This window comes from Pelophylax lessonae, assembly GCF_965119305.1.
Source record: "Pelophylax lessonae genome assembly, chromosome: 1".
NCBI lineage: Eukaryota > Metazoa > Chordata > Amphibia > Anura > Ranidae > Pelophylax > Pelophylax lessonae.
Genome location: NC_138768.1, coordinates 616,379,679 through 616,494,012, shown reverse-complemented (window position 1 = coordinate 616,494,012; position 114,334 = coordinate 616,379,679). Strand labels below are relative to the sequence as shown.

At 42.3% G+C, this 114,334-nt stretch overlaps 2 protein-coding genes across 2 annotated transcripts in view; one reads left to right on the top strand and one right to left on the bottom strand.

Annotated features, from left to right (window-relative positions):
• Window positions 1–28,789: 28,789 nt before the first annotated feature.
• LARP7 (La ribonucleoprotein 7, transcriptional regulator) lies at window positions 28,790–78,388 on the bottom strand. The gene is made up of 12 exons (XM_082275438.1): window positions 78,135–78,388; window positions 76,486–76,586; window positions 75,494–75,577; window positions 64,356–64,520; window positions 62,083–62,191; window positions 56,190–56,543; window positions 54,697–54,835; window positions 35,685–35,830; window positions 34,997–35,097; window positions 33,997–34,156; window positions 32,294–32,385; window positions 28,790–28,955 (listed from the first exon to the last, which is right to left on the bottom strand). Exons 1-12 carry the CDS (start codon window positions 78,340–78,342, stop codon window positions 28,875–28,877), a joined length of 1,740 nt encoding a protein of 579 aa, XP_082131564.1. The 5' UTR covers window positions 78,343–78,388; the 3' UTR covers window positions 28,790–28,874.
• A 25,555-nt stretch (window positions 78,389–103,943) lies between these two features.
• The window catches only part of ZGRF1 (zinc finger GRF-type containing 1), a 212,633-nt gene continuing 202,242 nt past the window's right edge, over window positions 103,944–114,334 (top strand). Inside the window, exons 1-5 of the mRNA XM_082254282.1 lie at window positions 103,944–103,986; window positions 104,719–104,799; window positions 106,724–106,783; window positions 108,459–108,635; window positions 109,396–111,130. Of these exons, the coding sequence (XP_082110408.1) occupies window positions 103,966–103,986; window positions 104,719–104,799; window positions 106,724–106,783; window positions 108,459–108,635; window positions 109,396–111,130 (2,074 nt within the window). The 5' untranslated portion in view covers window positions 103,944–103,965. The remainder of the gene's footprint in view (window positions 103,987–104,718; window positions 104,800–106,723; window positions 106,784–108,458; window positions 108,636–109,395; window positions 111,131–114,334) is intronic.

Genomic DNA, 114,334 nt, shown 5'->3' with positions numbered 1-114,334 from the left:
GGTCACTGCACACCTTTTTCACACCTGCCTCTTGGGACAGGCCTTTTGGCTTGCACCAGAGGAATTTTTATTCCGGCTGGAAGGCCTGCCTTGGTTCCTCACATGGCACCATAGCACTTTCCCCACTTCCCCTTCCCCCACTTCTTTGTTTGTTTGTCTCTTTTTCTTTGTAGTTTGTCACCTGCACTATCACCTTTGTTTTCTTTTTTTGCACGACTTGTAGGGTGTGGGTCCTCGGGCCCAGCCTTGAGTCTTGGGAGGGGGTGGATATGGCCTTTTGGCTTAGTTCGCCCTCTCTCATGGGGTCTCCCTTCGGGGGAGCCCCACTTAGTACTCGGGGTGGGCTGTTTCGGCAGTCCCCCTGGAGAACGGGGTCAGTCTGGTTTCGGCCAGACAGACCATGAGTACCTTAAATCCCTGTCAGGAGTCTTGCGCCCCGGGGGATCGAGGTTCGGGTCCTACCTCTTCAGAGGGAAGACCATTTGTTTCGCACACCCTGTGCACTTTTTGTGTTCCTCACGTTTGTGTGTGTGCACTTTTTTATGCACCGGGTGGAGTCTTTTGAGTGTGTTTCACACGCTACTGGCTTTAAAAAAAAAAAACTGACTGAGGAACAATCGGCCGTTCTGGTGTTGGCCAACAAAAAATTTTAAAGCCTGCACACCAGATTCTGTTCGGCCGAAAAGTCGCAGTCAGTTGTCAGAAGCATCATACTAACAAGCCGACAATCGGCCAAACGGTCGGTGGCCGAATATTTACGGCCGACAAACGCTACGTGTGCCTTTAGGAACACACCAGACAGGTCAGAGATAAAGCTGTGGAGAAGTTTAAAGCAGGGTTAGGTTATAAAAAAATATCCCAAGCTTTGAACATCTCACAGACAACTGTTCAATCCATCATCCGAAAATGGAAAGAGTATGGCACAACTGCAAGTATAGCCGTCCACCTAAACTGACAGGCCAGGCAAAGGGAGCATTAATCAGAGAAGCAGCCAAGAGGCCCATGGTAACTCTGGAGGAGCTGCAGAGATCCACAGCTCAGGTGGGAGAATCTGTCCACAGGACGATTAGTCATGCACTCCACAAATAAATTTGGTCTTTATGGAAGAGTGGCAAGAAGAAAGCCATTGTTGAAAGAAAGCCATAAGAAGTACCGTTTGCAGTTTGCGAGAAGCCATGTGGGGGACACAGAAAACAAGTTGAAGAAGGTGCTCTGGTTAGATGAGACTAAAATGGAACTTTTGGCCTAAAAGTAAATGCTATTTGTGGGGGAAACTTAACACTGCACATCACCCTGAACACATCATCCCCAGCGTGAAACATGATAGTGGCAGCATCATGTTGTAGGGATACTTTTCTTCAGCAGGGACAGGGAAGCTGGTGAGAGTTGATGGGAAGATGAATGGAGTCTAATACAGGGCAATCTTAAAGGAAAACCTGTTAGAGTCTGCAAAAGACTTAAGACTGGGGCAGATGTTCACCTTCCAGGACAACGACCCTAAACATACAGCCAGAGCTTCAGTGGAATGGTTTATTTTAATGCATATTCATATGTTAGAATGGCCCAGTCAAAGTCCAGACCTAAATCCAGCTGAGAATCTGTGGAAAGACTTGAAAATTGCTATTCACAGACAGTCTCCATCCAATGTGACAGAGCTTGAGCTATTTTGCATAGAAGAATGGGCAAAAATGTCACTCTCTAGATGTGCAGAGTTGATAGAGACATCCCCAAAAAGACTTGCAGCTGTAATTGGAATAGATGGTTCTACAAAGTATTGACTCAAGGGGGCTGAATACAAATGCACGCCACACTTTTCACATATTAATTTGCAAAAAAATGTTGAAAACCATTTATTATATTCCTTCCACTTCACAATTATGTGTCGCTTTGTGTTGGTCTATCACATAAAATCCCAATAAAATACATTTAAGTTTTTGGCTGTAACATGACAAAATGTGGAAATTTTCGTACGAATACTTTTTCAAGGCACTGTACTTCCTGGAATCCATCTGTTCTTTGCTCAGTCATGCAGGCGGGGGGGGGGGGGGGGGTGCTAGTGGGGGTGTGCTTAGCTGAGAAAACCCCTCCTCCCCTCCTGAAGACTCCTGGGATGTATGAAATCATTTGCCTAGGCATGGAAACAAGGAAGTAACTGAGAAAATGTAAAATAAAGTTTAAAACAAGTGAATATGATATATTTTCCTATCTATTTACAAATGCTGGCAGCAAAAGGATTAAAAAGCAGGCAATGTTTGTTGAAAGGGTGAAGTTCCGCTTGAAGAAATTCTGCTGTTTGTTTTCCGGTTTACTTTTGTCTATTTGAAAGCTGGAGTCAATTTCCTAATACATAACAGGTAATAAAGAGGCTTATTTCTTAGTGAGGTAGCACCATTGTCATAGAGGGTGGAAAATACCCAGCTGTATATAAAACAAACATAAAAAGACACTGGGAGCACTTCTAATTTAGGGCAAACTAATGTCGGCCATAGATAGTTTGAATCTTGGCTGGTTTAGCAGGACCAGTCGAGATACCAACTGTGTATGGACAGGCTGAATGTACCAAGGTATTTAATCAACTTGGGTACAACCAGCCTGCCAGATTCTATTTGCGATTATGGCTAGAGGCTGGTATAGCGCCTAACAATAATTATTGTCTTCTCCCGACAGGGAAGGCTTCCTCCACCGGGAGAAGACAATGACTCGGCAGGAGGAATTCCCCATGGTTCACACCGTGTATGACCTGCCTTACTGTGGTAAAGTTTACATGGTTGGCATGGAAAACTGCATCCAAATTACACTTGAGCGGGGACACTCCATATGTTTCTCTACTTTAGGATAAATATAACTATAGTGCATATTCTTGGCTAATATTCATGTCATCCTTTTGTATAAATAACAGATTAATAAAACAGAATGATTAATTATCTTACAATGCCACACTCGTTATGTTTCTCTTTAGTTTTTGGACAGTGAAATCATTAGTCATTAATGATGAAGGTATCTTTCAGAGCTGTGGCCATGGTATGGAATTGCTCATCTACTGGTAGAATGTGACTAAGATTTAATGTTTCACAGCTTCTTCTAAATTAGTACCAACATGGCAGCCTAAAACAGATGTGAGCACGCTGTGGCCTATATTCCTGAATTGCTTATCAATTTGCTTTTGGCGTTTCTTAGCTAACAAATGTGCAATTAATTTTAATTAGAATTGGCTGTTTAAGAAATGAATAGGTGCCCCCATGGGCAAACTGAACTGAACTTTGTGTCCCAAGATAAAATAAAGGCACATTGAAAATACTTCTTCCTCTTATTTTTTTCTATTAGTTTGTTTACAGCTAAGACAATTTTATGTAACATACCCCACCTGGCTGCATATCTCTCACAGCCCACATATGGCTAATTCACCCACCTTTCAGTTTTACATCCTAGTTTTGGAATGCCCAGTTTTGCTGTGGCTAAGCATGCACCCGTGCCACCTTCTCATAATTTTGCCATGTTTCAGTTCCTGGCAATATATATACTGTATATACTGCAGCTCCAGTCAATAACAAATCAAGGGGTCCTGACAAATGTTGTTCCACATGCAGGGGTACCTAATAAGCAATAACTTTAATATGGGTACCCACTTTGACAGAGTAGAGCAGGGGTCTTCCAACTATGGCCCTCCAGCTGTTCAGGAACTACAATTCCCATCATGCCTAGCCATGTCTGTGAATGTCAGAGTTTTACAATGCCTCATGGGACGTGTAGTTCTACAACAGCTGGGGGGCCATAGTTTGAAGATCCCTGGAGTAGAGAAATGCATCTAAGTCATACATGCCTGCTTGGTAAAAAAAAAAAAAAAAAAGGGGCTCTTGGGATGGAAAAATATTAGATTCAATTTATCTAGTTAGGATGTAAAAAAAATAGATTTTATATTTTTTATTGTCTTGAGGTACCTTCATATTGTCTTTAGCCCACTGTTTCTATCATTCTTCCTCAACAAGAACAGTTAATCCTTGCCTGTAACAGCACTAAATGAACTTCTGTGCAGGGGGGAAATGACATAGTAGTAAGTAGCAGTAAAAGAGAATGACAGTTGGGTCAGACACCTGACATGGAGATTAGGCAGTAAGAGAAGCCTTCACTTGACTATATTCCAAATAGAGGTAAAATATCAGTTGTCGCTGATGCTACAACCCTGAGACCGTGCCCTTGCACGAAACATGTCGGGGCAGAGTTGCATGCTGACGTCACACTGCCGTTTTCGCAATCGACAGCCATCTTTGTAATTCCTTTCCTTGTGGTTTTTGCTATGTATGTTTGAGTGGATCGTATCCATCAGCATTTTAATTATCTAGCTGAATTGTTCTTATGTCTAAAATTTTAACTTTATTTGGAATATAGTGAATGGTCGATAAAAATACTACACTATGAGTTTTTTTTGTGGCTCCATTGCGAGAGCGATTCTTTTCTATTAACAGTCACTGGAGACTCCCTATGTGATGAAGGTTGGTGGCTTGTTACTTTTGGATGACAACTACAAATGTGTGGTTACTGTGTAATGCAGTTTGACATCTGGTGAGGGCAGAGTGGTGTTGGTTAAGAGGACAATACAGGTGCAACACTTTCTCTTTTATGGTGGAAATTTAAAGAACATAACAACAAGACTAATGCCCCATACACACGTGCAGATTATCTGCAGACTTTTGTCTGCAGACTTACCAAAACCATATAATATGAGGTCAAACCTAAACACTTTCAATTTGTATGCAATCCGGCAGGCCCTTGCACTACATAGAAAAGGTAAGTCTGCAGATAATCTGCACGTGTGTATGGGGCATTAGCTTTAACAGAGCTTTATTTTCTTCACAATATAAGGGCTGTTTGGAAGAACAATTTACTCACTTAGGTGGCGGACTAAAGTTTACCTTTGGCAATGTTTATTATATACAAAGCTTCATTTGTTCACATATGTTATAATATGCACTTTTGTTATACAGAGATTAGATTGGAGATTTGCATATTGACATTTTTATGCCAGCTGCCAGTAGGTTGTTTTTCCTCTAGCGCTGACTTTTTTGTTTTCTGTTTTAACACTTTATACATTTTATTTTGTCAGGGGGTTAAACAGGGTGGCTATTTTAATTTTTACTTTAAAAAAAAAAAGTAGTACGTTTTTAACCACTTTAAGACCGGAAGATTTTCCTGCTTAATGACCAAGCCCTATTTTGCGATTCGTGTGACGCTGTACCCAAATAAAACTGAAGTCCTTTTTTTATAAAATAGAGCTTTCTTTTGGTGGTATTTGATCACCTGTGCGATTTTTATTTTTTGGGCTATGAACAAAAAAAAAGCGTCAATTTTGAAAAAAAAAACAATATTTTTCACATTCTGCTATATAACATTCCCAAAAAAAAAATAAAAATGTAAAAATCAAAATTTTTTAACATTTTAGGTCAATTTGTTTTCTGCTACATATTTTTGGTAAAAAAAAAATCGCAGTAAGTGTATTTTGATTGGTTTGCGCAAAAGTTATTGCATCTACTAACTATGGGAAAGATTTATGTCATTTTTTTTTTTTTTTTTTTTTTACTAGTAATGGCGGCGAACTGCGATTTTTTATGGGACTGCGACATTGCGGCGGACAGATCGGACCCCTAACTGACATTTTTGACACTTTTGGGGGTACCAGTGACATTACTACAGTAATCAGTGCTAAAAGTATGCACTGTTACTGTAATAATGCTATTGGCAGGGAAGGGGTTAACAGTGTTGGTGATGAAGGGGTTAAATGTGACCCTAGGGGAGTGATTCTAACTGTGGGGGGGCGTGGCTTGTGAGATGACCATAGAGACATGTGATCCTATATAGCAGGATCACATAGTCTCTGTGATCATCTCAGGGAGAAGGACGGATTGCTGTGTTTACATCAGCTGTCCATCCTTCTCTGTCAGTGGGGGGAGATCGCCGGTGTCAGGCGGCAATCAGAGCCGACTGACACCCGCACTGGCTTCCCCACTGATGATCGGGGGTGAAAGCACGCCACCGGCGATGCGCGCTCACTCGCCCCCTAGCCTGCTGAGAGCGAGCAACGTAGAGCTACGTCGTTTTGCTAAGGAGCGGCTGCCTGCCGCAGTAAATCTGTGGCAGGCAGTCGTCAAGTGATTAATATGTGAAAATTCCGTCCAGACTGACCCCAGAACTTATTTTATTTTACCCTGTAATAAAATAATTACCTGCAAATACGTTCCAAGCACAGTTAAAGAATTAAACTCTGGAACCTTTGTCAAAAAAAATTATATACATAGGGCAAAGGACTGGTCACCAGTATGCCTGTGGTCTCCCTGCAGCTGATTTTTACCCTATTACTGACTTACCAGTATCTCTGTATGGAGGGGGCAATCTTGGTAGAGGGAGTGTTTTCCTTCCTTATGTTGGAGCCACCAGTAAGGAGAATAGTGAGCAGCACAGTTGTGAGTTCACCAAATCTCACTCCAAATTTCCTGATAGTAGCGGTAAGAGGCAGCAATGCTATAAACATTCTTGGTTACAGCTGTGAGGACCTAAGTACAGTAGTGTCTAGGCACACTCACATACAGGGCCGGTGCTAGACTATTTTGCTCCCTAGACAAGACCAGCTACTTGCCCCCCTCCAAAAAAAATAAAATAACTGTAGACATTGCCCCCCTTCCTGCACATAATGCCCCCCCCTTTTAACCCTACATCCTCCTTCCTGTATACACTGCCCCCTTCAATCTTACACCCTCTTCCTGTACACACTGCCCCCTTTAACCCTACACCCCCTTCCTGTACACACTGCCCCCCTTTAATGCTTCACCCCATTCCTGCACACACTGCCCCCCTTTAATGCTACACCACCTTTAACCCTACATCCCTCTTCCTGCACACACTGCCCCCCTTTAATGCTACACCCCCTTTAATCCTACATTCCCCTTCCTATACACACTTCCCCCCTTATCCCTGTACCCCCTTCCTATACACACTGCCCCCCTTTAACCCTACACCCCCCTTATTGTACACACTGCCCCTCTCTCTAGGAGTGGCATCCACCGGGGATGAGGAGGTGACAGGAGAGGAATATGGCATTGGCCATGGCTGCGCCCTAGGTGAAAGTGCGTCGTAGGCGGCTGCCTAGTTCACCTAGTGGTAGCACGGCCCTGCTCACATAACAGGAAGTGAACTGATATTTTCAAGAGAAATACTAGAAAAATTTACATTTTTAGGGTCCTGCTTCAGCACATTAGCATTTCCAAATGTTACCTAAAATACAGCACATCTTCACTTTGATGTCTACCTTTAATTATATGAAGTACCATCACACACAAGGTCAATTTACATTATACTTTCCATATCCTGTTGTCATTTTATTCTGCTTCCTAAACAGGTCACTCTGTTTTGATTTGGTTAATCATTAGAATTATACGATTTACAGTGTAATTTTATATAATTTGCAATATATTTTTATAGCTCACTATAATGTACAATAGTTGACTGTTACTTTTCTTATAAATAAAAACCTTTAAAAAAATGAACTTACTAACATTACTGAAATAACTAATTAGGAAAAGTTTAGCTTTGCCAGACAAAAGGCAGTCCAGACTCAAAGGTCTTATTCTATGCAAACTGAAACACACAATAGTTAGTATGCATACTACTGATCGAAACGGCCCAAACAACCAATCCTGTGCCACGAGAGCTGCTTAACAAAAATGTGGACAGTTTACAGTTGCTTGCTCAAAAGAACAATTCATTCCAAACCCTTTTAATTACACTCATCTATTTAATTTATACAAGCCTTCTACATAGCCCAAAGGATGTGATTGCATCTCAGCTCAGACAGATATACAGTATATATTCATGAACAAAAAGCACTAAATTGGCAGGACTGGTTTCCAATAATTAGTGAAGCCTAGTTAAACACATTGGTAGTCTAGCCAGAAAAAAATCTAAAGTATTTGCAAAGAATACTTCTTTGCAATTCAGGGGCAATTCAGCGTGAAACATTTGTCTCCAGTGCTTCTTTCAGTAGATTTGTGTGAGAAATCTAAGCCGATCAAAGGGGTCTTTTCTATTTGAATTTTTTAAATGTTATTTTGTGTTTGAATTATCATAAAAAGGCAAATAAACTTCCTGACTAACGACATAAGAAAACAACGTATTCACTCTTTGGTTGTTTCCCGCCTTGACTACTGCAATTCTATCCTCACTAGCCTACTGTACCTTTACACAGGCTATCCCCCTTCAGTCTATTATAAATGCTGTACTAGACTAAAACACCTTACTAAACCATCCATGACTGCCACTTTTCTCTGCCAATCCCTTCACTGGCTTTCCATACCCCACTGTATAAAATTCAAAATACTAACCACAACATACAAGGCCAACCACAACATCGCCCATAGCCATGAACAACTTAACCACTTTAAGACTACTGCAGCAACGCGGCAGCCTTGGGTCTGGCGACATAGACCTACGTCACCAGATTCCCCCCTCTCTCGGCGGCACGCGTTTAGACACAGCGGGAGTCGGGCCAGGGGAGGAGAGGTGGCGATCACCGTCTCTCTCCCCTGATCGCTGGGGAAAGACTTAGGAAATCCGCTCACTTGTGTAAACAAAGCGGGCGGATCTCCTCTGTGACAGGCAGGGCAGATCACAGGATTCAGCATAGCTGAACCTGCGATCTGTGTCTGTGTCACACAACCCCCTCCCCCCACATACGTCAGTAAGCATTAGGCACACATTTAACCCCTTGATCACCAACAGTGTTAACCCCCTTCCCTGCCAGTGTCATTATTACAGTAACAGTGCATATTATTAGCACTGATTACTGTAGTAATGTCACTGGTCCGATCTGTCCGCCGCAATGTTGCAGTCCCGCAAAAAATCGCAGACAAAACAATAAAAATGACATAAATCTTTCCCATAGTTAGTAAACGCGATAACTTTTGTGCAAACCAATCAAAATACGCCTGTTGTGATTTTTTTTTTACCAAAAATATGCAGCAGAAAACAAATTGACCTAAAATGTTAAAAAATTTTGATTTGTAAATTTTTTTGGGGAATGTTATATATCAGAATGTGAAAAATATTGTTTTTTTTAAGTTGTCGCCCTTTTTTTCAAAAATTAAAAATCGTACAGGTGATCAAATACCACCAAAAGAAAGCTCTATTTGTAGGGAAAAAAAGACATAAATTTAATTTGGGTACAGCGTCGCACGACCGCGCAATTGTCCGTTAAAGTAACGCAGTGCCAAATCGCAATTCCTGGTCAGGAATGGGGTAAAATCTTCCGGTCTTAAAGTGGTTAAAAATACGCTCATTGAGAATTTTTTTGACAAAGACATGTAGCTAAATACATTTTGGCCTAAATATATGACAAAAATTGAATATATTGGATATTTTTTACCTGTCAAAGTAGAAAATGTCAATTTTTACGCAAAATTTTCTCTCTTTTTTTATTAATATCGCAAAAAATGAAAAGCGCAGAGGTGATCAAATACCACCAAAAGAAAGATCTGTTTTTGGGAAAAAAAAGAATGTAAATTTTGTTTGGGTACATCGTTGCATGACTGCGCAATTGTCAGTTAAAGTCTTGCAGTGCCAGGTTGAAAAAAGTGGCCTGGACGTTAAGCAGGAAAATCCTCCGGTCTTAAAGTGGTTAATCTGCAGTTATCACCCAAATTGACCTCTCCATTCCTCCCAAGACCTTCTGCTCTCTACCTCCTTTGTTACCTCCTCCCACGCTCGCCTCCAGGACTTCTCCAAAGGCTTTCCTATTCTCTGGAACTCTCTGCCCCAGTGTGTCTGATCGGCTCCTACCCTGTCCGCCTTTTGGCGACCCCAAAATACTTACTTATTCATGGAAGCCTACCCCACCTTCACCTAAGAACTGTACCCGCATCACCTTCATCAAATCATCCCCCGCAGCTATTACCTTTTGTACCATCTCCCCCTCCATTTAGACGAAGTTCAATGAGCAGGGCCCTCCTATTCCTGCTGTATTGAACTGTATTGTAATTGTACTGTCCCCCCTCTACATTGTAAAGCGGTGCGCAAACTATTGGCGCTACAGAAATCCTGTATAATAATAATAATATCTTACTGGTCTTAAGGAAGGTTATAGGTGTCTAGTAAAAACTTGCAGCACCGCTGCTGACCATGAAATGGCATAGTCACTATTTAAAGGAAAAGTATACTGTATCTGTAGTGAACACATACAGTATCCTTTTTGCCTATTATTGTAATTTACTTAACCACTTGCCGACCACCCGCCACATATATACTGCAGGAGGCTGGCTCGGCTGCGCGAATCGACGTAGGGGTACGTCGGTTTGCGGGAGTGGCACTGGGGGGCGAGCGTGCGCCTTCGGCGGCACGCTCCCACCCCCACTAGGCAGTGGAAATGCTGATCCACGGGACTGGCGGCCGCAATTGACGCCAGGAACCCGCAATCGCTCCCCGTTGAGAGAGAAGAACGGTCAGCTGTTGTAAACACAGCTGACTGTTGTTCTCTCTGACGTGATCCCAGAGCGCCTGTGATCCTTCTATATAGGATCACAGTCTCTGAGGTCATTTCACAAGTCTCTTCCCCATACAGTTAGAAAACACTTCCCTAGGCTCACAATTAACCCTTTGATCACTACTAGGTTAAACCCTTCCCTGCCAGTGTCATTATTACAGTAACAGTGCATATTTTTAGCACTGATTACTGTAGAAATGTCACTGCCCCCCCCCCCCCAAAAGTGTAAAAAATGTCAGTTAGGGGTCCAATCTGTCTGCCGCAATGTCGCAGTCCCGCTAAAAATCGCATGTCGCTGCCATTACTAGTAAAAATAAATAAATAAAAATGACATAAATCTTTCCCCTAGATTGTAGGCGCGATAACTTTTGTGCAAACCAATCAAAATATGCTTATTGCGATTTTTTTTACCAAAAATATTTAGCAGAATACAAATTGGCCTAGAGGGATGAAAAATTTTGATTTTTAAATTTTTTGGGGGAATGTTATTTAGCAGAAAGTGAATTCTCGCAATTTTTTTGTTTATAGCGCAAAAAATAAAAATCACACAGGTAATCAAATACCACCAAAAGAAAGCTCTATTTGTGGGAAAAGAAAGGACATTTTATTTTGGTACAGTGTCGCACTGCCGCACAATTTTCCGTTAAATTAACGCAGTGCCAAATCGCAAAAAATGGCCTGGCCATTAAAGCGGAGTTCTGGCCTCGGGAGTGAAATTTAGCTAAAAATACCCCCGGGACAGTCAGGGCTAGTACATTCCACAATGGATAGCCTCTGTACTGTCCCGGGTCGCACTTACCTTTTAGAAGAAATACTTACCTTGAAAATTTCATCTCCAGCGCTGCCATCTCGGATGTGGGCAGCTGAAGCCAGCGCGTCCTCTTCTGTGTCCTCTTCTCCCAGAATGCGCCTGCACCGGCCCCGCTTGTCACTTCCGGTGCGGGCGCATCATCCCTCCACAGCTTCTGGGCATGCCCAGAAGCTGTTTAGCAGGGAATGAGGCGCCGCACCGGAAGTTACGAGCGGGGCCGGTGCAGGCGCATTGATTCCTGGGAGCGATGACGTTCAGCTCCCAGGAATCAATGCAAAGAGGAAGTGACGGCGTGGGCCGCGGCCGCAGAGGGAGGAAGTGGAAAAAAGGTGAGTATATTTTCTTCAATAACAAGGTAAGTAAACTAAAAAAAAAAAATCGTAACTATCCATTTGTTTTTCAGGTGACCTAAAGCAAGCGGATGGCCCAAAATGTCGATTTTGAGGCCGGAACTCCGCTTTAAGGGGGCAAATACTTCTGGTCTAGAAGTGGTTAAAAGCGTATGCACAGCCACAACTTTTTTGTTAGGCTCCTTTCACACGGGCTTTCGGCTTGGCAGACTCCAATTTGCTCAGCTGGGATCAATACACTGATCCCCGCTGAGCAGGCGGATGACAGCTCCGTCTCTGCATACTTTGCAGAGACAAAGCTGTCAAATCCCTGCTCTCCTCTGTGGGAGATCGGATGAAAACAAACGGCTTGTCCGTTTTCATCCGATCCGATCCTCCAGACGGATGGAAAATAGGGTTTCCATCTGTCTGGATTTCACAGACCACATCGGATCAGAGAGCAGCAGGTGTTAGCGGAGATGTCACTGCTGACATCCATTGCTCCATAGAGGTGCATGGAGCATCTGATCAGGTCCACCTGAAAAACTGACAGGCAGACCTGATCGGAAAGCCCGTATGAAAGGGGCCCTACTTTTGGATAGAATAGGGAAGAATCAGAACACCTGTTTAATTACTGCCTGTTTCCTCACTAGGTGGATTTACAGCTTTGTCTTGACGATCAGGGACAACGAAAAAAAAAAAAATGGATAGCAAATAATAATAAAATAATATTTAGCAATAATACTAGAATAAAGCTGGGTATACACTATAAGAATTTTGAAAAACAATTTGTACAAAAATTCTTAGGAAAATTTGTATGAAAATAATTAGAACATTTTCAGTACATTTGAATGTTTTTTGAAAGTAGTTCATGATTTAATTTGCTTTCAACATATAATTTTGGAATGAATGAACTTTACCACACAGAAACCTCATACACTGTTAGAAATGTGTACTTTTGAGAAAAATTACAGTGTCAGTGGAAGTTCTCAGCCCCTCCAGCTGTAGTTGTCAGCCCAGGAGAGGAGAGCGGCAAGGAGTCACGTGAGCGCCGGTAGGCACTGTAAAATAAGGTAGAAATTAGCTTTTTTTTTTTTTATAAAACACATGCAGTGGGGCACATGTCCTTATTTTACAGAGGGTATGGCATGATCATATCATAGTATCTTTACAACCACTTTAAAGCTTGCCATAGATGAGTAGAAAAAAAACAAAACCTTCATTTGCTCTAACATTTAATGGCCCTATCATTGTATGGGAAAATTCCCAGCGAATTTCAACATTTCCCTGATCATTTTCAGCATTAAAAATTTTTTTGCAATCAATCTACTACAATTTCTACTGCTTATGAGCCTTTAACTTAAAACTTTTTTTGTTCAAATGATTGACCAATAAACAATTAGAAAATTGTTCATTTAAGAAAAATTTTCCAACATGTTTGTTCATAATTTTTTAATCTTGATACGGAAATCAACTGTCACAGTAAGCACATTAACCATACGAAAATCGAACAATATGGCCAGCTTAAGGCCCCTTTCACACAGGCGGACCGTTCAGATCCGCCTGTCAGTTTTTTTGGCGGATCTGAATGGTCCCCAATGCATCTCTATGGGGCATCGGATGTCAGCGGAGACATGTCCGCTGACATCCGATCCGATCCGTCAAATTTGGACGGATGAAAACCCTATTTTCCATCCGTCCAGCGGATCAGATCGGATGAGAACGGATCTACGGTCCGTTCCCATCTGATTCCCCATAGAGATGTATGGGGCTCTGACAGCTGTGTCTACGCACACAGCACGGAGAACAGATGTCATTCTCCTGCTCGGCGATCCCCCGCTGAGATAAACGGAGTCCGCCGAAGGAGCGGAGTGTGTGAAAGAGCCCTAAGAGGTGCAGGTAGATCTTCTAATAGAGACACCTGTTTTAATGACAATTGTTGGATTGACACCTGCTCTGATGAAAACCGTTTACAGGCATCCCCTGCAATAAGTTCTTGCATGTCTACAGTGATGCCGGGGCTGCTTCTTTGCTTATTACAACGAGAATGCTTAGGTGATAAAAGTGAAGACAGACCCTCTAAGGCCGGCCATAGACGGTTCAAATCTCGGCCAGTTCCTGCTGAACCATGTATAGGCAGGCTGAATGTACCCAAGTTGATTGATCAATCAACTTGAGTCAAAGCAGTCTGCCAGATTTGATTTTCGCTAGCGGCTGGTATAGCATTTAGCAATAATAATGGCTGTCTTCTCCAGGCAGGCACGTCTTCCCCCACTGGGAGAATACAAAGGCTCGGTGGGAGAGATTCCCTTGTCAACACAGTCTATGTTGATGGGTGAATCAACCCGTGGTTACAGGAATGAAATTCGCTTTGGGTTATGCCTGCCTAAGTTAGCAGTCTTTTTGAGAAAGAATACAGAATAGGGTTACATACATTTCTTTAGAACAGGAGCAGAAAAAAATAGCACAAATTTAACACCTTGCCACCCAGCCTATAGCAGATTGACAGCTAGGGGGCGCCTTTCATCCTTCTGAGTGAACGTCATATACAGTTGTACTCATTGGCCATTTTTCAGAGAATATGAATAACACAAAAACTTTTCTTTCACTCATGGTTAGTGTTTGGCTGAAGCCATTTATTATCAATCAACTGTGTTTACTCAGAATTTACCCAAATTACTCTTTTACATACCCCAGTTCTTAATACCGTGTTTTGCCCCCTTTAACATCAGTGACAGCTTGAAGTCTTTTGTGGTATTTATGGATGAGGCTCTTTATCTTCTCAGATGGTAAAGCTGCCCATTCTTCCTGGCAAAAAAGCCTCCAGTTCCTGTAAATTCTTGGGCTGTCTTGCATGAATTGCACGTTTGAGATCTCCCCAGAGTGTCAGGAGGCTGAGATGGCCACTCCAGAACCTTCACTTTATTCTGCTGTAGCCAATGACAGGTCGACTTGGCCTTGTGTTTAGGATCATTGTCATGTTGGAATGTCCAAGTACGTCCCATGTGCAGCTTCCGGGCTGATGAATGTAAAGTTTCCTCCAGTATTTTTTGATAACATACTGCATTCACCTTGCCATCAATTCTGACCAAATTTCCTGTGCCTTTGTAGCTCGCACATCCCCAAAACATCAGCGATCCACCACCGTGTTTCACAGTAGAAATGGTGTACTTTTTATCATAGGCTTTGCAGACTCCTCTCTAAATGTAGCATTTATGGTTGTGGCCAAAAAGCTCAATTTTGGTCTCATCACTCCAAATGACTTTGTGCCAGAAGGTTTGGAGGTTGTCTCTGTGCTGTTTGGCATATTGTAAGTGGGATACTTTGTGGCATTTGCGTAGTAATGGCTTTCTTCTGGCGACTCGACCATGCAGCCCATCTTTCTTCAAGGGCCTCCTTATTGTGCATCTTGAAACAGCCACACCACGTTTTATAGAGAGTCCTGTATTTCACCTGAGGTTATTTGTGGGTTTTTCATTGCATCCTGAACAAATTTCCTGACAGTTGTGGCTGAAATTTTAGTTGCTTTACCTGACCATTGTTTGGTTTCAACAGAACCCCTCATTTCCCACTTCTTGATTAGAGTTTGAACACTGCTGATTGGCATTCTCAATTCCTTGGATATCTTTTTATATCCCTTTCCTGTTTTATACAGTTCAAATATCTTTTTCCACAGATCCTTTGACAATTCTTTTGCTTTCCCCATGACTCAGAATCCAGAAACGTCAGTGCAGCACTGGATTTAAGATGCAAGGGTGGGTCAGGAGTCCAGAAACTCATTGACCTTTTTTAGACACACTAATTACAAGCAAACAGATCACAGGTGAGGACGGTTACCTGTAATAGCCATTGAAACCCCTTTGTGACAACTTGTGTGCATGTTATCAGGCCAAAATCACCAGGGTATGTAAACTTTTGATCAGGGTCACTTGGGTAGTTTCTGTTGTCATTATGATTTAAAAAGGGTAAACACAGTTGATTGATAATAAATGGCTTCAGCCGAACACTAACCATGAGTGAAAGAAAAGTTTTTGTGTTATTCATATTCTCTAAAAAATGGCCAAGAAATCATAAATTCTGCCAGGGTATGTAAACTTATGATCACAACTGTATCATCAGAACGGGCCGTGCAGTGGCACGATCTGTCAACTGCTGTTTCCACCGGACACAGCAGATGACTGATCACTATACCGGACCGCTGCCAGTATCATGTGATCCCTGTGACCAACCACAGTAGATCACGACAATTGTAAACAATTGTAAACAATTGATGGCTTTCTTTCATGCCATCCAGTGTATACAATTAAGTTGTTAGCTGTGATTGGTCACAGTGATTGCATGGTACAGACAGGGCCAATCACAGCCCATCTGTACCATCTGATTAGCTTTGGTAAATTACAGCTAATCACAACAAAAGACAGTGAATAAATCAGTTTCATTCAGTAAAAATGGTTGCTTACACCAGTGAAATTCATTGGTAAAAGCAATCAATGTGTAAATAAAAAAAAGAAAAAATCCTGATCACTTACCCACAGTAGTACAGTGTTACTATGGTCACCACCACGCTAGTTATATGATAACACTGTACTGCACCGGTGACAGTCCTGGAGTTTTTGGGCCTCAAGAAATGAGATAGGCCGCCAATCAGTAATCAGGATTTATCGATATATACAGATATTTACACGGTATATACCATAGTTTGTGGACTCCATAACTTTCATACAGACTAAATCAAACACCAATTTGGGTTATTTTCACTAAAGAAATGTAGCAGCATAACCTATTATATTGAGTACCAAAGAATGACCAACCACAGCACCACGTTACGTTTTCAGGCAGGACTTTATTATTCTACAAAAATTATCACAATTTTAAAAAAATGACATGAAAGTGAAGAAATAAAGGTTTATGGAATTATGGCTACTGATTTATTAAAGTGGTTTGAAAGGCAGGAGGTTTTTTACCTTGCATTCTCTGTATAAGAAAGGTAAAAAACCTTTCATGTTAAAGTGGAACCACACTGCACCTGAGCGCCAAAAATGTTATTTAATTTGTTTCTTATAGTCAAAGCAAACCCCCCCAGCCATTCATGTCTCCATGTTTCATTTTGCTGAGAAATCACTTTGAAAAACACTCTTTAGTATTTCTGGCCGTGGTCATTTTGAATATAGGGCAGATGATACATGTAGCATTTACTTCCTTGAATCCATCTGCCCTTAGTTCATGCATACAGGCAGGATGGTGTGCTTAGCTGAGAAAACCTCTACCCCCCTCCTGAAGACTCCTGAAATGTATGACATCATTTGCCTAGGCATGGAAAACAGGTAGTAACTGAAAGAATGTAAAATCAGGTTTAAAACAAGTAAATATGATACAATTTCTTATCTATTTACTAATGCTAGCAACATAAAGATTAAAAATAGTCAATGTTGATTGTGAGAGTGAAGTTCCACTGTAACGACTTCAATACAGAGGACTTTTACCCCATTCCTGCCCAGACCAATTTTCAGCTTTCAGTGCTTTCACACTTTGAATGACAACATCAACATGCAACACTGTACAGGATAGTTATCACTTTTTTCACACAAGTAGAACTTTCTCTTGGTAGTGTTTAACCACTTATCCCTGGGCGGACGTCATATGACGGCGGTAACTTTGCGTTAGTGTACCGGGATGATGCCTCTAGCTGGAGGCATCATCCCGGTACCGTTGTTTAGAGCCGACAGTTGGCTTTCCGTCGGTACCGACCGATGCGGCTCGGGAGCCGCTCGATCGTTACCCGGGGGGGCGGGAGGGGACGTCCCCCCCCTCCCGCCACCTTCCGTGGCTTTTACCGGGGCTCCCGTCCCACCGGGAGCCCCGAGCACCCAGCCGGCACGTCCGCCGGCTGGATGGAGTCCCGATCAATGCCGGAAACGGCTTCGATCGGGTCTCCGATGACGTAACCCGGAGACGGCGTCCATGACGTCACTGTGCTGCAAATTTAAAAAAACGGCTGTATGCAAAAACGCCGTTTTCGGCGTTTTGCATACAGGGAAGTGTAGTGGAGGGGTCTAGGGTCTTTTAGACCCTCGATCCCTCCATAAAGTGTACCTGTCACTGCATATTGCTGTCACAAGGGATGTTTACATTGCTTGTGACAGCAATAAAAGTGATCAGATTTTTTTTTTTTTAAAAAACTGTAATAAAGTTAAAAAAATAAATGGGAAAAAAAAAATAATTTAGCCGCCCCCGTCACCGTTAGCTCGCGCACAAAAAAAAACGTATACGGAAGTCGAGCCGCAAATGAAATCGCTGTTCAAACCACACATGTGAGGTATTGCCGCGATCGCTAGATCGTGAGCAATAATTTAAAAAAAAGAGCTACACTCTAACTCTAAACTGGTAACCGTTAAATAAATTTAAAGCGTCGCCTATTGAGATCTCTATTGACCGTAGTTTGTCGCCATCCCACGGGGGGGCGCAAATTTAAACCGTAACATGTTGGGTATCTATTTACTCGGCGTGACATCATCTTTCACAATATAGAAAAAAATGGGCTAACTTTACTGTTTAGTATTTTTTAAATGCAGTGAAATGTGATTTTTCAAAATGTTTCCAAAAAAAATGGCGTTTTAAAGACCGCTGCGCAAATACCGCGTGACAAAAAATATTGCAATGACCGACATTTTATTCTCCAGAGTCTTTGCTAAAAAAATATATATAATGTTTGGGGGTTCTAAGTAGTTTTCTAGGGAAAAATACTGGTTTTAACCGGTTGCCGACCCCCGCACGACTATATACTGCGGCGGTCAGCCCCGGCCAGGCAGAGTGACGTATCGGTACGTCACTCGCCTGTCACTGACTTGCGAGCCTATTGCGGGCGGGCGCGCGCCCGCCGAGGCGCGCGCCCGCCGCGGCTCGTTCACAGACAAGTCAGTGCGTGTGACCGGCGGACTCGATGTCCGCCAGTCACACTGCGATCGTTCCTGTGAAGGGAGAAAGACAGAGCGGCTTGTGTAAACAAGCTGCCTGTCAGTTCTCCCTGTGTAAAAGTGAAGATCTGTCCGTTCTACTATGTAGAACGGTTGATCTTTGCTTTTACACCAATAGGAATGTCCCTGCACAGTTAGAATCACGCCCCTAGGACACACTTAACCCCTTCCCTGCCAGTGTCATTTTTGCAGTAACAGTGCATATGTATAGCACTGAATACTGCAGTAATGTCACTGGTACCCCCAAAAGTGTCAAAAATGTCAGTCAAGGGTCCGATCTGTCCGCCGCAATGTCGCAGTACCGAAAAAAAAAAATCGCAGATCGCCGCCATTACTCGTTAAAAAAAAAAACACCAAAAATGACAAAAATCTTTCCCTTTGTTAGTAAACGCGATAACTTTTGCGCAAACCAATCAAAATACGCTTTTTGCGATTTTTTTTACCAAACATAGGTAGCATAAAACAAATTGGCCGAAAAATGTTAAAAAAATTTTGATTTTTACATTTTTTTTGGGGAATTTCATATAAAAAATGTGAAAAACATTATTTTTGCAAAATTTACGCTCTTTTTTTGTTTATAGCGCGTGATCAAAAAATCGCACAGGTGATCAAATACCACCAAAAGAAAGCTCTGTTTGTGGGAAAAAAAGGACGTCAAATTCGTTTAGGTACAGCGTCGCACAACCGCGCAATTGTCCATTAAACTCACGCAGTAAAAAATCGCAAAAAAAACCCTGGTCCTTTAGCAGCCAAATCCTCCGGGGCTTAAGTGGTTAACTTGTGAACAAAAAGTGTCCGAAATAGGGCTGGGGCTTAAGTGGTTAATCATCACTGGGTTTTTTATTTTTTGCGATATAAATGAAAAAAGAGCAACATTTTTGAAAAAAAGAAACCACTTTTTTTTTAGGTTCTTTCATAAAATTTAGCAAATAAGTAATTTTTGTTCAGAAATTTGGGCCAAAATGTATACTGCTACATATCTTTGGTAAAAATAACCCAAATTAGTGATTATTATTTAGTCTGTGTGACCCCCTTTCACACGGGTGTTCCACCTGGTGGACTCCGCTTTGCATGGCAGTGGATTGATCCACTGACCCCCACTGAGCAGGCGGATGACAGGTCCATCTCTGCTCACTGTGCAGAGACGGACCTGTCAGAGTCCCGCTCTTCTCTATGGGGAGATCAGATAAAAACAAACCGCCTGTCCATTTTCATCCGATCCCTTCCGATCTGATCCACCAGACAGATGGAAAATAGGGTCACAATCTGTGTGGATTTCACTGACAGGATCAGATAGCAGCGAGCGTCAGCGGACATGTCACCGCTGACATCTGCTGCCCCATAGGGGTGAAAAGAAGGTCCAATCGGGTCCACCTGAAAAAGCCAGTGTGAAAGGGGCGTTATAAAGTCTACATGCTTTGGTGCCAATCATTAAAATTGATCACACCTGATGTACTTACGGTCTATCTAATTTCTCGTGGCCCTGAAATGACAGGACAGTACAAATACACCCCAAATTACCCCTTTTTGGAAAGTAGAAAGTCCAAACTATTTAGCAAGAGGCACAGTGAGTTTTTGAAGTTGTAATTTTTTTCCCACAATTCTTGGGAAAATTAAGAAATTAATTTTTAAAAAAAAAACAAAATTGTCATAACAACAAGTTATTTCTCACCCACAGCATATGCATACTTGCAACTACACCCCAAAATTAATTCTGCTACTCCTCCTGAGTATGGCGATACCACATGTGTGACACTTTTTCACAGCCTGGCCACATAGAGAGGTCCAACATGCAAGGAGCATTGTCAAGCGTTCTAAGGGCATAAATTACACATATAATTTCCTGACTACCTATCACATTTTTTAAGGCCCTGGAGCACCAGGACAATGGAATTACCCACAAAATGACCCCATTTTGGAAAGAGAACACCCCAACATATATTTTTTGAGGCATAGTGAGTCTTTTGAACATGTCATTTTTTTCCACAAGATCTTGGAAAATGTAGAAAGAAAATGAAAACATTTTTTTTTTTTTTTCACAAAGTTGTCAATTTATAAGATTTTTCTAACACATAGCATGTACATAGCAAAAATTACACACCAAAATACATTCTGTTGCTCCGGAGTATTGCGATACCACACGTGTGAGGCTTTTACACAGCCTGGCAACATAGAGAGGTCCAACATTTAGGGAGCACCTTCAGGCGATCCTGACTACTTATCACATCTGCGATGGGCCTGGAGCACCAGGACAATGGAAAGGCCCACAAAATCCCCATTTTGGAAAGCAAACTCCACAACGTATGTTATATAAGGCATGGGCTGCAGATAGGTACTCAGGTACTCTGATGGGCTGCAGATAGGTACTCTGATGGGCTGCAGATAAGTGCTCTGGTACTCGAGGGTTTAACAGTTTTATTGTAGCAAAATTGGTGAACACGGATATTCAATTATCTATGGAAAATAAGTGTTTATTCTTAATGAACTTTGGATGTATAATGTTTTTCTTTTCTCAAATTTCATAAGAATGTAGAGACACATTAAAGTTACCTGAAGAAGAGAAAGTGTTCTGCAAAACGCATTGAACCCTAATGTACTTATGAAAGAACTGCAAAAGTGTAACAGTTGAAGCCGTTGTGCTATGGTTTTGTACACATTTTTATGTCTAAATTGTTTATAAAAATAATGTTTATACAATAAAATGTGTTTTTTTTTATGATATACACGTGTATGTGCTCATCTCAGCGACAACACAATTTCCTAGAAAGTCCTGTTACTTTTGGTAGGGTCACTTCCTGTCCCCTTCTCTTTTCTACAATTTATACTCGGGTACTCTGATGGGCTGGAGACAGGTACTCTGATGGGCTGCAGATAGGTATTTGGGTACTCAAATGGGCTGCAGATAGGCACTCTGGGCTGGAGACAGGTACTCAGGTATTCTGATGGTCTTCAGATAGGTACTCTGGGCTGGAGACAGGTACTCAGATGGGCTGCAGACAAGTACTCGGGTACTCTGATGGCCTGCAAATAGGTACTCAGGTATTCTGATAGGCTGGAGATAGGTACTCAGGTATTCTGGGCTGGAAACAGGTACTCGAGTACTCCGATGGGCTGCAGATCTGCAGATAGGTACTCGGGTACTCTGATGAGCCGGAGACAAGTACTCTGATGGGCTGGAGACAGATACTCGGGTACTCTGATGGCCTGCAAATTGGTACTCAGGCTGCAGATAGGTACTCAGGTACTCTGATGGGCTGGAGACAGGTACTGGTGTACTCCGATGGGCTGGAAATAGGTACTCGGGTTACTCTGATGAGCTGCAAATAGGTACTCGGGTACTCCGATGGGCTGGTAACAGGTACTCTTTATTACTGGGAAATCTGTGTGTTTTATTGTTACCTGTAAGTGGTAACTAGCTTGTCCCGCAATCTCCTCCTCACACATGGGTCAGTGTGTGAGGAGAAGAATTTGGTTACCTCAGTTTGTTGACATTTGGGACCGGCTGTAATTGGACACAGCCGGTCATGTGGTAAAGAGCCAATTTCATGGCTCTTTACTCTGATTAAGGATGGGCTGTGTCAGAGTAACACACCTCATACCAGATTGCCGAGCACAAAGACAGTTGTACAGAGCCATTTTCATTGCTATAGGGTACACTCGTAAGGGAGGAGGAGCCGAAAGCACCACAGCGGGACCCCAGGAGAGGAAAGACTGTGCAAAGTAATATACTATGTTTTATAATTTAATACAAAAAAATAAAGCTTTAAAATCACTTTAATTTAATCACTTTAATTTGGTATTAAACCCAAACTAAAAATGAAATATGTTGCAGCTTACCAGTCGTTGCGGTGGCTGCATTGACTTTCTTTTTTTAGACTTTTTTTACCTGGTCACCTGGCCAGTAATACAGCTCCTGTGTGCCCCACTCTAGCTGAAGGAGCAACAGAAACACCTTTGGCCCAGCAGCATTTTCAGTCTGGAAGCAGGGTGGTGTTATATGCACTAGAAAATTGAAGCCACGGCCCAGCTAACAATTTAATTAGTTACAGCCACAGGTTTTTTTTTTTTTTCCCTCTTTTGGGATAAACGTTTTACATAAATAAAAACCAGTCATTGTAAGAACCCCTAACAGTGTTAAATGGTTTGTCTCATCCCTCCAACTGCCACAGTATAACTGCAGAAGACCAGCTTGTCCTGTTGTAAAACAACAGACTTACTGGCTGGATCACTAGGAGAAAACAAAAGACGAATGCAGTCGTCACATTTAAGAATCAGTAAGCTGCAATATAATAAATATTTGCTCTTGGGTTTAATACAGCTTTACCTCTCTTAGGCAGGGGAGGACTAAGCCAAGGGGGAAAATTGCCCCCTGGGCCGCTCTGATGCCCCATAAAAAGGCTGCACCCCTTCTGCTACAGACATGCCTAAAGGAATACTGGTGAAGAGAATTAAACAACTCCTGCTGCTGACCTACTTAGTGCGGGTTGAAGACAAGAAAAGAGCGCAGGCCTCCCCCAAAGCATGGATGGTGTAAACTGTGTTTGAGCAGAGGCCGGTTTAATGCCCCACTGGAGAATCTCCTCCCCCAGCCAGCCCCAACCAAGCTGTCCCAGCTCCCCCCAACTGCCCCCTGCTGGCCAGGTCAGGAACCGGGATTGAGCCTGTGAATAGAGAGTACCGGGAGCAGAGCTTCAGCCTGGAATGAGGGTCAGGAGGAGGAAAGGAAGAGGGGCAGAGCCGCTGCACCATGGGCCTCCGATTTGTACTTGCCCCCTGGGCTGAAAGTTGGCAGTCTGCCCCTGCTCTTAGGCCAGTCATACACAGTTCGAATCTCAGCTGGTTCAACAGGAACCAGCCGAGATTCAAACGGTGTATGGGCTGGCTCAATGTACCAAGTTGATCGATTAACTTGGGTAAAACCAGCCTGTTGGATTTTCTTGCTGCTATTGTCATTAGCAATAATAACAGTCTTCCCCCAGCAGGGATTGCTTCCCCTGGCTGCCCCTGCTGGGATTAGACAATGGCCCAGCAGGAGGGAATTCCGTATCAACATGGTCTGTGCTGATGAGGGAATGAAGGAAATTTCTCTCATGCAATCCATGCTTGCAGGAAAGCAATTCGCTCGGTGTATGGCCAACCTTATACACAATAGATAACTTTCTTTCAGAGAGCAGAAATGACCTATAAACCAATGCAAATAGTCCCTTTAAAATGTCTACTACTATCTGGAAAGCATACTCTTCAGAGAATTCAAATTGTATTGACAGGGTAGTCCTAATCTAAGTGAGTGAATCTATAGTAAATGTAAGTGTTCCTTTTAAGATGTGGTAAAATGCAGCAGAAGAAACAAAATCATTTGTTTTGATGACCCTGAATTCTCCATCAAATGCATTTCCTCGTTGTCAGGATGTAATTAGATCTCTTTAAAAAGCATTAAAACATGTTATCCAGTGCAATTTGTATTTGAGTTCCACTTGTTCATTACAGAGCCTAATGGTGAAACGTTCTTTGCTGTTGCTTGCTTGAGGAGCGGATGTGATTAATAATGCACTCTGTTTATATTTTGGTATTGGACAAAGCAGTGATGGAGAAGAGGAGATGTTCTGTGCTAACAGCAGAGCTAGAAAACTGTGTTAAAGAGCACCTGCCACACAGCAATGTTTATGCTGAAGAAAAGGTGACAGAATACAGGCACCACTTAGGGAACATTAGCTGCTAAATTATGATACTATTAGAATCATCTGCCTGCTCCAGAGCATAAAGATTGCCATTTTGAGCAGTGTTTCTCAACCTTTTGCAGAGTGTGCTCCATTAGCTTCCTATCTGACTGCAAAATGTTAGGCTCTGGTCCAGTTACATGGTTCCACAGCTCTCACTCCCCCGTGTCTGAGTGGCACCTGCAGAGGAAGAGGAGGGAGCGCTGACAATGGCTGGGACATGGGAGTCTATGAGTGACATCACCGTTCTAAAATTCTCAGGTAAAATAATAAAAATGAAAAGCAGAAGAGGATGACTTATCACTCTAATCTTCTCAGCCAGGTCAAACTGGTGCTTTTTACCTGTTAACAGCGCTCATTTTTGTGGCTCTCAGCTCATTTAAAAAGACCTCATCAGGTCAGTAAATATTAAGAAATGGCAGCTTTGTGCCGAGTCCTGTCATTATGTAAAAGGTCAGATGAAGGGACCACAGCGTAAGGGGGGAGCAGGGGTTTGGAGCGCACAAGCATCTGAAGACAATGAAGGAGGCTGTTATGAAAACATGCACTGTAGGTGAAATACGAGGAAGTGGACAGCAAGAGGCTTACCTATCTAGTATTTGTATAGTGTATGTAAGAAATATACAAATATGTAAAATACTGCCTGCCTTGCCTACTTTTTTTTTTTTATATAAATGAGCCCTTTATGCACGGGCCTCTTGTTACAAAATGTTACCTATCAATTCCATAGATTTTTTTGTTTTTTTTCAAAACCGGTGAATTGTATTTTCAGAAGCTTTACACATACTAAACTTTGTTGTTATACTTTACTCCATAAAGAGGTCCTAGCACTGTTTTACCACCAGGATGGAACATTATTGTTCAGGTCTGTCGAGTGGTAAGGCATGGTATTACAGTTAATTTTGGACAATGTGAACAGAGTGAAGCTAAATCCTGGGTAGATAAAACACCAGTTAAATGTAGTTGTTATGTATTCATAAAAAAAAATGAAATTAGTTGAAAGCCTGGCACACACTAATACTTTTTTTGCTGTTCAACCCAGCGGTTTGAAAAAAAAAAATAAAAATGGTAAGCTCCGCTCAGAACCGCTGAACTGATGTGTTAAAAACTGAGTCCGCTTCTAACATCTGGAACACAGTACTGTATACTGTATGTAGCTGAAGCTAAATACAGTTTATACAGTGGGCGCACATGTTAGTGAAGGAGAGCGTTTGTTTGGGCCAGCTTGGCCCATATTAACTATTTAAAGTGAAAGTAAACCTGGACATCATCTTTCACTGCAAATTTAGTGGCTTGTCTGGCATCTATAAACTTCTTATATAAGCCAGATATAAAAGCTCTGTAGTCATAAATACATTATTACATATATATTTTTTAAATGCAAGCAGCGCAAGTACTGACTTGGTATCATCCTCTTGCAGTCCCTGTACAACAGAGCTCAGTGAGGGTAAGATAGAAGGGGCTCATAATGGGGTGTGGAAGGATGATAAGAGAAGGCAAGGGGACAGATGAGGTCATAAGTGAGCTGTGTTAGACTTCAAATTGATCCTAGTGTCACTTCGGAGGCTTAAATCTTGGCTGTACACAGGGGCCTTGAGGCCTCTCCAAAAGAGATTAAGCTCCCCTCCATTTAAAACTGCATAACCTTTAATGCCTATTAGGGCTCTGGCATTTGATTGACAGGAGACAAAGCTTAGTAGGGAGCAAGTCTAAACCGGAAACCCAGGGAGAAGCTGAGAGCCTGTGTACAGTAAGAGTGACACAGTGATTCATTTGAAGTCCAACAAAGAACTTGCAGGCACCATAAGCTGCTTGCACTTCAGCAGTATTGTTATGCGAAGAACATTTCAGGGCAGGTACAGTAGGGCTGGGAAGTTCTAAAACTATAAAGCTCCAGTGCACATGTGCTGACATGAAAAATTCTGACTGGAAGAGATGGAGCAGGAACAATGATGGCTCATCTGCTCTTTAATAGTTCTTATCCACTGCCAGAGTTAACATCTGGAGCAAACAACTTCACACTTTTAAGCATTTAGCAAGTCCAGGAATGCAAATGGAACAGCATTCCACAGACAGTCATCTACTAAAAATCTAGCTATATTAAATATACATTAAAAAATTATAGCATGTTTCAGACAGAAACCCGTAAGAGACTTCTGTCTGAAATGCATAAGAGCGTTTTAATGTATATTTGATAAAACAAAAGCTATATAGTATAGAGCAAGGTTTCTCAACTCCAGTCCTCAGGGCACACCAACAGGTCAGATTTTAAGTATTACCTTGGGGAGATGCAGACTAGAATACTGCAATCACTGAGCAGCAAATTATATCACCTGTGATGTATTTCAGTTTTCTTGCAAACCTGGCCTGTTAGTTTGCCATGAGGACCGTAGTCCGAAGGAGAAAGTGGATTTATGTTGCTCCTACATTGTTCAGTCACTAGACTGGGGGCGTGTTCGTTGCACCAAGCTGTGGTGTCAATGAGGTCTAGGAGCTTTTTGTGTGGTCTGGCAGGGGTGCTTGGACAAGAAGACTAGTCAAACACAATTTCAAATGGTTTTGCACATCAAAAACAGTTCATATAAATGGATATATTCAATTGCAATTTTACTTTTTCGGAATAGAGCTCACCTTTAAACCTTTTTTCAGCACAAAAAGTGGCATTACTTACAATCATTATGATATGTCCCCTGTGCTGGTGGTTGTGCTTTTGTTGAAACCTTCTGTGTTCCGATGCCTCCCCCACCCCCACTCCCATAATTTTCCTGTGCACTGGAGGTTAATAGAGCCGAGGGACCTACCATATGCACTCATCAAGAGTGCCAACTATGCCTGCCTTTTCCATCCCTTCCCCCATTCATGGATGCTGTACTATAGCTTCCATGAACGAAATGCAAATTTATGAATGGAGGATGGACGGATAGATTAAAGATCTGCTTCCTCCATTCATAAATAGTTTTCATTAATGGACGCTATAGTACAGAATGGGGGAGGAGAGCGGAAAAGGGCCAGCATGGTCGGTACTCTCAATGAGTGCATATGACAGGGCCCTTGGCTTTACTAACCTCTGCCGTGCCAGAGGAGTATTGCGTTCTTTATTATATACACACACACACATACACACACAGAGTAATTATACATCCATATCAAGATGTATCAGCACTGTGAACGCAAAGTCTGGGTTTTTCTAAAAGTACTAAGTGCAAATCTGGCAATTTTTTACTCATCTGACAATTTTTTTTTTTTTTAAGTTCATTGCTGCTTTCAGCATATATACTTTACAGTGGTAACATACAAGAGCAGAAACTGCCAGCGTTTAACAGTAAACCAAGCACTGCTGGCATTCTGATGATTGCATATATTGTGTAGGTTCACTTTCCTAGCAGGCTGTAAAATGTAAAAGGCGGTTCCCCACAAGACTTAAAAATAAGGATTTTTATTTTCTTTAAAACAAAACAAAATATATCCTTTGTCTGTCAGGTTCACATAGAATTCACAATCCTGTCTGTATTAAACATACCTGTAGGATAGTCTGTTAATAACGATTGTATGTTAGATTATGTGACAGCGGCTGTTGTGGGGGAGGGAACCCCCCCACCCGCTGTCACGGTAAGAGGAACACGTGCTGGTAAATAGTACATCCTGAACACAGGTGTAACATCCAACGTGTTCTAAAAAGGTGAACTTATCCTTTAAGCAATTTGATCACACTGAAAAAAAACTACATAGCCAAGTGGATGCTGTTATTGTATGCAGTAACTGCAACATAGTCATTGGTAGTCATCTGGAGTTCTATGATGACTAAATTGATTAGTAACCCTTCTTTATTTTATATGCTGAACACTTACAACGGAATATATAGCATCTGGGGTGTTCCTTAGCATCTAGAAGCTTTAGCATGCTGCCCCCTTTCCTTTTCTACTATCTAATCGTGTGATAGATAACAAAAAGTTATGGGCCTGGATGCACAGTGTGGTTGGGTTCATGGACTTTACACAGAATATTTTGAACAAAAATTAAATGCACCTACAGGTCTGCATTTTACTGCCAATTGTAGCTTGATTTTGGATTATTCAAGACATGTGCCATTTAATTCAAAGTGAGTCAGAGAAATCTATGTTCTGATAATACCCAATTCTGAAAATACCAGCTACCTGGCTGTCATTGATCTCACTACTTCCTGGATCACCAACCCCAAACTTATCCATGAGGTCAATAAATAAAAAAGCAATATGGGATCAGTAAGTCAGGCAACTAGCATTTTCAGAAGGTGAGGTCAGCAGTGGCAGCTTCCACGTATCCATTTCTTATCTATATTTTCAGCAAGCTCATTCGCTCCGGAGGAAACACCCAGAAAGAGATGCTGTATTTACCTCCAATACCATTTCTAAAATACACTTTTTTTTTCAAAAAATCCAACAGGAGAACGTCTATTCACAAACTGTAACTTGAAATGTGTTTGCATGTTGAAAAAATTATAAAATGTAAAAAAAAACAGTCTACATGTCACACTTCTGTGTTTCAGGGTTCATCCCAGAATCTGATGTGTTTGCAAGCCTCTTGGGTTTTAACAAGGCGGATTTTCTCAGCTTTCGCAACCAACTGTAAACAAAAAAACAAATGGGAGAAAGAAATTAGAATGCAACTTTCCTGGATTTCCAATCTTTTCCTCAAAAGGGAACTTATCATAACATGAATACGTGGGCGGTCCCGCCTACTTGTAAATTAAGCTTTTATCTTTGTAAATGAAGCTTTTATCTTTGTCCTTCCTGACTAAGAACAATGATGTGTAGCATCAGGTATCCCAATACCTAATATGCGCATTCTCGCTCCAGGTCACGGAGTTACCAAGTACAGAATGACGCATAAGAACAAAAGCCCCAGAGCAAAGCCTGAAAAATTAAAATGAAACCATTTACCCCAAATTGTTCCCATTTGCTGTGTGTAGGAATATTTGTGCTGTTAAATGTGGACTTGTGAACAAATTGAAATGCCTAAGCAAATTTTGCAACTTTGACATGCGTTAGTAAAACTGAACATATTGTCATAACCTCTTAGTGTATCCAGGTGGATTATATCTTTTTCAGGACGAATTGGGCTTTCTTTTAGTGGTAAATGGTAACGGATATCTCCAGATTTTTTTTTGTTTTAATATCAAAAAGGAATATTGGCCCGAAATTGTAAAAAATAAAACATTTTTTTTTTTTAATTAGCTGTAAATTTCTTGCAATTATCATAATTTACCACCGAAGAACCACCCAAAATCAATTCTCCTGCTCCTGATGATTGCAGAAATACCACATATATGTATTTTAGTTGTTGCTTGTATCTGTAGTACAGCCCAGAAATAATGGTGCATTTTTTTTATCCTGCTCGTTCTTCTGGGGAACCGAAGCCGACCCTGAATACTTGGTTGAGCGGCTCTCCTAAAGAGAGACCCCCCAGGGACAGAGGAGGAAGGAGCCTGAGGCCACACATCCTCCCCCTAGACTATAGGGCAAGCTCAAGGACTCACACCCTCAATCTTATTGAGAAGAAAACACACACAAAAGTGAAAGGTGACAAAACGTGGGAGAAAAATGGTGCACTGGCCGGATGACTGACCAACTGTGATAGCCAATCAGAGGCTATCATAGCGATCAGGTGGCTCGGGAAACAGTCCTGGGTTCCGATTGTTAGTACGAGACTCGGCTCTGTGCTGGAAGTGCGCGGTGTGGCCTGCTCCCAGCATAAAGGGAGATACGCATATATGCGGCCCCAAGGAAAAAAGCCCACCTACGTATGTGTGCGGTTAAATAACAAACATGTTATACTTACCTGCTCTGTGCAATGGTTTTGCATAGAGCAGTTCCGATCCTTCTCTTCCCAGGTACCCCGCCAGCGCTCCGGGCCCCTCCCTCCTGCTGAGTGCCCCTATAGCAAGCGTCTTGCTATGGGGGCACCTGAGCAGGCTCGCTTCCAACCGCCGCTTGGTGTGACTTGACACGTGGAGCGTGGCATGCACCCACCTGCGTCTCTCCTCATTGGCTCACTGGTTTTAATTGTCAGTAGCGGGAGCCAATGGCTCCCACTGCTGTCTCAGCCAGAGAGGAGGAACAGACCTGGGAAGAGCCGCTGCTCTTGTGCAATCCATCACTGGATTGAGATGGGGCTGCTGTACACAGGTTTTTTTTTACCTGCATGCACAGAATAGTAAAAAAGAAAAACTCAATCTACATAAAGTGAGGTGGAGAGAGGAATCCTCTCCACAGATCACTGGCTGCAAATAAATGTTTTCCATGGTGGATGTTCAACAGAAGTCAATCTAATTGATCGAAAGGTAGGGGACACACAAATTGAAATATGGCCAGTCCCTGCGGAGCTGGTTGAATTTTAATCCATCTGTGTATACTGCTTCATTTGACTGGGCTCAGCTGTTTAATCATTTAAGGACCAGGCCTATTTCTCACACTTGTTCCCCTAAAAAAATAAGAAAACCGTAAAGTAAGCCCATTTTTTTTTCTCTATAATGTGAATGATAATGTTACGCTGAGTAAATTGATACCCAACATGTCATGCTTTAAAATTGCACACGCTCGTGGAATGGCGACAATTTTTGGTACTTACAAATCTCCATAGGCGAAGTTTTAAAAAATGTACAGGTTACCCGTTTAGAGTTACAGGAGAGGGTCTAGTGCTAGAATTATTGGTCCTACTCCAACGATCGGGGGGATACCGCACATGTGTGAATTGAACACCGTTTACATATGTGGGCGAGACTTGCGCATGCGTTCGCTTCTGCGCGTGAGCTCGGAGGGGCCGGGCACTTTTAATTTTTTTTTATTATTTATTTTACTTTTTATATTTTTACACTGTCCCTTTCAAAACATTTTTTTGGATCATTTTTATTTCTTTTACAAGGAATGTAAACATTCCTTGTAATAGAAATAAGCAGGACGGGGCCTTTTTAATGTGAAATCTGGGGTCAAAAAAGACCTCAGATCTCACATTTACACTTAAAAAAAGAAGTAGGCCCTTTAGGGCCGGAAGGTGGTAGGGACGTTGCTCTGGCCCTCCAATGGCATAGAGTCGAGTGGGGGCCATCTTGTCCTCACTCGACTTCCTGCCCATCCACACAGAGGATCAGATCATTTTCCCGGCTATCGACGGCTCCAGTAAGCAGGGAAAATGACTAGGAAGCGGGAGAAGGTGGCACCTCTCCCACTGCCCATAAAAGTGATTCCGTAGCAATCTGCTGCCGTAACCCCAGTATTGAACGTCAAAGTAGCGACAAAAAAATGGTGGGCGGTCTGGAATTGGTTAAGTATGGACATCAGAAATTTCAAACACTACTCAGATGTCGTTTTGTGTGTCACTGACTAAACCTGTTAAAGCAAGACAATCAGCATAAGAGCCAGGCAACTAGCATTTTGACAAAGAAATGTCAACAAAGCCAGCCATTGACTGTTTAAATCTCAGCTATTTCCTGCTGAAACAGCTGAGATTCGAACCATGTATAGGCAGGCTGAATGTACCAATGTTGATCAAATCAATCAACCTGGGTACAACCAGCCTACTGGATTTTACATGTGATTATTGCAAATGCCATTATAGCCACTAGCAATAATAACTGTCTTCTCATTGGCGGGGATGGCTTCAAGCAGCTGCAGGAAAAAAACTTGCTCCATCTATGGCCAGCCTAAGAGTACATGATTCTCGCATGACAATAAAAAACGGATTCTTCAGTAACTTTCACTATTTATTTTGAACATGTTGACAAACACTGTATTGAATAAAAAAAATAAAAAAAACTATTATCAGTATTTTAGTTTGGAGGTACTGGGAATGCACAACACCTCATAGAATAGTTGATCATAATTCCTCGGCTTGACAGAACACATTACAAACAAATTACAAGTCCTAAGAAAGATATTATCAAAAAAAAAAAAAATAAAATTCACCTTTTCAGTCCCCCGCTTCTTTTCACGAGGTCTGTTCAGTTTAGCCTGCCGGTCCACTAAGATCTTTTGCCAATATCGCTGCTCACCGTCTCCTAAAGGGAAATAAAAGATTGTGGAATTTACCAGTGCCCATTGATTTGGTTTAGGGTGGAAATCAATGAGAGCTCCAGCTAGGATTGAATCCCCAAGAAAATTAACATAATAATATAAATGTCTGTGCAATTTTAAGTACAAGTAACTTCCCCCAATAAAGAAAGCATTGACTAAAAGTACACTGTGACTTGTGGCTACTATATTGGCTAGAACCCAAGAGAAGCAGACATGCTCTGAGACCAGATTTACTTCATGGCAGAAGCCAAAATTCTTTCTGGAAATCTGTAGTAATTTGCATTAAAAGGATAAGTTCATCATTTTGAGCATGTTACACCAATATTTACGGTGTAACATGCTCCTGCCCCCCTTTCCTGTGACAGCGGGCAAGGATCCTCTCCCCACGCCCGATGTCCCATTTCAAAATTGGTGCGGTTGTGTGGGGCTGTGCCGCATAGCTGCATCCTACGTTCACAGCAATCTGTTAATGAAGAAACTACAAGTCCCCTCTCCCACTGTGGCAGACAAACTTGCAGTTTTCAATGAACTGCAAGAGCACTTATGAGCACCTTTTTAGTTCATTCACACTTCCCCCAGCTTTGTAACTGAAAGCCCGCAGAGGTACGGGTACAAAGCTGTAGGAGGTGTCCACAGGAGCCTGACATTGCACATATGATCGACTAATTGCGGGTGCAATGCAGACTCCTCTGAAAAAAATATTAAATTCTCTTTTTTTCCTGCAAACGTATGTGCATTTATATGTTTTAAAAGTGATTGGAAACCGTCTTTTTTTTTTTTAAATAACAAACATGCCTATTCTTACGTGCCCTGTGCAATGGTTTTACATGGAGCAGCCCTGATCCTCTTCTTCTGGGGTCCCCCGCCGGCGCTCCAGGCCCCTCCTCTTTATCGGGTGCCCCCACGGAAAGCCGCTTTCCAGATGGGCACCTGTGCGGGGTCGCACCAGAGTCCCGCTGCTGTGTCCAAATCACAGCTTTTGATTGACAGCAGCATGAGCCAATGACAGTGCAGCAAAGGGTTTCACACCTCAATGCATAAAATGCATTGAGGTGAAAAACCTCAAGGCTTTACAACCACTTTAAGCTGGCCATACATGGATCGATATTCACCCAGTTCAGCAGGGCCCGGCTGAATTTTGCTCCATGTATGGCTCCTGTGGTTGTGCAGATCGATCAAATTCTGTACAACTGCCCTGTTGGATTTTCTGCACTCTATCAGAGCTGCAGCCTGCAACACTGATCAGTGTATTTTGACGGTGGGGAAGTCTCCCTTCTGTCAGAGTACAATAGCTTAGCAGGGAGGATTCCCCATCCACCTTGAATGTAAAAAAATTAGGTTCGTTTTTTTTTTGTTTAACCAACCAATTGAAAGAAAAAAAAAACACGTTCCATCGATTGCCTGCCTTAGCCTTTGAAGGAAAAAAACAAAAAAAAAACAAAACTTACATAGAACTGTACAAGGTTGTATCTGAAATGTAGATGGGATCTACTGTATAACCCATTTCTCTGCTTTTGTTTCATGCAGTCTATACCCTGCTGTACTATTAACATACTGCTCAGCAGGTGACTGATCGCCTTTAACTATTTCCTTACCAGTGAGGATTTGAACCTTCCAATTGTGCTTGCTCTGCAGCTCAGAGCGTGCTTTCAGAACAGCTTGAGCATCTTCAGGAGTCTTAAATCGAGCATGACACTCCGTATCCCCCTCCAGCATATCTACATATACCACTTCAGACACTGCAGATAATACCTCCTGGAAAAAAAAAAGAAAAAAAAGAAGAATGGTGAAAATGATATTTTTTCACAGTGTTCTATAAAAAAAGCAATGTAAATGACCGCTGGATGTCTTCACCATTACAAAAAGTTAGGCAGGCCATAGACCATTTGATTTTCTTTCCTGCAAATCACTTAATTCCTCCATAAACACAGTCAGTGTTGATGGAAGAATTCCTCCCACTGAGCTATTGTGTTCTGCTGGAGGGGGCTGCCATTGCTGCTAGGAGAAGACAATGATTATTGCTAGAGGCTATAGCCACTGGCAATCACATGCTAGAAATCTGACATGCTGGTTGTACCAAAGTCGATCAATGGATGGATTTGGGTACAATCCACCTTCCCAGAGATGGATTCGAACCATCTGTGGCCAGCTTTACTCTCCAAAACACAGGAGTCTTGCAATTAAAATCAACTCCGAGGTAAAGACTACCGACAGAGTGGTTCCGGTATTTTTGTCTAATTTCCAGAGTTCAGCTTTACTCACACTATTGCTGGTGGTTGCCGGTGTGGGAATCTCACCTGTTCCAGCACCGGCAACCACCCTCAGCCCAAACGCACTGCTGTTTAAAAATGCGTGGAGCTGCCATTCAGTCTTAACGGCACCCACACGCATCTAAAAGCTCTTTCACAAAACGCTGAAGCATGTTTGCAGGTGCGTGAACCACAGGTAATTCGCATGGTGCATGATTTCCTGGCTGCTACATTTTAAAAATGGCGCAAGAACCCTTTTCCTGCATGAGACACAGGCAGAGCAGCCCATTCAAATAAATGGGCTTCCGTGACCGCGCAAACACGGGCCGCAGTTTTATTTGCTTACCTTAACATATTTACGAACCGGCAGAGGATCTGAGCAGGTGATCTTCACAATAACGCCACATACAAACTGAGGTCCCAGATTTTCATTTTTTGCACTATTTTCTGTTGGATAAATGAAAATATAATGTGATGGGACCAAGCACAGAAACAGAAAGTTAACAGTTGTTATTGGAACAACTGTAAAATGAATTCACTGATGAGTGCAATAACTAGTGTGTTTTTTTTAAAGCTAAAGTGTAGGCAAAAATAGGGGACGCCAATTAAAACAAGTATTACAGAATATGTTACAAATCCTTAAATGCATTTTTAAATGGTACTTCAATCTGTTGTCACATTCTCCATCTGTAATATCCCACAAAGCAGCATACATAGTGGGAAAGGAATAAATCACTGCATAGCAGAGGTTTCCATCTAACACTGGGAATATGCTGATGTGAGGAGCAATGGCAGGGTGATTGCAACAGTGAGCTGCTGCTTCTCCACTAATCGGCTACAGGTTGGAACAGCCTTTGACCAAGGTGTTGTGTTTTAGTCGTGCTGAAAAAAAAGGTATATACAGGACCTGGTTTTACTGTTTGGTAGGGGTGCACAGATCACAGGACTTACTATGAAAAATGTTTTAGCAAGTAAGGCAGTTCACATGTATGTGTTGTGTACTGTTGCACCATAAATGCTTCGGGTCAGTCTACCTTTCCTATCAGGGTTTTGCCCAGTCGGCTCAGTTTCCATCTCTCCTGTAGAAGAATGGCTTATTTCATTTAGTGACTTCTTGAGGGACACCATGCTGGCTCTCTGAAGTGACAGGTATTCAGCCTTGAGGTCCAACCATTCCTTCCTAAACAAACAAAAGGCATTGGTTTACTTAGGTCTGTGAAAGCTTACACAGAAATTGAGCTCTTACAAAATGATTGCATTTGAGTGCAACACAAAACTGATGTTACATATCACCAAAGAAAAAGTTACTAACATTTTAGCACAATTCCTAAGCACATGTACAAAGCCTACTTATACTACCATCTTAGGTCTGGATTCACACAAGCAGCTGCGAACAGCCACTGGTGATTGGTGGCAGGACACAGGACGCAGTGTTGAAGCACATATTCTGATGCAGCGCATTCTTTATTTTTTGTTAGAACTATAATGAAGTGTCACATGTGACATTTTATTGCGTTCCACTCATCACAGCTGTGTTGGGATGCAGCACTTTGCGTGCAACCTGCTGCACTGCATAAAAACTGCATGCAGTACTTTTGCTGGCACACACCACAGCAGCACAGTGGTATGAACTGACCCCACAGGAAACAAGGCAATGATCTTGTCTTTGTGTTGGGACTGTGCTGGGCAATACTTCTCAGTGCATCCCAATGCAAATAGTATGACTGGGCCCATGGATTAACAAATTGCACTATGGTACCTTTATCCCTTCTTTACTAAGTTGCATTGTAATATGATATTGTGTAATCCACAAACAAATGTAAAACTATTATAAAATAAACCTGTCTTGAGTGGCAGCTATTGATGTCTGGAAAATGCAAGCTGCCCAGCTGTCACTGGCTTTTATATAATACTGAAAGGCACTGACCTGAAACAAGCATGCAGCCAGTGAAATCAGAATAACTTACTGTTATACAGCTGGCCAGAAAAGGTAATGGCTGTATGCACCCAAAATCAAGCAAATACCAATGTTTTCATGCCGATTTTACATTTATTTCTACAGCAAACTGTAATCCTCAAACTGTGTGTGCATTAGGCCTTCGAGGCATTTTTATGCCTCTGAATGAAGCAGGTGTCCATGCACATTGTGGCTTCGGGATCTAGAATTTAGAGCAGTGTTCGGGGGCAAAAAAAGCCTCAAACCTGCATTTGGAGAGCAGCTTACTGGCATAAAAAAACAAACAAACAAAAAAAAAAAAACAACATTCTAGCTAGGGATGCACCGGTTCCATTTTTTGAGGCCCAGTACCGATACTTTCTCAAGTACTCGCTGATACCAATTATCGATATCTATTTTTAGTGTCAGCTGTGACAGCTTTTTTAAGGGCTCGTTCACACCATACATGCATGAAAACTGATGGGAAAAACGCACAGATGTTACTTTGCAGGGACATCCATTTTTGTGTGTGTTCCAGAGAGCTTTTACAGCCTGTTCACATATGTGCTGGCTGGCCGCAGCGCAATATGAAAAAGAGTCCTGTGTGATTTCAGCCCGGTTCTGGTGCGATTTCCATTCTCACACTACAATTCACATTGGACCTGCAGCTGAACCGGGCTTTGAAAATCGCACTGCAAACCAGCCCACACATAGGTGAACAGGGTTGAAGGTATTGGTTTTAGTACTTGCATAAAGGCTTCATATCAGCACCGATATCTGTGCAACACTAGTGCAAACTCATGATATAATAGGACTACAAAATATGCTTTAGCAAGTCTAGAAAAACAAATGCATGTAGGACGGCACAGTGGTGTAGTGGTTAGCACTTTAACCTAGCAGCAAGAGGGTCGCTGGTTCGAATCCCAACCACGACACTACCTGCCTGGAGTTTGCATGTTCTCCCTGTGCCTGCGTGGGCTTCCTCCGGGCACTCCGGTTTCCTCCCACACTCCAAAGACATGCTGGTAGGTTAATTGGATCCTGTATAAAAATTGGCCTTACTATATGTATGTATGTGTGTTAGGGACCTTAGATTGTAAGCTCCTTGAGGGCAGGGACTGATTTAAATGTGCAATGTATATGTAAAGCGCTGCGTAAATTGACAGCGCTATACAAGTACCTGAAATAATAATAAGACAAAACACCAAGTGCAAGCTCTAATTCTTGACATATTAACCACTTGCCGACCGCCGCAAGTAGATATACTGCGGCGGTCAGCCCCTCACAGGCAAAGTGACGTAAATATACGTCACTAGCCTGTGAGGCTCTGGGGAGCGAGCGAGCGCGCGCCTCCGGCGGCGCGGTCACGGACCCCCCGCGCGTTTGACCGGCGGACCCGATGTCCGCCGCTCACTCTGCGATCGGCGGGGGAGAGGGAGAAAGTCAGGCAGCTTGTGTAAACAAGCTGCCTGTCATTCTCCCCTGTGTAGATACACCGATCATACGGTTCTACTATGTAGGACCGTTGATCAGTGTAACTACAGCTCAACAGTTAGAATCACACCCCTAGGGACACACACAGCCCCTCCCTCTCAAAGTTAACCCCTTCACTGCCAGTGTATTTTTACAGTAACAGTGCATATATATAGCACTGATTACTGTAGAAATGTCACTGGTAACCCCAAAAGTGTAAAAAATGTCAGTCAAGGGTCCGATCTGTCTGCCGCAATGTCGCAGTCCCGCAAAAAAAAATCGCAGATCGCCGCCATTACGCGTTAAAAAGAAAAACAACAAAAATGACAAAAATCTTTCCCTTTGTTAGTAAATGCAATAACTTTTGTGCAAACCAATCAAAATACGCTTTTTGCGATTTTTTTTTACCAAACATAGGCAGCATAAAACAAATTGGCCGAAAATGTTAAAAAATTTTGATTTTTACTTTTTTTTTGGGGGAATTTCATATAAAAAAATGTGAAAAATATTGTTATTTTTGCAAAATTGACGCTCTTTTTTTGTTTATAGCGCGTGATCCAAAAATTCGTTTAGGTACAGCGTCGCACAACCGCGCAATTGTCCGTAAAGTCACGCAGTGCCGAATCGCAAAATACCCCCTGGTCAGGAAGGGGGTAAAATCTTCCGGGGCTTAAGTGGTTAAAATCTGACTGCACAATCTCCCTACTAACAACTACATGGTGTTGGATCTAAATTGGATGTTTTGTACTCCCAAGTTGGCAAATCCAAAAGAAACTGCTGAATCAGTCTGCAACATGTTTGGCTGACTTAAAGTATAACTACAGGCAAAACTATTAATTTTGGATAGAGTAAAGGAGGGTCCTAAACCCTGTTTATTGTTTGCAATCTGTGTCCCATTGGGGAGCTTTCCCTTCACTTCCTTTCCCATAGCCAAACAATAGGTGAGAGGAAATCCCTGCAAATTAAGGGAATCTCTTGGGGACCTCAAGGCCACCAAAACTAGTGTCTCCATTGAAAGATTTCTCCTCCATTACTTTTCTGGAGATAACCCAAAATTTGAGATTTTCTTTGGAAAGGGTGTGTTTGAGAGGGTGAATGTCCCTAATAGGGGCACAGACAGCAATAAAAACTGACAAGTGTTTTAATCCCTCTGCCCTCTCTTGGAAAAAAAAGAAAAAGAAAAAAGGTTTGCCTTAAAGCGGAGTTCCGGGCACAAAAAAGATTTTTTTTTTTTGTGCCCCTCCGCTAGGTATGCCTCACCTGAAAAGGAATTGGATAGTTATTTTTTTTTTTTTGTTTACTCACCTTTTTATTGAAGATCGTAAATACTCACCTATGACAGCTTCCTCCTCCAGCGCCGAGGCTCACCCCGTCACTTCCTGCCTCGCGATGATTCCTGGGAGCTAAACGTCATAGCTCCCAGGAATCAATGCGCCGCACCGGCCCCGCTCGTCATTTCCGGGCGACGCCGCATTCCCCTGCTAAACAGCTTCTGGGCATGCCCAGAAGCTGTTTAGGAATGCGGCGCCGCACCGGAAGTGACGAGAGGGGCCGGTGCAGTGCATTCTGGGACACGAAGACGCGGAAGAAGACAGAGAAGAGGACCGCGCCGGCTTCAGCTGCCCACAACCGAGATGGAAACGCTGTGGAAGAAAATTTCTAAGTAAGTATTTCTTCTTACAGGTAAGTGCGAACCGGGACAGATCAGAGGCTAGCCATTGTGGAATGTGCTAGCCCTGACTGTCCCGGGGGTATGTTCAGAAAAAAATCGTTTCTCTGCCCGGAACTCCGCTTTAAGTTGTACTAAAAGGCATTTTTTTGGCAGAGTGGAGAGGGATTAGAACACCTGCCATTCTTTTGTTGTGGTCTGTGCCTCCATTAGGGACATTCACCCTCTAAATTTGCCCTGTTTACAGTTTCCTTTGAAGGTAAAAGAAAATTCCCTAATGTTTCCCAGATTTCCTCTTACCTCCTTGTTCTGTCCTTGGGACAGGAAGTGAAGAAAATTAAATTTTAAAAAAATCAACTATGTCTGGTGGAAAGCAGAGTGGAGAGGAATTAGAACACTTGTCAGGTATATTGCTGTCTGTCTGTGTCCCTATTACGGAGATTCGCCCTCTTTATTTGTGCGGTTTGCCATAATTACCAAACTAAAAGATATCCCAAATTTTGTGTAGTCCCCAGAACAGGAACAGATGAAAAAAGTCTTTCAATGGGGACACTAGTTCTGGTGACTCTGGTGACAACCAGGGATGCCCTCTCTTTTGAAGGCTTTCCTCTCATTTCCTGGTTTGGATATGGGACAAGAAGCAAAAGGAGATCTTGACAATATGACACAGATAACAAAAAATGACAGGGGTTATAACCATCCTTTACTCTATTTAAAAAAAAAAAAAAAAAAAAGTTTTGCCTTTAGTTCTACTTTCAGACTGCCTATAGTTAGGTTGGTTTCTCCTTTTAGCACATTTTTTTTTTTTTTTTTTAATCATACACATGGTTAATGGAATTTGACCTTTTCTACAGGAAAGGGAGACAATCGCCAATTAGTTGCAGAGATATTACACACAAATTATGAAAACCAGGAAGCGTATGCCTGTAAAGATGATACATCTCTAAGATGAATTTCAGTGGATCATCACCATGAGTTTCAGTTATCCTAAACACCCATGACATCCATGCTAAGCTAAAAATATAATTTACTTTAGACTTCCTCCATGGTGACCCTATAACTTCCTGTCACATTAATTTGATTGACACTGTTCCTGACAATGATGTTCTAAGGAAACACTTACTGATTCCTGTGCATAACAGCTCCAGGGTTTTCACAGAAATAGTAGGGGAAAAAAAGAAGTGTCATTTAAATCACCTTAGAATTCAATTAAATGTCTAAATAGAACTAGACAGGCAATGGCTTTTTGGTGGCTGGGTGAGAGGTAGGCAAATTTGCACCTAAATAGGTATTCGAAAACAATCTTGATTAGCATTCCAGGAAAGCCTGCTTTGCTAGTAGCCTGCTGGTAGGAGGGGAGATATCAGAATGTACATGTTTGAGGATTATCTTTTATTGAAATACCGATATTGTGTACATGATGAGCCCAAGTTTTGAATAATGGAACAGACTTCGAACTTAAAAAAGGTTTTTGTTGCAGTTTGAGACTCCACTATGGAATTTTGCCCCACACTTGATATTAGTGCAAAAACACGAAGTAACTGGGGAAAGAAGGCAGAAAAAACAAAAACTGACAGAGATTCTAACCTTTTACTGCTCCGTTATACAGTTTTGGGTTTTATGCCCCTGGAGAGATATCCCAACACTTCCTGCCTCTCTGACCTCCTGTCACCAAGACAAAGATGTGAAGGAAATGCTTTCCAATGGGATCACTGGCAGCAATAAAAACCCATCATATTCTAAGCCACATGTGTCAAACACAAGGCCCAAAGGCCGATTCAGGCCCTCCAGGCCATTTCATGTGGCCCCTTACACCCAGGCCTTTTTTCAGGCAGAATCCCTAATCCCTACATTCTGTATGTAGCGCACCCCCCAACCCTGCTTACTGTACACAGCACACCCCTGAAATCTGCATTTTGTGAATAGGGCACCCCTGAATTTGCACTTTGTACGTAGCGAACCCCTGAACTCTGGGGTAGGGTGTGGTTGAGTTTTTGCACCTATTCTCTGGGAAAAAAAAGCGGTGGATAAATTTATATAGTCTTATAGATACAGCCGGCCCTTTGAGGGCAACTATAATGCTGATGCGGCCCACGGTGAAATAGAGTTTGACACCCCTGCTCTAAGCCTTTCTCCACTCCAACATGATTAGCAAAATCAGTCACAAGTTACAATATTGATAAAATTCATGCGGGCTATAAACTCAGTCCGTATAGGATTCATCCCAGGCAGATCCACAAATATAAATATTCGTAGACTTTTTACTAATTTACAAATTACTAACACCTCCAGCATTTCCAGCTATAGTGGCCTTAGACACACAAGACATTCAATTCTATAGAATGGCCCTAATTATTTCAAATACTGTGTAAATCTGGATTTGGTGCCATGGGTCCAAATCCTATACATTCAGCCCCTAACACAACTCTGGGTTAACGATTTCATCTGGGATTCCTTTCCTATAAAAGGAAAACCTTAAACAGGGACGCCCCTTTTCCATTCTCAGTTCGCTCTTGAGATAGAAGCACTAGTGTAGCTCTTTGGAACTTCACAGTTACTGAAATGTGTCTGGAAAGGTGCTTTGGAGGGAGGAACAAGTCTCTCTATGCCCAGATAATATGTTGCTGTACTTGACAAACCTTCACCACACTTTGAATAAATATATTACATGCTGTATGAGATGTTAATGGGTTTAAGAAGAATTGTTCCAAACTGTACATATTTCCAAAGGATTCAGATCTTCCCTTTACTATGCCATCTGATTTTTCCCTTTACGTCACAATTTCAAATACCCAGGGATTGATATCCAACTACCTTTCCCTAAACATGCTGACAAACCTGCTCCTGGGTATTATAACTTTCAAAACCAAAGTTACAACATGGTTAAAGACCCCTCTGAGGAAGAATCAATTTATTTAAAAAAAAATGTTTTTACCTAAAATATTGTATATTGTGTCTAAATTCCCCAACTTATGTAAAAAAAAAAAAGAAAAAAAAAAGAAACAAGGTTTAGGACATTGATTCCACCCATTCTACATTTCTTAGGCACCCCCTAAAACTCCCAGACTATAGTCTTTACAACTCCATACCTCTGAAAATGATTGAGCTTTACCTACAATTCTACTATCATGCTACCCAACTGATTTATATCCACTGGTGGCTCTTCCTTCCATATCTCTACTTATTAGATGCAAGCAATCTATAGGTGTACATTGCCCTCAGCTGAATGACTAATATTTTAGGCTGGGTTCACACTTGTGCAATGCAGGAACCAGTGCGATTCCTGTGCGGGTTCCCACATCGCACCCGATTTGCCGGCAGTTTACACAGACATCTGCGAACCACTGCAGGTGTCAATGTAAAATTAATGACACCCCCAGATCGGTTCGCAAGTGCGAACTGTGAAATGGTGCAGGAATCGTATTGCATAGGTGTGACCACCCATGCGATCCGATGCAAGTGTGGACCAAAAAAAGGGTCCTGTGCCATTTTGGTGCAAATGCGATTTTAGCTATACAGTTTGCGTTGCACAGACATCGCATGTGATCTGCACAGCAATGCGATGCCTGTCTGTGTAAACCCAGCCTTAAAATGTATCACTGAAAATCTATAACCAATGTGTGTCCTTACTGCCTAACTCGGAACAAAATACTTCTCCAAACTAAGCCATCTGGTTCAATCCTACATTTCCACACTTATTCTTTTCCTTATGGTCTGCTGTAGCCACAGCAGCACAGAAAATATATCTATCAACTCTACTCACAATGCTCCTTCAAAACCTTCCCTGTGCTACAACATGAATTATGTATCACGAAAGTCTGTTATTTCGGATACCTTCAACTCAGACATGCAGCCTAAACCCAACTAGGGACTCAGGTGTACAACTCCTAACTAGAAAGTACTTTACTTCAATTAGTTTATACCAATCTAATTTCCACTTACTATGATACTCTCCTCAGAGGCAAATCTCTCAAAATCTCTAAACTACAAAACCAGTGGCAAAAAGTTATTCCAGAAATTTCAGATGAAAGTTGCAAGGAATTCTTTAACTTGGGGGGGGGGGGGGGATTCTAAGTATTCTCTGCAAGAAAAAATATACACAGAATGATCCTTTTAAACACTTGATGAGCAGTGACGTACATTGCTGGACTTCAAGTGGCTATAGCGTGATAATGCCTGCAAGTATAATTTAAAATTGTTTTTAAGTCCCGCCACCTTCGCTGGCTCTCCCATCCTACTGGGGGACCCGAGCAGCCAGCCAGCGCTTTTGCCAGCTGATCAGAGGCAAACAGAGACAGGAGCAGCTCTGATCACCTTGATTAGATAGGAAACTGGAAGCGATGTGCATACATCCCTTCTAGTCTCCCTGGATGTAAACAGCGCCATTTTTAAGTAGGCAAAGCATCTGAACACACTGATCTTGGTGTGATCAAATTCCTTCAAGGGCAGAGGAGGGATCTAGGGTCTAACAGACCCCAGATCTCTCCATAAAAGTACCTGTTACTGCCGACTGCTATCACAGGGGATATTTATATTCCCTATGACAACAATAAAAGTGATTAAAAAAAATAAAATGAAAGCGATAGTGTAAATAAAATAAATAATTAAAAAAAAATTAGCGCGCGCAAATGCAAACACATTAGTCTCGCACACAAACAGCGATCGCCCCACACATGTGAGGTATTACCGTGAACATCAGATCAAGAGCAGTAATTCTATCACGAGACCTCCTTTGTAAATCCAAAGTGGTAACGGCTTTTAAATCGTCGGCTATGGATAGTAAAATTTACATTGTCGCCGTTGCTCTTTTAAAGTGTGACGTTTGGTATCTATTTACTTGGCATAACATTATGTAACTGCGTGACATAAAAAATAGCAACACCCCTTAATTTATTCTCTAGAGACTCTGCTTTCTTTATATATATATATATATATATATATATATTTTTTTTTTTTTTTTAATGTTTTGGGGGTTCTAAATTTTCTAGCCAAAAATACTGATTGTTATTACATGCAAACAAAGTGTAAGAAAAGGCCTAGAGCTAAAGTGGTTAATAAAAGTATTACTATAGGCAAAACTTTCATAGTTTTGGATAGAGAGATTGTTTAGAACACCTGTCAGTTTTTATTGCTGTCTGTGTCCCCGCTAGTGAGATTCACCCTCTCTATTTGTCCTGTTTACCATCATTGAAAATGAAAGTAAAAGAAAATCTCAAATGTATCCAGAAAAGAAAAAAGAAGAGGGAAAATCTCCCAAGGTCTGTTCTAAAATGTAATCGGACCCGTGAAAATTCCGGACCCTCGTCACTTCCGGTGATGCTATGTCACCACCAGCTGGTGCGAGTCCCGGTGCGCATGCACACAAGACATTTTCCAGGTCCGATGAAATTTAAGACTTAGCGAACAGCTGACTGAGAGGAGGCGGGGCTGAGGCACCCGGGTATGTGCGGTCCACCAACTCCACTTCCGGGTCTATGCGTTCCAGACATAGATCTTTTTTTTGTTGTTTTCCTTTCTATCATTCCACACATTTACACACATTCCCTTTACTTCAATGGAACGGGAAGGCGGACACTTTTTTTTTTTAGCACATACCAACACACTGTGCAGGGGTCCAGAAGCACTGCATTTCCCATGATGCATTTCCTTTTTCTGCTTAATATAAATACTAATTATGATTACGATGAATATTAAACATTTTATTATTTCTCTCAATGTGTGTAAGGGAATGTGTGTAAATGTGTGGAATGATAGAAAAGAAAACAAAAAAAAAAGATCTATGTCTGGAACGCATATACCCGGAAGTGGAGTTGGTGGACCGCACATACCCAGTGCCTTCCTTCCTTATAACCCTTCCTTACTCGATCCAAAATGGGGGGGAAAAAAAGTTTTGCCTATAGTTCTACCTTAAAGAAACAATGATTTACCAAAAGTTATCTATGTATAAATCAACATACAAAGCCAGAGGCTGTCCTCTGAAATTTGACAAGATTTGGGATGAATGGCTAGGTATCAATGATACCTGTGATGAACCTACCACGTAAAATGGTGACTCAGATTTTTTAATTCAACTATACTCCTACCAAGCACAAATGTAAGTTGATAAAAAAAATAAAATAAAAAGCAGATAAACGCGATAACTTTTACAAATGTTATCATACACGTAATACATCAACACATGGAGAACACTTGTTCTCCTGTTTATTGTTTACCTTATTTTCTGTTTAATTTGATTTCTTGGTAACCAGTTGGTTGCTATGTGCTACGTAATTCAACAATTATGTGCCCTACAACCCAATGCTTTTGTATCAACATCCTACACCTTTTGTATTGTGCTCATTCTTAACAGACACTGTAATGATACTCCATGTATTATTGTATACATTTAAATAAAAAATAAATTAATTAAAAGAAAAATCTATTTGATGGCTCAAGGAATGTCGTTCAAAAGTACTTCAAAATTTTGTTTGTTTTTGACAAATCGATTGAACGACTGGACTTGAAAAAAAAAAGAACGAAAGCACATACAAATGGTAGAAATTCAATAATTCCCATTATTATTATACAGGATTTATATAGCACCACCAGTTCGCTTTACAACATAAAGGGAGACAATACAGCAACAGTACAATTCAATACAAGAGGGTGATGAGGGCCCTGCTCCTGCGAGCTTACAATCGAATAGCCCATACTGCTCCTTTGAATTTTCATTACTGCAGTCAAAAACAAACGTGGCTTGACCCCACTAATGACTATAAAACTAATATATGTTCTTAAAAAGAGAAAATTTCCAACAAAATTCTACTAGCTTAGCCAGCTTAAGAATTTACGCACAATAACTAATTCATGCCCAATTCCCTGCAAAGCAAGCAGAGAATCCAGAAAGTTATGCAAACAGATGCTAGCAGACAGGTAGAACTCACAAGATGAAAGGAGATTTTTCAAGCAAAGGGATATTGGACTGTCAAAAATAACTACTGTATGCATTGCGATTACATTGCTGACATTATAAAATAAAGTGTATGTTGTGAGTGCGACTATACATCTCTGTTAAAGCGACTTCCAAGGATGCAATATACTAAATGAAAAAAGGGAAATGTCTGTTGACTGGGAGCCTAAAGCCGGCCATAGACTGTTCAAATCTCAGCTGGTTCAGCAGAAACCGGCCCAGATTCGAACCATGTATGTATGGGAAGGCTGAATGTACCCAAGCTGATCGATTGATCGACTTGGGTACAACCAGCCTGTTGGATTTTACATGCGATTATTGCTGGTGGCTCGTATAGCCGCTAGCAATAATCACTGTGTTCTCCCAGCGGTATTGGCTTCCCCCGTCGGGAGAACACAATGACTCGGAGGAAGGATTTCCCCTAAAACTGACTGTGTTAATGGGGAAATCGAGCGATTTTCTGTCCTGCAACCCATGGTTGCAGGAGAGAAAACCACTCTGTCTATGGCCATCTTAAATACACCAAGCTTGCTTATGTAGAGGTCAGCAGCATGGGTTAAAGCATGTCATAGGAAACAAGTAGATAAGGCCTGGTTTCTAAAAGCGAATAAGCAAAAGTTGTTTAAAATCCAATTTTGCTCACCATTATAGGCTTTGTTACCACATAGAGAAAAACCTTTAAATCTACATTTCTTTGGCCAGGGGTATCATTCCCCAGGACCTAGGCCACTAGAAGAAAATACTAACAAATGACCGTTGATGTGCATGTTGGTGCATATTTTTCAGAAGCCATTTGTATTAACATTCAATGTTTAGACCCACCATTGCCCTGATGCCAATTTAAACCTCCATGCTTCCTGACTCATTTTATGGATGTCCATATCCCCCAATGATCTCAAACAAGTTCTGGATCACTAATTTAAAGTCATAAAGCCACTGTGTCAGCATGACCACCAGGCGACTAGCATTTTCAGAACAATAATGGCAGCCATCAAACTTCCCTCAGCATACGTTTTCTGCAATATGAATAATTTTGGAAATGTGGTTTCAATTTTTTTTGTCATATTTATAGTTTTTTTAGTCATACAGATATGGGCAACCATAATTGCTTGTTACATATACAGGCAGCAATCACAGCTTACTAGTGTGGCAAAGTGATTGTGCTATAGTATCAAGTCTGCTTGGATGCACTTAAACCATAAGAAAATAGCCTCTGATAATACCTGTAAAAGTAAGAATTACCTCCAGCCAAATATTACATTTATGTATTGAGCTAAACCAAAAGTAAAAAGTACTAGTCAGCAATTGTATTTCATGGACAACAGAACATTAAGCTACCAGACACCGCATTGGCTGTCAACATCTTTATTTCTGCAATGCCCCAGCAACATACATTTTTCTACAGGTTTATTCATATACTAGCCATTAAAAACAGTCAGAATAAAGGGTTTCTTCCTTCTTTGGCTAGATCATATGGTGGCAACTATAGATGCGCGCAGTGCATCAGAATATTATATATTTCTTCATTATAAAATTATTAGGATTGCAATTTCCTTATCTGGTGGACTTTATATTCCTAAACAATTTTCTGCTGGATTCATTTGCATGGAATGCAGGCAGTCTGAAAGGCCCCAAACAAAGTTCTGATTGTATTTCGGGGATTACAAAGGGTATGTGTAGTTTGTGCGCATCCTAACGACTTTTGGCTTTTGTATGTATACAATTAGTATGCACCCACGGCCCAGTCTGATTGCAACACAATGCCATTGCAGAGCTTTGATTAGCTCACTCCTGTGTATATTTGCCTCAGGAAAACCTAATCAGCCCAACAGCAGGTTTCACCACTGCAGATAGTTAGCATATGAAACACCCTAGAAAATAAGTAACTGGGTCATCCCTCAGTCATCAGAGGAGTTAAGATTTCCTCTACTTAATCAAGATAAAAAAGGACAAATGGACACAAGACCCTCCCAAAAAAATGAACACACAACACATACATTACAATAACAAAGAGCACTGACCACCCCTTTGGGATTAGTAAGCCAAAATGATAATAGGAAGGTATAAAGGGCATGACAGAGACTCAAAGACCATTCTGAGTATTACAGGAATACAGTTCAGCAGCCAGCAACCAAGGTGAGTGACCACTAGGACCAGATCACAACTGTATAGCTGCCTTCTGCAGTTTACTGACTGCATGCTTGTTACCTCTGAAACAGGCTAAGGCTTAGATAGGCATACGTTTGTATATAGACTAAAACTGAAATTAGATGTTAATGCCACTTATTTTTGAAAACGAAAGAAAAGAAAGCTGGAAACAAGGAGCCATTTCCCATAACAAACACTATGAATTTTTTCTAGATTTCTCTGCTGTGTGTACGTAGCCTTTGGGTCATATTTATAATCCTATTGGAAATATTCGGTCTACATACGTTGTGGCACGATTTACTTATTGAATGTTTATTACACACAAACAGGAATTATTTTATATTTAGCTGTTATTTGCTCTTTATTCATTTGTGTCCCAGCAGACATTTCCATCTAATTACTACTAGACATATTGTTAGAAGGTGTTAGAAATTTGCCTGTTTTCTCATCTTCATTGAACTCTAGTGTATTACCACTAATGGAAGTGGGCATACCTCTCCATTAGGCTTATCTTGTACATCAAAAAAAAACGTGCAAAGTTACAAATTAACCCAAAATCTGATGGCTGCTGTATGATGCTATATGCCTAGCCTCATTTATGTAACTATTTACAATTCTTTCTCCCAGTAGGTTCCATGCTGGAAAAGATCAACAATGTGAAGGACTTTCTTTTACCTTAACATTGAAGTGCTTTTCTGAATTCAAAACAGCAAGTGCTTCAATGTTTTGGTGAAAGAGGGTTCTGCCCTCGCATAGGCAAGGAACCCTTTACAGTGAACTATGGCACATTGTACAAAACTACTGAAAGCAAACAGTGAAGTTTTAATAGCACCAATACATTTATATCAGTACTTGCCTGTACATAATATGTGTAATTAACGATTGCCTTCCATGAAATGTTATGCTTCAATTAACATCTCAGAATGCACCGGCACTTTAACATTGGGGCGCTTCCTGTGTCTTGCAAAGAAGTAAGTGCTTCAATGTTTTAGATCTGGTGGGTTCGATTTCATCCAATGGTTTAGAAAAAACTCAAAAGAAAGGAAATAATGGAAGAAATCTGGAGCCCATGTGCTCTCATATCACAGGTAGCATAGAGAGGATGCTGAATTGCCGCATGCAGCAACCATTGCCAATGTGCACCTCTGTGGGGTAAGAGCTGGAATTGCACTATAGCAATGGTGGTAGTTTGCAGCCGGTCAGCAGTCCAATCACACAAGTCATAAGGATGAGAGTTAAATTATAGTATCAATCATACAAGAATTTATTAATCTAGGATGTGGGGCTCAGTGGTGTGTGTGTGTGTGCGCAGGGCTACTGTTAGAAATCACAGGGCCCCGTACAGCCTACCTGGCAGCCCCCCCCCCCCCCCCCTCAATATACCATAACAATAATTCCACTAAAAATACACTAAAATCATTATGATCGGACACAAACATAACAAAGAACCTGTGTGAATTAGCCCCTTTTTAGTTTTTTACATTAAAAAATATACACACATTTGTTTAAAATGTTAAAAGTGTTCACAATTATTTTACAATTTTTTTTTAATTATTTAGGTTTAAATATATTATTTTTTTTTACAGGGCAGGGAAGCCTGTAGAGCTGGGGGGGGGGGGGTGCACAGTGAAAGGGGGGCACACATGGAGGGGGGGGGGGAAATCAGAAGCAGACAGAATAGGGAGGAGGATCAGTGTTGGAGAAGCAATTGCAAGAATGATGCCCTGTGTCTTGTGTCTCTCCCTTCAGCAGCTGAAAGCTGGCTGGAGTGGGGGGTGGATGGCTTTCAGCTGCTGCCTGCAGGGAGCCACACAGGGCTACCTTCTGTAACTGCCCCTCTGCACCAATTCTCCTGACCTTTTTTTTTCAAACATTTTAAAAAAGCGAATATACTGTAAAATATTGTAAGTATCCTCCTTAATTAAAGCCGCTTGGGTTGCATGCATGAAGAGTATAACAAATAAAGTTTAGTGTGTATATGTATGTATATATGTATATATGTATATATATATATATATATATATATATATATATATATATATATATATATATATATATATATATATATATATATACATACATATACATACACATACACACACACACACACACATACATACATACATACATACATAAACACACACAAAAAAGATTTCTCTATCCATGCTAAACAATGAACTCATAAAATTTCTAGATTATAAAATACATATTTATCTATATGTAGAAAAAGTAAGCAGAAAAGTATCATTTTTTTATTTCAGATATTGCTTGATAGTCTGCAACTAAAAACCAACAACCAAAAATATATGCAGTTCCTTTCATAACGGAAAAAAATAGTTTTGCGCTGTCAAGAAATTTTGAATTAGAAATATAGTGTGTAACAAATAAAAAAAAACAAAGTCCTATAAACGAAATATCAATGTCCACTGCTGTGCTTCAACCAAGTGAATATAAAGTCGGTTACCAAATCCTTAGTCCCCCCCCACAATTTAAGAGGTCTCAATCAATATTTAAAAGATCACAAATCCTGCATTGATGAATGGCTTCCAGCTCTTCCTCTCACTCCTCGGCAATCCTCAAGCCTCACTCTCTCATGAACGGCATGTTCCAAAAGTGGTCACAGGATCGCTTCTCATATACCGGTCTCAGCAGCAAAAACACAAACCAAGGAAAGAGCAAGGAAATCCCATAGTAAAGTACCATTTAAAAACATTAATAAACTACCTCATCCATCTACGCTCATTTTCTCATCTTTTAAATGCAGATTTAGACCTCTTGAATTGGTAAGCGGCATTATATATTTTTTCTCTCTCACCTTCACTTTATTTGATTATTTGCCAAGCGCGGGTTAACCACAACATTGGATCACACAGTTCTTTACATACATATAAGACTAAAAATAAGGTTGCAGGTTAAAACACTTTTTCCACCCAACCCAAAATTGAAAATCAAAACAAATAGTGTAGCACCACCCTAACCAATAGGGTAGCACTACACTGTTTGTTGTTTGATAATCAACTAGACCAGGTTTTAACCAGGGTTCCATCGAGATTTACCTGCCCATCACAGGCAGGTGATGGGTAGAACCCGCCCCCACATATCTGATAGACCAACTGCTCCCCCTGCAGAGCCGTGCACGGAAGAAACATACATAATTGTCCTGTGCTGATCCCAGCTGGCCCCTCCCCTCCTATCCATCCCAGGAGCTTGTATGTGATATCACACAGTAAGGAAAAGAGAGGAGGGCAGGCAGGGATCAGTACGCCAGTTACAATACAGCAGCTTCCCTGCACCGCTTGGCATAAGGAAATCACTTATGCGCTACATACTACAAACCCCAGTATTGTGCTATCCTGCCCCCCTGCCCTGTACTGTGCTCTTCTGACCCCCCTGTGTTCTCTTGACCCTAGTATTATACCCTGCTTCCCCCCACCCTGGTACTGTGCCCTTGTGCTGTGGCCTGCTGCCGGTGCTGCTAAACTCAACACTCTCCTGATCCCAGTATTGTGCCGTGCTGATGGCCCCCATATTGTGCTCTCCTGCCCCCCTCCCAAATTGTGCTGTTCCGTTGTCTCTCTACTCTGCTCTCCTATGCTCCCTATACACTGATCTCCTGATCCCAACCTCATACCGCACAACCCCCCTCTGTCTGTTCCCTCCAGGGCCCCCTGTGCTCTGCCTTGCTGCTCCTCCTGTGTTTTGCCCTGCTAAACCCCTGTACACTGCTAATCTCAAGTATGACCCAGAATTGAGCCTATGTGCAGAAAAAAAATCAAGTACAAGTTTTACATTAAGGAGATAAGAATTGGATATTTATTCTATTATGTAAACGCAATGTCTAAGAATATTTGTTGCTATATAAACAGCTCACTGATGACACCAATGTTCTGTGAGGTGTAGATTTGAAAATCATTTCAGGGGTTCTCCGAGATTCAAACTATTTTTATTTTTTTTTAAGTTTGCTTTAATTTTTTCAAAAAATAATGTGTTACAATGACATAAGATTTGGAGAGGGTTCAAATGCAGGCAATCAAATGTAAATGGTAGGTCTCTCATGCCAGTTTACACTATAGCTATGTCAGACATTGCATGCGATTCACACCTCACTGAAAATAACATGCGATGTCTGCGACGCAAATTCAGCCATAAATTTGCATTGCATTCAGACCAAAGTCGTGTAGGACCCTTTTTTGGGCTACACCAGAATCAGACAGCATGAGTGTTCACACCTATGCGATCAGATTCCTGCTCGAATTGACAGTTCGCTCTGCGATATGCAAACTAATATGGTGGGGTGTCATTAAATATGTATTGGACACTCTCAGCAGTTCCCATATGGCAGTGTGAATGGCCTGTGAGTTGGGTGCGATATGGGAACCCGCAGTGGATTTGCAGGGTTCCTGCATCCTACCAGTGTGAACCGCCACTAAGAGACTAAGGGCTGGTTCTCGTGTGAAGTGTGTTGCGTCAAAGTCCTGCATGCTGCATCTATGATGGACATTCATTAAAACAAGCATTCTTTAGCGTTCAATGTTAGTGTGCATAAAAACGTGTGTAAACTACGACACTCCAAAAACGCACTGCACACATGTGAAACAGCCTTAAAGCTAAACTCCCCAAACAGTGGCAGCTCTTTTCTGCTGAATGAAACCCCTGACCATCCTCCCGTACAATGCAGGACAACTGATCATGCATTGTACATAACTTTCTCACCAAACTACATCTGGTCAGTCCAGTCTTTCAGCAGGGAAGAAGCCTTTGGGAGAAAGAAATAAGGCAAGCAATCCACCTTATTCATCACCTCCTAGAGTCTAGACGAAACAAGCATTTGAAAACATTCTTTCAAAGAGGAGTTGCGTTACTTCATTTTGATAAAATAAGACATCCGCTGCCTATATATATTAAATTTTTTACTACCGGTGTAGGAAAGTGTTCTTTAGAATAATAGTGTATAGGGTAAACCTGTACATTGCCCATATAGTGCAAAGCAACAGGCTCACTTTATTGCCCTCTTCCTCTGCAGTTTATACTTACCTTCATTTTGCTCTCCCACCATCCTATTTAGCCAGCAGGAAAAAAAAACAAAGACTGTCCTGTGTACTGCCTATGTGAGTGCTCAATGTCCTAGTACTGTCACAGAGTGAGTCACCGGTTTTTCCACACCCAAAAGTACTGGGTATTTCCTCCAGCTCACAACACTGAATTGAGAAGGGGGGAAGAGCACAGGAAATTTATACTTCCACAGAGGGCTGGGATTTGACATGCATCTTTTTTTCCCCAAATTGACAAAGCACAGGTTTGCATAATGTTCTGAAGCATGATATAGTAATGGCAAAACCAATAACAGAATTTAACAACCCAATGAGTTTCTTATAAAATAAAAGTATTCACTATTATAAAATACTAAAATGTATTTTGATTCATGTTAATAATCAGACTGCCTCTGTGAAGTCAGAAAGGAATTTCTGCCCCTCAGATGCTAAATTGGTTATAGCTTACCAATTGCTGAGAATACCACCTGCAGATTGTGACTGGCTGAACAAGACAGCAATGTCTTCTCTTCCAACCTAATCACCTTTTCAGGTTTCATTAGCCATACTAAATTGCTGTAAATTAAATTCTGACTTACTGCTATGGAGTATGGTCACATGATGGAACCTTGTATCAGATTGCTGAACCAGAACCCCAAAAATAAATGACAGGTAACTGTAATTGTTCTACCATATTCCAGGCCAGGAGAGCAGCAGCTTTATCTGACCACAGCTTAAACATTACAGCAGCACTGAAAATGATCAAACTCTACTTTAAGATCATATAAACTATAGTTTGCAGATTAAGCTGATGGAGAAAAAGATGATGTCTGGTACATACTTTGACAGGACTCTGAGTGGAATCACCTCTTCCCCAACTCTGTGTCTCTCCTTATGTTTCTTTTTTCTTTTCCTTTTTACTTTCACAGTAGAGGTGTCTTTCTTGTCACTTATGTCCTTTTCTTCTTCTGTAGAAACCTCTGATAGAATGCAACAAAAATAAAAACACACACACCACACAGGTTAACAAAACCAGCCATGAAAACTTGAGTCATACCACTTACAAGCATCTCCCTGGTCTTCACACACCTAAGGCAGCAGCAAAGTGATTTTTTAAATGACCACACAAAAGTGATCTCACATACAGTACCACCTATTAGCATTCAGACATCCCATCATCGATATAGACACTGATGACAATTTATAAACATTTGTGGTCTGCATGAGTACATCCCTGTTTTGAATAATAAAGATTTTAAGATCGCAATTTGTTTACGCAGTCCCAGTTCACACTTGTGCGATGCGGGAAGGCTGCGAATTCGCAGCCTGTTCCCGCATCGCAAACGCACATCTGGCAGTTCCCACTGCCATATGCGATACGCAGGGGGTGTCAATGAAATGTTAACGACAACCCCCAGTTTGATCGCATATAGCAGCGCGATCTGACAGTTCGCACAGGATCGGATCGCACAAGTGTGAACCGATCCTGATGCGGCTGGAAAAAAGGGTCCTGTGCTTCTTTTGTGCGGGTGCAGTGCGAATTTCAGCCATACGAAGTGTAGGGCTGAATTCGCACCGCACATCCGATCTTATGTAATGAAGGAGCAGTGCGCTCCGATATTACATGCGATCGCCGCACTCGCAAGAGTGTGAACCGGCCTTTAAGGCTGTAGCCTGGTAACAGCCATAACATACAGCCCTGAAACTGTGGGAGGGTATAGCCATTACATCCCAGTAGCAAAGGCGCTGGTCAATAATACAGACTCATGGTCCTTTTGCTATACCCCATTTTTCGTTTAAGCTTACTACTACAAGATATCAACTTAGGCTTGTCATAGACAGAGTTACTTTCCTGCAAGAAATTCACTTGATTCCCCATTCAACACAGACATGGAATATCTCCCACCGAGCCATGGGGGGGGGGGGGACCTTGACAGCTGTCCCGCCAAGAGAAAAGTGATTATTGCTAGCGGCCATAACAGCCAAATGCAATAATCGTATGTAAAATGCGGCAGGCTGGTTGTCCCCAAGTTAATCAATCCATTGCTACATTTAGCCTGCTCATACATGGCTCGAATCTTGGCCAGTTCCTACTGAATTGGCTATTTGAATAGTCAATGCAAGTACCATTCTCAGGAAATATCTCCATAATTCTCTCATGGCAGCTTTCCTCTGTGTTAACATTTGAGTACAGGTCCACTTAATTATTGGAGTTATTGTGGATAATTAACAGTCAAGTGGCATTGGACCTCTGAATGCTTATTCTTATTTACAGTTAGAAAGCAGGCCATGAAGAATATAAAGAATTTACAAAAAAGCAATAAAATGCATTACCTTTACATTCCAGAAGGTCTCGGGAAGACTTTGAATCGACAGATTCAGAGTGCATTTTCCTTTGTTTTGAAAAGGAGTCGTCGTGTTCTTCTGAGCTGCTCTCTGTATGTCTTCTCTTGGATGGTCTAACCTCATCAGACTGGTCAGAGCTCTCTGCCCTATCTCTTTTCTTCTTTTCCCTCCTTGAAGACGGTTTATTGGTATCTGAGGATTCAGCCACTGAACTTTCTGACACACTGCGATGCCTCTTAGGTTTTTCCTCCTTTGAAGGTGCTTCATTGTTTTCCTCCTCTGCTTTTTCCTCATTCTCTTTTCTACTCTTCGACTTTTTCTTTTTCTTCTTCTTTTTCTCTTCTAAGGAAGAATAATGTATTAGAATAATGACATAATTCAGCAGAGAAAGTTTAGCATTAAACATGTTCACTTATAAGCACAATTGCTTCATGGTTAGCACTTTGGCCTTGCAGCACTGGAGTCCTTGGTTCAAATGTTGCCCAGGACAGCCTCTGCATGTTCTCCCTTGCTTGTGAAGGTTTCCTCTGGGTACCCCAGTTTACTCCCACACTCCAAAGGCATACTGATAGGCCAATAGGTTATTTTGCTCATGTCCAAATTGGCCTGTGCATGTATGTGAGAAAGGGACCTTAGATAGTAAGCTTTTTGGGGGGTTTCTTGATTTGAGTGTACAGTATTGTAAAGTGATGTGTAAACTGTTGATATCCTGTAATCAAGACATTTTTTCTCAAGTACTTTACACTATGACATATCATATGATTTTGCTGGCCTACTGCTTTAAAAAAAAAAAAAAAAAGACATAGCCTAGAGACTGATGCAAAGGCTGAAACTTTTTCTTACACAACAAAGTGATTAGTCAGGGATGATACTGCAGTGTAAGAATTCCTCTGCTGTGATCCCGACATCGATCAAGCAGAGATCAAAAAAAAAAAAAAGGAGGTTGATGTTGGCTTACTTACCCTATTTCACCACACCTTCAGTGTCATTTACAACTCCACTTACACTTACTCCTCTTACCATTGGGGTCCCCCCACGAAGGTTCTGTCCTTGGACCTCTTCTATTCTAGATCTACACCTCCTCCCTGGGTCAGCCGATAGCCTCCCATGGCTTCAACTACCATTTCTATGCTGATGACACCCAAATCTATATCTCCACCCCTCAGCTCACCCCATCAGTCTCCTCCAACATCACTGATTTACTAACAGACTTATCAGCCAGGATGTCACACCACTTCCCCAAACTGAATTTACCTAAAACAGAGCTCATAATATTTCCTCCCCCACGTCCCCCTTCCCCTGAATTCTCTGTCAAGAGCAATGGATCAACTATCAGTCCCATCACACATGCCACGGTGCTAGAGGTAATCCTGGAATCTGCACTGTCCTTTCAGGCCCACATCCAATCCCTGTCCAAATCATGCCGCCTTAACCTCCACAACATCTCTAGAATACACCCCTTTTTAACCAACACCACCCCAAAGCTTCTAATTCACTCCCTGGTTATCTCTCGCCTCCACTACTGCAACTCCCTCCTCATTGGATTATCTTTACATAGACCATCCCTCCTTCAGTCCATAATGAATGCTGCTGCAAGACTCATCCACCTTACCAACCGTCTCCACCCCTCTCTGCCAATCCCTTCACTGGCTTCCACTCACCCAACATATGAAATTCAAAGTACTAACAATAGTTTACAATGCCATCCACAACTCTGCCCCCAGCTACATCACTAACCTGATCTCAAAATATCAACCAAGCCGATCTCTTCGGTCCTCCCAAGACCTCCTCCTCTCTAGCTCCCTTGTTACCTCCTCCCATGCTCTCCTCCAGGATTTTTCCAGAGCTTCTCCCAACTTTTGGAACTCCCTACTCCAATCTGTCAAACTGTCTCCTAATCCATTCATCTTTAGACGATGCCTGAAAACCCTTCGATTTAAAAAAGCCTATCCGTCGTCTAATACACTGTTTCACTTTCTCCATCAGCTCATCCCCCACAGCTATTACCTTTTGTATCAATCGATCCTCCCTCTTTAGAGATTGTAAGCTCTAAACAAGCAGGGCCCTCTGATTCCTTTTGTTCCAAATTGTATTGTAATTGTAATGTCTGCCTTAATTTTGTTAAGCGCTGCACAAACCGTTGGCACTATATAAATCCTGTATAATAATATAATTATTATTTATTACAATAATAATAATACTAATAGGATGGATAATTAAGAGAGTAAATGAGCAGCTAAATACTAGAAAATTCTTCCCAGCACTGCTCACAAAACCATGCTGTTAGGTCATCTCTGTTGAAGAAAATTATTACAGTTATAGGCTGATCTTTTCTACCAGCAGAGGTCATATGACCACATACCTAGATTTTCAGTCATGTGAACAACAATAGAGGGAACCTTGTACAGTATTTTCTCCAAGGCAAGAAATGTTTTCTTTTTATCTACCCATCCCAGCAAAAATGTATGCAGGCCATACACGGAGTGAATTTCTTTCCTACAACCACAGACAGGCAGTGTTGACAGGGGAATGCCTCCATTGTATTGTCACGGCGGGGGAAGGCGATCAAATTGATCATTGTGGGTACAACCAGCCTGTCCATACATGGTTCGATTCTCAGCCAGTTCAGTAGGAACTGTCTATATGGCCGGCCTTAAAGCAATATTAAACCCAAAACAAAAACAAAATATTATATTGCAGCTTACCAATCCCTTAAAATTCGTTTTCTTTTTTTCCCCTGGTGATCTGGCCAGTAACACACCTCCTTATTAGAGTGCCTCAACTGTGGGTGAAGGAGCACATGGGCCCCTTTGGACAGCAAAACTCAGTTTGTGGGAGGGGAGTGTTAGATCAGTGGTTCTTAACCTTGTTGGAGGTACTGAACCCCACCAGTTTCATATGCGCATTCACCGAACCCTTCTTAATTGGAAAAATAAAATATGATTTTTTCAAATTCAAAACATAGGTATATATTATTTTAGGTATATATTTATACATAGGTGCACAAAATGAACAAAACCATTAAGAACAAAGAACAAAACCATTAAAACATGATTTTCACACAAAAACATAATAATGAATATTTACTGCAAATTAGTGTGACTTTTGCTGTTGTCTTTCAGTTCAGAAATGCGTGGCTTTATCTTGGCAAGTGCCACTCTCATGTCATTTTAAGGTCTCATGTCACCTCACCCTGGCCTGCTGTAAGGGGGGGGGATCTATATGGGGGACGGGACCTCACCTCACCCTGGCCTGCTGTAAGGGGGGGATCTATATGGGGGACCTGGTCCCCCATATAGATCCCCCTTACAGCAGGCCAGGGTGAGGTCCCCCATATAGATCCCAGGTCCCCCATATAGATGCCCCCTTACAGCAGGCCAGGGTGAGGTGAGGTCCCGTCCCCCATATAGATCTCCCCTCTTACAGCAGGACAGGGTGAGGTGAGGTTCGGACCCTGGCCTGCTGTAGGGGGGTCTATATGGGGGACCCCAGAGTGACCTAACCTCACCCTGGCCTGCTGTAGAGGGGGGAAACATATATATGGGGGACCTCACCTCACCCTGGCCTACTGTAAGGGGGATCATGTCCCCCATATAGATCCCCCCTTACAGCAGGCCAGGGTGAGGTGAGGTCCCATCCCCCATTTAGATCTCCTCCCCTCACAGCAGGCCAGGTTCCCAAAAAAATAGATCCCCTTTACATAGTCTTCTCAGTGTTCTCACACAGTCAGTCAGTCACTAGACTAGTACAGCCAGTACTACCCCAGTCCTACCATTTTTTCACCTGTGTCCCGATTCCCGATCACAGGCTAGGTTTTTCTCCTGCAGGCTGCAGGACCACTGTCACCACTGGCTCTCTGACCTCTCACATGCCGGCTTCTTCTGCTGCTGCCTGGCAGTTCTCTCCCACGCTGCGCTGGACGGCCGCTGCACGGGTTAGTCCCTCTACGCACCGCACGCCTGGCCTGTCTCTCCCCCCCCCCCACCACCACTCCACAGTGGGAGATGCCGGCTCCGGCTGGATCGGATTCGGCCGGGAGCCGAGCTGCACAGCCAGCAGTGAGAGTGAGCCAGGGGCAGAGAGAGCTGCGAGCGCGAGCAGACTCAGCGGGCGGCGGCGGCCAGCCTATCATGACAGAGTGAGTGACATGACACTGCGGAGCGGATGCGCCCCCCCCCCCCAGATGTTGCGCCCGGTGCGGCCGCCCCCCCCCCCCTGCACCCCCCATGCTATGCCACTGGATGTTATGCATTTCCATGATGACGGCGCGGAGCGGGAGCAGAAGGACATGCCGAAACTGGAGAAATAGTCCCTGACAGCGAAGTGGTACTAGCGGAGGGTGTGCCGAACCCTCGAGACTGACCCACCCCACCGAAGACTTAACCCGATCGAACCCAGGTTAAGAACCACTGTGTTAGATGCACTAGCAGATTTTGATACACTAAGGAATTGAAGCCAAACTTCAGCAAATACTTTACAAGCAAATAGAGCGAACAGTTTTTTGGTAATAAAGATTTAAAAATCAATAGGCTAACCATTATAAGCATCCCTGTCAGGGGTAAACCACAGGACAGTTAAAAAAAAACAAAAAAAAAAAAAACAACAGATTTACTGGCCAGATCACCATTCCAGCCTTGTGCAGGGTCTACCATCTCGTCCCTGATGACATTTGACAGCTCTTTGGTCTTGCCCATGATGGGGAGGTTTGAATGGAAGAAGGATTCTGTGGACAGGTGTCTATTACACACATAAGGAGTTGTTAAGAGTGCCTTCCTAAATTGACAGGACTCATCTGTGTACCCCATGAGCATACACTGTAGCCAGTCTGTGGGGGCCAGAATTATTGTTGATTGGTAGGGCATCAAAAACCTTTTTTACTCACTGAACTGCAACTCAATTTATAACATGTGTATTTGTGGATTTTTGGCTGATATTCTGTCTCTATCATTTAAAATACACCTATAACAATTATAGACCCTTAATTTCTTTGTAAGTGGGAAAACTTACAAAATCTACAGGGAATCAAATAATTATTTTCCCCACTGTACAACCCATAATATGGAGTTTTCATAGATGGGAGTCAGATGAACTACCGCAGCTTAAGGTACCAATAACTCAGCAAGGAATCCCCAGTCTGTCACTGGTATAAAACTGGGAAAAGCTGTGCTGGTTGTCTGAATGGAGAGACTTACAGGATTTTATATATCCAGTATATGTGAATCACTAATTTCTTCATGGCTAACTGGAGAAACCATGAAGGAGTTTAATACATCAGATATTATACATGAATACTAGGGCTGTTGGCTAACTGGAGAGACTTCCAGAACTTCATAGCATGAATTTACACAGCAGCTTGTTGATAGTGGAGAAGTCTTTCAGAAAAAATTCCAAACAGCAAAGCTGAAGAAAACATGAAATCCTCTAAGGACACAAGCAAAAATGATGGCATGGTGGTTGTGGGTGGGGTTACCCTGTGCTGGTCAAAAACGTTTTTGTTGAAATTTCTCCTGTAGGGGACAATATACCCCAGAAGTCAAAATCTTAGGTATTCCTGTAGAGGATAACAAATCAATTTACTGCAGCTTACCAGTCCTTAGCTGTGGTGTCAGCATTCATATTCTTTTCCCCTTTAGTTTTATCTGGTGATCCTGCAGCAACACTTTCTGTTCCAGGTTGACGGTGCTCCCTCACTGTACTATATGTATGGAGAAGCAGAGCTGTCACCCTAGGACAGGAAGTAAATTAGGACTACGGAACACCAGCACCTCTCCTTACCATGGGTCAAGGGGGTTGTTCTTAGCTCAAAGAGAGAACTGTGAACAATGCTAACGCTTGATAAAACACAGAGAGGAGTAACACACATGCAAAACTGAGCTCATACCAAGGTCCCGTGATTCAGAGACTGTTAACTCCGGAACGTACTTGTTCTTTACAGTCTTGGGGAAAATCCCAGCCTTCCTTGGTGCTTCCTCTGGAGGATTATTTAAGAGCTAAAGAAAAAAAAATTACAAAAGAAGTTGAGGCAAAATAGTGGAAACCTGTGAGGTAAAAATACATCTGCTGGCATGAGGTTTATTATTAGAAAACATTCAGTGTGAATTTCCTTTGTAACATTAACCTGAAATAAAACACACCAACCTAAGAGTAGACTATGATTTATGACAGTATTTATACCATTTCATTCCTTAACCTGGTCACAATTAGGTGATATTTTAAAAGGATATAAATGTTTTGCTGCCAAAAAACATGCAGAAATTCCAAAATGTTTTGTGCATAAAACTATGAAATCACCCTAGGGATTTTGCTGTTAAAGTGAAATGAACACATATAGGAATCAGGTCTGCTGAGAATACACAAAGAGACTAACACAAAAAAAAAAAATACCTGTAACAAGCAACAGTCCCAGCCGGTGTACAGACACCCTAAATTACAGGAAACCGAAGTAGAGAAAGGGCAAGCCATTTTGTCCCTAGGTCTCTTTACAAAGCCTGTTTTCTCCTCCCAGTCCACTGGCTCACATGCCTCCTCTGTCTGCCCTTGACACCAGCATGGGCAATCAGGATAGAAAGTGGTGGTAGACCAGGGAACGGGAAGGTGGAGTGAACAAGGAACTTCTCAGCTCTGAACATTCCTTGGTTGACAGATATCAGGATCTTGGTGGGAGCAGCCAGGTACACTGCAGATCAGGGACACTTCATGCAATCACACACAGTTACTGCATGTGCATGGGATTGAGTGGGGCCTTAAAATACTTTAAGCAGCATCACAGAATTGATCTGCACATAGAAGTATGACAGAGTTCTATCTGAAACATATTTTCACACAGAAAAACTGACAAGGGTGAAAGGGCCATCAAGTCAACATAAAGTCTAACAGTGACTTTGAACTGAGGCTGTGGAGTTTTTTTTTTTCACTCGCTTCTCTAAATGCTAAATAATGATGAACTGTCTTTAATGCCTATGTAAAGTCTTTGCTCAGTATTAGAAGTCAGCAGATACCACAGACAAGTAGCCAGTTCTGATTGGTAACAAATCTCACTGACATTTCATGGCATTTATACATAGAAAAGGGGAAGGATTATAAAAAGTCGACATTTGTGAGACACTAGATGTATGCTATAATACAGTCCTAACATTTTTAGTGTTTTTTTCCATCCTGAAGTATAAGCCGTTTATATTTTGCCTACCTTGGTACCTTTCCCCCCTTATTAACATGCAAATGAAGTTTTTAAAGAATATCTGTTTTTATATTGTACCTTATTTTTAACCTAGTATCATCACTGGGTCTCTGTGCCCACCTATGCAATGTAGGCAGATTATAGCAGGTAGGAGGGGCTAGCAGAGTGCTGTACATAGCTTCCTAAAAATATCACAGCACCCTGCTTCAGAAGGTCTCGCAAGAGCCCTCAGCCTTGTTGCAAGCAGTGAGCTGGCTCTTGGGAGAAGTGATTCAAAGATCAAATTGGATGAACGTCAGCCTGATGGAGGGGGTATTCCTAGGAAGGCTGCATTAGCCAGGTTTTCCTAGGCAACACTCATATGATGATGAGCCTCTATTATTGAAATAACTGAAATCCATTAGATAAAAAGGGGTAGATCAAGGACAGTTAGGCTTAAGAGGAAAGAGCTAGATGATGCTGGAAGTCCTCTAACAAGGAAATGAGGAGGAGTCTGTATGACTTGCTGCAGCTTCTAAAGCACATTAGGAGAAGCTTGTGGTGTTCAGTAAAATCAGACTAAGCCATTGCATTACAGGGGAGGAGCCTGTACATCTGTAACACTGAAAATAAAGCTGGAGTTCAGTTTTAATTTTTCCAAAGTTACCATAACATCACTCAATAGCTATTTCTTAAAAGACAAAATGGGCTGTATGTTTTTGCAGGGACTTGATCTGTGTACATGCATGGAATTTAATAACCTAGCAAAGCTGAGGAGTCAACAATTAGGAGTAAGCAAGGTTACATTTTAAGTCCCAAGCAACAGTGGCATTTGTTGGTGTCTATGTTAAGGTTTATACTCACACAGACAGCTCTTTTTTTTTTTTTTTTTTATAAGTAAAACGGCTTTTGCTGACCAATGTGTAACAGATTTATTTACGGCTGAGGAAGGTAATTTTCATTGACACAGTACGATCTAATAAAAGGAGAGGCATTACCTCAATGGCTTTCGCAGCTTGTGCTTGAGTCTCAAACTCAATGAATGCAAATCCTTTTGTGTCACCTGTGGATTTGTATCTGGGAATGCTAATATAGACAACCGATCCACATTTACCAAAAACGCGATCAATCCAGCTGTGGGAAACATTCTTTGGAAGTAGTTCCTGAGAATAGAAAGCAATACATGAAAACATTAATTAGTATTCTACAAAGCCAAGTAAAATACCAGGCAGTGTTTGAAATAGGTTTGATGCCAATGGCAGTTTACCAGCCCTTCGATTTTAATTACTTTTAAATTTTATACACATTGATCTTTCCTTGCCAGAAATGCAATGGAAGGTTCGTTTCTTTCCAAGCAATCCTCTGTAAACTACTAATTCCTCCACCACCTATGTAATGGAGATGAATAGGAAGACATGTTTGTATTCCAGATCAGGACAAGCCTCATGTTACATTGTTCCTAAACAGATACAGGGAACAGGGGTGGGTAACACAGGCCAGTGTATAACCAAAAATTACCTTCCCTCCCAACTCCCCCAGTATAGAACTACTGGACACTGGGAGGATTACCAAAAGGAAATATGCTATTTTTGTAGTGTGAATATCGGAACATTCTCTATGTGCCAAATCAAAAACGTCACTACACTTCTATGTGTTGTTGTGCCAACCATGCAACAAATGAATGAATTGTCATGTGACAATTATATAGTACATAAAACAGAGAAAGGACAGCAGTTTTTTTAGAATTATTATGGTGTTACGTTATATTGGTGTAAATGTTGAAGCTTCTGAAATTCAGATGAACTTGCACGTACGCTGATATAAATGTAGCCTAAGTGCTGGTTCACGCTAGTGCGATGATAGACATTGCATGTGATCTGCACCGCACTGCTATGAAGATTACATGCGATGTCTGTGCCATGCGATTTCAGCCATATAAAAAACTGTATGGCTGAAATCGCATTGCATTCGCACCAAAATGGTGCAGGGCCCTTTTTTTGATCCGCACTCGAATTGGATCGTATGGATGTTCACACCTATGCAATCCGATTCCTGCACCATTACATAGTTCACGCTGCAATCTGCAAACCAATCTGGGGGTGTCATTAACTCTAGATTGACACCCCAGCGGTTCACAGATCTCAGTGTGAACTACTGTGCGATTCTGGTGCGATGCGGGAACTGGCACTGAATCGCAGGGTTTCCACCATTGCACCAGTGTGAACCGGGACTTACCCACTAAAAGACTTGTAAATATGCTTTGCTAGGCTGAACAGCTAGTTTGGTGACCTGACTTTTCTCTGTTGTGTTTAACCGGTTGCCGACAAAACGCAGTGTATTTACTGCAGCAGCGTGGCACCCCTAGGCAAACAGACGTAGGGCTACGTCAGTCACAAGCTCGCGGCAGCTCGCTCCTGCCCCCAGACGGCAGCGGGGAAGCCGATGCACGGGTCAGGCGGCTCGGATTGCCGCCTGACACCCTCGATTGTTCCCCACAGAGAGGACGGTCGGCTGTTGTAAACACAGCTGACCATTCTTATCCCTGGAATGATCATAGAGCCCCTGTGATCCTTCTATATAAAATCACAGGTCTCTATGGTCATTTCAGAAGCCAAGCCCCCCTCAGTTAGAATCACTCCCATAGGCTCACATTTAACCCCTTGATCACCCATAATGTTAACCCCTTTCCTTGCAGTGTCATTATTACAGTAACAGTGCATATTTTTAGCACTGATTATTGTAGTAATGTCACTGGTCCCCCCAAAAGTGTCAAAAATGTCAGTTAGGAGTCCGATCTGTCGGCCGCAATGTTGCAGTCCTGCTAAAAAAAAAAAAAAAAAAAAAAAAAAAAAAAAAAACACAATAAAAATGGCATAATTCTTTCCCGTAGTTAGTAAACGCTATAACTTTTGCACAAACCAATCAAAATACGCTTATTGCTATTTTTTTTACCAAAAATATGTAGCAGAAAACAAATTGGCCTAAAAGGTTAAAAACATTTATTTTTCTATTTTTTGAGAATGTTCTATAGCAGAATGTGAAAATTTTTTTTTTTTTTTTTTTTTTTTTCACAATTGTCGTTCCTTTTTTGTTTATAGGAAAAAAAAAAAAAAAAAAAAACCCACAGGTGATCAAATACCATCAAAAGAAAGCACTATTTGTGGGGAAAAAAAGGACATCAATTTTATTTAAGTACAGTATCGCATGTCACAATTGTCCGTTAAAGTAACGCAGTGCCGAATCGCAAAATAGGTCCTGGTCATTAAGGGGGAAAATCTTCCAGGTCCAGAAGTGGTTAAGCAAAGTAGCTTGGCACTGAGCTTTCCCCAGCCTGCTGACTAGACAACGAAGGAGCAGCAACACACTGATGTGGAAATCGCTCATTTCAGAGTTTTCTCTAAATGTAAAGTGCCTTGAAAAAGTATTCATTCCCCTTGACATTTCCACATTTTGTCATGTTATAACCAAAAACATAAAATGTACTTTATTGGGATTTTATGTGATAGGCTAGACCAACACAAATGGGTAGATTTACAAAAACTGGTGCACTCAGAATCTGTTGCAGCTGTGCATGGTAGCCAATCAGCTTTTAACGTCAGCTTGTTCAATTAAGCTTTGAAAGTAAAAACTCAAAGCGGATTCCTTTTTATGCAGAGTTGCACCAGATTTTACACTCTTCAGTTTTAGTAAATCAACCCTAAAATGGCTTATAATTGTGAAGTGGAAGGCAAATGATAAATGGTTTTCAACATTTTTTTACAAACAAATATCTGAAAAGTGTGGCGCTCGTTTGTATTCAGACCCCTGAGTCAATACTTTGTAGAACCACATTGGCTGCAAGTCTTTTTGTGTTTGTTTCTACCAGTTTCTAGAGAGTGACATTTTTACACATTCTTTAAAAAAAAAAGCTCAAGCTCTGTCCGATCGGATGAGAGCGTTTGGGTACAATTTTCAAGTCTTGCCACAGATTCTCAATTCGATTTAGGTCTGGACTTTGACTGGGCCATTCTAATATAAATTCTCCATATTCTTTAATTTAAAACATTCCATTGTAGCTCCGACTGTATTTTTAGGGTTGTTGTCCTGCTTGAATGTAAACCTTTGCCCCAGTCGCAAGTCTTTTTCAGACTCTAACAGATTTTCTTCTAAGATTGCCCTGCATTTGGCTCCAATTATCTTCCCATCAACTCTGACCAGCTTTCCTGTCCCTGCTGACGAAAAGCAACCCCACAGTATGAGGTTGCTATCACCATGTATCATGGTGGGGATGATGGGTTCAGGGTGATGTGCAGTCTTAGTTTTCCACCACGCAGTGTTTTGCTTGAAGGCCAAAAAGTTCAATTTTGGTCTCATCTGACCAGAGCACCTTCTTCCACATGTTTGATGTGTCCCCCACATGGCTTCTCACAAACTGCAAACGGGACTTCTTATGGCTTTTATTTCAACAATGGCTTTCTTCTTGCCCCTCTTCCATAAAAGCCAGATTTGTGGAGTGCACGACATATGGTTATCCTGTGGACAGATTCTTCCACCAGAGCTGTGGATCACTACAGCATCTCCAGAGTTACCATGAGTCTCTTGGCTGTTCTCTGAATAATGCTCTCCTTGCCCGGACTGTCAGTTTAGGTGGACAGCCATGTCTTGGTAGGATTGCAATTGTGCCACACTCTTTCCATTTTTGGATGATGGATTTAACAGTGCTCCGTAAGATGTTCAAAGCTTGGGTTTTTTTTATATAAACCTTAACCCTGCTTTAAACTTCTCCACAACTTTATCTCTGACCTGTCTGGTGTGTTTCTTGGCCTTTATTAACCACTTGCAGACCGCCAGCAGTACATATACTGTGGCAGGTCGGCTCTGTCCCGTGAAACAACGTAACTGTACGTCGCTACGTGGGACCGCTAGTGGGGGCGCGTGCGCCTATACGCCACAGGGGGAGCCAAATCAGCAGCTCCGGCGGTTGCTGCCGGGCACCCGCGATCACTCCCCATGGAGACAGAACGGCGGTCTGCCGTTAACACTGTTCTGTTAGTAATGAACACAGGGATCCTGTGTGCCTCCTTTTTAGGAACACAGGTCTCTGTGTTCATTCAGTAAATACAACCCCACAAAGTTAGAAAGCACCCCCTAGGGACACTTAACCTTTTAAGCGCTCCTGGTGTTAACCCCTTTCCTGCCAGTGGTACTAGTACACCGACAGTGCTTAATTTTAGCACTTACTCTAGTAATGTCGCTGTTCCACCTAAAAGTGTCAGTTAGGTGTCCGTTGCAATGTCACAGCCCCCCAAAAAAAAAAAAAAAATTGCCACCATTGCTAGTAAAAATAATAAAATAAAAGTGACAAATCTTTCCCATAGTTTGGAGGCCCAATAACTTTTGCGCAAACCAATCACTTATTAGGGTTTTTTTCTACCAAAAATATATAGCAGAATACAAATTGGCCTAAAATAATGAAAAAAATAGATTTTTTTTTTTTTTAATTGGGAAAGTTTTATAGCAGAAAGTAAAAAATATATATATTTTGTTCCTTTTCAGAATGGTCACTCTTTTTTGTTTATAGCGCAAAAAAAAAAAAATAAGTTATTACCTGATAACTCCCTTTCCAGGAATCCTCCAGGACGGTCACATGAGAGATGGCTCCTCCTCCTACAGGAAACACAAGCATAGTTAAGTATAGGCTGCCCCACAGTTGTAAAAAGATGAACTGGCCTGCTTAAGCGACTAGCTCAAACTATAAATTCTAAGCATACAATTTGTTAATAGGGTGGGGGTCCACCGTCCTGGAGGATTCCTGGAAAGGGAGTTATCAGGTAATAACTTATTCTTTCCCAAGTCATCCTCCAGGACGGTCACATGAGACCCCAACGATGCATACCTAGGGTGGGACTACTGCCTGGAGCACTTTGCGACCGAAGGATAGATCCTGGGCGGAGACCAGGTCGACCCTGTAGTGTTTGACAAATGTCGAATCACTAGCCCAAGTGGCTGCCTTGCAGATTTGTTCTGCTGAGGCCCCAGCCTTTTCTGCCCAAGATGTTGATATTGCTCGGGTGGAATGAGCTTTGATGCCGGCTGGTAAACTTTTGTTTTGTCCTGTGTAGGCGGTGTGGATGGCCATCCTGATCCACCTGGCTATGGATGATTTAGAAGCTGCTTCACCCTTCTGAGTACCTCCAAACAGGACAAATAAGTTAGCTGATTTCCTGATTTCCCTGGTAGCTTCTATGTAGTGCAAGATACACCTCTTGACATCTAGTGTAGAAAAAACTTCCTCACCTGGTGAGGTTGGATTTTGACAGAATGACGGAAGGACTACCTCTTGCGTCCGATGGAAATCAGATGATACCTTCGGAAGGAAGAGAGGATCCGTCCTCAAGATTAGTTTGTCCGGAAAAATCTTTAGGAAAGGCTCCTTCATGGATAGAGCCTGTAGGTCACTCACCCTTCTAGCTGATGTAATTGCCACAAGAAAGGCCGCTTTCAGAGTAAGATTCTTCAAGTTAGATTCCTCCAATGGTTCGAAAGGGGCTTTGGTGAGTGCCTGAAGTACTAATGTTAGGTCCCATGGGGCTAAGCTAAGATTTTTACTAGGCCTGGACCTTTGTATAGATTTGAAGAATCTCTTCACTAAAGGATCTTCTCCTATAGGTTTTTCCAGGAAAATCGACAGTGCTGCTGCCTGTACTTTAAGGGTACTTACAGCCAGACCCTTGTCTGCTCCGTCCAGGAAAAATTCTAGCACCGTGCTAATGTCTTTTAGATTTTTGTTGTTGTGCTCCATCTTAAGTCTGTACGTCTTCCATATCTTGTTGTAGATCCTCCTGGTTACAGGTTTTCTGCTCTGGAGCAGTACTTCCGTGACTCTTGTAGAAAGTCCTTTATTTAATAGTATGCTCCGTTCAGGATCCATGCCGCTAGTTGTAGCGTCTGACTGGAGGGGTGATGCGCTCCCTTTTGAGCCAGAAGGTCTTCCTGAGCTGGTAACATCCAGGGTTCCTCCTCCGCCATTTTCCACAGCGGGGAGAACCAAGCTCGTTTTGGCCAGAAGGGTGCCACCAGTATTACCCTCGTCCCCTCTTGATGGATTTTCCTGATAGTCCTCGGAATCAGTTGTATCGGTGGAAATGCGTATGCCAGGCGAAAGTTCCAGGGAAATGCTAGGGCATCTATGCCCAGCGCTTCTCTTTCCTTGTGTAGGGAGAAGAATGACCTTACTTTTCTGTTGTTCGCTGTGGCGAACAGGTCCACCTCCGGTGTGCCCCACTTTTGTACCAGCAGATTGAAAACCTGTTGATTTAGTTCCCATTCTGCTGGATCCAGTTGCTTTCTGCTCAGTAGATCTGCCAGTACATTTGCTGATCCCTTTATATGCACTGCCGAAATGGATAAGAGGTTTGCTTCCGCTTCCGATAGGATTTCCTGCGCTATTCTCATCAGGGGCTTTGAGCGTGTACCACCTTGGTGGTTGATGTAAGAGACTGTCGTCATGTTGTCTGACTGGATTTGGACATGTTTCCCATTTGTCTCTTGTTGGAATCCTATCAGTGCCTCTCTTACGGCCGCCAGTTCCCTCATGTTTGAGGATACTTCCTCCCCAGAGTGGCACCAGGTTCCTTGTCTTACCTGGTGTCCTATGTGGGCTCCCCAACCGAAGAGGCTTGCGTCCGTCGTTATCCTGATCTGTACTGTCGGCATCCAGAGTCTCCCTTGAGATAATAAATCTCCCTTTAGCCACCAGGTTAGCGACTTCTTTACCAATGGTGGGATCTTTATTAAACCGTCCAGCTCCGCGGTCTTCCCATTCCAGTGACTCAAAAGATGTCTCTGTAGGGGTCTCATGTGGAATTGAGCCCACTGCTCTGCAGGGATGGCTGATGACATGAGGCCTAGGACCATCATAGTTTCTCTTCTTGATATCTGGCGTAGGTCTATCAGGCGTCTTGTAGCTTCTTGAAGCTTCACAATCTTGTTCTCTGGTAACAGGATTTTTTGTGTTACTGTGTTGATTCGGTAACCCAGGAACACTGTCTCTTGTGAAGGGACTCTGTTTGATTTCTGGGTGTTGATCACCCACCCCAGAGATGTTAGGAAGTCCTCTGTTGTTCTGAGACTTCCCAACACTTCTGCCTCTGACTTGCCGTATATCAGGAAATCGTCCAAGTAGGGAATAATCTGGACCCCTTTTACTCGGAGGACCTGGACCACCTCTGCCATGATCTTGGTAAAGATTCTTGGTGCCGAGGAGATTCCAAATGGGAGTGCCTGGAACTGAAAAAGACGCACCCTTGACCCCAACTTGGTTGCGAACCTCAGAAACTTTTGATGTTTTGTGTGTATGGGCACATGTAGGTAAGCGTCTTGGAGATCTAGTGTTACCAAAAAAGCATCTTCGGGAAGTAGCGTCCTCACTGAGAAGATGGACTCCCATCTTGAACCTCCTGTACCTTACTCTTCGGTTGAGGTCCTTGAGGTTCAGGATTAGGCGATGTTTGCCTGAAGGTTTTTGTCTTAAAAAGACTCTGGAGAAAAACCCTTCCCCCTGATGCGCTAAGGGTATCTCCTTTATTACCTCCTCCTGTAGTAGGTTTGATATGGATATATCCCAGGCTTCCTTTGCCGGAGGTGTTCCTGGTAGAGAGGTTACCCGAAATTTGTGGGGAGGATTTGTTACAAACTCTATCTTGTAACCTTCCTTGATGATATTCACTATGAAATGATTGGTGCAGAATTCTTCCCATTGGGGAAAGAAAAATCTCAGTTTCCCCCCTACCGGCCTTCTGGCGTCACTGAGGCTTGCCGACATTGCTGCTGTTGTTCTGGAAGAGGTTGTTTGGTCTACCCCTGCCTTTATTGTATACCCACTTCTTCTGGGTATTGGGTTTTCCCCCTTTGGGTTGTGTGTCGCCTCTTGGGCGACGAAAAAACTTTTTCTGTTTTTCCTTCTTCTTGGCGGGGAATCCTTTTGATTTGTCTGCTGACCTTTCCAGGACCTTGTCCAGTTCCTGGCCAAAAAGTAGCTTCCCATCGAAGGGGATACCACACAGTTTATTCCTAGACGCATAATCCCCCTCCCAGGTTTTAAGCCAGAGGGCTCTTCTTGCAGAGTTTACCAGGCCAGTAGTTCTGGCTGCGATTCGTACTCCTTCTGCTGCTGCGTCTGCCATGTAGGCCACCCCCTTCTCTATTAAGAGTAGGGAATCCTGAGCTTCTTCGCTCCCCGGGACCTTTTCCAGCTGTCCCCTAAGCTGTTCAAGCCAGAATGACACATTCCTAGCCACACAGGTATTGGCCATACTAGGCTGAAAGGATGCTGCCCCTGCTTCATAAGCCCTCCGAAGCGTCACGTCGATTTTCTTATCCATCGGGTCTTTTAAGTGGCCCATGTCTTCGAAGGACAGGTCCGACTTTTTTGATACTTTGGCTAGGGGTGCGTCAATTTTTGGGCATTTGGCCCAAACCTCAACTGCTTCATCAAAGGGGAATCTCTTTTTCAAAGCCTTCGGGAAAAAAAGTTTGTTTTCAGGACATTCCCATTCCTTCTTGATGATTCCTTCTAGGGAATGGTGGACTGGAAAGGTACGCGTCTTCGGCACCTGAAGTCCTCTATATAGTCGGTCTCTTACTGATCTTGTTTCTTCCTCTTCTTGTAGGTCTTCTGTTACATATATTGCCTTTAGAAGTTCCTCCGTCTCTTCCGATGGGAATAGGTGTCTGGTCACTTTTTCTTGAACCCCACTGTCATGCCCTTCTGAATCCGAGCTGTCTCCTAGGAGTTCTCCTTCCTCATCTTGGGAGTCTGAATCTGAGGATTCTTCCACTGCCCTAGTGACCGTTTGAACTCTTGTCGTTTTTGTGCGGTATCCTGACGTGGATGGTTGGTCCGCCTGTCTCATCCCATCTATGGACGATTGTAGTGCTTTTAGCGTGGATGAGACTTCTTTCTTGAAATCAATGAAATCTTTCCCTAGCGGCTTGGATTCTTCACCGATAACTTTCTTAATGCACTTGGGGCATAATAGTTTGTTTGAATCCGTTGGGATTTTTGCCCCGCAGATGCGGCAGTACTTCTTCTTAGGTTTAGCCGCTGTTTCTGTAGCCTCTGCGGGTTTGAGCTGTAGAAGGGGAGAGCAGAGAGAGGCAAAAGCCCATTATCGCCCGTCCCTCAGGAGTGCTTACCCCCTCACCTTTTTACCCCCCTTAAAAGGGACCTACCACCGACTCCCCCCCCATTTTTTGGAGTTGTCCCCTGCTCTTCCCCTTCCCTCCACTTACCATACTCAGGCTGGGGCCACAAGCAACAGCCTCTGGTAGTAGGGACTGGTCCTCCGCCATTAGGACCGCCTGGAGGGAAGGAGTTCTGCAGCAGCCTGACGTGACCAAGTATAGCCTGCTTGTATGAGTGAGTTTGGCGCCTTTTTAAAACCAAATTTCCCGCCAGGGACTCGTTTGGCGCTTTTCCCCTCATTTCCTGCGCTTTTGCCCACTTCTAAAATGGCCGCCGCCCTACTTCCGGTGGCGGCGCCATTTTAGCTGCATCACTTCCGCCGCGACAGCGGCGACGCTGGCTGCTGCATTATACGCTGGTTACTCCACCGGGAGCCCAGCGTGGAAAAGACCTCTCTCAAGGGAATGGCGTGCGGCTCAGTACGGCCTCCGGCTGGCCGCATGGTCCCCTCGTAGGTCGGCTTCTCCTCAGTCCCCTTGGAGCAAGGTAAGCTATTAAGGCAGGATCTCTGGAAATCACCTGGCCTCAGGTCTCCAGCTGTCTGTCTGCCTCAACAAGGAAGAGAGAGAAGGGGGTATCTTCCTGACCCCCTCCTCCCCCTAGGAAGTCCTCCTCCTTCGCCCCTATTATTGGCACCAGCCTGCCTGATAGTCTTATCGGCCCAAGCTGGTGGAAAGAGGAGGTATCCCAGGACGCCTGCCCAGGATAGGGGAAATAAAATAACAAACAGGGGATGTTTTAAGGACCATGCTTGCATAAGCAGGACAGGAAACACAAGAACTGTGGGGCAGCCTGGGAGGCGGCCTTTTAAACTTAACTATGCTTGTGTTTCCTGTAGGAGGAGGAGCCATCTCTCATGTGACCGTCCTGGAGGATGACTTGGGAAATATTAATTATATCTATCATATATATATATATATATATATATATATATATATATATATATATATATATATATATATATATATATACACATACATACACACATACATATACACAGTATATGCAGAGGTGATCAAATACCAAACCTCTGAGGGCTTCATAGAACAGCTGTATTCATACTGAGATTAAATTTACACATGGCTGGACTAATTAGGTGACTTCTGAAGGCAACTGGTTCCACTAGATTTTAGGTAGGGGTATCAGAGTTAAGGGGGCTGAATACAAAATGCATGCCACACTTTAAAAAAATAAAATAAAAATGTCAAAACTATTTATTTTCCTTCCATTTCAAAATTATTCACCACTGTGTTAGTCTATCACATAAAATCCCAATGAAATACATTTTATGTTTTTGGTTGTAACATGACAAAATGTGGGAAATTTCATGGGAGGTATAAATACTTTTTCAAGGCACTTTATCAGTAAGCTCTCACTTAGGACTGACAGCACAACACAATGCAGTGGAGCCATACTAGCCATCAGTGTTGGCCCTCATTTTCGAATTCCTGCTCTGTAGTAGGATACAGAAAAGTAAACAGAATATTTTTACTGTTAAAAAATGCAGTAATAGTTTCAAAGTTGAATTGGTTTAAATTATGTTTTTATATACTTGCCAAGAGGCATTATTTTTCCAGTCAATAAAGGTCTCCCTAATTACATCCCCAGTCTCTAACCATCCCTTATATTAGGTCTGCAGTCTCTGACCATCCCTTGTACCATATCCGTAGTCTTTGATTACATCCTGTTGTCTGTCTCTGGTAATGAATATTCACTGAATTTTATGTGCGGCCTTATGGTAATGTCGTGGGCCGCATTTGAGGCCCCCCATATCAAGAAAGTTGACAACTATTAGTCTACGTCCTTCTACATTTCTGTAGACAATTTACCCGATTTACACTTTCATTTTGAGCATTTAAAATAATCAATAGTCCTATACTCTTTAAAAGTAGAAGAGCTGGAACCACTTACTGCATATACAGTACGGTCATCCACATCCTCAGGTTTCTCCCCAAGTGGAAGCCTTCTCCTGATTTTAGTATTTTCTAAATTCATCTTGAATAGGAAAAAAAATGATTAGATATGCTTCTCTGTGGAGGTTATCTTTGCATTTCAAATACATATAAAACAGCCATGTGCTATGCCTAGCAAGCCGCTTTATGTGTCTTGACCAGGGCATGCGATTTCCTGAAGAGTTGCAAGTATACCAGAAAATCGTGAGGCAGTCTGATATACAAGCAACAACCTGTAGACTGCCTCCCTCAGTGCTTGCTATTGACCCATCAATTTGACAGGCTGCCTCACCAACCTGGAACGAGGCATGTAAGGGAGAGCGGGTAAGAAATGGCAAGCGAAGGAGATGGCCCGTACCTACATACCAGAACATTCCAGTTTTTCTGTAACCCTGGAATACATTGCAGAAAATTAGAGTGTAAGTAGCAGTGTTATAAATAGCTTAGACGCATTTACTAGAAAGAAACACTGTCACGTTGCCCATGTAGTGTCTTTGCAAAGGGCCCCATCCCAAATCAGTTATACTTGCTAGCAATAAAATCCCTAGTTTCAGCTGGGGTAAGATAAAAGGAGGAACGGTCATGTTATAGTGGGCAGGTCTAGCCATTGGTTAGGTCACATGCTCCCCGTACCCGTTTCATTGGTTACTGCTGCCAGAAACAGGGACAGTTGGGCTGATTTAATAAAGACAAACAGACTGTGCACTTTGCTAGTGCAAGTGCTCCAGAAACTAGTAAATAAGGGGAAACTGTTGACTTCCATCACCCAATCATGTACAAGCAAAGATGCGTTTTTTTTCCTTGCACGTAATTGGGTTTTCTCTGCAAAGTGAAGCCTAATCTCATTTACTAAGCTCTTGAGCAACTTCTCAAAGTGCACAGTCTATTTGCCTTTAGTAAATTAGCCCCATTGTCTCCTTCAGGACATAACTAGCTTTATAACCTACTCACCTCCACAACTAAAGAATTCTTGACAGCTCTGGCAATAAGTTTAGTATCCGTAGTCAGTTTCTTCATCTTATTAAATGAGGCCAGTAGAGAAATATCAATGACTGAAAAAAAAAAAAAAAGTACAGATGACATACTACTATTACAGTGTTTGCAATCATCTATGCATTCTATTGTTGTGAATTATTTTTTTAATAGTGTTTGTTACATTTTAGAAACAGTTTTCCTATCGTGATGAAAGTACAAACATGACATATAGATGAAAATGTACCAGAACGCTTGAAAATATTGATATTGTTGTACAAGGGACAAATAACATTTTCAGAAAGTTTGCTTCTAATGAAATCATTTAAAATCTCTGTGCAGTCTGCTGTTTTGTCATTCCAAGCCCCTGTATGGGCAGACTGGATGCTTCATTGTTCATGTACTAAAAATTTAAATACAAATATTTGTACAAGAAAATCTCTGTGTAGTCCACAAACTAACCTGCTATTTCATTCTATGAGGAAGTGAGATATTAGATGATGGAAGTCCAGTGGATGTAGTTAATCTAGATTTTGCATTCGATACTGTACCGCATAAACATTTAAATTAGTTCACCTAAATACGGGTGTGACATGTAACATGTTATTTGACAGCACACACCATTCACCCTCTGATCCCCCACTTTGACAGTGGGCAGGGGTTCTTCTCTCTGCACCTGCTGTCACAACTTAAAATCAGATCTGCCCGCACAGCCCAGTCATTCACTCACAGCAATCTGAATGAAAAAAAAAAACAAGTCCACCGCAGCATATGGACTTGTAGTTTGAGCCTGGGTTCACACTTGTTTGATGCAGACCCCGCATGCGAATCGCACAGAAATCGCACCGCATTCCTGTGCACATCAAATGCAATGTCTTTGCGATTTAAGCAATACATTTTGTAGGGCTCAAATCACATTGTATCAGCACCAAAATAGTGCAGGACCATTTTTTCCTGCATCTGAATCACATTGCATGGTTGTTCACAACCTTGCGATGCTATTCTGGCATTTTGGCAATCGAACTGCGTTTTGCGATCTGTTTCGGGCTGTTGTCATTTCTAAATTCGACACCCGCAGTAGATCTCATGGATGCTGTGTGATTGCAATGTGGTGCAGGAAACGCACAGGATTTACTACGTTTCCAGCATCGCATAAGTGTGAACCAGGGCTGAATGAACTGTGGTTGTGCATGCGCGTAGTTCATTTACAATGCCTACAGCTCAGGAACTGTCTGTCCCTATAAAGGCATGGACAGAGTTTTAGGCCATGTGTTTTAGAGTCTGACATTGCACCAGCGACAGAATATTAAATAGAACAGATAGATGTAGACAGATGGCAGAGAAAGCACAGCACCGGCTTTTGGGGATCAAAAGACAACTGTATGCACACCGCGTATTATATTTCAATATGTGTGAAAATGAAAGGAGGAGCACTGAGCTCAATGTTTTTTGTTTTTTTTTAATATAAATATTTTTTATAAATATGTCAGCTAATCACATGAATATGTTATGACATTTTAGTAACTTTCTTGCTGTTTAATTATGCAGTTACAGCAAGTTTGTTAGATATCCTTTAAATCTCCAAAACATGTAATACATCAATAAACAAATCACACAATAGGACTCACAGCCATCTCTGGATTTCTCAATCTGCTCCCGCAGGAAGCGATCCTTGTGAAGGTTAACATCACCGAACCAAAAGTCCACCTGCTTGGCAATGTCAGCCAGCAGCTGTTTTACGCGGGAGCGTTTCTTCTTCTCCCGTTCCTTCCTTGTCTCTGTGCTTTCATCTTCTTTCACCTTGTTCCTTGGTGTGTCCATTTCCATGTCAGCCATCCCTGTCACTACGCAAAGACAGAATTTACAATGAGGACTGGCATCAGTTTGCACAAAAAATATATATATATATTGGTTGCATCCAGTGTATTCTAATAGTCTGTTGGGAGAGTTAGCAATTCATATATCTGAGCACTTTAGATGAAGTAGCTTACCAACTGAACATGAACTATACAGAACTTGCCAATTGTATTTCATAGATGTATTTGTAAATGCTCCTTATAGCATTCCTGCTTCAAATAAGGCTGGGATGGCAGAAATGTACAGCGCCCCATAGAATGCAAAATGATGAAAAAACCTTGAGCCTTTACAGCCACTTTAACCGCATGCTGACCGTATAATTTACATATATGACGTACCTAGTATGTAATCCTGCACTTCCGGGTCTGGGGCACGCATGCGATTATGCGCATGTGATTGCACACAGCGGGAGCTGATCTGCGGGTTCCACGGACTCGATGTCTGCCGGCACCTGCCGATCATTAGGCAGAGAGCCAGAACGGCGACCTTCCAATGTAAACAAGGCAGATCGCCTTCTGACAATAGGGAAGGCATTGATCTGCTGTCTCTGCAAAGCAGGAACATGGATTAATGCCTTCCCATAGTAAAAGCACCTCCCCCACACAGTACACTAGCACTGGCTAGGCACAGAGTTCACCCCTGGTGTTAACCCCTTCCCAGCCAGTGTCAGTACAGAGACAGTGCATATTCTTAGGCACTGATCACTGTATTAGTGTGTGACTGGTCCCCAAAAAGTGTCAGTGTCCGATTTGTTCGTAGCATAATCGCAGTCCTGCTACAAGTCGCTGATCGCCGATATTCCTTGCAGAAAAAAAAAAATAAAATAATAATAATAAAAATTCCATGAATATATCCCATAGTTTGTAGACGCTTTAACTTTTGCACAAACTAATGAATATACACTTATTGGGATTTTCTTTTTACAAAAAAATATATCATCAGAATACACATTGGCCTAAATTGAAGAAATTTTGATTTTTTACATTTTTGTTATTGGATATGTTTTATAGAAGAACATATTTTTTTTTTTTTTAAATTGTCGTCTTTTTTTTTTGTTGATAGCGCAAAAAATAAAAACCGCATAGCTGATCAAATGCCACCAAATTAAAGTTTTATTTGTGGGTAAAAAAAGGACATCAATTTTATTTGGGTACAGCGTCCCACAACTGCGCAACCGTCAGGTAAATTAATGCAGTGCTGTACTGCAAAAAAAAAAAAAAAATGGCCTGGTCATGAAGGAGGGGGGGGGGGGTAAATCTTCCAGAGGTCAACCACTTAAGAAGCGTAATTGATGCATGTATATTAAATCATGTTTAAATTTATAGTTTGTACTAGAGCCCTGCCCGGGACTGTTTTATTAAACCCGCACCCGCTGAATGTATGACCAGGACCGACCGCACCTGCAATGTTTGTGTTGCACTCCCGCATCCGCAAGGTTTGTGTTCCACTCCCACCCGCAAGGTTTGTGTTCCACTCCCACCCGCAAGGTTTGTGTTCCACTCCCACCCGCAAGGTTTGTGTTCCACTCCCACCCGCAAGGTTTGTGTTCCACTCCCACCCGCAAGGTTTGTGTCCACACCTGCGTTATACTCACCCTATAAGACTACCACTTCTTCTGAGGCAACACCATATAATATCAGTGGAGCCATCATGTCCCTATTAAATATTTTAGCCTGCTGGATGTGCCCTAATATGTACTGTAGCTTCTGCTACATACAGAACTTCTCTATTAATAATTTAGCCCGCTGGATGTGTATACAGTAAGCTTTAGCTACTTACAGAACGTCCCTGTGCTGTAATACTCTATGTACCACGCTGAGCCAATCACGGCAAACTGTGCATTCTATTATTGCATACAAAGCCTGCTCAGATTGGCAAAGGTTGTATAAGCCCGCCTCTCTGACTAAGCCAATCCGAGCAGGTTTTGTATGCATTAATAGAATACACCGCTTGCCGTGATTGGCTCAGCACGGTACATAGAGTATTACAGCACAGGGACGATCTGTAAGTTGCCAAAGGTACTGTATACACATCCAGCAGGCTAACATTTTTAATAGGGATGTTCTGTAACTAGCTGAAGCTACAGTACCTGGCGTATAAGACGACCCTCGATTTTTGGGGTATATTTTTTATTATAAAAAAAGTCGTCTTATACGCCGGAAAATACGTTACACATCATTACACCGTTCCCCGCAAAATTTTTTGACCGCCGTTTCCCGCCCACAGCAGAGGTAAAACCGTCCGCTCCCGCAAGATTTGCATTGGGTCCCACGGGAGCCCAAACCCAATGAAGCCCTCTAGTTTGTACTATAATATGTAGTAGAGATGGTTATAATCTCACATCAAGCATCCCAGGATATATGGTAGAGTGATATTTTGCATGATACAGATTGTAATGGTGATCATTCCCAGTCCAATAGCAGGGGGCTGTACCATACAGTATATCTATACATGTGTGTATGGACTAGGGATGCACCGAAATGAAAATTCTGGGCCAAAACCGGAAATGCAGGATGCCCTTGGCCGAAAACCGAAAATGACTTTTTCCCCCCAAAAAATTTAAAATAGATAGAAGAGGGGCATACACCAAAAACAGGCAGCGATGTACACCTGTCGCTGCCACCCTGTCACAGTATATGTACTGTGATGGGTTGGCAAGAGGTTAATTTAATTACCAATGGTATTTGTATTATGCAGCATGAGGGAGTTAATGTATTGCCACTGCTGGTCACTGATCTATTAGTGACCGACCAGTGGCAGTTAATTAACCCCTTTGTGCTGCATTAGTGCAACCAGTATCAGTGTTAATTAACACTGGTTGCACTGATACTGGTTGCACTAATGCAGCACAAAGGGGTTAATTAACTGCCACTGGTCAGTCACTAATGCATCAGTGACCAGAAGTGGCAATACATTAACCCCCTCATGCTGCATAATACTAATACCATTGGTAAGCTGCCTCAGCTAACCCCCCCCCCCCCCCCCCCACTGCCTCAGCGTCCCTCCCCATCCCAACGATTCAATCTCCTACTCACTCTGCTGAGCGCTCCTCCTGTGCCCTTCATTCAAAAGAAGTGCCTCTGGCCGGCGGCCCGCCTCCCGGTGATGTCACTACTACGATCTGTGTATTAATGAGGTGTCACACCGGGCGGGAGGGTGGGCGAGCGGCCGCTAATAGCTATAACTATGTGAGCCTTCACTTCACTGTCAGCGGGACTGTGTGTATGAATGAACTGACCTGACACTGGGCGGGGGGAGCGGCTGCTAATAGCTATAACTATGTGAGCGCTTCACTTCCCTGTCAGAGGAGATACATGCCTGACAGGGAAGTGAAGGCTCACATAGTTACAGCTATTAGCGGCCGCTCCCCCGCCCTTCCGCCCAGTGTCAGGTCAGTTCATTCACACACAGTCCCGCTGACAGTGAAGTGAAGGCTCACATAGTCTCACCTGCCCTCCCGCCCGGTATGACACTTCAATCATACACAGATCGTAGTAGTAGTGACGTCATTGAGAGGCGGGCGGCCGGCCAGAGGCGGGACTTTTAAAACCTGCGCTGCACCCTCCTCCTTCCTCACGGCGGCCATATTAATTTCAGAATTGTTAACCCATTATTGGCTGAAATGGGATAGGCTCATTTTCGGCCGATAATTTTGGTGCATCCCTAGTATGGACATATGGTACACCATAAAAGAAATGCGTTGATGGCGTTTTAACCCATTTTTATGATCAATACATTCCGACCTTCTTAAAGAATCCACTTGGAAACACCTTTTTTTTTTTTTTTGAACAGACGCCTCTGCTGACCCCACACTGGTTCCATTTTGGGACCTTATCCTTTCCACCATTGCTTACTGGATCTAATCACAACCTAGCGTGAGAATCTCCAGAAAACCCCCGACGTGCATGATGTGTAACCACCCGCACTCTACGTAGAGACAGTCATATTCTCCACATGCTCAAACAGGTTTCTTGACCCTGGGACGGGTATGCAGCAACCTTATGTATGGAAGTATATGCTTACTACACTTTTTACTTTTCCCATAGGTACTACTGAATACTACCCTTAGAAGGATCCCACTTGTGGCTTTTTATCTCCTTGTCTGCTCATCAGGACCACCACTCACTCATTGTGTCACATTGCTGGTGGGCAGCAAAAACCCGAACCAACCTCCCCCCTGGCTGCCCGTGTGAACATAGATAAAGTAAAGGAAATTCCCCAATGGGACACAAATGGTGTAAACTAACAGTATTATTACTATGCAGGATTTGTGCAGCTCATTACAATATAAAGGGAGACCATACAGTTAGAGCACAATTCAAGACAACAGGGTTAGGAAGTGCCTTCTCCTGACAGCTAACAATCTAATAGAGTTGGGCAAGTGGAGCAAAAGGCAATAACTGTGAGGGATATTTGAAAACCCCCTCAAGTGGATGGGCCTTTATGGTAGCAAAAAATAATAAATACATTTTCTAGTATATTCAGATAATTGTCTTTAAAGTGATAAAATAGCTTTATTTGGCCAAAAGATTATTGGACAATAAGTAGTCCAATATGTATTGAAATTAATGTATTGTATATAAATTGTCAAGTCAATATGTATTTGTATGTACACATATATACTATGGATTTATCCAATAATCTTTTGGCCAAATAAAGCTATTTTATCACTTTAAAGACAATTATCTGAATATACTAGCACATGTATTTATTACTTATTTTTTGTTACCATAAAGTCCCATCCACTTGAGGGGGTTTTCAAATATCTATTGGCTAGGGATTAAGGTAACACCATACCCTCAGTTTGTGAACACACTTGTATACATATAACTGTGAGGGATGAGCTGATGGGAGAATTAAAAGTTCAGGTATTAGGTGGAGGCTTGATAGGCTTCCCTGAAGAGAGGAGTTTTCAAGTACTAAAAAGCAGACAGTAGAAGATAAATGGACAGGTTGGGGTAGAGAGTTCCAGAGGATGGGAGAGGCTCTGAGGAAGTCCTGGAGATGAGCATGGGATGAGGAGACAAGGAAACTAGAGGGCAGGAGGCTTTGGGAGGATTAGAGAGCATGATTTGTGTGATATTCTGACACAATATTGGTGATGTAGCTCGATGTCCTACTCCATCAATGATAAGAACAAAACTGAGCTTACCACACTTGTTGAAAGTGAATGTTTATTCCTAAGAAAAACTTTTGTAAATTACCACCCCCTAGTGGTCACAACAGTAGTGCAGCTTATCTTGCCCCCCTAGACGAACCCATTTATCTTATTATTGCACACACTGTGCTGTGTACATAGAACAAGCAATAACACTATTCCATACTGACTACAACTAACTCTCTATAATAGCAGCTACCCGGTATAAGAAGACATGTCATGGTATAGTATTACAGTCTCCGCTCACCTCGCGCCCTCACACACCTCTCTCTCCCTCAGCGCATAATATTCTATATAGAGGAAAGCGCAGCGAAGCGTCATCCAACATGCGACCCACAGCAGCTCAGGACCCTACCTCTCCACAGCGCCAGGGCTGCCCTCACTTTGCCTGCATTACTATGGTAACGTTACCATGCCAGAGACCCGAAGTCACTCTACTTACACGCCAAATATTTGTTTCTTAACTGTTTGTTGTAAATAAAAATACCAACATAAAGAAAAAAAAAGCTAAGCCAGCTAGCTCTATACACACCATGGTTAGTGGCATCCTTTACTTGTCGCGGGAAAGTGACGTCAAACGAGCGCGAAGTGTAAGAAAAGCTTCTAGGTGTTGTGAAAGGCGTTCCAGGTGACACAGTGGTGCTGTACTTTGTGGGGTTACTCATTGTATACAGCGGGCACTGGTATGGTAACACATGGGGGTAATTGTGGTAGCCTGACAGAGGGAAACACATTAGAGTGAGGTAATGAGAGGAGACATTTCCTGACATGATAGTAGTAGGGTAGAGAGCACTCAGCTATGTGCTCCAGTCTCCTGAGTGATAGAATAGCATACATTGCAGCTTATACAATGGTTTGCTAAACAAACTGTCCACTCCACATACACACATAACATAGAGTATGTCTAATAGATTTCTTACTGCACTCTATGCTAGGGTTACCACCTCATCCCTTTAAAAATTAACACATATCAAGTACACAGGGTCTGTGACTGATTAGGGTGATAATTAAACTCACTTGGTGCCTTGTCTGCATTAAATTAGCCGCAGAACCTGTGAAATGAATGTGTTTGGTTTTAAAGGGATGAGGTGGCAAACCTTACACTATGCTATCACTGGGGAGCCGCTGCTGAAAATGGTATATACCAGTGATGGCGAACCTTGGCACCCCAGATGTTTTGGAACTACATTTCCCATGATGCTCAGCTACATGGCAGAGTGCATGAGCATGATGGGAAATGTAGTTCCAAAACCTCTGGGATGACAAGGTGCGCCATCACTGGTGTATTCACTAGGGTTGCTACCTCATCCCTTTAAACTGGGACACACATTATTTACACAGGTTCTGTCACTGATTAACCACTTTAGCCCCGGAGGATTTGGCTGCTCAATGACCAGGCCATATTTTGCGATTCGGCACTGCGTTAATTTAACTGACAATTGCGCGGTCATGCGACGCTGTACCCAGACGAAATTGACGTCCTTTTTTCCCCACAAATAGAGCTTTCTTTTGGTGGTATTTGATCACCTGTGCGATTTTTATTTTTTGAGCTATAAACAAAAAAAGAGCTACAATTTTGAAAAAATTACAATATTTTTCACATTCTTTTATATGAAATTCTCAAAAAAAATGTAAAAATCTAAATTTTTTAACATTTTAGGCCAATTTGTTTTCTTATTTTTGGTTAAAAAAAAAAATCGTAATAAGCGTATTTTGATTGGTTTGCGCACAAGTTATTGCGTTTACTAACTACGGTAAGATTTATGTCATTTTTATTGTTTTTTTTTTTACTAGTAATGGCGGCGATCTGCCATTTTTTTGTTTTTTTTTGTGACATTGCGGCAGACAGATCGGACCCCTAACTGACATTTTTGACCCTTTTGGGGGTACCAGTGACATTACTACAGTAATCAGTGCTAAAAAATATGCACTGTAACTGTAAAAATGACACTGGCGGGGAAGGGGTTAACAGTATGTGTGATCAAGGGGTTAAATGTGTCCCTAGGGGCGTGAATCTAACTGTCAGGGGACGTGGCTTGTGAAGTAATCACAGAGACATGCAATCCTATATAGCAGGATCACATAGCCTCTGTGATCACTTCAGGGAGAATGACAGACGGCTGTGTTTACAACTCTCTCAGCTACGGGAGATTGCGAGTGGCCATCGGAGCCGCCGGTCACACGCACTGCCTCCCCAGCTAACTGCGCACGCTTGCCCCCTAGAGTCTCCTGAGCGACGTAGTATAACGTTGCTTTGCCCAGGAGCAGCTGCCTGCCGCAGTAAAACTGCTTTGGGCGGTCCTTATGTGGTTAAGGTGGTAATTAAGCTCACTTAGTGCCTTATCTGCATTAAATTAGCCTCGGAACCTGTGTAATTAATATGTGTCCTGGTTTAAAGGGATGAGATGGTACTCCTAATATACACCCAAATCGAAATATTTAACAAATAAGTGCCACATCCCACTAATCCTCTGAACAGAGACTTATTAAAAACCACTCATGGTCATAATTTCCAAAGCAGCAATTTATAAACATGACATACTAAAAGGAATGACAGAATGGAATGCCCATAGACTTTAACAGGGAGGTGGAATGCCCATAGAGCATAATGGACCAAAATGGAATGCCCATACAGAATAATAAAAACAAAATATTTCAATTAGTGACAGAACCTTTAGAAATATCAAAAACATTTTTAGCAGACACACTTTTCACTATCAGTGGCGATGTTTAATGTTCAGATGAGGTGGGATTATTATTGTTTTTTTAAGGCATTACAAGGGTGAATGAGAAAAAGGAATGCCCATAGAGTATAATGAGAAGCAAAATATAAACTTGTCTACTGGTAAATCTGCTTTACGGCACAATGTATCCTTTCCCACAGATGTTCCCTAAGTAGAATAGCAGATTTTAAGATTGAGATTATTTGGGATTATAGCTGTTTTCTATGGAATGACAGATAAATGATAGAAAGGAGTTCCCGTAGAGTATAATTGGAAGAAAAATGTGACCTGGAGTCAAAACCATTAGACATATGAGATCAATCCTTAGCACACATACTCTCCACATTCAATGTCCTTTGATGACACCCTGGAAGGTGGGGTGAAATGCGTTGACGTATTGCTGGTTACGCTTAAACCATTGAGGTCACTTCCTGTCCTCCGTGGAACGCATGTCGGAACGGCGTTCCCGAAAGAGGTGTATCTCACAAACGCTATTATATCTATGTTCTTGTTAGTAGTTATATTTTTTGCACTACAATAAATTATATTACATACTTCACGATGACAGCCCTCTATTTATGTTTGAGCCTTAACCACTTGCCGACCGCCGCAAGTACATATACTGCGGCGATCAGCCCCTCACAGGCAAAGTGATGTACCGGTACGTCACTAGCCTGTGAGGCTCTGGGGAGCGAGCGAGCGCCGCCGGAGGTGCACTCCCGCGCGGTCACGGACCCCCCCCGCGCGTGTGAGCGGTGGACCCGATGTCCGCCGGTCACTCACGATCGTCCGTGACAGCGGGAGAAAGGCAGGCAGCTGATGTAAACAAGCCGCCTGTCATTCTCCCCTGTGTAGAAACAGTGATCATACGGTTCTACTATGTAGGGCCGTTGATCATTGTTCCTACACCTCAAGCCACAGCCAATCACAGTTAGAATCACGCCCCTAGGGACACACATAACCCCTCCCTCTCCAATAAAGTTAACCCCCTTCACTACCAGTGTCATTTTACAGTAACAGTGCATATGTATAGCACTGATTACTGTAGTAATGTCACTGGTAACCCCAAAAGTGTCAAAAATGTCAGTCAAGGGTCCGATCTGTCCGCCCCAATGTCGCAGTACCGCAAAATAAATCGCAGATCGCCGCCATTACGCATTAAAAAAAAACAACAAAAATGACAAAAATCTTTCCCTTTGTTAGTAAACGCGATAATTTTTGCGCAAACCAATCAAAATACGCTTTTTGCGATTTTTTTTTTTTTTTCCAAACATATGTAGCATAAAACAAATTGGCCGAAAATGTTAAAAAATTTTGATTTTTACATTTTTTTGGGGAATTTCATATAAAAAAATGTGAAAAATATTGTTATTTTTGCAAAATTGACGCTCTTTTTTTGTTTATAGCGCATGATCAAAAAATCGCACAGGTGATCAAATACCACCAAAAGAAAGCTCTGTTTGTGGGAAAAAAAGGACGTCAAATTAGTTTAGGTACAGCGTCGCACGACCGCGCAATTGTCCGTTAAAGTCACGCAGTGCGGAATCGCAAAATACCCCCTGGTCAGGAAGGGGGTAAAATCTTCCGGGGCTTAAGTGGTTAAAAGATCCTATCAATGGTGGGCAATGGAGTTCTACAACTATAAGGAAGAGCAGTGGTGTACCACACCAATCCTAAGCTGTTTTGACCCCAGACTGAAACACCTGGGGGGTCCAATATTTTTGGTGAGTGGGGACACAGGAGGGGAGTGAAGTACCCCACGCCGGCTGATGATTGTTCAAGCACCTTGGCACTTTATATATTTTCAAGCACAGTTATGCACATTTATGGACTTTCTTTGAAGCACTTTTAGTTGTTGAATATTCAATTGTTTATGTATATCGTATTTGCTTACAATTTATTTATTGAAGCACTTGTGCACGTTTTCTTATATTCTAGGCAGGCGCTGTTAATTTATATATTTACACTTGTTTCCGAGTCTTCTTGGTGAACAGCAGCTGGCGATTAGTATTTTATTAATTTGCACTTGTTAGTTGGTTGCACACAAAAATAGATATATAATTTTTTGGTTATTTCTATATTTACGAGCGCTGTGTTCTACCAACTTTTTTAACCCTAAGGCCCCTTTCACACATATGGTCCTTTCAGTTCATCAGTTCCGTCACATCAAATGGATCAGTTTTTAATCCATTTTTCGTCCGTTTCCCGTCCGTTTCTCTTACATCCACTACCAAAATGGATGAAAAACAGACCGTTTGTCCGTTTACATCCGTTTTTCGTCCGATCTGTTTTTTTAATGGAAGAAAAATAGGGCTTTCAGCCGTTCAAAAAAACGGATACTGAGAGAAGCGGATGACAACGGATGTAAACGGATGATCATCCGTTGTCATTATTTTTCCCATAGGAATACATTGATGTCCGTTTTTCATCTGTCAACGGATAGATGAAAAACAGACAAACGGTCCGTATGTGTGAAAGGGGACTTGTATACACTCAAATCTAAATATTTTACAAACAAGTGCAACATCCCACTAATCCTCTGAAAAGAGACTTAATAAAAACCACTCGTGGTCATTATTCCTAAAGCAGCAATTAATAAATGGGACATACTAAAAGAAATGACAGATTGGAATGCCCATAGGCTTTAACATGGAGGTGGAATGTCCATAGAGAATAAAAAAAAAAATATTTCAATTAGTAACAGAACCTGTAGAAATATCAATAAATATTTAGCAGACATACGTTTCACTATCAGTGGCGATGATTAATGTTCAGATTTAGGTGGGATTATTATTGTTTTTAAGGAATGACAAGGGTGAATGAGAAAAGGGAATGCCCATAGAGTATAATGAAAAGCAACATATAAACTCATCTACAGGTAAATCTGCATTACGCAGCGATGTGTCCTTTCCCACAGATGTTAAGTATTATAGCAGATTGTAAGATTGAGCTTATTTGGGATCATAGCTGTTTTCTTTGGAATGATCAATAAATGATAGAAAGGAGTTTCTATAGAGTATAATGGGAAGCAAGATGTGACCTGGACTCGGAGTCAAAACCATTAGGCCCCTTTCACACAGGCGGACCGTTCAGATCCGCCTGTTCGTTTTTTTGGTGGATCTGAACGGTCCCTCCATGCATTCCTATGGGGCATCGGATGTCAGCAGAGACATGTCCGCTGACATCCGACCCGTCAAATCTGGACGGATGGAAACCCTATTTTCCATCCGTCCAGCGGATCGGATTGGATGGGATCAGATGAGAACGTACCGACAGTCCGTTCCCATCTGATTTCCCCCATAGAGATGCATGGGGAACTGACAGCTGTGTCTCTGCACACAGCACGGAGACACAGCTGTCATCCTCCTGCTCAGCGGGGGATCGGCGGATCAATCCCCCGCTGAGAAAAACTGACTCCGGAATGACAAGGGTAAATGACAGGAGGGAATGCTCATTGAGCATAATGTAAAATATAAAACTAATTTGCAGGCAAATCTAAAGCCCCGTACACAGGATAAGAATTTGGGCCGGGAAATTTCATCCGACGACCGATCTGCTGATTTTCGGCTTGTTAGTATGGTGCTTCCGACAACCGACTCCGACTTTTTTCGGCTGACAAAATCCTGGTGTGCAGGCATTAAAATTTTTGTCCTCCGTCAAAACACGTCCGATTTTCGTCTCATTAGTACAGATTTCGATGGGGAAAAATCTTATGAGCAAGACTAGGCATGCTCAGAGACGAAAGAACAAATACAAAGCAATCCAACACATGACATCACTTTTGAAGTAGAGTTCTGTCGTACGGGAAAATTCGTAAGCAGTCTAGAGCACATTCCAACCAACAGACACCACTCTGGACAAAAGACGGACGACCGGTCGGCGGAAATTCGTTGCGTGTGTACGAGGCTTTAGAGGCATAGCAATTTATCCTTTCCCACAGGTGTTCCTCAACTAGAGTAGCAGATTGTAAAATGGAGATTATTTGGAATTGTAGCTGTTTTCTATGGAATGATAGAAAGCAATGCCCATAGAGTATAATGGGAAGCAAGATGTGACCTTGAGTCAAAACCATTAGACATATCAGATCATCCTTAGCAGGCATGCTCTCCACGTTTAGTGGCGATTTTTAATATAGAGATAAAGTGAGATTATCATAGTTTTCTATGGAACAACAAAGGTGAATGACAGAAGGGAATGCCCATAGATTATAATGTAAAGCAAAATATAAACTCATTTGCAGGAAAATCTGTCAAGCACAGCAATGTAACCTTTCCTACAGGTGTTCCCCAAGCAAAGTAGCAGATTGTAAGTCTCAGAAAACCTTGGATTATAGCTCTTTTCTATGGATTTACAGATAAATAACAGAAAGTTATGTCCATAGAGTATAATGGGAAGCAAGATGTGATTTGGAGTCAGAACCATTAAACATACCAAATAAATCCTTAGCAGACATACTCTCCACATTCAGTGGGGATCTTTAAAATCAAGAGTATTTTAGATTATAATTGTTTTTTAAGGAATGAAAAAATGAAATGTCCGTAGAGTATAATGTATATTAACCTTTTTGCAGGCAAACCTGAAAGATATTGCAAGTTAAAGGGAGATATGTATCCCTCCTGAAACAACTGCCTCATTCAAAGGCTTTGCTTTTAAATAAGACAGTTGTGTCATGTTGTAAATAAATCTAAAGGCAAAGCTTTTGAATGAGGCATTTGTCTCTGAAGGGATATGTGTCCCTTTAACTTCCAATATCTTTCAGGTTTGCCTGCAAAAAATTGATAAACATTATACTCTATGAACATTTTATTCTTTCATTCCTTAGAAAACAATTATAATCCAATTACTCTCAATTTTAAAGATCCCCACAGAATATTTAGAGCATGTCAGCTAAGGATTATTTGGTATGTTGAATGGTTCTAACTCCAAGTCATATGTTGCTTCTCATTATACTATATGGGCATTCCTTTCTGTCATTCCATACAAAAGAGATATAATTCAAGGTATACTTAGATTTACAATCAGTTACTCTATTTGGGGAACATGTGTGGGAAAGGTTAAATTGCTGTGCTTCTCAGATTTGCCTGCAAATGAGTTTATATTTTGATTCCCATTATACAAGGGGGATCGAAAGTTTGGGCACCCCAGGTAAAAATTTGTATTAATGTGCATAAAGAATCCAAGGAAAGATGGAAAAATTTCCAAAGGCATCAAATTACAGATTAGGCATTCTTATAACATGTCAACAAAAGTTAGATTTTATTTCCGTCATTGACACTTTCAAAATTACAGAAAACAAAAAAATGGTGTCTACAAAAGTTTGGTTACCCTGCAGAATTTATAGCATGCACTACCCCCTGTGCAAGGCTGAGACCTGCCAGTGTCATGGATTGTTCTCAATCATCGTCTGGGAAGACCAGGTGATGTCAATCTCAAAGGTTTTAAATGCCCAAACTCATCTGACCTTGCCCCAACAATCAGCACCATGGGATCTTCTAAGCAGTTGTCTAGAAAACTGAAACTGAAAATAGTTGACGCTCACAAAGCTGGAGAAGGCTATAAGACAGGGTTCGTACGGTCATGAAAATCCTGGAAAAGTCATGGGATTTTGACATGACACTTTCCAGGACTGGAAAAGTCCTGGAAAATGGGAAAACTTACTAAGTTTTGGAAAAGTCATGGAATTGTGTTGTGCAACTATTTATTTTTGTCTCGGGGCCCCCTGTATTCTGTGGGAGCGGGGACAGTAAGTGGGACTATTTTCTGTGTTTTGGGTTTAGGCGGATTGATCTGCCGCAGCGCACAGCTGAAGCCTGATCACTGGTCTCTTCAATATGAATAGACTGTGACAGGCTGGGAACTCTGCGGCAGATTGATCCGCTGAAACTGAAACTAAGAAATCGTGGCTATACTGTCCCGCTCGAGGGGGGGGACACGTGCACTGGGGGGTGTCAGGCCGGTGTCCGCGGCGCCGCCCGCATCTCCGCACTGGGGGGGGTCAGGCCGGTGTCCATCGGGCCACCCGCATCTGTGTGAAGAAGGCAGCGGCAGAAGGAATGTCAGTGAGGAGTCTATTGTGGAATGTCAGTGAGGAATGTCAGTGAGGAATGTCAGTGAGGAATGTCAGTGAGGAATGTCAGTGAGGAATGTCAGTGAGGAATGTCAGTGTGGAATGTCAGTGTGGAATGTCAGTGTGGAATGTCAGTGTGGAATGTCAGTCAGGAATGTCAGTCAGGAATGTCAGTGAGGAGTCTATTGTGGAATGTCAGTGAGGAGTCTATTGTGGAATGTCAGTGAGGAGTCTATTGTGGAATGTCAGTGAGGAGTCTATTGTGGAATGTCAGTGAGGAATGTCAGTGAGGAATGTCAGGAATGTCAGTGAGGAATGTCAGGAATGTCAGTGAGGAATGTCAGTGAGGAATGTCAGTGAGGAATGTCAGGAATGTCAGTGAGGAATGTCAGGAATGTCAGTGAGGAATGTCAGTGAGGAATGTCAGTGAGGAGTCTATTGTGGAATATCAGTGAGGAATGTCAGTGAGGAGTCTATTGTGGAATGTCAGTGAGGAGTCTATTGTGGAATGTCAGTGAGGAATGTCAGTGAGGAGTCTATTGTGGAATGTCAGTGAGGAGTCTCGTGTGCTGGATAGGAGGGGGATGGGATGGGACAGCTGCATAGAGAGGAATTGAACTTTCATATTCCTCATGTCACTGAATGTTGTTTCTCCTCCTCTCAGAAGCTGCACTAGGAATATGGAAATTTAAATAGGGCTGCAACTAACGATTATTTTAATAATCGATTAGTTGCCGATTATTTTTTCGATTAATCGGATAAAATCATAAAAAAAACTCAATATGCCTTTTTTTTCATTTATTTAAAATAATAATGAACAAACAGAGTGTTACAAACTGCAGAAACAAAAACGTAAACTCTACAATTAACATTACACAACTATGCAAATTTTTATAAAGCAGTACAAAAACAACAAACATTGACATTCTGAAAAAAAGGTGGACTTGGACTATAACTGTTCAAGAAACTTTGCATTGGAATGTAAAAATGTCAACATGTCCACGTGCTCAGGGCTCAGGCTGGCTCTCTTTTTGGAAACGATGTTGCCTGCAGCAGAAAAGAGGCGCTCTGATGGAGTGGAGGTGCCTGGGATGCACAAGTAGGATTTTGCTAGTTTTGCCAAGGTAGGATATTTCTCTTGGTTACCCTTCCACCAATTCAAAGGGTTTCCCTCCTTGGCAAGTGGCTTCTCTGCAAAATAGGCCTGAACTTCATTCCTTACTTGCGTATGAATATCCTCCTCAAGTTCCCCCTCTTCCTCTTCACTGCTGCCCCCAGACTCAAGGAGTGAATCAAGTAGAGATGTTGAAGGCTCAGCAACTCTAGTTGCAGGCAAAGTGGTTGTTTGCTGCTGCATCTCCCTTCTTAAAGCAAACGCCTCTGTCTGTACTTTTGCCTGTACATTAATAACTTGCTCTGGTGATAAAAATTTTAATCTTCTAAATCTTGGGTCCAGGGCAGAGGAAAGAATTACTGTGTTCGGTACCTGTTCAAAAAGGACCCCCTTCCATCTGCTTTGAAGCTGTTCTGTTGCAGTGGCTTGGAAGGTCTTCAGTGGAGATGATTCAAAAGAAGCACCTTCATTGGACTGCAACAGCCCCTTCACTAGTGCAGGCACGGATGATAGGGTAACATATTCTTGGCCACTCATGAATACAGTACAGCATTCAAATGGCTTAAGAGCAGTGGAAAGTTCTTCAAGAATACTCCATTGGTCTGGTTTTAAGTCCAGATAATGTTTGCCCCTTTGTGTAACTGATGGGTCAGACAGAGTTGCAGTTACCGGCCACCTTTGTTCAATGAGTCTGTCAACCATATAGTAAGTGCTATTCCATCTTGTGCTTACATCTTGAAGAAGCTTGTGCTCAGGTGTACCCATTTGCTTCTGCTTCGCTTTTAATTTGCTGCTGGCTAGCTCACTTTTTTTAAAATGTTCAACTAGTCCTCTTGCAGCACTAACAGCTCTCTCAATTCCCGAATTCTTCAGAGCAGCACCGATCACCAGCTGCAAGGTGTGGCCAGTGCAGCGTATACTGGTCCAACCATGCGTGTCCTCCAGGATTTTGGCAGCAGCTACAATATTTGCACCATTGTCATGGACAATGGCAATTATTTTCTGAGCTGGAATTTCAAATTTTGCAGCGACCTCCTCTAACCATTCTGCAATATTTGCTGCTGTATGTCTGTCTTCCAGAGGCATCGTAGTGAGGGAGATAGAAATCATCTTCCACCCCTCCCCTATGTAGTGGCATGTAATGCCAAGGAAAGCCTCAGTCGCTATGCTTGTCCATATGTCCGCAGTAAAGGCAATTCTGCTTTCATTAGCGCTGATTGCATCCTTCACATTCTGAAGTGCGTCCTGGTACTTTCTCTCCACAAGTTTAGTAAAATGGGTTCTTGATGGAAGAGTATATCCAGGGTTCAGTACACTGATCATGCTTTTAAATCCTCGGTCTTCAACCATGGACAGTGGCCGCATGTCAGTGACTAGCATTTTCATAATTGAATCCGTTATAATTGCTGATTTTTGGGGAGTGCACGGAGGATTTAGCTGCACAAACTCTGTCATGGTGCGCTGTTTCTTTCTGCAATGAAAAATATATGAATGATAACTTAGTACAGTATGCAGAAAAAACTATTTCTGTGTAACACAATATATCATTTGGGTTTAACTTACCGTCCTGATGTTTCGCCTTCCTCTGTGAAGCCCACGTGTTTCCGTTTCATGTGCTCGTGCATCATTGTTGTGCTTCCGTGCCATACAAGTTCCATCTTGCAAATTTTACAGGTGACCACCTTCTTTGCGTCATTTAAATTAAAATGCTCCCATGCCTTAGAAGACTTGGGTCGCACCCTTTTTTCTGCAGTCATTGTGTCAGCATCCTCAGCCATTTTTATAATGCGTTTTTTTTTTTTTTTTTTTTTTGCAGCTAGAAGTTAAAAAAAATTTCGGAGACTGAGTGCAATTTAGTTATGTTAAAAAAAAAACTATTCTTCAACATCTACATGCACTGCAGTGTTAAGTTGATGAATAACCCCCCGCCCCCCGGCAACACCAGTGATGGGGCACTGTTAACCCCCCCCCCACCCCCCGCGGCAACACCAGTGATGGGCCACTTTCCCCCCCCCCCCACGGCAACACCAGTGATGGGCCACTGTCCCCCCCCCCATGGCAACACCAGTGATGGGCCACTGTTCCCCCCCCACGGCAACACCAGTGATGGGCCACTGTTCCCCCCCCCCCCACGGCCCCGGCAACACCAGTGATGGGCCACTGTTCCCCCCCCCCACGGCAACACCAGTGATGGGGCACTGTCCCCCCCCCACGGCAACACCAGTGATGGGGCACTGTTCCCCCCCCCCCACGGCAACACCAGTGATGGGGCACTGTTCCCCCCCCCCCCACGGCAACACCAGTGATGGGGCACTGTTCCCCCCCCCCACGGCAACACCAGTGATGGGGCACTGTTCCCCCCCCCCCCCACGGCAACACCAGTGATGGGGCACTGTTCCCCCCCCCCCCCACGGCAACACCAGTGATGGGGCACTGTTCCCCCCCCCCCCACGGCAACACCAGTGATGGGGCACTGTTCCCCCCCCCCGGCAACACCATTGATGGGGCACTGCCCCCCCCCCGGCAACACCATTGATGGGGCACTGCCCCCCCCCGGCAACACCATTGATGGGGCACTCTCCCCCCCCCCCGACAACACCAGTGATGGGGCACTCTCCCCCCCCCCCGACAACACCAGTGATGGGGCACTGTTCCCCCCCCCTGGCAACACCAGTGATGGGGCACTGTTCCCCCCCCCCACGGCAACACCAGTGATGGGGCACTTCCCCCCCCCCCCACGGCAACACCAGTGATGGGGCACTGTCCCCCCCCCCCACGGCAACACCAGTGATGGGGCACTGTTCCCCCCCTCCACGGCAACACCAGTGATGGGGCACTGTTCCCCCCCCCCACGGCAACACCAGTGATGGGGCACTGTTCCCCCCCCCCCCCACGGCAACACCAGTGATGGGGCACTCCCCCCCCCCCCGACAACACCAGTGATGGGGCACTGTTCCCCCCCCCTGGCAACACCAGTGATGGGGCACTGTTCCCCCCCCCACGGCAACACCAGTGATGGGGCACTGTTCCCCCCCCTCCCCCCACGGCAACACCAGTGATGGGGCACTTCCCCCCCCCCCCCCCACGGCAACACCAGTGATGGGGCACTGTTCCCCCCCCCACGGCAACACCAGTGATGGGGCACTGTTCCCCCCCCCCCACGGCAACACCAGTGATGGGGCACTGTTCCCCCCCCCTGGCAACACCAATGATGGGGCACTGTTAACTCCCCCCGGCAACACCAGTGATGGGGCATTGTGTGGGAATAAAATCAAGTAACATTTGCAGGGCACATAATGCTCCCAGTACTTTGAGTGCCGGTTCACACTTGTGCGGCTGCGGTGATCGCATGTAATTCGGAGCGCACTGCTCCTTCATTACATGCGATCTCATGTGCGGTGCGAATTCAGCCATACACTTTGTATGGCTGACTTCGCACTGCATCCACACCAAAGATGCACAGGAGGCATTTTTTGAGCCGCATCAAAATCGGATCGCACAGTGGTTCACACTTGTGCGATCCGATTCTGTGCATACTTGCAGATCGCACTGTGATATGCAATCAAACTGGGGGTGTCGTTAACTTTTAATTGACACCCCCTGCGTATCACATATGGCAGTGTGAACTGCCAGATGTGTGGATGCGATGCGGGAACACGCTGCATATTTGCAGTGTTCCCGCATTGCACAAGTGTGAACCGGGACTTATACCAAAACTTTTTTTTTTTTAATTAAGCTCCTATATACTGTAAATAAACACTTATCTAGATAAAAGAGTTAATATTCCTTATAAGGTACAATATTATAATAGAAAAATAAGTGAATAAAAACATCCATGTCAGCCAGAGATATGAAATAGGCAGCATAGAAAGACCCCCTATATGTGCTATATGGACGTTTTTAATCACTTATTTTTCTATTAGAATATTGCACTTTATAAGGACTATTAACTCTTATCTGGATAAGCTTTTTATTGTTTGGCAGGGCTGCATTGCACATGGATAGGAGTCACAGGACACTGACTGTAGCACTGTAATCTCGGGACACTCACGTTGTGCTGCTGCTTCTGAGTTCTCTCCCTCGATATGACTCACTGACTCCCTCACTGACGTCAGGAAATGGGCGGAGAGGAAAGGCAGAGAGGAAAGGAGGAGGGAGGGGGGAGGAGGGGGGAAGTCACGGAAGTCCCGTACAGTGAGAGACAGCAAGTGCAGCCGAGCCGACGGCTTCACAGGAGAAAGGCAGCTAAAGTCAGAAATGCAGCACAACTAATCGGAGGATCAACTAATCGATAATGACAATCGTTGACAACGATTGTAATTATCGATTATTATCGATTTTGACGATTAGTTGTTTCAGCCCTAAATTTAAATTCCTCTATATGCAGCTGCCCCATCCCCCTCCTATACAACTTCCTTTGCTGGCCCCCCAAGTGCTCTTTTAGCCCCCTCCGTGCTCTTAGTCTGGCTCCCCCAGTGATCTCCCCCCCCCTTGCTCCCCCTCAGTGATTTCCTGTCTCCCCCCCCCCCAGACAGTGCTCTCCAGTTCCCCCCCCTCCCCCTGTGCTCTACATCCCCCCTGCCTGCCCCCCCCCCAGTGCTCTCCGCTCCCCTGCGCCTTCCAACCCCCCTGCAAGCCTCTAACCACCTCATGTATTATGTCCGCAGCCTCTAACCATCTCCTGTACCATGTCCGCAGCCTTTGACCACCTCCTGTACCATGTCCACAGCCTCTAACCATCTCTTCTATCATGTCCGTAATCTCTGACCATCTCTTGTCTTTTATCATGTCTGCAGTCTCTGAGGGGGTCTGGAGAGGAGTCAAAAGTGGGAGTGCTGTCGGGATGGGGATCACAGGAGAAGTCAGACATGTGTGGACTGGGGAGAGGAGACTACAGGATAAAACCAGAGCATGGTGCACCTAAGAGGAGGTCAGTGACAGTGCTGCCCGGCCAGTCTGAGGGGGGGGTCACTGATTTAAGGGGGCACTGTTATAAAGGTTCCTCCTTGTATCAGGACCCCCCCCCTCCCTTCCTTAGTGCATTCACTCTGTGGAAAGTCTTTGGTCACCAGAGTCCCCCCTACATCAGAGTTCTCAGCTTTTTCACCCGTGCGCTCGAAGTGACACCCGCTCCCAGCTGCGGCAGTGGTGCTTCCATCTCATCCACTGTAAAACAAGGGACCATTTTTAGTCGCGCTGTATCCAGAAACTAAACCCTAACTGCAGAGGTATTGTACACTACAAAGATTGTCATTTATTTTAGTAAAAATATGCTGGGTGTGACATGGATTTTCTTCTTATTTAACATGTATACATAGACATTTCATGAAACTTTAGGTCATGAATATTTACGTGAAGTCATGGAAAAGTCATGGAATTTTATTGGTTAAAATGTGTATGAACCCTGATAAGAAGATAGCAAAGCGTTTTCAGATGTCAATATCCTCTGTTCGGAATGTAATTAAGAAATGGCAGTCATCAGGAACAGTGGAAGTTAAAGCAAGATCTGGAAGACCAAGAAAAATATCAGACAGAACAGCTTGCAGGATTGTGAGAAAAACAATTCAAAATCCACGTTTGACTGCACTATCCCTCCAGAAAGATCTGACAGACACTGGAGTTGTGGTACACTATTCCACTATAAAGAGATACTTGTACAAATATGGTCTTCATGGAAGAGTCATCAGAAGAAAACCTCTTCTACGTCCTCACCACAAAAATCAGCGTTTGAACTTTGCAAATGAACATATAGACAAGCCTGATGCATTTTGGAAACAAGTTCTGTGGACCGATGAGGTTAAAATTGAACTTTTTGGCCGGAATGAGCAAAGGTACGTTTGGAGAAGAAGGGGCACAGAATTTAATGAAAAGAACCTCTGTCCAACTGTTAAGCATGGGGGTGGATCAATCATGCTTTGGGGTTGTATTGCAGCCAGTGGCACAGGGAACATCCCACGAGTAGAAGGAAAAATGGATTCAATAAAATTTCAGCAAATTTTGGATGGTAACTTGATGCCATCTGTGAAAAAACGGAAGTTATAGAGAGAATGGCTCCTACAAATTAGGGATGCACCGAAATGAAAATTTTGGGCCGAAACCGAAAATGCAGGATGCCCTTGGCCGAAAACCGAAACCGAAAATTACTTTTTCCCCAAAAATTTTTTAAAATGGATAGAACAGGGGCATACACCAAAAACAGGTAGTGACGTACACCTGTCGCTGCCACCCTGTCACAGTATATGTACTGTGATGGGTTGGCAAGAGGTTAATTTAATTACCAATGGTATTTGTATTATGAAGCATAAGGGGTTAATGTATTGTCACTGCTGGTCACTCATCTATTAGTGATCGACCAGTGGCAGGTAATTAACCCCTTTGTGCTGCATTAGTGCAACCAGTATCAGTGCAACCAGTGTTAATTAACACTGATACTGGTTGCACTAATGCAGCACAAAAGGGTTAATTACCTGCCACTGGTCGATCACTAATAGATGAGTGACCAGCAGTGACAATACATTAACCCCTCATGCTTCATAATACAAATACCATTGGTAAGCTGCCTCAGCTCCCCCCCCCCCCATCTCCCCCCCACCCCCACTGCCTCAGCGTCCCCCTCCTCGGGTGTCCTTCATTCAAAAGTCCCGCCTCTGGCCAGCGGCACCGCCTCCCAATGACGTCCCTACTACGATCTGTGCATTATGAATGGACATACCAGGCGGGGGGCGGGGCGAGCGGCCGCTATAGATAGAACTAATGTGATCCTTCACTGTCAGCTCAGCACGACTATGTGTGAATGAGAACAGAACTGACCTGACACCGGGTGGGGGGGCGGGCGGAGCGGCCGCTATTAGCTGTAACTATGTGAGAGCTTCACTTCACTGTCAGCGGAGATACATGCCTGTCAGGGAAGTGAAGCGCTCACATAGTTACAGCTAATAGCGGCCGCTCCGCCCGCCCCCCCGCCTGGTGTCAGGTCAGTTCTGTTCTCATTCACACATAGTGGCGCTGAGCTGACAGGGATAATTCACATAGTTCTATCTATAGCGGCCGCTCGCCCCGCCCCCCCGCCTGGTATGTCCATTCATAATGCACAGATCGTAGTAGGGACGTCATTAAGAGGCGGACGGCCGGCCAGAGGCGGGACTTTTAAAACCTGCGCTGCGCCCTCCTCCTTCCCCACGGCGGCCACATTTATTTCCGGCAATGTTAACCCATTATCGGCCGATAATTTCGGTGGCCGAAATTTCGGTGCATCCCTACTACAAATGGATAATGATCCTAAACACACCTCGAAATCCACAGGGGATTACATCAAGAGGCGTAAACTGAAGGTTTTGCCATGGCCTTCACAATCTCCTGACCTCAACATAATTTAAAATCGATGGATAGACCTTAATAGAGCAGTGCGTGACAGACTGCCCAGAAATCTCAAAGAACTGGAAGACTTTTGTAAGGAAGAATGGGCAAAGATACCTCAAACAAGAATTGAAAGACTCTTGGCTGGCTACAAAAAGCGTTTACAAGCTGTGATACTTGCCAAAGGGGGCAGTACAAGATATTAACTCTGCAGGGTGCCCAAACTTTTACAGACGCCATGTTTTTGTTTTCTGTTATTTTGAAAGTGTCAATCGTGGAAATAAAATCTAACTTTTATTGACATATTATAAGAATGTCTAATCTGTAATTTGATGCCTTTTGGAGATTTTTCCATCTTTCCTTGGCTTCTTTATGCACATTAATACAAATTTTTACCTGGGGTGCCCAAACTTTCGATCCCCACTGTATAGTATGGGCATTCCATTTTGCCATTCATCTTTGTCATTCCATAGAAAACAATAATAATACCACTTCATCTCAATTGTAAACAATGCCACTGAATGTGGAGAGTATATCTGCTAAGGATTTAATTATTATGTTAAATGGTTCTGACTCCAGGTCACATTTTGCTTCCCATCATAGTCTATGGGCATTCACCTTTGTCATTCCATAGAAAACCATAACAATCCAAAACTATTTCAATTTTATAATTTGCTACTCTACTGGAGGAACACCGTGGGAAAGGTGAAATTGCTGTGCTTCTCCGATTTGCCTGCAAATGAGTTTATATTTTGCCTATCATACTCTATGAACATTCCCTTATGTCATTCACCCTTGTTATTCCATAGAAAACAATAATATTCCCACTTCACCTCAATATTAAAGATCGCCACTGAATGTGGAGAGTGTGTGTGCTAAGGATTGAGCTGATATGTCTAATGGTTCTGACTCCAGGTCACATCTTGCTTATTATACTTTATGGGCATTCCCTTTTCTCATTTATCTGTCATTCCATAGAAAACAATAATAATCCCACTTCACCTCGATATTAAAGCGGAGTTCCACAATAAAATTATACTTACCTCCATCTTCTTGCTCCGGGTCACCTGAAAAACAAATGGATATTCGCAATTTTTTTTTTGTTTAGAAGAAAATATACTCACCTTACTTCCTCTTCCTCCCCTCGGCGGCCACGGCGATTCATCACTTCCTGGCTTGCAATGATTCCTGGGAGCTGAACGTCATCGCTCCCAGGAATCAATGTGCCTGCACCGGCCCCGACGTTCGTTCTGGTGCAGGCGCCGTCATACCTTGCTAAACAGTTTCTGGGCATGCCCAGAAGCTGTGCAGGGATAACGCTGCGGCACCGGAAGTGACGGCGGGGCCGGTGAAGTGCATCGTGGGACCGAAGAAGACGGAAGAGGACACAGAAGAGGATCGTGCTGGCTTCAAGCTGCCCACACCTGAGATGGCAGCGCTGGACAATACATGTTCAAGGTAAGTATTTCTTCTAAAAGGTAAGTGCAACCCGGGACAGATCAGAGGCTAGCCATTGTGGAATGCACTAGCCCTGACTGTGCCGGGGGTATTTTTATTAAAAAAAAACTTTCCCAGGGTGGAACTCCGCTTTAAAGATCGCCACTGAATGTGGAGAGTATGTGTGCTAAGGATTGATCTGATATGTCTAATGGTTCTGACTCCAGGTCACATCTTGCTTCTCATTATACTTTATGGGCATTCTCTTTTCTCATTTATCTGTCATTCCATAGAAAACAGCCATAATCCCAAATACTCTCAATCTGAGAATCTGCTACTCCACTTTCAAAACACCTGTGGGAAAGGATACATTGCTACGTAATGCACATTTGCCTGCAGATGAGTTCATGTTTTGCTTCCTATTATATTCTATGGGCATTCCCTTCTCTCATTCACCCTAGTGATTCCATTAAAAACAATAGCGATCCCACCTGATCTGTACATTAAACAATGCCACTATACATGGAGAGCATGTCTGCTAAAGATGTTTGATCTGTCTAAAAGTTCTGTCACTAATTTTGTTTCAATTATTCTCCATGGGCATTTCATTTTGTTCCATTATTCTCTGTAGGCTTTCCACCTCCCTGTTAAAGTCTATGGGCATTCATTTCTGTCATTCCTTTTAGTATGTCCCATTGTAAACATCTAGCTGTTCTAGGAATCCTCAATCAGAAGTCCTAACTAATGTCTCTCATAGAAAGTTCACAAAAAACAGTCCCCAATCTGTGCTCCATTCAGGCTGTGGTTGAGCTGCATTTTTATTTTGATGTGCGCCAGCATAGGCCGATCGTCGGTAAAGCACACAGAACAGGCATCTTCCTGTGTAAACAAGAGAGATCTGTTCTGCAAGGGGGGAAAGGGAAGGGACTAAAATCCATCTCTTCCCCTAGTAAAAACGGCACATAAAGTACACAAAAACACTGGCTAGGCACACAGTTAACCCTTTGATCATCCTAGATGTTTAACCTCTTCCCAGCCTGGGTCATTAGTACAGTGATGGTGCAAATTTTTAGCACTGATCACTGTATTAGTGTCACTGGTTCCTGCAAAGGGCCAATTCGTGTCCGATTGTCTGCCTCAATATAGCAGTCCTGCTATAAGTTTCTAATCGCCACAAATACTAGTATAAAAAAATAATAATTCCATAAATACATCCCATAGTTTGTAGACGCTATAACGTTCGAGTAAATCAATATATGCCTATTGCGATTTTTTTTTTTTTTTTCACAAAAACGTATCTGAATACATATTGGCCTAAATTTATGAAGAAATTTGATTTTTTTACATTTTTTATTGGATATGTTTTATATCAGAAAGTAAAAAATATAATATTTTTTTTTTCTTTTCAAAATTTTCGCTCTTTTTTTGTTTATAGCACAAAAAATAAAAACCGCAAAGGTGATCAAATACCACCAAAAAAAAGCTCTATTTGTGGGAAAAAAGGACATACATTTTATTTGTTAGTTAAAGTGACAGTGCCCTATCGCAAAAAATGGCCTGGTCTTGAAGGGGGATAAATGTTCTGAAGACCAACTGGTTAAGTAGAATAAATTTTTTTCCCAAGTTTTCAAAAATGAAATATCTTTGTTACATCACTATTGTATGCTATTTTCATATTTTCTCATTATTTTCTGTTCTTCCGTTTAGATGACCTGTGTTATAAATAAATGGTTCCATAGATGATGACATGGCTGCCCAAGAATTCACAGTAAGTTTTTTATATTTTTTACTTGGCGCTTTAAACCCTTAATTGCCAGTCAGCTTTAGCTGGCCATAGATGAATCAAATCTCAGCCGGTTCAGCAGGGACCGGCCAAGATTAAATCCATCTATGGATGAGCTGGTTGTACTGAAGTCGATATATCGATCAGCTTCAGTACAACCACCCTGTTGGCTATAGCTCCTGGCAGTGATCATTGTGTCCTGCCAACAGGGAAGGCTTGCTACCGGCAGAACACAATAGTGCTGCGGGAAAGATTCCCTTATCAACTCTGTGTTAATGAAGGAATCAAGCAATTCTTCTCTTTCCACCTGTGAAAATTGCATAATCCATGGACTGCTTTAGCTCTGCATCTACAAAGAGCTACACTAGGTATTTATAACTCTCTAAAGGAAACTTGTGCTTTGCAAATAGGGGATTTCCTCTCATTTCCTGTTTTTGATATGGGACAGGAAGTGAAGGGAAATCTCCCCTAAGGGACAGAGATGTAAAAAAAAAAAACTGAAGGGTAAAATAACCTCACTTACAAAATGAAAAATGTTTTGCCTTTAGCTCTTCTTTAATGCACTGTGCACAGACACCTTTAGCCAACCAATGAAAAAAACAGTTTATGCCTCCTAACAAAAAACACTTTGGTCACAAAGGGCATAAAATCTCTCTGATCGTGAAAGCATACTAAACTTAATGTTTGGAATAATAATTGACCCTTTTCTTTCCCCAGGTTTTATATACTCATCAGAAGACAAAAAAGGCTAAAGTCTGGCAAGATGGTGTTTTGAAGATTTTAACAGGGGGAAATCAGGTGATTCAATTTATTAACAGTAAAACTTAGCCAGACAAAATCCAAGGAACCCAAACCTTTTCTGTTCTATTCTTGCCAATAGAAACTTGTTTTATGCCCCTTTCACACTGGCGAAGCCTGCCTGCTCAGCAGGGAAGCTTTCTGCTGATCTCCGCTGAGCAGGCGGATGGCAGGTCCGCGTCTGTTCTGCTGATGCAGAGCAGACACGGACACAGCCCGCTTTCCTCTATGGGTTGTTAGATGGACATGGCCCACCTGTTTGTTTTTTATTCGACTTTCCTTTCAATCCGCCAGATGGATGGGGAACAGATCCCCACCTGTCTCTTTTTAGCAGACAGGATCGAATCAGATGTTGGCGGGTATCAACGGACACATGTCTGTTTACATCCACCAGTCTATAGAGAGCAATGGATGGTCCAATTGGGTCCCGTGAAAAACTGAAAGGGGCCTTACGGTTATTTTGAGACTCATGATATTTCCCTGACTAGCTTTGGAGTTCTGCATAAAAGCCAGCTTCAGCCAAAATCTTTTTTTAGTTTTGGATTGAGTAGAGAAAGGTTAGATCCTGTGTGTGTGTATCATGCTTTTTATGCAGCTCTATAGGCAATGGGGAGATTTAGCTTCACTTTGGTTATTTAAGCAAGAAGGGTGCAATATTTCCCCAACAGCTGTGCAGACAGCAATATAGTATTTTTAAAAATGAAGTGGGGAATGCTAAGAACCTCTGTCATGCTATTATTGTCATCTGTATCCTTGTTGAGAAAATCTCCTCATTTTGTGGTTACCGGGGCAGGAAGTGAAGATGAAATCTCCCTACAAGTATACAAAAACAACCTTGCCTCACTATAACCAAAACCAAGACATTTGTTTTGCCTGGATTTGGGCTTTAAAGTGAAACTGCAATCTAGTTCTAAATCTCCCTGCTTAAGTACTGTATCTACAATGCAAGAATTTTAGCATATTTTATTTCAGATTACTTCCCTCTTTTGAAATTGAGAGGTTAAGTCAGCATATCTGACAATTTTTTTCAGGGCGATCGCTGCGTAGAACTATGCTCCATCGCAAAGTTTTATAGTAAACAAATGTGTTTATCACAAAGTTTTCACCTCTGAGCTCTATGTTCTCCTTACATATTGATAAGTCTTATGCTTCTCTCCTTGGATGGTGGTGGCATCTTAAAACATGGAGAAAAAATTTCTTCTAAAACCAGATCTTGGTCCACAAATTACATGCCATGGGAATTGTCAGGATGACGGTTACTCCTCAGAAATCCTTTCCAACTCCTAGTTTATGTGACAAAGTCTGCTTTTTAAAGTATACATGAAGATTAACTTAAGACTGTTATTTCACTAGAAAATGCCACTGTTAATACACATCCTAAAGCGGAAATGAGTCCACTTTATTTATTTCCCCTCTAACAATGAGACATCTGTGAGCTCTCTCACTGTCCCTGACATCTGTGCCTAGTCTACTTTTGGGTTTGGCATCAATGGCCAGCCCGCATGCTGTACCTTCCAGTCATGTGCATGGGAGTTTATTCATCCAGGAACCAAGGCATGCCAAGACTAGATTTAGCTGCACATCTGTGGCTTGGTGTACATTTAGGCAGACTGGAATGTAGAATAGATGCTTTTATTGCATTAGAGGCATAGGGAGCCTGTTCTGTAATTGAAAAGAAAATTTTGGGGAAAAGTGGAATTCAAGCAAGAATTTAAAATTCTCATTTGCCAATGATAATGCTAACACACACCTTCCTTTAGGTTTTATGGAATCCCGAAGTTGCAGTTATACTTGTAGCACCTCCTTTTGGTCAGATCTGGTGTTGAAAATTAACCACATAGATATTGTGGTTCAGATAAACAGAACACTTTTTTTTTATTCTGTCTGCTATACTAATTATTTCTGTTTTGGTCTTTATGTATAGGCTTCTTTATTCAACGATAAGGGTCTGCGTTTGGACAGTGTATTCATTAAAACTGGCAAGGTGGGTTTAAAAAAAACAAAAAACATTTAAGTAAGTTAATTTAAAATCTTTATTACCACTTCAGCCCCGGAAGGTTTTACCCCTTTAATGACCAGGCCATTTTTTGTGATACGGAACTGCGTTGATTTAACTGACAATTACACGGTCGTGCAACGCTGTACCCAAATAAAATTGATGTCCTTTTTTTCCCTACAAAAAGAGTTTTCTTTTGATGGTATTTTATCACCTCTGCTGTATTTATTTTTTTGCGCTATAAACAAAAAAAGACTTACAATTTCGAAAAAAACAAAACAATATATTTTGCTTTATGCTATAAAACACATCCAATAAAAAATCTAAATTCTTGATCATTTTAGACCAATTTGTATTCTGCTACATATTTTTGTTAAAAAAAATCTCGAAAAGCGTAAATTAATTGGTTTGCGCAAAAGTTATAGCGTTTTCAAACTATAGGATAGATTTTTGGACTTTTTTTTTTTTTATTGTTTTTATTACTAATGGCGGCGATCAGCAATTGCTAGCGGGACATTGCGGCGGACAAAGCTAACACTAACTTTGGAGACCAGTGACACCAATACAGTGATCAGTACTAAATAATATGCACTGTTACTATATAAATGACACTGGTAGGGAAGGGGTTAACATTAGGGGTGCTCAAGGGGTTAAGTGTGCTCCTAGGGAATGCTTGCTAACTGTAGGGGGACTGGACTGACTGCAGGAAGAGAGAGATCTGTGTTCCTGATTAGTAGAAACAAAAGATCTCTACCTTCCTGTCTGATAGAACAGCCGTCTGCCTTGTTTACATAGGCAGACGGCTGTTCTGTCATTCTCCTTTATAATCGTGGGTGGCTCCCGCTGTGTCTAATCGCCCCCTAGAGCCCTAAAACAAAATCACGTATATGTACGTGATTTTGCACTTAGGAGCCGCCCTGCCGCAGTATATGTACGTGGAGCCGTCCTTAAGTGGTTAAAACAGTTTTTCTTATTTATACATGATAAATGTATATCATATGTACGTTATCTTGGAAACGAATGACGTAAACCTCTAAAAGAAAAGTGAACAAGCATGTTATCAGCTTTCTCTAAGGGTTAGATGTTTACACATAAACCACAAATATAGAATAAGAACAATATTTCTTCCTGCCAATGAAAAGTATAATCTGCACTCACCCATATTTATTAAATGTAGGCTTTTGTTCACATCTGTGAGAGCTTCAGGAGCAAAGCTACCTTGTTTTTATATGATGGTATTGGGTGCTGTTTTTAGGTTTCATAACTATATTGGGGAGTTTTTTTTCCATTCTTTGTTTGCATGTGAATAAATATATAGCATTTTCAGATAGCTGGAAGTGTGTCTCTTTGTTAATTTTATTAGTTTGGAATGAGCATTCATCTTGAGGCTTTGCATGAATGCATTTCAGGCTTTTCAATATTGATTTCTTATACTGGTTACATGTAGTGATAAAACTGTAATATTACTACAGCTGAACACAACTCTGTAATTTGTATATTTACTTTGTGCTTCGATATACCATTTGTTCACCTTCATCAGTGAAATGGTGGTTGTGATTATTAATTGGGACTTCACTAAGGGAAATGTATGGTCAAAACCAATTATTACATTTTAAGTAGACTTTATCTGCATACATTTATTATGCGTTTTCTTCTTTTATAGGTAACTATTGGCGATGATCTGGAAAGTGATCGCTATCTGATCACCATTGAAGCAGATGGTGCAAGCACTAATACTTCTGAGAGCAACACTGAGCGTAACGATGTACCCATGTTCAACAGATATGGTCTAAAGTCTGCTGGCCTGCGTCCTCCAGCTGCTTTAAAGAGGAAATTTACAGTAAGGGAATTTAGCAGTACAGTATAATTACTATCTCTGCATTATCTTAATCTCAGAATTTTTCATTACAGTTTGGCACCCAGTTATCACTTTTCATATAGCACTTTGCGAATCCTGTTTACTATGAAAGTTAAGACATTCTGTGGTCATTGACAGAGCACTTTCTACTGACCTCCGACATTGAAATTACGATACACATTAACCAAAACTCTACAGGGATTAAAAAATCTGATTGTTTTAAATAATCAAGAGCTCAAATGTTCTCCTTCATGTTTTAATGTTACACCATATAGTTTTGACGCTTTTATTTAAATGAAAAATGAAACCTGAAGAATCCGACAGGCTGGTTGTACCCAAGCTAATTGATCGATCAACTTGGGTACAATCAGCCTGCTCATACGTGATTTGAATCTCGGCCGGTTCAGCAGCGACTCGAAATGTCTGTGGCCAACTTTAACAAGACTTGATGATGAGTTACACTGAAGGTGGTTTATTTTTCTTTTCTTTTGACCAAAACTGATCCAACTTGTAAAAGACTGAATTCTTTGTAGCCACTTTATTTCTACCTAATGCAAGGAGCTTTTCATAAAATAATATATGATTTTACAGCGTATTTTCTTATTGGAGTGGTTTGATGGTACAGAATCAGTTTTTCATTTTTCAAGTAAGAGCTCACGAAAGTCAATAATGGATAGGAGTAAAAACAAGGGGGCAATATATGGCTTGTCATGTTTTACATGTTAGATACATTATTTTTCAGGGTTTTCAGTGTCCCCGTGAAGTAACCAAGAAGCCGTGTCCAGAGGTGGAGGAGTCAGGGAGGACATCTCCGCTAGTACAAGGATGTACATCTCCATCTTCACAGCTCTTTACTACATCACCTCTCTTTGCTGCTTCATTCACCAAGAAGGCTGACACAGTGGGAGCAGTACAGTGGCAAAACCCATACCATCCAGATGACAATTCCTATACATTTGAAAAGCAGAGCAGTGTAACCTGTGGAAACACACAAGTTAATGGCAATACACCCACCAGTCATTTTTCAAGTATTAAAAACCAGGGATCTAAAAGAGAAAATAATTCTGCTATAAATGTAATAGAAGATGAAAACAGAACTAAGCAAAGTTTACGAAGCACAGCACAAATTTTGGCTCTGTTAAAGTCACAACCAAGTAATGAAGGGACATTAACTAACTTAGTAGATCAACCTATTGATCAAGCACCAGTGAAACCGGACAAAGACCTTCTAGGATCTGCATTTGCAGGCAGTCCTCTTCTAAAAAGTGAAAACGTTTGTCAGGAACCATCAAAAGTAAAACCTAATCCTGTAAAGAGTCGATGGGATATTTACTTAGATCAGCCCTCAGCCTCCAGCACTGATTATGGTGATGACAATGATACATTCATGCTATCAGAAAGTCTAGATGAGCTGCCTAACAAAAACCATGTAAATTGCTTTCAAAGTGATAAAAAAAAACAGGAGGAAGGGGAAAATAGACAGACTTCAGAAGCTGAAAAATCACATATGAATGGTCACAAATTAAATGATTTAGAACATGTAGGTAGGCCATCAAACAAAAACCTTTATAACGTGAACAAGTACTGTGAAAACAATTCACATCAGTTGGCTCCAAGTCAAGTAGAGTCTCCTACCCCAGTGCTGTGTTTTTCCTCTAATAACCCAGCTAAATTAGAACTGGATGATGGGGGCTTAGAGGATGAAAATATAACATCTTTTACAGAAGTTTCATTTAACCTAATGGACAGTTTTGATTTCACTGAATTGGATGACAGGGATTCAAATGTGAACCCTCCCCTTTCACAAAACAGCTTATGTTCAGCAGAAGAAACCATGGGTAAGCATCAAGAAAATATTTTAGAGGTGAAAGTTCAGGAAAACTATTCAGAGAGCAAATCATTATTTAAACCTGATACTGTCAAATCTGTATTAGCTGAAAATGGCAAAAAAGAGATTAATTCCACAACCTGCATTCTGCCTATAGCCGCTGACATCTCTGGCAGCATAGCAAAAAGTAACACCGATGAACTTGCTGCTTCCATTGAACTGGTTGAAAGTGATGTTTGTGATCATTACAAAGAGGAAATTAGAAATGGAGGAAAAAAGATTTTGGCATTGTGTGAGTCTAGAAGCATGTCTGTGGCTTTCCATCATAAGGAAGGCATTCCTTGTGATCAGTTTGCATTAAAACCAGCTGATGCTTTACAACAGGAAGGATTATCAATTGATGATGACACTCTCTTCAAAAGCACTAGTGGCAGTTCTTTAACACAGGATTCCCCTAAGGAGGTTCAGTATAACGAAGAGGACTCACCTGGGCTTCCACACTCTGGAAGCAGCATTTCTGTTTTAAAAACTCTAACTAAACCTTGCAGTGCTCTTGAAAGCCTGAATGCCTTAAAGCTGAAATCTTTTTCTACCCCAGAGAAACAGGACAGTGAATCAGGAACATGTCTGCAGAGTGGAACACAAGAAGGTTAGATCTAAATTTATCGTTGCAAATAAAAAAACAAATCTGCTCTGTTACAAACTTCAGTGATGTGTCCTTGGTCTCTAAATTGTCTGTGTTTTTACTTTATTAGCACGTGGTAAGAATCTAGTATAATGGCTGAAGTGCATTTTTATTGTAGGAACTAAGATTTTTATATTTTTTTTCTACAAAGAGCACTTTGGGTTGTCTGTTTTACCAATTAAGGCCCCTTTCACACTTATGCGACCTAAAAGTCAAGCGATTTTACCGCAAATTTTTTGCCCCGATTTTGACTGGACTTGAAGCAATGCCTATGTGTATGGACCTCAAAATGCATTAAAATCGGCCCAAAGTAGTGCAGGGACTACTTGCGTCATACCGATATGTACAGTACTCATTGGAAATCATGGACTATGACTTGTCATGCGACTTTGCAGTCCCAAAGCTCAGGACAAGTCGCACAAGTGTAAAAAGGGCCTAAAGTGGGACCTCAGCCACAAATATTTTTATAAAATCATAGAAGGGGAAAAAAAAAACGTTACCTCCTTTTGAAGTTTAATGCCCAGCTAAACATAGTGCAGCACAATAAACATTTTATATGAAAGGATAGTCCTTATTATAAGCCAGAAGTCCCTGAACAGTCCATATGGTGCAGGAAACTTGGAAAAACAATAGCATCCCCTCCACCTGTGATTACACCGTGCTCACCCGAAATGGAAAAAATCAGCGCTTTCCCTGAAAGGGTTAACATCAAGGCAGATTCCTTGCATCCACGGCTTACACAGGGGACTGGTCAGCTGGTCAAATCCAGACAATATCCGCTCACCAATAAGCATACCATGCAATAAAAAGACTGATCTAAGTGCTCTCTGTTAAAAACTTTTATTCAAACCATAAATAAAAGAACCGCACTTGCATAAATATAAGCAGTAAAAGTGTGTCTCAGATGCAGGGAGACACAGTGCTGCTGCAATGAACGCAGCTCCTGAGCACAACTGATCCGAGGATGGTGGCTGTTGACGAACGGCTCCACCTCCCATGCGCGTATCGTCCTAATGAGGGACTTCATCAGCTACCCCCGCCGATGAAGTCCCTTATTAGGACGATACACGTACGGAAGGTGGAGGCGCTCGTCACCCGCCGCCATCCTCGGATCAGTTGTGCTCAGGAGCTGCATTCATTGCAGCAGCACTGTGTCTCCCTACATTTGAGACACACTTTTACTGCTTATATTTATGTAAGTGCGGTTCTTTTATTTATGGTTTGAATAAAAGTTTTTTAAAGAGAGCACTTCGATCAGTCTTTTTATTGCATGGTATGCTTATTGGTGAGCTGATATTGTCTGGATTTGACCAGTCCTCTGTGTAAGCCGTGGATGCAAGGAATCTGCCTAGATGTTAACCCTTTCAGGGAAAGCGCTGATTTTTCCATTTCGGGTGAGCACAGTGTAATCACAGGTGGAGGGGATCCTATTGTTTTTCCCAACTTTCCTGCACCATATGGACTGTTCTGGGACTTCTGGCTTATAATAAGGACTATCCTCTCATATAAAATGTTTATTGTGCTGCACTATGTTTATTAATGGTTCTGTATGAGATACTAGTTATTTGTCTTTGGTGTTTAGCTTGCAATTTTAGTTTTTAGGTTTATCTGTCTGTGCTGATTGTTATCTGTTTTCGTAAATGCCCAGCCATGTTTACTGTATAATTCATTTATCTGTACCTGCTGGATAATACAGCCATCGTAGTTCTACCAGCGTGCAGGTCTCATACAGTGAGTCCCCGTTCACACTAAGGCGACCTGTGAGGCGACCTGGTTGCCTCACAGGTCGCAGTAGGTCGCCTTCCATAGGGAAGCTGCGGACCCGTTCTAATAGGAGCGACACAAGTCGCTCCGACTTAGAAAAAGGGTCCGGAGCTTCTTTGGGGCGACCTGGAGCGACCGTCATAGACTTCAATGTTATGAAGTCCGTGCCGGCCGCTCCGAGGTCGCGGCGCGCTGCTCGCACCGCGACCTCGGAGGTCGCCCCCCAAAGTCGGATCGCCCCAGTGTGAACGGGCCTGAAGGGATCCTGTTTACCCTTTCTTAAATCTTCCCTTATCCATTCTTTAAAGGGATTGTAAACGATCACCTTGTAAAACAACCCATTCAGTTTAAAACTGAAATCAAAGTTTATATGATTTATTTAAATTATATTTGTATATAGATCTGAAAAAAACATTTTAAATACCTTTTTTCCATTTGTATAATTGATCACATTCCCTCCGTGTCTTCTGTTCTCAACTGCATAATAGCTTTGGGTAGGAGAAGTATCAGTGCACTGATCTTCCCAGTGACAGTACAGTGGCAAAACTCTTGCCATCCAGATCACAATTCCTTTACATGTGAAAAGCAGAGCAGTGTAACCTGTGGAAACCCACAAGTTAATAGCAATGCGCCCACCAGTCATTTTTCAAGTATAAAAAAATCAGGGATCTGAAAGATTAATTATTGCTGCTTTAAATCTAATAGAAGATGAAAACAGAACTAAGCAAAGTTTACGAAGCACAGCACACATTTTGGCCCTGTTAAAGTCACAGACAAGTAATGAAGAGACATTGACTAACTTAGTAGATCAACCTATTGGTCAAGCACCGGTAAAACCAGACAAGGACCTTCTAGGATCTGCATGTGCAGGCAGTCCTTTTCTAAAACGTGAAACGTTTGTCAGGAACCATCACCAGTAAAACCTAATCCTGTAAAAAGTTGATGGGACACTTACTTAGATCTGCCCTCAGCCTCCAGCACTGATTATGGGTATGACAGTGACACATTCGTGCTGTTAGAAAGTCTAGATGATCTGCCTAACAAAAACCCTGAGTGGCTGTGCAGGGGAGGGGTGTCAGGACAAGTCTGATCATTGGAGGAGAGCGTACTGAGTTCCCAGCATAGCTCGAGAACTGACCACGATGTGTTTTCCTTCATAGTGTGGTCAGTTTCTAATAGGAAAGCAGGAGGACTGGAAGGAACACCAGGGATTTTACACAAAGAAGCAATACAAAGACAGCGGGATACTTTTTCATACAAGCACATGGTACAGCAGGCACAAATAAGAAATATCAAATGCTGATGTAACAATATCAAATGCTGATGTAACACACACTTTATTCTCCCCTTGTCCATTAACAAAGCACCTTGTATCTTGTGAAAATAATACAGGTTGTTCTGTGA

Excerpts from the sequence above, each read along its gene's own strand:
- LARP7 (XM_082275438.1), bottom strand. The coding sequence starts at position 78,342 with ATGGCTGACATGGAAATGGACACACCAAGGAACAAGGTGAAAGAAGAT. Across the intron at positions 35,831-54,696 it reads CCACTCAGAGTCCTGTCAAA|GAAGGAATGGTTGGACCTCA; the intron begins GTATGTACCAGA and ends TTGTTTGTTTAG. Across the intron at positions 35,098-35,684 it reads GCAAAACCCTGATAGGAAAG|AAAATAGTGCAAAAAATGAA; the intron begins GTAGACTGACCC and ends TTTATCCAACAG.